This window comes from Lygodium microphyllum, chromosome 27, assembly GCF_053477565.2.
Source record: "Lygodium microphyllum isolate KBCC chromosome 27, Lygodium_microphyllum_v1.1.10, whole genome shotgun sequence".
Taxonomy (NCBI): Eukaryota; Viridiplantae; Streptophyta; class Polypodiopsida; order Schizaeales; family Lygodiaceae; genus Lygodium; species Lygodium microphyllum.
The window spans coordinates 120694932-120839110 of record NC_141161.1 but is presented as its reverse complement, the minus strand read 5'-3'; the positions used below and the strand labels follow the sequence as shown (position 1 = coordinate 120839110).

The 144179-nt window shown below is 41.4% G+C and overlaps 1 non-coding gene across 1 annotated transcript; it reads left to right on the top strand.

Moving 5' to 3' along the window:
- Positions 1–105352: 105352 nt before the first annotated feature.
- LOC148012766 (small nucleolar RNA SNORD36) lies at positions 105353–105420 on the top strand. Its single transcript, XR_015689213.1, has one exon. It is a non-coding gene; the product is annotated as a small nucleolar RNA SNORD36 (small nucleolar RNA).
- Positions 105421–144179: the final 38759 nt, after the last annotated feature.

The window sequence follows — 144179 nt, the reverse complement described above, 5'->3', positions numbered from 1 at the left end:
CCAAGCTCATCATCCAAGCTCTCTGAGCCACTGGAGTCTCCATCAAGAACTACATCAATGCCATCTGACACTTTATTCTTTCCTTTGTCTTTACCTATAGTGCTACTAGATGTCAAGATTGTGGGAGAGAAGGAAGGAGTCTCGCTTGAAGCTTTCTTGCTTGCACAATGGGGGAAGACACACAAGGGTGGAGGCTGAAAACAGTTTTCCTCTTCTTACTTGTGTAAGCCAAAAGAACTCTAGTACAAAGAAAATAGAATAACCCTCTATATGGGTCTCAAACCAAACTCAACTAACTAAGGTGGCATACTAACTGAGCCACGAACTAGAGTAGATAAGGATAGCTATCATGTAGCTATTATTCATGGGCGGTGTACCAACCGCATCTACAACTGACAAGTCGGTGACATAAATGCACAACGGTCACCCTGGCGTATCACGAGTGGAGCTCGATATCTCAACACTCCCCCTCGAGCTCAATCCCAATTCCTGCACACCAAGCAGGTCTCTGAACTTGCGCAGCTTCTCTGCGCCCAATGCCTTCGTGAATATGTCAGCTACCTGATCCTCTGTGCTGACATAAACTAGATCAATAAGACCTAGTAAAACCCTCTCCCGCACATAGTGATAATGCACCTCAATGTGCTTTGTTCTAGCATGATAGACTGGGTTATTTGCCAAGTGTATACTACTCATGTTGTCACAATAAATGACAACTGGTCCATCTGTAGACTGATGCATATCATAAAGTAGCTTATGCAACCAAGCTACCTCACATGCAGCCATTGCTGCACCCCTGTACTCAGCCTCTGTGCTCGACAAGGCAACTGTAGGCTGTTTCTTGCTGCTCCAAGTGACTGCAGCACTCCCAAAAGAGAACACATATCCACTGGTACATCGTCTATCAGAAATACTACCAGCCCAATCAGCATCAGTGTATCCATGCAACTGTATCTGAACCCCAGTCTCATAAAATAGTCCATACTGTAATGTGGACTTCACATACCTGAGTATGCGTCTAGCCGCATCCAAATGCGATTTCCTTGGAGCCTGCATAAACTGACTTACCAATCCAACAGCATAGCTCAAATCTGGCCTGGTAATAGTCATATAAATCAAGCTTCCTACTATGCGTCTGTACATAGTAGGGTCTTCCAGAAGCTCACCTGCATCTGCGCTCAGCTTCACATTCTGCTCCAAAGGAATTGAAATAGGCTTACAACCTGTCATCCCATATTTGGACAGCATGTCCAATCCATACTGTCTCTGCAAGAGCTGTATCCCACTTGGTGATCTAATCACCTCAATGCCCAAGAAATAACGCAGCTCTCCCAAATCCTTCATCTCAAACTTCTGCTTCAATAGCATTTTCACATGAAGGATGTCTTCATCACTGTCACCTGTCATAATCAAATCATCAACATAAATGACAAGTAGCATAATACCTTTCTCTGTTTTTCTCACATAAAGTGAGAAATCTGCCTTGGAAATCTGAAAGCCAATAGTGACAAGATACTGTCCTATCTTGTCAGACCATGCTCTAGGTGCTTGCTTCAAGCCATACAAGGCTTTCTTCAACCTGCAAACAAACTGAGGATGAACATCATGCACATAACCTGGTGGCTGCTCCATATAGACCTCTTCTTGCAAATCACCATGCAAGAAGGCATTCTTTACATCCATCTGATGTAAAGACCATCCCTTTGATGCAGCCATAGCAATGACTGCTCTTACGGTTGCCATCCTTGCAACCGGACTGAATGTTTCTTCATAGTCAATGCCATATGTTTGTGCATACCCCTTGACTACTAATCTTGCCTTGTATCTGTTCACAGAACCATCAGCATTGTGCTTCACCTTATAAACCCACTTACAGCCAATTGCATTCTTACCTTTAGGCAAAGGTACCAATTCCCATGTAGCATTTGCTTCCAAGGCATCCATTTCTTCATCCATGGCTTTCTCCCATTTTTCTTTTCCCATGGCTTGCTCAAAAGATGTGGGTTCTGGTTCATGTATCACTTTGACCATATATGCATAGTGAATGGCTGTAAATCCATCATATTTCAGCCTATCCACAGGATACCTAGCTCTCGTAGACCTGCGCAAAGTAGGCTCACTCCCAGGTGCTCTCAAAACATCCCTGGTCTTCCTTACTCCAGGTGTAACAATAGAAGGAATACCCAACTCATCATCAATGCTCTGTTCTGAGCCACTGGATTCACCATCCACATAAGAGTGACCTGCATTCACATCAAACATGGGCTGATCAACCTTCTCTTTTCCTTTTCGTGATACCTGCACACCACCATCTGCACTGCTTTGAGAAGATTCTCCTGATCTCAATCTGCCTGTCCATGGCGAAGAATGTGAACCACTGCTAGAAGATGCTCCAGGTCCACTAATATTTTGTGACTGCTGCTGTGAATTTTGTGCAGCATTACCATTTTGTGCATCTACATCATCAATCACATTTACTGGTTTATACCAGCTACTCATCTCATCAAAAACAACATCTCTGCTCACTGTAAACTTACGAGTAGAAGGGTTATAGCATCTATACCCTTTTTGCTGCAGAGAGTAACCAATAAAGATGCACTTCTCAGCTTTTGGATCCAACTTGGATCTCAGCTCATCTGGCACATGTACATAGGCAATGCAACCAAAAATTTTCAAATGAGAAATATCTGGTTTCCTACCAGTATACCTCTCCTCTGGAGTCATTCCATGTATTGCTGCAGTGGGAGTCCTGTTCATTATGTAGACTGCTGTAGCAACTGCTTCAGCCCAATAAAAATCTGGCAAGTCTTGTTGAGATATCGAGCTCCACTCGTGATACGCCAGGGTGACCGTTGTGTATTTATGTCACCGACTTGTCAGTTGCAGACGCGGTTGGTACACCGCCCATGAATAATAGCTACATGGTAGCTATCCTTATCTATTCTAGTTCGTGGCCTAGTTAGTATGCCACCTTAGTTAGTTGAGTTTGGTTTGAGACCCATATAGAGGGTTCTTCTATTTCTTTGTACTTGAGTTCTTTTGGCTTACACAACTAAGAAGAGGAAAACTGTTTTCAGCCTCCACCCTTGTGTGTCTTCCCCCATTGTGCAAGCAAGAAAGCTTCAAGCGAGACTCCTTCCTTCTCTCCCACAATTTTGACATGGTATCAGAGCCTTGTTCGTGGTAAGGAGCTCAAGAAAGCAAGCCAAGCTCGCGGTGTTCTGGTAAGAGGAGCAGTGTTGCTTTCATTTTCTGTTTTGGGAGCAGATCTCTGCAGGTAGCACAACCGGAAATTGCAAGAGTGCATTGTCTCAGGTTGAGACGCCCTTCGCGGTGAAGCAAGAGGGCAGTATATGCTGCGGGGGAGAGCTTTAGCTCTTGGCGACCTTGTTTTTTTGATTTGAGACCATTTCGGGGCCTGTTTTGGAGGCGGAAGTTCTCTGCACGCACTCAGAAAAAGGCCCAGTTTTATGCTGTGCAACCACTGTTCTACAGGTCAGTGAAAAGTTACTGTAGAAATCGCATCGTATGCTTGTGCGCAGAGACATTGGGAGTTACAGAATCATCCCTGTTGCCTGTTGATGCAAAATCGTCACTAGGAAGTGACTGTGTGGTCAAATACCACTTTCGCCAGTTTTGCAGATTTGCCCTTGTGAGGGTGAAGCTGAGTTTTTGCAGTGACAGAATTTTTCGCAGTGTTCTGTAATGGCGTCTGATTCTCTCTCACAGATTGTCACTGAAAAGCTTGACAAGAACAACTTCCAGGCATGGAAGTTTAGAATGACGAATTTCCTTATGGGAAAAGGATATTGGGAATTTGTTGCAGGAAATGAAGAAGAACCAGTTCTTCCTGATGTTCCCAATCAACAGCAAATGCAGGCATTCAAAGCATGGCATGAGAGAGCCAGGAAAGTTATGTATTGGTTGTCTATCAGCATTTCAGACTCTATGATTGTGCATATTCAGGATGCAAGTACGCCAAAGGAGGCATGGGATACTTTGTCAAAAATGTACAGCACAAATACTCAAGCTAGGAAAATGCAGCTCAAGCAAGAGTTGCATAATGTGCAAAGAGAAAATATGAGTATCAACGACTACCACATGAAGGTGAAGAAGATTGCAGATGCACTTGCTTCCATTGGGTCGCCAGTGGAAGATGATGATTTAGTTTCTGTGACCTTGAATGGTCTAGGAAAGGATTATGCACAGTTTCGGACATCCATTTCAGTTCGTGAAAGATTTCCTGATTTTGAGGAGTTGATTGCTCTTCTAATTTCTGAGGAGCAAAGAAATGGTGGTGCATCTTCTTCAGGAGGAACTTCAAAAGAAGCTGTCTTCTACTCAAATGCTGGAAGAGGTAGAGGCAGAGGTAGAGGAGGCCGATTTGGAGGCCGTGGCAGAAATCAGAATATCCAGCAAACTCAAGAAAACCAGTCCTATGGAGGAGGACGTGGTAACTCTAGAGGCAGGGGGAGCCAAAGAGGTCGTGGTGGATGGCAAAGAGGCCAAAATGCAAACAGTAATGTTGAATGCTACTACTGTGGTAAAATGGGTCATATGGCTAAAGACTGCTATAAAAAGCAGAATGACATCATGAATGGAAAACTGCAACAAGGGAATTATGCATCTTCTAGTAGACAGGGTGATGACAGAAATGAGCATTTGTTCATGGTGCAGCACATGAACAATTCTATGACAAGTGCAGAAGAAAGCAATGATGTATGGTATGTTGACTCAGGTGCATCAAACCACATGACAGGTCATGCAGAATGGATGGAGGATGCAAGGAAAATGGAAAAACCAGGATTTGTGAAGACTGGTGATGATACTACACATCCTATAGTGCAGATTGGAAAAATTCCCTTGTCTATGCAGGATGGGAAAAAGAAATACCTGTCTGATGTATTTCATGTCCCGAATATCACCAAGAATCTGGTTTCTGTTGGTCAAATGGTTGAGCAGGGCTTGCAGGTCAGATTTAATCCTCATGGATGCTTTGTGGAGGATATGAAAAATAAAGGTCGCTTGATAGCAAAAGGAAAGAAGAAGGGCAGAATGTTTACATTGGATGCAGACATGCCTGAATTGAGTGCAGCAATGTTTGCACATGGGACCGGTGTAGTTGCAGATATTGATATCTGGCATAAACGCATTGGTCATGTTAATATACAGCGACTTAAATCGATGCAGGCCCAAAACATTGTTGCAGGATTGCCTAAGTTCAAGGTTGCAGAAATGCATAAGGTATGTGAAGCCTGTCAATTTGGAAAACAGGCAAGGAAACCATTTCCTAGACATGTTCAAGAGAGTAAGAAGCCATTGGAATTAATCCACTCTGATGTGTGGACTACTAAAGCTGCATCTCTTGGAGGCTATCATTATTTTGTCAGTTTTATTGATGACTATAGCAGAAAAGTTTGGGTGTATTTTATGAAAAAGAAAAGTGAAGTTTTTGGGCATTTCAAAACTCTTAAAGCTATGGTTGAAAAAGAAACAGGCCTGCAAATAAAATGCCTAAGGTCAGATGGAGGGGGAGAGTACCTCTCAAATGAGTTTGCAAGGTTCCTGCAGGAGCATGGCATAAAGCAGCAATATTCATGCAGTCATACCCCACAGCAAAATGGAATTGTAGAAAGAAAAAACAGACATATTGGAGAGGTATCTCGTGCCATGCTCAATGAAAAAGACTTGCCAGATTTTTATTGGGCTGAAGCAGTTGCTACAGCAGTCTACATAATGAACAGGACTCCCACTGCAGCAATACATGGAATGACTCCAGAGGAGAGGTATACTGGTAGGAAACCAGATATTTCTCATTTGAAAATTTTTGGTTGCATTGCCTATGTACATGTGCCAGATGAGCTGAGATCCAAGTTGGATCCAAAAGCTGAGAAGTGCATCTTTATTGGTTACTCTCTGCAGCAAAAAGGGTATAGATGCTATAACCCTTCTACTCGTAAGTTTACAGTGAGCAGAGATGTTGTTTTTGATGAGATGAGTAGCTGGTATAAACCAGTAAATGTGATTGATGATGTAGATGCACAAAATGGTAATGCTGCACAGAATTCACAGCAGCAGTCACAAAATATTAGTGGACCTGGAGCGTCCTCTAGCAGTGGTTCACATTCTTCGCCATGGAAAGGGAGATTGAGATCAGGAGAATCTTCTCAAAGCAATGCAGATAGTGGTATGCAGGTATCACGAAAAGGAAAAGAGAAGGTTGATCAGCCCATGTTTGATGTGAATGCAGGTCACTCTTATGTGGATGGTGAATCTAGTGGCTCAGAACAGAGCATTGATGATGAGTTGGGTATTCCTTCTATTGTTACACCTGGAGTAAGGAAGACCAGGGATGTTTTGAGGGCACCTGGGAGTGAACCCACTTTGCGCAGGTCTACCAGAGTTAGGTATCCTGTGGATAGGCTGAAATATGATGGATTTACAGCCATTCACTATGCATATATGGTCAAGGTGATACATGAACCAGAACCCACTTCTTTTGAGCAAGCCATGGGAAAAGAAAAATGGGAGAAAGCCATGGATGAAGAAATGGATGCCTTGGAAGCAAATGCTACATGGGAATTGGTACCTTTGTCTAAAGGTAAGAATGCAATTGGCTGTAAGTGGGTTTATAAGGTGAAGCACAATGCAGATGGTTCTGTGAACAGATACAAGGCAAGATTAGTAGTCAAGGGGTATGCACAAACATATGGCATTGACTATGAAGAAACATTCAGTCCGGTTGCAAGGATGGCAACCGTAAGAGCAGTCATTGCTATGGCTGCATCAAAGGGATGGTCTTTACATCAGATGGATGTAAAGAATGCCTTCTTGCATGGTGATTTGCAAGAAGAGGTCTATATGGAGCAGCCACCAGGTTATGTGCATGCTGTTCATCCTGAGTTTGTTTGCAGGTTGAAGAAAGCTTTGTATGGCTTGAAGCAAGCACCTAGAGCATGGTCTGACAAGATAGGACAGTATCTTGTCACTATTGGCTTTCAGATTTCCAAGGCAGATTTCTCACTTTATGTGAGGAAAACAGAGAAAGGTATTATGCTACTTGTCATTTATGTTGATGATTTGATTATGACAGGTGACAGTGATGAAGAAATCCTTCATGTGAAAATGCTATTGAAGCAGAAGTTTGAGATGAAGGATTTGGGAGAGCTGCGTTATTTCTTGGGCATTGAGGTGATTAGATCACTAAGTGGGATACAGCTCTTGCAGAGGCAGTATGGATTGGACATGCTGTCCAAATATGGGATGACAGGCTGTAAGCCTATTTCAGTTCCTTTGGAGCAGAATGTGAAGCTGAGCACAGATGCAGGTGAGCTTCTAGAAGACCCTACTATGTACAGACGCATAGTAGGAAGTTTGATTTATATGACTATTACCAGGCCAAATTTGAGCTATGCTGTTGGATTGGTAAGTCAGTTTATGCAGGCTCCAAGGAAACCACATTTGGATGCGGCTAGACGCATACTCAGGTATGTGAAGTCCACATTGCAGTATGGACTATTTTATGAGACTGGGGTTCAGATACAGTTGCATGGATACACTGATGCTGATTGGGCTGGTAGTATTTCTGATAGACGATCTACTAGTGGATATGTGTTCTCTTTTGGGAGTGCTGCAGTCACTTGGAGCAGCAAGAAACAGCCTACAGTTGCCTTGTCGAGCACAGAGGCTGAGTACAGGGGTGCAGCAATGGCTGCATGTGAGGTAGCTTGGTTGCATAAGCTACTTTATGATATGCATCAGTCTACAGATGGACCAGTTGTCATTTATTGTGACAACATGAGTAGTATACACTTGGCAAATAACCCAGTCTATCATGCTAGAACAAAGCACATTGAGGTGCATTATCACTATGTGCGAGAGAGGGTTTTACTAGGTCTTATTGATCTAGTTTATGTCAGCACAGAGGATCAGGTAGCTGACATATTCACGAAGGCATTGGGCGCAGAGAAGCTGCGCAAGTTCAGAGACCTGCTTGGTGTGCAGGAATTGGGATTGAGCTCGAGGGGGAGTGTTGAGATATCGAGCTCCACTCGTGATACGCCAGGGTGACCGTTGTGTATTTATGTCACCGACTTGTCAGTTGCAGACGCGGTTTGTACACCGCCCATGAATAATAGCTACATGGTAGCTATCCTTATCTATTCTAGTTCGTGGCTCAGTTAGTATGCCACCTTAGTTAGTTGAGTTTGGTTTGAGACCCATATAGAGGGTTCTTCTATTTCTTTGTACTTGAGTTCTTTTGGCTTACACAACTAAGAAGAGGAAAACTGTTTTCAGCCTCCACCCTTGTGTGTCTTCCCCCATTGTGCAAGCAAGAAAGCTTCAAGCGAGACTCCTTCCTTCTCTCCCACAATCTTGACAAGTCTTTTTCATTGAGCATGGCACGAGATACCTCTCCAATATGCCTGTTTTTCCTTTCTGCAATTCCATTTTGTTGTGGGGTATAACTGCATGAATATTGCTGCTTTATGCCATGCTCCTGTAAGAACCTTGCAAACTCATTTGAGAGGTACTCTCCCCCTCCATCTGACCTTAGGCATTTTATTTGCAGACCTGTTTCTTTTTCAGCCATAGCTTTAAGAGTTTTGAAATGCCCAAAAACTTCACTTTTCTTTTTCATAAAATACACCCAAACTTTTCTGCTATAGTCATCAATAAAAGTGACAAAATAATGACAGCCTCCAAGAGATGCAGCTTTAGTAGTCCACACATCAGAGTGGATTAATTCCAATGGCTTCTCACTCTCTTGAACATGTCTAGGAAATGGTTTCCTTGCCTGTTTTCCAAACTGACAGGCTTCACATACCTTATGCATTTCTGCAACCTTGAACTTAGGCAATCCTGCAACAATGTTTTGGGCCTGCATTGATTTAAGTCGCTGTACATTAACATGACCAATGCGTTTATGCCACATATCAATATCTGCAACTACACCGGTCCCATGTGCAAACATTGCTGCACTCAATTCAGGCATGTCTGCATCCAATGTAAACATTCTGCCCTTCTTCTTTCCTTTTGCTATCAAGCGACCTTTATTTTTCATATCCTCAACAAAGCATCCATGAGGATTAAATCTGACCTGCAAGCCCTGCTCAACCATTTGACCGACAGAAACCAGATTCTTGGTGATATTTGGGACATGAAATACATCGGACAGGTATTTCTTTTTCCCATCCTGCATAGACAAGGGAATTTTTCCAATCTGCACAATAGGATGTGCAGTATCATCACCAGTCTCCACAAATCCTGGTTTTTCCATTTTCCTTGCATCCTCCATCCATTCTGCATGACCTGTCATGTGGTTTGATGCACCTGAGTCAACATACCATACATCATTGCTTTCTTCTGCACTTGTCACAGAATTGTTCATGTGCTGCACCATGAACAAATGCTCATTTCTGTCATCACCCTGTCTGTTAGAAGATGCATAATTCCCTTGTTGCAGTTTTCCATTCATGATGTCATTCTGCTTTTTATAGCAGTCTTTAGCCATATGACCCATTTTACCACAGTAGTAGCATTCAACATTACTGTTTGCATTTTGACCTCTTTGCCATCCACCACGACCTCTTTGGCTCCCCCTGCCTCTAGAGTTACCACGTCCTCCTCCATAGGACTGGTTTTCTTGAGTTTGCTGCATATTCTGATTTCTACCACGGCCTCCAAATCGGCCTCCTCTACCTCTGCCTCTACCTCTTCCAGCATTTGAGTAGAAGACAGCTTCTTTTGAAGTTCCTCCTGAAGAAGATGCACCACCATTTCTCTGCTCCTCAGAAATTAGAAGAGCAATCAACTCCTCAAAATGAGGAAATCTTTCACGAACTGAAATGGATGTCCGAAACTGTGCATAATCCTTTCCTAGACCATTCAAGGTCACAGAAACTAAATCATCATCTTCCACTGGCGACCCAAAACTTTTGATTTGAGGCCATTTCGGGGCCTGTTTTGGAGGCGGAAGTTTTCTGCACGCACTCAGAAAAAAGCCCTGTTTTATGCTGTGCAGCCACTGTTCTACAGGTCGGTGAAAAGTTACTGTAGAAATTGCATCGTATGCTTATGTGCAGAGACATTGGGAGTTACAGAATCATCCTTGGTTCCTGTTTATGCAAAATCGTCACTAGGAAGTGACTGTGTGGTCAAATACCACCTTCGCCAGTTTTGCAGATTTGCCCTTGTGAGGCTGAAGCTGTGTTCTTTGCAGTGACAGAACTTTTTGCAGTATTCTGTAATGGCGTCTGATTCTCTCTCACAGATTGTCACTGAAAAGCTTGACAAGAACAACTTCCAAATCATCATCTTCCACTGGCCTCAAATCATCATCTTCCACTGGCGTGCAGAAAACTTCCGCCTCCAAAACAGGCCCCGAAATGGCCTCAGCGCGAAGGGCGTCTCAACCTGAGACAATGCACTCCTGCAATTTCCGGCTGTGCTACCTGCAGAGATCTGCTCCCAAAACAGAAAATGAAAGCAACACTGCTCCTCTTACCAGAACACCGCGAGCTTGGCTTGCTTTCTTGAGCTCCTTACTACGAACAAGGCTCTGATACCATGTCAAGATTGTGGGAGAGAAGGAAGGAGTCTCGCTTGAAGCTTTCTTGCTTGCACAATGGGGGAAGACACACAAGGGTGGAGGCTGAAAACAGTTTTCCTCTTCTTACTTGTGTAAGCCAAAAGAACTCTAGTACAAAGAAAATAGAATAACCCTCTATATGGGTCTCAAACCAAACTCAACTAACTAAGGTGGCATACTAACTGAGCCACGAACTAGAGTAGATAAGGATAGCTATCATGTAGCTATTATTCATGGGCGGTGTACCAACCGCATCTACAACTGACAAGTCGGTGACATAAATGCACAACGGTCACCCTGGCGTATCACGAGTGGAGCTCGATATCTCAACAGTAGATGCACCTGAAGATGTAGAGGTACTCCTTAGTCTCCCAGACCAAGGACTACCAGATGATGTCTCTGGTCCACTAAGAGTCCGTGATTCTTGCTTTTCAGCCTGCACATGAGTGTCATGATCATCACCATCATCCAATGCATCACCACTAGATGCATACCAACTGCTCATTTCATCAAAGATGACATCCCTCCTCACTCTGAACTTACATGTGACAGGGTTATAACAGTGATACCCTTTCTGCTCTAAAGAGTATCCAATAAAGACACATTTTTATGCCTTTGGATCAAGCTTCTTCCGTAGCTCATCTGGCACATGAACATATGTAACACAGCCAAATACCTTCAAGTGTGATACATCAGGCTTCTTGCCAGTAAAGCATTCTTCAGGAGTCATCCCATGAACTGTAGCTATGGAAGTTCTGTTCATAATATAAATAGCAGTATGAACAACCTCAGACCAAAAATGCTTAGGCATATTCTTTTCAGTCATCAAGGCCCGTGCAACTTCTGCAATATGCCTGTTTTACCTTTTTGTAACCCCATTTTGCCGTGGGGTATACCTGCATGTGAACTGTATCTTTATCCCATGAGACCTTAGAAAATCGCTGAACTCATTCGAGAGGTACTCTCCCCCTCCATCTAACCTCAAGCACTTTGCTTTCAAGCCTGTTTCTCTTTCAACTGCAACCTTGAAAGTTCTAAAAGTGCTCAAACACTTCACTATTTTCCTTCATAAAGTATACCCACACCTTTCTAGAATAATCATCAATGAATGCGACAAAGTATGAACTGCCTCCAAGAGATACATTTTGTGCAGGCCCCCAAATATCTATATGCACAACATCAAGGATATTTGTGCTTACATCTCTGTCATGTGAAAAGGGTTGTCTTGTCTGCTTAGCAAACTGACATGCTTCGCATACCTTATGAAATTCTGCAACTCTAAATGTAGGCAAACCTGTAACCAACCCTTTGGACTACATTAATTTCAGCCTTTGTACATTTGCATGTCGAATGCGTTTGTGCCAAATTTCAATACCTGCAACAACACCTTTTCCTTTAGCATACATAGCAGCATTCATAGTAGGAATTCCAGCATCCAAAGTAAACATACGTCTGACTCTACTTCCCTTTGCTACCAACCTGCACTTGTCATTGAAGTCTTCTACAAAGCAGCCCTTTGCATTGAATCTGACTTGGAGCCCTTGCTCTACCATTTGACCGACTGACACCAAGTTCTTTGTAATAGATGGCACATGTAATACATCTAAAAGACTCTTTGTCTTACCATCATGCAAGGACAAGGGAACTTTTCCAATGTGTGAAATTGGGTGGCATGAATCATCAGCCGTCTGCACATAACCTGCATTTTGCAAATCCAAACCATTCTGCATGGCTGGTCATATGATTGGATGCACCTGAATCAACATACTAAACATCATCATGTGTTCCCTTTTCTGTAATAGCATTCAGCATATGCTGCATAGCAAACACACGTTTGTTTTTGTCTTCATTCTGTCGTGAAGACGATGCATAGTTTCCTTGCTCCAACTTACCACTGCGAATATCATCTTTCTTAGCATAACATTGGGCTACAATATGACCTGTTTTGCCACAGTAGTGAGTGACACACAATACCAGACTTGTTAGAACCTCTATTCTGCCATCCACCTCTTCCTCTAAAGCTCCCCCTATCTCTAAAGTTACCATGACCTCCTGAAACCTACATATCACCAAATTGTTGATTCAATCTGTTTTGTTGGTTGTCACTACTACGTCCTGTACCACGGCCTCTTGAAGAGAACCTGCCACGTCCCCTTCCTGAACTGGAGTAGAAAGCTTGGACCTGTTCACCACTTCTTTCAGATGTCTCACTTTGCATGTTGATCTCTTCAGTGATCATAAGGGAGACCAACTCATCGAAATCTAGAAATGGCTTTTTGACATATACAGAAGTTACAAAAGACTTCCAAGCCTTTTCATTGTTAAGTCCACACAAGGTAGACGACACCAAATCATCATCATCGGGCATTGCATCAATCGCTGCCAATGCATCTGCAATGCTCCTTACCTTCAGTGCATACTCATTGATCGACATCTTCCCTTTCTTCAATGTATTCTCTGCATATGAATTCTCTGCATTTCTAATATGGTCCTTACTTTCAAGTATGGTCCAAGCTGCATATGAATTCTCTGCATTTCTAATATGTCCCATCATATTATTGTCAATTACTGCAGACAGCCAATACATGACCTTCTTGTCTTTTGCATTCCATTCCTTTCGTGTCTTTGTCTCTTCTACAGTTGGAGGATCACTCACCTCCGGCTCCTTTTCTTCACCTGAAACAAACTCGTAGAGGCCTTTTCCAATAAGGAAGTTCGTGACACGGAACTTCCATGAAGGGTAGTTGTTCTTGTCGAGCTTCTCAATGATGGGGTTTCCACTGTTATCTACCATTATCACAAAACTAATACCAAACAACAAGTAAATCTTCTGCAACCCTCGACCTGTAGTGCATAGTAATACATGAGACAACCTTTTTCACTGTCTACTCAACAATATATGCAATCTGCAACCAATTTACAGATAAACCTTGTGTTTATTCACTGGTAAACACCTTTGAACTTACATATCTGAAATCTGTAATCTATGCACCTGTATACGACAGACACAGCTAAAATTGCAGAGTATCTCGAATTGATATCTGTATCCTTGCGGCTCTAAAACGGGGCCTAAAATGACTCAGATGGCCAAAATAGCAACGATACAACCCTAAAGAGCTGATCTACAAAATACACATCGCTCTTCTCGCAGCAAATCTCACTACAGTCTGAGATTTTTGCTCTCCCCTGCTTCTGGTGCCTCCACAGGCACTGTCCAAGAGAAAGAGTGGAAGAATGAGAGAGCTTCTTACCCATGGCTTGCTTGCTCGAAACTTGCTTCTTCTCCTTCACTTCAGCCTTCAAAATCATCCTCTCTCAGTGGCGCGACTCTGATACCATGTCAAGAATCGCGTGGTGGGGGGACTTGCTTGAGCTATGGTGCCAAACACACACAAAATGCACAAGGAGAAGCTCACTCAAGAGACAAGAAGAGAGATGGAGGCCAAAACGTTTTCTTGCCGGTTTCTTATTCTTCTTCCACACTCTTTACAATGTACACAAAGTATAGATAAGATACAACATAAAGGAAAGTGGCCTACTAAGTCAAACAATGCATAACCGACTACACTAGTCGACTCTATAACTATGCCAGCTGTAAATAGGTGTAACAACCTGAATATAATAAGTAATGAGTCAGTGGCCATGTGAGAGTCATAATGACTACCGACATGCTAAGTGTAGACATGTGGACCTATCTAACTAGGCGGTCAATCATTAATGTCTGCATGTATTGAGCTTGTCATCTCAGCACAAGTGAGTTGAAATTGGATGTGTCAAGAGACACAAGAAATACTAGTACCAAAAAGCACTGAATGTGTATTAAAAGATACTATACTTGTTGACCTTGATGTTGAACTTTGATGCTTGATCTTCAAGTTGAATCTTCTCCTTGTTGATAGCTTGAGTATTACAATAGATAAGAATCCTCATTATCCCCTCAAGCAATTCAAATTACAACTGGCACGGTGGCTCTATCCACTTTAGGGTACCCACTTCCTATCTTTAGTGTAAGTCCAAATGAAGATGGGAATTACATATATCAAAGAGCTCCAAAAACTTATATCTAGCTATCGAGTCAATGAGAAAGCACATCATTTGATATTTTTCAATATGATTTTGAAGAGAAGAGATGAAGTAAAAGAAAAAGGAAAGCTACAGCAGTATGGGGCCTTCATCATCTATTCATCTAGCTTCTCTGCAATGCTTACAAGTCAATGGACCATGTGATATATATAAATCTCAAAGCTAATCAAGAAGTTGAAGAATTGGGGCTTGAAGGCATAGGCAAGATTTGGAGACAATCAAAACTCAAGGGTGTCCCCTTGATAATACTCCAAGCTTGCTACTTCCTCAAGGGAAATCACATCCAACCTATGAATTGCAAATGATCCCCAGGTGCTTTGTAAATTCATTTCTACTCTTGATCATTACTTATTTTGATAAATTCATAAATGGGCTTGATTCTATTTAGTTCTATTAAGATGAGGTATGAAGCTTAGTTCAGACTCATAAAAATATGTAAGTTGAAATACACTTGCATAGTAATGATGGGGGAGGGTCAATCATTCATGGTATAGGAGGTTGGTTGGCTTCAAGAATACAAAGGGAACAAAGGGTTACTTTTTTTAGAATTAACTTGCTCAAGGCACAAATTGATCTAAAACCACCACTCAATAAGTATACTTGCAAGGGTAAAAACTTAGAGGCCCTACATATTAAGCTTCACGAAAATGTTGTACTCATTAGAAGAGAAGCATAGTTAGATTGACCTCTCTAAGACTACATTGGATATAAAGGTAGATACCTTGTGAGGACATAAGAAAGTGATTGTGCATGATTACTAATTGCATCAATTTAAAGGGAAATATTTATGTGGTGTGAATGGGGCATGAGATGCATGGTCTAACTTGCAATCCATGCATTAATGAATTTTCTATTTATATCCAAATTCCCATGTTATAACACTTTTTGGAATATTACATTGGCAAGCTCATTGATCCTTGTATGATATCCAAGGGCATTTTTTGGATTGCATTTTTGTCTTGAAGAGATGTTGTTTTTGTTAAGGAAAAAGATTGCTTTATTAGCATAAAGGTAGGTTGATTTCCCTGCTTTTGATTGAAATTGGAGAACTCCCTAAGAGAGATATTTTAGTCATTCCATGGCTTATAAAAAAAGGGTTTAAGGCATGGGTGGATCACCTCCATGATCACACTATGGAAATAGATGCCAATAAATGCAAGGAACTTGAAAAAAGGGCACTGCTTGATACATTGGTGTGCAATAAACTCCATAGAATCTAAAGCAATGATTAAAATCACTGTTGATGACTTCAGTGAGAGTGGAAAGACTCAAAAAACCAAGCTTTGAAGCTTTAGCTATGGTTGCCATAGAAAACCATAGTTAGGATTTTGCTTGGTATGGGCAATATGGAAGAACCCTTTCAGTTGGTAGGATACAAATGTCCCATGAAAGCTCTAGGGATTGTGTGATGTGATATCTGTATTAGGGCCAAAAACGTTTCAAAAATGGAACTTGTAAGAAAATGATTAAGTTACTAATTAGTTGAGGTTTTAAAAGAATGAACACTCCAAATTTGGCCATTCAGACGTCATTAATGAGAGAATATATTATTCATTTAAGAGGTCAGCCATTAAATGCCTAAGGACATCAACTCATGACAGGGGTCACTTTTCGGCCATTATTCTTTCTTTTTTAATATTCTACTATCACGTTTCCCACCAAAATCACTCTTCTATTTTCGTATGCATTCATTTGAATCATCATTCTCTCCTCTTTACTTTGTTTCTTAGTTCTTAAAGTAGATTTTACTCCGTCATAAAATTTCTCACCAAAATCACATCCAATTCTTACCAGTAGTCTGCATTGGTCTCCCTTCGTCTCCTTTCACAAAATGTTGAGAAGGTGATCAACAATCAAAAGAGTCTCTATACAGAGGACCAACACCACTTACTTGTCGATTGAGCTATAGAGATACGGTCCTCCATGGACCTAAAACGAGATCATCTTATTAGTTTTCAACAGACCCAACTAGGTTGGGACATCTAAGCTGCATCTTTACTTCGACCCCTAAGACATCCATTTTGTAAGATTTTGTTTCGACTAAATCCAGGATTTTTCTTCAATCTCTTCAATTTGATTCATAAGAAAATGGGTAAAAGAGTTCCATGGTGTTGATACAAATTGGTAGGGCTAGATATACTAAGGATAAACCTCAAGCTAATAGAGTAGAAAGTGAACATTTTCACCTTGATCTTGACACTTGAAAATAGAATATCTTCATTATACAGTGTTGTAATATCAACTTTTTTGCAAGCATTAATGGATAAGACAAGGATAATATATTATAATTAGAAGAAAGGAAGTACTTTGATTTCTAGGAGACACAAATATTTACCTAATAATAGATTAAAAATGTTTATTATTCAAATTTTAGTCTCTTAAAATATAAAAACATTAAATAAGTAATAGAAAAAAGTATTAGTGATATTGTGTATCATATAAACTTTAGGACTAAGAGGATTTTATGTGTGCACGATGCTTCAAAGAATATGAAGGATGCAACTTCTTACTTGATATTAGCTCTTAGAAGTATTTTTCTCATCATACCCTCAACTATGATTCTTAATAGTGCTATCGGGTTTCAATATCCTTAATTGCGATTCTTGTTAGCACTATCAAATTTCAATACCTAAATGGTGGCTTGCTGTCATGGGATGATACTACTCATGCTATCATATCCTGGCAAATCTCTTAAGATCTCTTCCCTTGATTTGTAAGAAGAAATAGAAAGGACTTGACTCTATTTCTTTCTCTAAAAACTGTGATTCTAATGCAGACTTGTTTTATAATTGAAAGCATCACTATATTATTGACGCTTTATCCTTGTATATCTTTTTTCAAATGTAATATATCTCAATTTCACAAAAAAGAATGACCATCAAAATAATCTTTGTGATTATAGATCTCCTTAACTCTATAGCATTCGTGATATTATTTATTTTTAAAAAATAGTTTAAAGAATATTATATGATGTTATACAAAGTTCTCTACATAAAATAACATGAACTTTTGACAAGTCAATGGAGTTAAATAAGTAGATTATTAGTGGAGTCATTTATATAATAATATAAACTATTGATAAATCAATGGAGTTGAATAAATAAGTCATTAGTACTCAAATTCTTATATGAAACCCATGATAATAGATATAATTATTCAATATCTCTTCAATCTTTTTCTATAGCTCAAAAGGATAGAAAATACTATTTAGTAAAGATAAACTATATTCCATAACTCTTCAAGAAGATACTGTCTCTAAAATAAAAATATTTTAGTGAATAGATAGAATGATTAGAAAATAAATTATTAAAAATATATATTATCTAAAAATATATAAATATTCATATCTCTTATATATTTTTGAAGCTATTAAAGAAGATAGAATTTCTATAGCAAATATATACTAATGCAATATCTATTCAAAAAGATAGTCTATTTTAGATCCAAATTATGTAATGATAGGTAGAAAAAAAAAGTAAAGGAATAGCCCAAAAAATTTTAAGCTTTAGGATAATGGTCACATGTGACTCTCCGATAATGTTATAATCTTTATTTTAAATAAGACCTTACACCTATTTAAAAATCCCAAAAAAATCATAAAATTTTTAGACTTAAAAATTTTTGAAAAGTTTTTTAGCTTTTTTTTAGCTCATTTTTTATTTTAAAGCTATTTTTAAGAAAAAAAATTAGATTCAAAAAAATTGTCATTAACTTCACAACAACTTTATTATGTCATTTGTCAGATTTTATAAGGGAATAAGGACTTCAGGACTACTAAAACATGTTAGCCTTTGGAGATTTTGGCTAAAAAGGAGGAGAGAATCATGAAGTGGACTCTACTATCTCCACCAAAAAAGAGGAGACAAGAATAACATATTCTTCCACATGTGGAAAACTCTCTTTGGCCCTTTTTTTAATCCCGTGATTAACAAAAGTGCATTTTTTGAAGCGTTTTTGGCCCTAATGACATTGTTGCTCGATGTATTGTCACTATCTAGACTACATCAAATTTGGGAAAAAACACAATGTTGTGCTGTTATGCCTACAATAACATGGTTTGATATTCCAAGATGTTGCCTCATGAGCTGAAGAAGAAATCTCCAAAAGGAATCAGGAACATATATGGCTTCCTTTTCTCACACAGCTTCTCTAATGGAGGTAGTTCTGAACTGGCTATCATCGTGAAAGAAGGACAGGTTGAAGAAATGTGAGTCTTTTGTGCACTTAAGCCAAGATGTGCTACTAGAAAGCTAAATGGATCAAATATGGCTCTAATAACATGTTGAAATACTAGAGTGATAGCATTGAGAAGGTGTGCACAAGAGGGAGAGAGAGCTCAAGTACAAGAAGAAGATCTTGCTTAATGAGTTGCTCACAAGTACAATTGGTAAACTCTCTCTACCTTTTAGAGTGACCTCTAGCCTATTTAAATAGCCTTTGGATGGCTAGGGTTAGGGTTTTCCCTACCCTCTAGTCTATTCACACATCTATTCTTATTCGCCCTTGAATACATAGGGTTCACATGCCTATCTCTCAACATAGAGAAGGCTCATCAAGGGTTGGTACATGGAGCTTGGAGCTACTTGTGAGCATTTAGCATAGAATTAAGGAGAAGGTAGGATGAAAATCTTGCTAGATCCTCATGATTTTGTTCATTTCTTGCTTTCATGGGGTTTGAGACAATGAAGGATGGACTAGTGAGAGCAAGATATGTATGAGCTATGTGAAAGATATCCATTTATGAAATGAAAGAAGCGCTTGAAACAATAAGCATTCCGTCAAGTCCAACATCAAGCTTGAGAAAGCTTTGATATTTTGGCTCCATTGTTGGGACCTAATGATGGAATGAATCATGAAGATATATGTCCTCTACATCATGTCAAAATCATGCATTAGAATAGAAGCATCAACTCAAAATAGAATAGGAGCATGTACTTTTAAAGAGAATAGGAGTTCATGGGGATTAGACCAAAAGGAATAAGGGTTAATATAAACCCTTGTATTTGAGTCCTTGCAAGCTATTAAATAGCTTTTCAGCTCTATATCCACACACTTTGTTGTCTCTCTTACCCCCTAAACTAAGCCTCCAATCCACAACCTAAAACCCCATCTCATTTTTAATAGGGTTCTTTTGTGCTGCATGCTTGAAATGATTGAATTTTTTTGTTGTTTTTTGTTTATTTTTTGAGCTTTGTTGTCTATTTGATGCATGATTATGAGGGTTTTGACTATTTAATTGATTGGTTTTGACTATGCTAGGATGAGTTTGGATTGGTTGAATCCCTTTTGATAGGTCATTAAGGGTTTTGTTTGGTTTAGAATAGCCTAGTATGATGGAATGTTCCCATTATTAACATAAGTGAAAGAAACTTGCATCTTTCTTTCTCAATTGTTTGGGAGAAAATTGAAGAAACAGAAGCAAGGAGAATGGTTAGCAATGATGGATGTGGCTTTCATTGAGGATTTGCTAGCCAACATCAAGTGGGAGATTGTGAAGAAGCTTCAAGCGTTGTGGTCAGTTGAAGTTTTCAAAAACAAGGTAGAGAGTTGTGGTCAGTGGATTCCCAATAATAGTATACATGGGATGCATGGTGCATTGACAACCTTTTGTTTATTCAATTAGTAACTCATTGGAAGCCGGTGGATCAAATGTTCTTCATGACCCACACTATTGAAACCTTTAAAAATGATATTACCAAATGATGGCACAATCATTAGGGGAGTTTTGAGGTCTCGAAAATGCCTTTTACGATGTGGAGAGAGAGTGCTCTAGACCAATAAGAGCAAAGCCTCCGTAACGGAACTTCTATTTTTAAAAAATTAAAAATTTATTTTACAAAAATATATAAATATGATAATATTACGAATTTGTATTTTTATTATGTCTTTTTAGTCTCTTGTATTCGTGATTATGACATCTTTTGCATTAATGGCATAGAGTCTCGGCTACTTTTATTTAATGATGTTTCTAGATTAATGATAATGACTGATGTAATCGAAATTCAAATTGGTGAAAAGCATGGCGCTCAGTTTTTTCCCTCCTTTCTTTTATTCCTCTTGTTTTTCCCTCCGTTATGGTAGCCTAGTCCCCCTCTCTCTCTCTCTCTCTCTCTCTCTCTCTCTCTCTCTCTCTCTCTCTCTCTCTCTCTCTCTCTCTCTCTCTCTCTCTCTCTCTCTCTCTTTGTGCATGTATCTCTCTCTTCTACCATGGATACAAAAATTCGACCTTCAACAAGGCGTCCAAGCTCCCAAATCACATCCATATCAGTGTTTAACTCATTCCAAACTGATGGAAGATGGATTCCTACTATCATTAGCAAAGGTAGTTGGATCACCATGCAACAAGCAAAACGTGGAAAAAGGCAAAGACATGAGAGCTCGTTTATCTCTGCTTGGAAGGGTAGAATCTGAGATTTTAAGCTTGGAGCAAATAAGAATAGCATCAAAGAGGTATTAGTGCAACATGTGTTCATGCATAGAGAGCTGTGTTTGAAACCTGGATCTTCAAAGCTTCCAATGCATAGACCAAATTGTAAGAATTTGATTCTTAAAGTTTTTCCTTTCTGAAACATGGTTTAGGTTTTTCCATTATAATATTTGTTTGTCTTGTAGATGTCTATCCCTCTAATCTTGAGGAATGGCAACCAGTGGAATCTATTATTGATGTTATTGATGTTATACATGGTTCAATTGGAGAAGAAATGTATAGAGACAGAAAGAAGACAGAGCTTTCAGAGAATGGAATATTCTTTTATGACCATTCTTATGTTATTCCTATGCGGCATTGCCAATGGGGATCAATAAAACTCCTTCCTTTGCCAGATTTTTCAAGCTTTGAGTGGCCTTTGCCAAGTCTAGCTACTAGTGAGGGCTATAGATGTAAGATATTTTCTGAGATCCAGAAAGCACTAAAATCTAATATCTCAAGTAGGCTAAGCAAAGTTACTTTATTTATGCCTATTAATATATTTATTGATTTCTTCTCTAATATGGAGATAAGAATAACAAAAACCATGCTTTCAGTGAAGAGACTAACATATGATCATATCATACAATTTGTTGATGAAGGATGGGATACAAGGACAGAAGGAAAAATTATATGTAAGATAGATCAAGACTCTATAGCTTGTAAATATATGATTGCTACTCAAAATTTTATCGTTAGCTTTTACTATAGTTGATGGCATTTTGTTGGTAGTAGTCTAGTTGCTTTAGACCAGAATCTTAATGATTTCAGCAAGGATCCTATAGTGGATCTTGATATTTGGTTCAACGAGGATATTATTGCAATCTTAAAGATCAGAAAATCATGTATGCTACATCAAGTGAGGATGGATTTACAAAATGAAGACATTGAACTACCATGCTCCTTTGTATTCCAACTTGACAAGAAACGAGTAAGTTTTCACATCATATTATATCTACTTAGATGTATATCAAGCTCTCACTTTCTAGCTAACTAACATTTGTAATTTATTTTTTGCAGATATCGAAAAGGAGAGAAAATAATATACACTGCAATGACATTCAAGAAAAGATATCTTTACTATCAATATAAAATATATGTACAAATTTTGTAGCAGATGTCTATATGCCATCTCTATGAGATATACAAGGGCTGAAGGGCAAATTTCTATATATGAAGGCTTACAAGGCGATATGGCAAAGCTGTTTCTTTTTTGGAGAACTATCCTTTCTAGGAGTCCTTTTGCCTTTCTTTGATGTCTTGGGTATAGAAGGTGTTGAAGCTGTGGATTTGCCTGGTTATAGGCACCGCATCTCCTTCATGGTGCAAATCCCCACCAATCTCTGTTGTTGGTTGTATACAATTGACCATTATATACTTCAAGAGCTTTGCTCTGATGTACCAAACATGCTCAGATGTATAGCAATCCTTCGAAAACTGTCACACATTTATAGAAAAAAGAGTTTTAGTTCATTATTGTTCTTACAATAGACTATATTTTTATCATCAGTGGACTATTTGCAATTAATATCTATCTTAAAGTTTAGCATCTTTCATATTACCTTTACATGTTTATCATCATTAAGATAAACAAAGTTAACCATTCTTCTAGCATTTGCAATCACCCTCCAGCCACAAGAATGGCTATCATCCTGATGGGGACACTGCAACCACCAACACAAAGTAAAACTATAAAGAGGACGAATGATAGTTCATAGAATAAACTCATGTTTCAATTATTTTAATGAATAACTTACCGCAACTTGTCTATATTGCATTGTTGCAAGCAAATCAGACGGCGTAGGGGGTCTTTTCTCTAGCTCTTCAATTAATCTTTTGGCACCTCTGTATATAAAATATGTTGAAATTTAGAGTACTTACAAAAAAAAGAATTGAAATATCAAGGAGCCCTTGGATAATATAACTTACAATTTAGCATTTCCATGGCTTCCTTTCATAGAGTTGATTAAAAAGCATTGCTTATCCACAAGGTCTATTGCAATCAAGCTCCAATGAGAACTAAAAGCAATCATATCTCAACAAATTAGTAGGATAAAATCTCAAAAACTCTAATAGAATATTGAATCACTTACTTTTCATTATATGGAATTATAAGGAGCTCCAAAGTATCAAAGTCAATCAAATTGAGCCAGTGCTCAATAAAACTTGTATCAAGCTCATTCCTCATAAAGAATGAGATAGATGGATTAAGAACCTCAATTTTTAGTTGTATATCCAAAGAAAACTCATGCATTATACACCTAGAAAAGGCATAAAAATAGTGAGTATAAACAAGAAAAATCTTATTGTTAAAAAAATATCAAAAAGTATAAGTAATTATGGATGGACATACCTTAGGCCAACAAGAATAATACTGTCATTTACTTCTCTTCTTTTATCCTTAAGAATCTGAACACATGCATCATCAAAGGAGATAACCTCAGTTCTTTTGCCTAAGTCACCAGGTAAGAAACAAAACACACTGAATCCTTTTGGATTAGCTGCTTCAAGAAGGGTGGCTAGCTCATTTTCAAAGGACTCTAGTTGCTCTGTTTCCCTTTCTTCAACCCTTTGCCTCCTATACTCTCTCCATTTATCTGCTTGTTCCTCTTTAGCTTTCTCCTCTTTTTCATGTTGCCTTGTATCCTTCTCATGGGTGACATCCTCAACCCTGAGACCAGAATCATCTTTCTTTCTCGCACATTAAGGATATTAAATGTCTTCATATCAGTGAGGGGAATTGGCTCAAGGACCTTTGAAAATCTATATCTTAACCTCCTAAGAATTACCATGTCCTTGTCTATGAGTGTGAGCCTATGAGCATGAGCAACACAAATGTAGGCATCTTGAAAAAACTCAACTAAAAAATCCTCTGTGGCTTCTTGTATACAATTAAGAGCTGTTCTTGTCCATCTGAAACTATCCAAACTATATCTGTCACAAATTTCCCTGATGAACCTCTGAAAAGACAACTTTGGAATTGCATTGTCAAGAGCATTTACTGCCTTCCTAATCTCCCTTAGGCACCTGACATTTTGAGAAAACTTTCTCCTTGGCTTTGACTTTCTAGAGAGCTTCTGAGGCTTTGAAGACTGATGAATCTTTGATGCTAAATCCCTAGGATCAATCTTCTCTTTTCTTGCTGTTGCCTTAGTCCTAGCCATCTGCCAAAAAAAGACACGTTACTTCTTCTCCAGCATGTCCAACAAAACGCGAGTCCCAGACAAGAGGTATCCATGCTGCATGGCGTTTTCGTGTTTCAGCTGAATTTTTCTCGAGGTGTCTAGTGAAACGCGAGTGTCAAGCAAGGCGCCTCCTTGCAGCTGCTTCTTTTCGCGTTTCACCGGACTTGTTGTCCATTGTGTCCAGTGAAACGCGAATTTAAGCCAGGAGACCTGCTTGAAGCACCTTATTTTCGCGTTTCACCGGACAACTCATGAATAGCATAAAAATCGACAAAACCAAGAAAAAAGAGCTTTGATCTAAGGAAAGCTTTTAAGATTACATAAAATATTCACAGAATTAGGGAAGAAATTTGAAGATTTCCTTAAATCTCCACAACATTAAGGAATGCTCCCACTATGGAAAAAATTCTTTTGTAGTGGTCATAAGCTCATAATAACATAAAGGATTAAGGAAAAGTATCAAAAGAATGCATTGAATGGAGCCTGTTATTGAAAAGCAAGATGCAGAAACCATACCTTCTTTTTAGCTTGTTCTTCACAATCTCAACCTAAAGACGACAATATGCTCGAAGGTTTTCTTTGTTGGAGAAGCAGTGAAATGCTTGGAGATTGGAAGGAAATGCTTGGAGATTGGAAGGAACACCAAAGGTAAAGGTGGAGTAGCGATGAAATGTGATGAAAGGTGAAGGCGGTGAATTTGCATGGACTCAACATTCTTGGCAAAGTGTTAATAACACACGTGTGACGTACTCTCGCTTACCGGAAATTTTTTTTACTTGGAAAAGGGTTATGTAACACACGTGTGACGTATTTTTGGAAAAAGAGAGTGTGCACGTCTTCTGAGAAGTTTGATACGGTGTGTTAAGTGAGACACGTGTACACGTATTTTTCCATTATTACACAAACTTTTTCGTTGGAACTATTACCACATGCTTAACGGTCAATATAAAAGCATTTCAAAGCCATTTCTCCGACATTGTCTTCTTTTCTGCCGAAATTTCGTCTCGACTTCCCTTCAAGGTCCTTGCTTCCTGTGTGGAGAGCAGTTCAACAATCTTTGATAGGTAACAATTTTTTTTAATTACAAGTATTTTAACAAAATAAATTTGATTAATATAGAAAGAATTTTTTATAACACTTGAACAATTACAGATGTTATGTGCTTTCTATATTTTAAAAGCAGCATAGCTTTTCCAAAAATGATTTTATCATCAATTTCTATGTTTCCATAGAATTAATTTATAGTTCATGTTTCTCTTCTTGATTTGCATCTTTTGACCAGTGAAACGCGAAACAATGTCTCTGTTAGTGATATTTTGCTAAGTATCACGTTTCACCGGCGAGATATTGGAATAATTTTTGTCTTCAAGGTAGTGTCCAAGTGAAATGCGATTTCTTCACAGGCATTTGCCTTGGACACTTGAATTTTCGTGTTTCATTGGTCAACTTTAAAAAATTCTCCTTTTTTGATTTTTTTGTCTTGGAAAATCAATTTTGGGGCCTCTTTCCATGGTTCCATCTTGTTTTATTGGATATTGGTTCTATTCTGCTTTTTTTTCAGGGATAAATATTTTTCTGGTCAAGATGACAAAGAAGAAGCTATCTCTGGAAGGAATGGATGAGGAGGAGATAATTGAGACATCTGATGATAGGCTCTTTGATTTCTTACACACCACTGGAAATTCTTCCAAGTTTGGCTATATTAGGGAAATTTTCAATGTTCCTTTTGATTTGAAGGAGTTCTTGGAGGATCTTGAAGATAAACTTAAGGTGTATAGATGTTTTTATGATAGACATGTGCAAGGTTTGGAAGTCAATGGATTTGTTCATTATAGTGATGTCATGGGAGCCACCAATACATCCAGGTCAACTTTGCTAGGCAGGTTCAACCTCATGGATGAGGAATTCAGAAAGAAAGAAACATGTTGCCCTTTCCACAGGTACCAACACCAATGCCTTCTGATCCACAAGGACGTTGGATTTATTGTGTATCTTCAGTACATGGAAAATTCTTCTCCAGATATAGACCAACAGAGAAAGCTAGAGGATATTGCAAGTATGGATAAGGAGGTCGAAGAGAAGGAGGAGATGTTCCAAGAAGATGTTGAGAATCAACTTGTCCAAGGTTTTGATGTAGGTTTATTCAAGAGTGACAATATCACAATGGTGGAAGAAAAGGGGATCGAGCCAAGTGCACAGGTTGATGAAGAAGGTCCTCTTGCTTGTGTTCCAACATTTTCCACTTATCTTATCAACAAGAAAAGATATGTGTTGCTAAATGATATTCAACATCTTTTTGATCTTAGAGAAGATTATTGCTTAGCAATCCTTGCAGGTTGGGGCAAAAATGACATGAATTTTATAGGTTATGAACAAGAACCACTAGCAAGTCTTGATGTTGAGGGAGAGAATTTCCAAGATAGCTCTATAGCCTTACATACATGTATTAATCAGATCATAGAATACGAAAAGGGGGGGCTACCTAAGAAGAGTTCTTGCAGGTCCAGAAGAAACTTCATATTGATGATGTAGGGTATGAAGAGAGATTGAAGTCTCCATCAGATGAGAAGCCCAAGAGTTCAATAAATCTTTATGATGATAGTCTTCTTGAAGAAGACGAACACCCTAAGGTATGAAATATAATTCGAAGTTACCCATTGAGTTTATGTTAGACTTTATTATGCATTATAGATAAATATCTTATATCTTGTACTGTTGTGGTTTGTTCTATAGATTGAGATTGAAGATCTGGACAACTTTCTTGGAAGGGCCAAGGGCTCTAGGCCAATGAAGCTTGGAAAAAATCAAAGCCTTGGCCATTATATTGGAAACTTAAAAAATCAAACAATTGTAATATATCATAGTAGATTGTCAAGCTCTCCAAGTCTACCAATGATGGCTTTGAGAGCTATCTCAAAGGTAATTGGATCTCAAGTTTTCAGCAGAGGTTTGGACAAGATCATTTTGGTGGAGAAGGAAGAAGCCATAAGAGTTTTTGGCTTCATGCCTGGATACAGTGGATCTAGAGCTGGATATTTTGGAGTTCTTGGCTCCTATTTGCTCTCTTATGTAGGAGATAGTAAGAATTTGAAGCTTCTTCCAAGCTATCGGAAACAAGAGTTTTTGAAATACAGAGGTCTTATTGAGTGGGATGAAACAAAAGATTCCTCTAGAGGCCCTGTCGAGCTACCTGAAACCAAGGACTCCTCTGAAGGCCCTGTTGAGGTGCCTGAAACTAAGAACTCTTCTGCAACACAATCAGACTAGAAGATGCCAAAGATTAAGGGTTTCTTGAAACCCATCTTTTCCCAACTCTTTGTTTGGTTTGTAACCATTCTGTAAATCTTTGCTTTGCGCAAGAATTTAAATATCTATCTTTTCTTCTTTGGGTAACAATTTGTATAGTCCTTGCTAAAGATGATATATTGCTTGATGTGGTTGTATCTTTAAGCTTGAATTTATGCCAAATTTGTCGATAGAACCATTGAAAGACCTCTAATAAACTGTTGGCTTTGTGTCTTCCACCTCCATGTCTTGTGTGTCTGAAATATTTTGTTCTTGCTTGATAATGTGATTTTTCCATACCTTGGGTTGACCAAATAGATAGAGATCCATATTGTTTAATAAAGTATGGAGCATGGTTGTATAGAATATGTTGCATAGTCAACAAATAAAGAAAGTTATTAAAAAACATTATATGAGTTCGACAATGAAGAAACAAACATATACAAACTTCTTACCATATAGTGAGTAAAGTGTTGATCACCCCAAGCTTCTGTCATCGCCTTTTTGAAAAGGTTCAATTGGTTTTCTTGCCAAGTCTCCCATGAAAGCCTAGAAACCTTCTAGTCTTCACTCCACCAATAGATGGTTTTTTTGGGACACAATTACCATCCTTAGACTTTTGAAGATCTGGTTCAATAACAACATTGCCACCATGCAAACCAATTGCAGAGAGAACTTTTTCAACCTGTGTTATAGCATCTGTTCTAGTTGATAATGGCTTCAACTTCCATGAAAATCCTATATGGAGATGAACAAGCTTTTCAATTATCCTGAAAAGTGCATGAAGTGTACAAATATGGGCATTCGCTAAAGGAATGTCCAAGACTGGTTTAAACTGTGGATCCTTATTGTGCCTAGAGCGAGCTCTATTCCAATTGCTTGAGTTTAACTCTGCAGCTGGTGACATGCAGTATAAGCAAGGAGATCTTGAGTTAGCTCCCTTTGATACATTATACATACATTTGAGTGTCTTTGGGTCACCAGATATGTGCCACTCAATCCTGTAGTTCCCAAATCCTTCAACAAATAGCTCTTCTCCTACTTGTTGCCTTTGAATAACATTAGGTATTGATGTTTGATGAAAAACCCAATATAGTATATCAAAATTCTCAGTATCTACCTCAAATGCTCCTAGCCACCGATGTTATATTCAGATTGAATACTAAATGATGTTGAGTGACTGCAATGACCTGATGAAAGTGCTCTATTCATCAAGGTGATAGAGATTCTCTCCAATTTTTTACATTTCAGAATCTCACTTTCATCAAGTTTAATCACAAATCTAGCCACTCCCTGTGCCTCTGCTACTGACAAGTCATAAAATTTGATCATTAAGCATTGTAGGGTGAGCAAGTCAAGGAAAATATTGTTAAATTCATTGAATGTAACCTCCTTTTTCTTGCCCTTGAAGTTAGCCTTGATATGAAAAGGCTCACCTAGAATCTCCATCACTTTGTTATAGTCCTAACCACAAATGGTTTCAGAAGTATGCAATTGTGTACCTGTCCTTGCTTCATATTTGATTGTAAAAGCTAGAAAAGTTGCATATAAGCATCTCGACTGATACCAATACTATCCAGTGTCTTCTTTACTAACTCAGAATCCAAAGAATGATCCTTTACAAATGACTCCAAGCATTGTTTCTTTGCCTTTTTAAATTTCTTCTTCTCCAAAATATCCTTTGAAACTACTGAAGAAAGAAGATGATAATAAAACTGAGCTGCTTTTAAAGAATCTCTTTCACTTGCATTTGGTTGTAGAAGAGATCTAAGAAAAATTAACATCACAAATCAATGCAAGTAGTTTAAATAAAGCCATATTTAAGATTTTTCAAGTGAAAAAAAATATACCTTGCTGCTTGGATTCTTTTACCACAGCCTCCTCCTCCTCGTTTGAGATTCTCAATATTTTTAAGAGCTCTTTGTCGATTTCGAAGGCCTAATAAAGTTTGCTTTTGTTGATAAGCTTTGATGCGCTTTTCCAATGAATGAATTTTTTGTTGACAATCCTTTAGCTTCTGCAATCAAAAGATGATTCTCTAGTCCAAGGATATCCTTTTCTGCAACAAGATTAAGTGTATAACCTAAAAATCCATTGTAGCCATCACCAATAAACCTCATTAATGACGAGCTATTATAGAAAGAAGGAGTGCTATTTCTGCTAGGATCTTTGGGATATAGCTTTCCATCTAACCAAAGATCAATATTCTTCTTTCCTTCAAACCTCAGTATATGTTTCATAGACTCTGTAACCGTGATAGATTTTGTTATCTTTCTTATTGGTTCATACTCAGTGTCCAACTCAATATGAAGATGATAGAGAGGTCTTTTATGAGAGCTACAGAGATCATTAGATGATTGATCCATAGCTGAGTTACAGAGATCATTGGGTGATTGATCCATAGCTAAGGATATGATTAGAAGCAAGAACGAAAACAAAGAAGAGACTAATAAGGAGGAGAAAAAAAGAAGATAGAAACGATGGAGAAACGATGGAGGGAGGCAATCGAGTATCCACCAAAATTCAAATTGAATATTACTTTTCACTTTAATGAGGAGAGGTAAGATCTTCATTATGACAACCTCTCCAACTTTATGGCGACCTAGATTTCTAGGTTTGATGTGACCACGAGAATATCACGACAATGACTTATTAACGAATTTTGATATTTTAACTTACCAAAATATAAACCTTTTAAAAATTCTATAAAATGATTTTATTTCTAAATTGTTTTCTCTCTCTAGGATCTCTTACAGGGCATTTTTGAGACCTCAAAACTCCCCTAATGGGCTATCCTAAGGTAAATGAACTTTGAGAACTTCACAACCAATTTCCTCCCTCTCTATAGCGGCATGAAGGCTGAATCTATAGAGTGTAAGAAAGAAAAAGTTGAGAAGATGTTAGTGAGAAAATCCTTAAGGCAAAAATCCCCTTGTTCCATTTTGTTGATTGGTGAATGAGAAGATGGGTGGTTCTAATTCTCTGATGATGAGTGAGGCAATATAGATACAAGCATTTGAATGTTTTGGTACTAATTATCTGATGAATGAGTCAGTACAGAGACAAGCATTTGAACATCTCTACATGTACATGAGAAGAAAGAAGGCTAAGGATAGAGACAAAAATAAACTAGTAGGAGAAGAATCCTTTGATGACCTTGCATAGGAGTCTTTACAAAAGTCCTTGGAGCAACCAAACTAAGATCCCCTTCCTAGCCAAATACATCCAAGAAATGTTGATGTTTATCCTACCAACATAGTCCCATTGGCTATTTTTAAGGGAGAGTACAATGAAGACCCAACTTTCATGTAACAAAGTTTATGTAGTATGTGTGGCCAACAATGCGAGGATGCTAGAGTAGTGGCTAGCAATGTTCACCTCTACTTTAAAAGATGTGGCATTTCAATGGTTTGAAAGATAGGTAGCATGAACTTTCAACATATGAGATGGGCTAAAGCAAACATTTCTCACCACATTTAGGTGTGAAGGATTTGAATAGTAGATGAGAGAGAAATTCGTGATCCAAAGTTAGTTGGCTAGAGAGCAAGCCAAATCCTAGATCTTTAGAATGGACTCAATCATGAAGAGATGGTCCCCAACCATGACCTAGATGATGGAATTTAGAAGGAAGTGTTCCTTAGAGAATTGCAACTAGAAGTTGGAAAGTTTATAGAACTAAGAATATCAAAAACTTTGCAAGATACAATGGAACATTCCTTGAGAAATATGACTAGGAAGCCATCAAAGTTATAGTGGGAGATGTGAAAAAAATTGTGCAAATGCAATACAGATCTAGAAAGAGACCCTAGTCTTAAGAATGGGGGAACAAAATTTTGGTATTTTTTTTATAAGCTAGTGTCTATAATTCTAAGATCATGAAAAAGTTATTCCACTCAAGTAGAATTTCATAAAGTAATCAATGATTTTATAAAGCTAGTTGTCAATGCATAGGGCGAAACTAACATCACCCACTACATCGTACATCTTCAACTTTACTACTTACATATTCTTTTATATTTGTATAATTTGACATTTCAAATCTAATGTCAATGCTCCATATCTTTGTGGCACATGTTATATGCTCATGAATTATATTCTTTGGAGAAGTATGGGTCTTTAGAAATGTGGATACTCAAGGTATGGATGAGTCTCATTACCAGGCAAATGGTGCATATTTCAAGAATACTTGCCATGGAGGTGGTTGCATGAAGGAAAGTTACCTTATAGAAATTTTCAATTGGTTTTATAGATGTACCTTTGGCTAATCCATCACATTTAATAATGCTAATCCTAATCTCTCAGGCTCAAGCACATAACAAAGAAAGGTGGAAAAATACACCATAGTGAATACACATGAAACATGGCACATGACAAGATGAATAGAAGGGTTAAAATGGGCACATATATAAAATTGTGTGTGAATCCCTTAAACCCTAATACTAGGTTTCATATAAGTAGAGCTCTTTTAGTTCATTTCTTATTTCATAATTTTATTGTTGTCTTTTCTTCTCTTCTTCTAATCCACCTCATGGCCCACAACAAACAAGCTACATGACGATATCCACTACTAGGCCAAGGCCAAGGGCAAGTATTTACTTGTCCACCATGGGAAGGCAAAGAGATTCCCAACTCTAGCTAGTAGAATGACTCCAACAATAGTGCAACCTCATCATCATATTGTAATCCTCCACTCCCCCTATCCAACCAAAGGCTCAAATGCCCTCCCTAGATTGTTCTTGTAGACCCTGAAAAGAGCTCATGACTAAGAATATCATTTTAAAGATGAAGAAGTAAGCAAATATGTGGAGAATGACAACAACCAGTCAAAGGAAATTGAGCACAATACTTTTATGAATGAAGAAGCTAGCAACAATGATGCTAAGGGAGACATTGATGATGACATTAATAGGCAATAGAGTAGGATTGGTAGGTTTGAGCCTTGTGCAAATACAACTGAGGGGCACATAGCAAGTGGCAAGGGTCCCATGCGACATTCCAAGCTACCAATCAAGAGACCTAGAGAGCTTCCTCCTCCTCCTCCTCCAATACCCCTTCTCCCCACTCCAGGCCCAAGAAACCCACACTAGAGCCCCAACCTCTACACCAACAAGCACACAGACAATAGCCATTGCAAGGTCCCAAATCGGATGACTCCTAGGGAAAAGACTAAAGAGAAGGGAGAGCTATCACCTAGCAATCCTCCGAGAGATCTATAAGAACAAGAAGAGCACAAAACTACTAATTAGGAAAGTGACCTTTGCATGCTTATTAAAGGAAATCCTTCACTCTTACATAGATCAATTTCACATGCAAGGATTTGCATAGGAGATTATCCAAGAATAAGCTTACATTATTGCCCTTTTTGAGGATGCATATTTGTGTGTCATTCATGCCATGTGGATGACCATCATGCAAAGAGACATGTAATTATCTAGAAGGATAAGAGGGGAGAGAGATTAGCAATGTCAAGGGCTTATAGTTTTTATAATACACATTGTAGTGCAATGCACTTCATAAATTTTGATATGTAATGAAAAACCTTTGCTTTTTATTCAGCATTGAATATCTCATATTGTATTTGTGTATGATGTATAATTTTTAATTTAGAATTTCAATTGAAAACTCGACAATCAAGTAGAACATCAATTGAAAATTAGAATGAGCACTTGGTTATCGAGGCAGTCAGTTACTTAGCCATTCGCCTTTGCCAAACAATAACTTAGCATGTGTTATCCAAGTGATGAATTACAATAAAAATTTGTTAAAGTTTATAAAATTTTCATCTTTCCCTTTCATGTGCTATAGTGTCTAAGGCCTTATTGGTAGCTCATTTAGCTTTTTTATGATTTTTTGGGCATTTAGGGACAAAACTAAGGCATCTGACGTATTAAATAATATTTTTTCACCATATTTTATAATATTTTTATAATATTTTGTAGTCTAAAAATATTAACATGTATACCACATAACATTAGTTCATAAAAGACTTCAATATTATGACAATTGAACTTTAAAGCATAGAAAATATTTTCAAGAGTGATCGCAAGAAAAATATATTGGTATTATATTGGAGAGTACAATGAACTTTCTTTTTTGAGGCTTTGCTTGGTATTAGGGTCTCAGTACAACTTTTAGGCTATTTTTAGGCACTTGATTTTCTCGTGGAAGTCTTGCTTGCATCTCTTCTTGGCCTTCAACAACAAACCAACCTTGATACTCTCTTACATGGCTTCTTGGTTGGCCCCTATGGCCCTTCTAATATCAATGATTTGTAGAACCCTTCCATACATACATGCACCAAATACATGATTCACTAACTTCTATTTTACAAGAACTATTTTCTATGCATTCTTGTGATGGTGAAGAGGATCTACCATGTTCCCTTCCTAAACTTGAGTAAAATTCTTGGACCTATTCACCATTTCTTTAAGATGAATCACCTTGCATATTGATCTCTTCGGTAATCATGAGAGAGAACAGTTCATCAAAATCAGGAAATGACTTCTGTACATATACTGAAGTAACAAATGATTTCCATGCCTTCTCATTGTTAAGGCCACTCAAAGTGAATAGAACCAAATCATCATCATCAGGCATTGCATCAATCGTTGCTAAAGCATCTGCAATGCTCCTCACCTTCAACACATACTCATTGACAAACATTTTCCCTTTCTTCAAGGCATTCAACTCTTGCTTGAGTTGAATCTTTCATGCCTTTGTATTTACTGAAAGCATGTTCTAAAAAATTGTCCAAGCTACATGTGAAGTTTCTCCATTTTTGATATGTCCCAACATTGTATTATCAATGACTGCAAATAGCCAGTACATCACCTTTTTGTCTTTCGCATTCCATTCTTTCCATGCTTTTAATTCATCTGCAGTCGCCAGCTCTAGCTCATTTTCTTCACCTAAAACAAACTCATAAAGGCCCTTTCCAATGAGGAAGCTCGTCACACAGAACTTCCATGAAGGGTAGTTGTTCTTGTCGAGCTTCTCAATAATGGGATTTCCATTGTTCTTTGCCATTATCACAAACAAGGATACAACACAGCAAGCTAGTCTTCTACAATCTTTCACAACACGTGCACAGCAATACACCAAGCAACATTTTTCACTGATTGCTCAATAGTACATGTAATCTCCAACTTGTCTGCAAATAAACCTTATGTTTGCTTCCTGCAAACACCTAAAAAATTACAGATTTGAAATTTGCAACATGTGCACCCACTTTCGATCAATACAGCCAAAATCACAATGTACCTTGAAACTATTGTCCGCAACCTTGTGGCTCTAAAACAGGACCTGAAACCCTCTCAGATGCCCAAAATAACTGTGGGAGAGCCCTAAAGGGTTAATCTATAAAATATACAATACTCTGCTTGCACACCAAATCTCACAGTAATATGAGATTTTCGCTCTACCCTGCTTCCAGTGCCTCCACATGCACTATCCAAGAGAGAGAGTGGAAGAATGGGAGAGCTTCTTACCCGTCGCTTGCTTGCTCGAACCTTGCTTCTTCTCCTTCACTTCAACCTTCAAAATCTGCCTCTCTCAATGGCATGGCTCTGATACCATGTCAAGAATCACATGATGGGGAGATTTGCTTGAGCTGCTACACCAAACACACACTGTATACACAAGAGGAAGCTCACTCAAGAACACAAGAAGAGAGATGGAGGACAAAACATTTTCTTGCTAATTTTTTCTTCTTTTTCCACACACTATGCAATGTACACAAAGTATAGATAAGATACAACATAAAGAAAAGTAGCCTTCAAAGTCAAACAGTGCATAACCAACTATACTAATCGACTGGCGCTATATCTTTGCTAGTTGTAGGTAGGTGTAACAACCTAAATATAATAAGTGATAAGTCAGTGGTCATGTGAGTGTCATAATGACCACCAACATGCTAAGTGTAGACGTGTGGACCCATCTAGTCATGCGGTCCATAATCAATGTCCACATGTGTTGAGCTTGCCATCTCAACAGTATTGGCTTCGTGGCACCAAACTCCGATTAGAAAAACTCCAGCTCATCAATCCGCAACCATTTCATTTTGCATGAAAATTTGGTCTTTGACGACCTCTTGGGCTCTTTTCTGCTTTAAAATTTGTCTTAAAATCCGCTCTCACATGGCAATGACTACCTCTCTTGGATGGCTACCCTTTTTTTGGGTTACTCAATGAAGGTGAGGACCCTATCCCTGGAGTCATAGTGAGTACTAAAGAGGATATGAGAGGCTTGCTGAAAGATGTCCTTGACCAAAAGTTTTCACCATTGGACAATACCAAAGAGGACGTTGAGGCTATAGAAGAGGTAAAACCTCTAGTTTTTTTGGTTGATAGAGTTATAATCTTTATGGACAACTCCATGGGGAGTGTCTCAAGTGAGCAAGAGGATGCACTGTCTATTTTTAATACAGATTGTCCACATAGATACTTTGAGCAAAGTCTTCATTGATAACAAAAAATTTCAGTTTCTCAACGATGTGGAGAAATTTTTAGATTGAGGGAAGGTGAGATGTTGTCATTACTAGCAATAAGCAATGGATTCTCCCTTGTGTCTGATCATTTGTTTACTGAGTGCAACAACCCATAGATGCCTGGTATGAGACGTGCCGGCGATAACCAGTAAAACAGGTTCAATGAGCAATTTGGTGAAATGCAGGTTTCAGGAGGCCGAGGAAACTTTAGAGGCAGGGGGAGCTCTAGAGAAAGAGGTGGACGGCAGAATAGAGGTCCTGTAAATTATGCTATTGTTTGCCATTATTGTGGCAAAACAGGTCATATTGCAGCCAATTGTTGTGCTAAGAAGTTTGATATTTGCAGTGGTAGATTGCAGCAAGGAAACTATGCATCATCTTCATGATAGAATGAAGACAAAAATGAGTGTTTGTTTGTTATGCAACATATGATGAATGTAGTTACAGGAAAGGGAACACATGATGATGTATGGTATGCCAATTCAGGTGCATCTAATCATATGATTAGCCATGTTGAATGGTTTGGAGAGATGCAAGACTTACAAAATCTAGGTTATGTGCAAACGGGTGATTATTCATGCCATCCAATTTCACACATTGAAAAGGTTCCCTTGTCGTTGTATGATGGCCAGACAAAGAGTCTGACAGATGTATTACATGTGCCATCAATCACAAAGAATCTAGTGTCTATTGGCCAAATGGTAGAGCAGGGGTTGCAGGTCTGATTCAATGCAAAAGGTTGTTTTGTAGAAGACTTTAATGATAAGTGTAGGTTGGTCGCAAAAGGAAGTAGAGTTCGCTGCATGTTCACTTTAGATGCTGGAATTCTTGCAATGGATGCTGCTATGTATGCTAAAGGAAAAGGAGTAGTTGCAAATATTGAAATATGGCATAAATGTATTGGACATGCAAATGTGCAAAGGCTCAAATCAATGCAATCCAAAGGATTGGTTATAGGGTTGCCTTCATTTAGAGTTGTAGAATTATAGAAAGTCTATGAAGCATGCTAGTTTGGTAAGCAGGCAAGACAACCCTTCTTGCATGACAAAGAAGTGAGTAGAAAAATACTTGATGTAGTGCATACAGATGTTTGGGGGACGACATAGAATGTATCTCCTGGTGGCAACAAATACTTTGTCACATTTATTGATGACTATTCAAGGAAGTTATGGGTATATTTCATGAAGGAGAGTGATGTGTTTGAGCACTTCAAATCTTTTAAGGCAGCTCTTGAAACAGAAACATGCTTAAAAGTGAAGTGCTTGAGATCACATGGAGGGGGAGAGTACCTCTTTAATGAGTTTAGTGGCTTCTTGAAGACTCATGGGATAAAGAGGCAATTTACTTGCAGGTATACTCCATAGCAAAATGGGGTTGCATAAAGAAAAAATAGGTATATTGCAGAAGTTGCACGGGCATTAATGGCTGAAAAGAATATGCCCAAAAAATTTTGGTCTGAGGCTGTCCATACTGTTGTCTATATTATGAACAAAACCCCCACAGCTAGAGTTCATGGGATGACTCCTCAAGAATGCTTTACTAGCCGATGTATCACACTTGAAGGAATTTGGATGTGTTGCATATGTTTGTGTGTGAGATGAGCTATAAAAGAAGCTTGATCCAAAGATAGAAAAATGTATTTTTATTGGATACTCTTTAGAGCAGAAAGGGTATTGCTGTTATAACCCTGTCACAAGGGGGAGTGTTGAGATGGCAAGCTCAACACATGCCGACATTGATGATGGACCGCCTAACTAGATAGGTCGGCACGTCTACACTTAGCACGTTGGTGGTCATTATGACACTCACATGGCCACTAACTTATCACTTATCATATTTAGGTTGTTACACCTATCTACAACTAGTAAAGATATAGTGCCAATCGATTAGTATAGTCGGTTATGTATTGTTTGACTTAGAAAGCCACTTTTCTTTATGTTGTATCTTATCTACACTTTGTGTACATTGTATAGTGTGTGAAAGAAGAAGAAAAAATTAGCAAGAAAACTTTTTGGCCTCCATCTCTCTTCTTGTGTTCTTGAGTGAGCTTCCTCTTGTGTATACAGTGTATGTTTGGTGCAGCAGCTCAAGTGAATCCCCCCATCACGCGATTCTTGACAAATACAAGTCTCGGTTTGTCAATCGAAGTTTATTTGACCCCCATTTAAATCCCAAAAGGTTTCGCATTATGAAGCAGCTCCATGATCTAGGAGCTAGAAAGCGTGTCACGGTGCCAACTTTATAGATTTCAACATCACGAAGCTAGCCATCTAGACTAATCTCAATTCCAAGCGTGTTTGCATCCTTAAAAGTAAAAAAATCACTTTTTCCATAGTGTGAAAACTCCAAAGTGAACCGGTTTTTTTCAAAAGCTTTAGTTTAAGCTTTTGATGGAACCTAGAACGGGCTGGCACTGGCTCGTGCACTAGCCGGACCTCTATCTCATGCTCTCAACAACCCCCCGGCCTCGCGGCCAGGAGCGTTGATAACACATACATTGCCTTCCTAAATGTCTTGCATTTGTATTACGTCGTTTGTAGTCCACTCTTCTCTCACCCACTACTCCTCAAAGGGAGTCCCTTACACATTGCCTAATGGCACGAAGCACAAACATAGGGGGTCCTCCAATAGCTGAGTGCCGCCACCCCTCTGCGACTCTCCTACACCTTGGGGATTGGCCCCTCGATGCGTCGCTCAACATATAAACATTCCGTACAAGATCCACTCAAGGTACCATTTAATTGTATACAAGAATGTACCATTGTCCTTACTTCTCTTTCCCCCAGACCCCACGACTAGCCTATGGCTTAGGGTGTCCTGTCTCTCACTCAACATGGGTCAAGGTCCTAATGAAAACAATTGCTGTGCATCCAGGATTTCTGAAACCTTTAAATATTTCAATGATTTATGCATATTGTGGATGCCAAGTGCTCAAAAAATTATGAAATCAATATTGTGCACATGTGAAAAACATCCTTTCAATGATTTTCAGCTACCGTTATTATGTGGCGTTGCACGAACCTAGCACGAGGAAACCCTTGTGCTACTAGGCTCTTATTTTATAATTATTCACCGACCTATATGGCATGCATAAAAAATAGTAATCTTTTCATCATTTGACTCCACATTTAGACACATTCTAACCACTCTACCCTCCCATCGATCAAATGTTGCATTGTTGTATAGATTTATAGGGCATTTTGCCATCATTTTATGTGTAAAAAGCGGGAAAAACACACTAGAACAAGAAGGTGGGGATGAACTGAGGCAAATCCTCATGCTTCAGTCCCCCCAAACATTCACAAACATTGTTCTTAATTTTCATTAATTTTCCACACCCAAAATGCATTTTTCCCCTTTTTTAAGTGGTTTTTTCTCTATTTTCCTTGTATTTTCCCTTATTTTTTACATTATTTTATTATTGGAAATTCAAAATAGGTTATGGGCTGTGGCCCTTAGTTCCTTCTTGCAGCAAAATGAAAATTTAGTTGGTGTTCCTATTCATTTTCCCATTTTTATGCTCAAAACCATCATTTTCCCTTGATTTTCCATATTTTACGTGTTTTAGTGTATTATTTTGAGCCACAAGATGCATATTTTTCTGATTTTCTGATTATGATCAACAAGTACTCATGGAAAACAGCAACATAAACAATTTTTAGCCCACATGAACAACATTTCATCAATCAAAAGCCATGAGATCTCAAATTTCCTTTGAAAATTTTGAATTACCGCTTATTTGTGTGTTTCGGGTTTCATGTCCATGGCTGCAAATCTGAAAATCAGCAGCACTTCATGCTCATGACGATCACAAATCACCATTTCCAGCCCGTGGAGCAATCCGATCCATGCCGAACAAGCCTCCATCATTCTTTCTTCTTCCTCTCTCTTCCCACATGAACTTGCCTTTAGAAGAGAGAGAGGGAGGAGAGAGAAAGACTGATTTTCTCTCTCCCTCTACAGGCTGCCATTGACTGCGTAAACTGGAGCGATGCGGAGCGGAGATCTAGTGTAGTGCCTTGCTACAATTGGATCCATGGCTTATTCAACAGCCAACAACTCGATTTGTGGGGGGGGGGGGCGTTTTTTTCGGCGGTGCTGAAGAGCCGCCACCCCCCCTCCATCACGATTTTTAGAAGGGGGGGTGCCCCTTCACAAAGGCACCCCCTCATTTCTCAATTTTTTGGGCACCTCCCAATTCTTGACCGGCCGTTTGGCCTTTTCCCCGCCTCTCGTGCATACGGTGTCCAAATCGCAGTCTGAAAATTTTTGTGAGCTCGTCTCGGCATCCCGCACTAGCTAATAGCTCTAGTGACCGCCATAGGCGCATGGAAAAATTACTAAAAATCCGTAAGTGTTTCTTGGGCGTCCTTAGAGCACTTTGACGCTTAAAATCGTCCTAGATCGAGCCACCGCCTTTGACGGTGAATATTTTTCCCTTGATATTCGTAATTTTTAGCTATTTTTAAGCACTTTTCGGCACCAAAATTCCGCTCTCATTGGCAGCCACGGGATAGGGTGACTCAGCCCTCGAATCCACGAACATATCTGTACATAAACAACCAAAGAAGCATCAAACTGATACAAAACAAAGATATAATAAAATCAGCACAATGCTTCCCCTACCCCTGGACAGAACCAAGGCATGACATCCACAAGGAGTAGGCCTAGCATCATCTAATAGAAGATCCGAAGCGAGTCACTAACCAACTGCTCCAACACAGCCAAACTAAAAAAAACCTATCACAGAGGTTGCCCTTAATGGTAGTCTGAACTACTTACCAACTAAAGACAACACAACTAGGAGCTCCTACAAGGCGAGGACTCCTATAGCCTGATCGAGTATTTTCTTTCAGTACAGTTCTTCTTTTAGGGTTTTTATTTTATCAATATACTTGGGCATGTAAAAAGGAGAGAGCTGAGCATAGTGACCCAACGAGAATAGGGCATCGGCCTTAGGACCTGTCTCGGCACCCAAGAACCTACCAAGCCCTCGCAAGGCGACACTTAATCCTTTTCTAACGCTCACTTTTATTTTCGCTCCAACCTTCCTTGTTTTGGTATCATGTTTTCAGCAAGAAGCTACCCCTAGGAAGACAAGGTATCGGCCCCGGGTCAGACTCATCCCCAGGAACCTACCAGGCCTTCGCAAGGCAATGATCAATTGCTTATATATTGTCATTTCTTTTCTTTTCTTTGATAGGAGTGAGAACCCCTTTTTACACACCTTCGTATTTATATTCATCTTGTAGGATGTTCAGGGTTTCTTGGCATCATCATTATTATCTTCTGGCAAGCTTCTCTAACTGCCTCACTACTAACAAGAACTCCTAGAACGGCTGCCTAGCAGGCTAGCAGAACAGGGCCACTAGGACTTCCTTCTAAAACAGGTCTTTCGATGCCTGACAATGTCTTTACAGGAGGCAATGACTACTCCGACCTCCCTCAAACATACTTAGCCTAAACCTGGGACTTCATGCCTTGGTTGCCGGCTTCCCAACGAAAATATATCCCCTCGACAAGTACAAATACACATACAACATGAAAGAAAGGTACTCGTAAAGGAGAGATATCACCTGGATGGGCCAGAAGAAGCTTCCATCGCAGCAAAGGCTCCTCCAGGCTCCACCAAATTCCACGAATCACGAAACCTGTCCAGCACAACACTTAAAACAAAAACCCGATTAAACGCACCTGCACTAGACAGGGAAATGGCCCTCTTGGCCTAATGAAATGAAACACTTCACTACAAAACTGAATCGGCCCTGTTGGCCTAATGAAATCAAACATGACTTTGCTAATAGATTGGCCCTCTTGGCCTAATGAAATAAAACATGACTTCGCATAATATCCTCCTGGAAACAACTATGATAGACATCAAAGCATACCATTCCCAGGGGAACAGAGGCTCGTAGCCCTAAACTAGGTGCATTAGATTATGACCCATCCCTCCTGCGTATATTGCAAGAGGTGTTCGCATCACATGTCGTCTAATCAATCTGTGGGTCCAAGATAATAAAGGCACATGAGTCTCGCCTACCCTCTGCATCACCCAGATCAACCATCGTCTGCCAAAGAGGGCATGTTCAGAAAGCATACCCCACAAACGACCAGGTCCTATCTCACCATCAATAGATATATCGGGACAAGGGCCACAATTAAAGAAGAGGTCTTCTTCATATGCAAAATTAGCCAATGAATCGGCAAACTGATTCCAATTCCGTGGAATCAGCTGAAAAGACACACTCTATCAAATTCGTCTAGCAGGGCTATGGCAGTATGATGGTACATGCAAAGGATGGGGTTTCGTACCATGTATGTCCCATTGAGTTGATTTAAAACCAACTGAGAGTCCCCTTTCACCAATAACTGGCGGATACCACCCTTCTTTGCAATATTTAAACCCATAATCAGGGCTTTGTATTCTGCCATATTATTGGTAAAATGCACCCCAAGGTAAGCAGCTAACTTCATGACAATGCGTCGTCGGGGGTCTCGGATGACAACTCCTACACTTCCTTTTTTGCATGTACCCCTGGACGCCCCATCAAAGTACAAGGTGTATGTCCATATAGGGTTTACATATCCCGCCATCCGGAACTCTACTCGTAATTATGGTAATCGAAATTCAGCATATTCAACGGGTGGACTGTAGGCTCCATCCCTCCATCATCATTGAATTCAACAGGGATGCTCGTCAAAATTTATAGGCAGTGATGGCAGAAGATCTTGATCTCCCAAATAAATGTCCCGCCTTCTTGCTCAGTCACCTTATATCCTTTGCTCCACCAAATGAGCTTTCCCTGATGATACCTCTGTTCTAAATATGGGTGTTCTAAATAAGGGATCAGACGACCCATCAACCTCTATCACGATTTCCTTGCAGATATTTGATCGATCTCTCCCAAACCTGCAAGGCAGTCATAGTATTAGTGCAATCAGAAATAATAAGGTTTAATCTTATTAAGATTAATCTTATTTTTAAATTCTATCCCCTCAAGGTCAGCTAACAAAACTGTGGATTTATTCTTTCGTATTCTAACGATCCTATAGGGCCCATCCCATTTGGGCTCTAGCTTGCCTGGAAATAATTCATGTCGTGCGTCATAATATAGAATAAGCTGTCCTTTCTTGAAGGTGTATTTCTTGGCTTTAAGGTCGTGTAGCTGCTTCATTCGGCGCTTCGCCACTTCTTGGTGCAATAAGCTCTGCAGCTTAAGCTCATCTAAATGTGCCAGTGTCGTCAAGCGCTCAAAAATTGGGTCTTCATCCCTCAAAGAATGATTGATGGCAAACCGAATAGTCGGCAGCTCAATCTCTAAAGGCAAGACACACTCCTCCCCATATACTAACTTGAACGGGGTATGGCCAGTGGCTCGTTTGAAGGTCGTATTATAGGCCCACACTACCACGTATAACTTTTTATCCCAATCCCGTTTCTTTTTCGATACAATTTTGGACAGGATGCCCACAAGCTGCTTGTTGGTGCTTTTAACTTGCCCATTGGCTTGTGGGTTATATGGGGTTGTCTTGTTATGCTTAATTTGCCACATCTCTGTCAAACCTTTGATCACCTTATTCAGGAAATGGGTTCCACGGTCCGACACTAATTCTTTCGGCGGACCAAAACGGCATATTATCTACTCTAAAAGGAAATAGCAGTTTCTTTAGCATCATCTTTCCTTGTTGCACGTGCTTCTGACCACTCTGTGAAGTAGTCCGTTGCTACAATGATGTACCTCTTTTGCGTAGTCGACGACGGAGTAATAGGACCCACAAAGTCTATTTCCCACTTCTCAAATGGAAGTATCGCCATAATAGGGGTGAGGGGTCATTTCCTATTCTCTCGACTATCATGTCGTTGACAAATATCGCATCTCTTAACATACGCAAACGCATCCTGGAAGATGGCAGGCCACCAATAACCTGCTCTTAAAGCCTTTTGTGATGTAAGCCGTCCAGCAAAATGGCCGCCGCAAGCAGAATCATGGCACTCTTCCAAAATGAATGGCACCTCCTCAGGCATCACACATCGGCGATAGATGTCATCAACCCCTTGCCGATATAATGTACCTGTGATCAAGGCAAACTTTAACGCTTGCTGCTTAATCTTCCTTCTCTCAGCTTTAGATAATTCGGATGCCGATATAATGCTAGGGGCAACATACCAGGAGGGAATAGATGCCATATCTATTTTAAATAACAACTCCATGTCACTACCTTCAGCCACAGATTCCTTCGGCTCCCCAAAGTCCACTAGACATTCCACGATGCCTTGCAACCTTGGTTGCTTACTCCTGATTTCATAATCAAATTCCTGCAAAGTGATCAACCACTTTGCTAGACGATCAGGCGGCTGTAGCTTATTCATCAATTTTATCGAAGCCCCTCCGCCTTCGTATAAAGCAAGACTTTCTCATAGAGAATATAATGCCTGAATTTCTTGGTCCCAAAGACCATCGCTAGACACAACTTCTCCATGTAGGTATAATTGATTTCGGATACCCCCAGCTTCCGGCTAGCAAAAGCAATCGGGTGGTACCACTTCTCTTCCCAAATTTGGGCTAAACAGCAGGAGCTGATACTATACATGGTGGCTGCCAAAAATATATAGAACACCTCACCTCTTTTAAGTGCTTTTAAAACGGGAGCTCTTGCTAGCTCTTGTTTCACATCCTCGAATGTTACCTTATAAGGGTCACCCCATTCAAACAAACAACTAAAGGACAATAAATTTGTAAGCGGCAACGTTCTTTCTGCCAAGGCGTTTATGAATCTACGGTAATAACCATATGAAGATAGAAAGCTATGAACTTCTTTCGGAGTGCGTGGTGGACCCATGGCAACTATAACTTTGACCTTCTCGGGGTCTATCGCAATTCCTACCGAACTGACCACATGACCCAACAATAGCCCATAAGGTACTCCAAAAACACACTTCCGTGGGTTTAGAGCGATGCAAAATAGTCTACAGCGCTCAAAACATTTTCTTAAAATGATCAACTGCCTTTCTCTCACAGTGGCGGCCCCTAAGTCATCAATAAACACCTTCAACTCTTCAGGGGATATGTCACCGAATGTCTTATCTGCTGTTCGTTGCCACGAACCAGGTGCATTGCATAAACCAAAGGCCATCACATGGTATGCAAAGGTACCAAATACAGTAATAAAAGTTGTTTTCAACTTGTCCTCTTCTGCAATTGCCATCTGGTTATATCCTGCAAAGCAATCCATGAACGAATATATTTCCCTACCCGCTAATTGATCCAAAATCTGGTCAATAAATGGCTGTTGAGATATCGAGCTCCACTCGTGATATGCCAGGGTGACCGTTGTGCACTTACGTCACCGACGTGTCAGTTACAGATGTGGTTGGTACACCGCCCATGAATAATAGCTACATGATAGCTATCCTTATCTACTCTAGTTCGTGTCTCAGTTAGTATGCCACCTTAGTTAGTTGTCTTTGGTTTGAAACCCATATATAGGGTTCTTCTATTTCTTTGTATGAGAGTTCTTTTGGCTTACACAACTAAGAAGAGGAAAACTGTTTTCAGCCTCCACCCTTGTGTGTATTCCCCCATTGTGCAAGCAAGAAAGCTACAAGTGAGACTCCTTCCTTCTCTCCCACAATTTTGACATGGTATCAGAGCCTTGTTCATGGTAAGGAGCTCAAGAAAGCAAGCCAAGCTCGCGGTATTCTGGTAAGAGGAGCAGTGTTGCTTTCATTTTCTGTTTTGGAAGCAGATCTCTGCAGGTAGCACAGTCGGAAATTGCAAGAGTGCATTGTCTCAGGTTGAAACGCCCTTCGCGGTGAAGCAAGAGGGTAGTATATGCTACGGGCGAGGGTTTTAGCCCTCGGTGACCCTACTTTTTTTTATTTGAGGCCATTTCGGGGCCTGTTTTGGAGGCGGAAGTTTTTTGCACGCACTCAGGAAAAGGTCCAGTTTTATGCTATGCAGCCACTGTTCTACAGGTCGGTGAAAAGTTACTGTAGAAATTGCATCATATGCTTGTGCGCAGAGACATTGGGAGTTACAGAATCATCCTTGTTGCCTGTTGATGCAAAATCGTCACTAGGAAGTGACTGTGTGGTCAAATACCACTTTCGTCAGTTTTGCAGATTTGCCTTTGTGAGGCTGAAGCTGTGTTCTTTGCAGTGATAGAATTTTTTGCAGTGTTCTGTAATGGCGTCTGATTCTCTCTCACAGATTGTCACTGAAAAGCTTGACAAGAACAACTTCCAAGCATGGAAGTTTAGAATGACGAATTTCCTTATGGGAAAAGGATATTGGGAATTTGTTGCAGGAAATGAAGAAGAACCAGTTCTTCCTAATGTTCCCAATCAACAGCAAATGCAGGCATTCAAAACATGGCATGAGAGAGCCAGGAAAGTTATGTACTGGCTATCTATCAGCATTTCAGACTCTATGATTGTGCATATTCAGGATGCAAGTACGCCAAAGGAGGCATGGGATACTTTGTCAAAAATGTATAGCACAAATACGCAAGCCAGGAAAATGCAGCTCAAGCAAGAGTTGCATAATGTGCAAAGAGAAAATATGAGTATCAATGACTACCACATGAAGGTGAAGAAGATTGCAGATGCACTTGCTTCCATTGGGTCACCAGTGGAAGATGATGATTTAGTTTCTGTGACCTTGAATGGTCTAGGAAAGGATTATGCACAGTTTTGGACTTCCATTTCAGTTCATGAAAGATTTTCTGATTTTGAGGAGTTGATTGCTCTTCTAATTTCTGAGGAGCAGAGAAATGGTGGTGCATCTTCTTCAGGAGAAACTTCAAAAGAAGCTGTCTTCTACTCAAATGCTGGAAGAGGTAGAGGCAGAGGTAGAGGAGGCCGATTTGGAGGCTGTGGTAGAAATCAGAATATGCAACAAACTCAAGAAAACCAGTCCTATGGAGGAGGACGTGGTAACTCTAGAGGCAAGGGGAGCCAAAGAGGTCATGGTGGATGGCAAAGAGGCCAAAATGCAAACAGTAATGTTGAATGCTACTACTGTGGTAAAATGGGTCATATGGCTAAAGACTGCTATAAAAAGCAGAATGACATCATGAATGGAAAACTGCAACCAGGAAATTATGCATCTTCTAGTAGACAGGGTGATGACAGAAATGAACATTTGTTTATGGTGCAACACATGAACAATTCCTTGACAAGTGCAGAAGAAAGCAACGAAGTGTGGTATGTTGACTCAGGTGCATCAAACCACATGACAGGTCATGCAGAATGGATGGAGGATGCAAGGAAAATGGAAAAACCAGGATTTGTGGAGACTGGTGATGATACTGCACATCCTATTGTGCAGATTGGAAAAATTCCTTTGTCTATGCAGAATGGGAAAAAGAAATACCTGTCAGATGTATTTCATGTCCCAAATATCACCAAGAATTTGGTTTCTGTTGGTCAAATGGTTGAGCAGGGCTTGCAGGTCAGATTTAATCCTCACGGATGCTTTGTTGAGGATATGAAAAATAAAGGTCGCTTGATAGCAAAAGCAAAGAAGAAGGGCAGAATGTTTACATTGGATGCAAACATGCCTGAATTGAGTGCAGCAATGTTTGCACATGGGACCGGTGTAGTTGCAGATATTGATATCTGGCATAAACGCATTGGTCATGTTAATGTATAGCGACTTAAATCAATGCAAGCCCAAAATATTGTTGCAGGATTGCCAAAATTCAAGGTTGTAGAAATGCATAAGGTATGTGAAGCCTGTCAGTTTGGAAAACATGCAAGGAAACCATTTCCTAGACATGTTCAAGAGAGTAAGAAGCCATTGGAATTAATCCACTCTGATGTGTGGACTACTAAAGCTGCATCTCTTGGAGGCTGTCATTATTTTGTCAATTTTATTGATGACTATAGCAGAAAAGTTTGGGTGTATTTTATGAAAAAGAAAAGTGAAGTTTTTGGGCATTTCAAAACTCTTAAAGCTATGGTTGAAAAAGAAATAGGCCTGCAAATAAAATGCCTAAGGTCAGATGGAGGGGGAGAGTACCTCTCAAATGAGTTTGCAAGGTTCCTGCAGGAGCATGGCATAAAGGAGCAATATTCATGCAGTCATACCCCACAACAAAATGGAGTTGCAGAAAGGAAAAACAAGCATATTGGAGAGGTATCTCGTGCCATGCTCAACGAAAAAGACTTGCCAGATTTTTACTGGGCTGAAGCAGTTGCTACGACAGTCTATATAATGAACAGGACTCCCACTGCAGCAATACATGGGATGACTCCAGAGGAGAGGTATACTAGTAAGAAACCAGATATTTCTCATTTGAAAATTTTTGGTTGCATTGCCTATGTACATGTGCTAGATGAGTTGAGATCCAAGTTGGATCCAAAAGGTGAGAAGTGCATCTTTATTGGTTACTCTCTACAGCAAAAAGGATATAGATGCTATAACCCTTCTACTCGTAAGTTTACAGTGAGCAGAGATGTTGTTTTTTATGAGATGAGTAGCTGGTATAAACCAGTAAATGTGATTGATGATGTAGATGCACAAAATGGTAATCCTGCACAGAATTCACAGCAGCAGTCACAAAATATTAGTGGACTCGGAGCGTCCTCTAGCAGTGGTTCACATTCTTCGCCATGGACAGGCAGATTGAGATTAGGAGAATCTTCTCAAAGCAATGCAGATAGTGGTATGCAGGTTTCACAAAAAGGAAAAGAGAAGGTAGATCAGCCCATGTTTGATGTGAATGCAAGTCACTCTTATGTGGATGGTGAATCCAATGGCTCAGAACAGAGCATTGATGATGAGTTGGGGATCCCCTCTATTGTTACACCTAGAGTAAGGAAGACCAGGGATGTTTTGAGAGCACCTAGAAGTGAGCCTATTTTGCGCAGGTCTACGAGAGCTAGGTATCCTGTGGATAGGCGGAAATATGATGGATTTACAACCATTCACTATGCATATATGGTCAAAGTGATATAGGAACCAGAACCCACTTCTTTTGAGCAAGCCATGGGAAAAGAAAAATGGGAGAAAGCCATGGATGAAGAAATGGATGCCTTGGAAGCAAATGCTACATGGGAATTGGTACCTTTGCCTAAAGGTAAAAATACAATTGGCTGTAAGTGGGTTTATAAGGTGAAGCACAATGCAGATGGTTCTGTGAACAGATACAAGGCAAGATTAGTAGTCAAGGGCTATGCACAAACATATGGCATTGACTATGAAAAAACATTCAGTCCGGTTGCAAGGATGGCTATCGTAAGAGTAGTCATTGCTATGGCTGCATCAAAGGGATGGTCTTTACATTAGATGGATGTAAAGAATGCCTTCTTGCATGGTGAGTTGCAAGAAGAGGTCTATATGGAGCAGCCACCAGGATTATGTGCATGCTGTTCATCCTGAGTTTGTTTGCAGGTTGAAGAAAGCCTTGTATGACTTGAAGCAAGCACCTAGAGCATGGTCTGACAAGATAGGACAATATCTTGTCACTATTGCCTTTCAGATTTCCAAGGCAGATTTCTCACTTTATGTGAGAAAAACAGAGAAAGGTATTATGCTACTTTTCATTTATGTTGATGATTTGATTATGACAGGTGACAGTGATGAAGATATCCTTCATGTGAAAATGCTATTGAAGCAGAAGTTTGAGATGAAGGATTTGGGAGAGCTGCGTTATTTCTTGGGCATTGAGGTGATTAGATCACCAAGTGGGATACAGCTCTTGCAGAGGCAGTATGGATTGGACATGCTGTCTAAATATGGGATGACAGGCTATAAGCCTATTTCAGTTCCTTTGGAGCAGAATGTAAAGCTGAGCACAGACGTAGGTGAGCTTCTGGAAGACCCTACTATGTACAGACGCATAGTAGGAAGTTTGATTTATATGACTATTACCAGGCCAGATTTGAGCTATGTTGTTGGATTGGTAAGTCAGTTTATGCAGGCTCCAAGGAAACCGCATTTGGATGCGACTAGACGCATACTCAGGTATGTGAAGTCCACATTGCAGTATGGACTATTTTATGAGACTGGGGTTCAGATACAGTTGCATGGATACACTGATGCTGATTGGGCTGGTAGTATTTTTGATAGACGATCTACCAGTGGATATGTGTTTTCTTTTGGGAGTGCTGCAGTTACTTGGAGCAGCAAGAAACAGCCTACAGTTGCCTTGTCCAGCACAGAGGTTGAGTACAGGGGTGCAGCAATGGCTACATGTGAGGTAGCTTGGTTGCATAAGCTACTTTATGATATGCATCAGCCTACAGATGGGCCAGTTTTCATTTATTGTGACAACATGAGCAGTATACACTTGGCAAATAACCCAGTCTATCATGCTAGAACAAAGCACATTGAGGTGCATTATCACTATGTGCGGGAGAGGGTTTTACTAGGTCTTATTGATCTAGTTTATGTCAGCATAGAGGATCAGGTAGCTGACATATTCACGAAGGCATTGGGCGCAGAGAAGCTGCGCAAGTTCAGAGACCTACTTGGTGTGCAGGAATTGGGATTGAGCTCGAGAGGGAGTGTTGAGATATCGAGCTCCACTCGTGATATGCCAGGGTGACCGTTGTGCATTTATGTCACCGACGTGTCAGTTACAGATGCGGTTGGTACACCGCCCATGAATAATAGCTACATGATAGCTATCCTTATCTACTCTAGTTCGTGGCTCAGTTAGTATGCCACCTTAGTTAGTTGTCTTTGGTTTGAAACCCATATATAGGGTTCTTCTATTTCTTTGTATGAGAGTTCTTTTGGCTTACACAAATAAGAAGAGGAAAAGTGTTTTCAGCCTCCACCCTTGTGTGTATTTCCCCATTGTGCAAGCAAGAAAGCTACAAGTGAGACTCCTTCCTTCTCTCCCACAATCTTGACAATGGCAACGGGTAGTAGTCCTTAACTGTCTACTTATTCAGCTCCCTAAAGTCTACACATAATGGGATTTGATTATTATTCTTCTTTCTTATCACAACCGGCGAACACCATTCCGTGTGTTGCACAGAAAAAATCAAACCCGCTTTCCGAAGCTTCTGTAACTCTTCAAACAGACCGTCCCTCAGTTCGAAAGGCATACGCCTTACTTTCTGCCGTACAGGACGACTGCCCTTTTTCAATGGAATTGTATGAACAGCAAGACTAGGAGGAATGCCTCTCAACTCATCATAACTCCAGGCAAAGATATCACGGAATTCCTGGATCAGGGCCACATAGTCCTCCCTTTCTGCTGTGTGGAGCATAGAACCTAATTTGATTGGCCACGAATCATCAAGCGTACCAAGGTCTAGCTCGATAACATCTGCATCTCTTATACGATCTTGGCCCTCTATCGGCTCGTTCAAAGTAATCTGATAGATGTCTTCCGTGGTGGATCCCTCTTTGGACTCATCACTCGATGATGTCTCACTGGCAGATAAATCTTCTAATGTCTCCAATTCTGTAGAAGACAGAGGAGCTCTCTCACTATGCGGGGACTCAGGATAAGCATCAACCACCACACGCTGGGCACCTCTGCCGAATATTAGTCGACCGGCGGATATATCTACTTGGCAGTCCGCTTGCAAGATCCAAGGCCGTCCGAGTAATACTTGTTAACTTGGATGGCCTGCAAAACGAATCACCCTAAAGTCCAACAGGCATTCTGCATTTGCAATAGTGACATGGACCTTAGTAATGTAGCCTTCCGGCTGTCTCAAACTATCATCTGCCATTCTGAGAATTGTGGAGGTATCTTTCTGGATCGCAAGACCCAACCTTTCCATCAATTCAAAACTCATAATGTTAACAGATGATCCCGTGTCGACAATGGCATAATCTACTAATATCCCATCGACATAGGCTGCAACCCTTGGGCAATGCTTCTCAGCATGCTCGAACCAGTCATCACCAACTCACACAATACCCAAAGGTTCTACGATATACCTGGTATGTAGGATCTTTCTAAATTCCTTGCGTACTCCTGGGGAAAGCTTAATAAGCTGTAAAAGATTCACATCCGGCTTGACTTCGCAAAGAGAGCTCGCCAAATCGAATTCATGATAGTTCGATAGGGTTCGCTTTTCACACCAAACCATCCACTCTTTAGGTCGTTGAACTGGCTTTATTGCCTCTTTCTTAACTTTCACCTTCTTCTTTGGTGGTTCCTTATCGGCTTTACTCTCCACGGGCTTCAAAGGTCCCCCTTCCATGGCAGGATCCAAAACTTGCATTCCTTTGTCGCCTTGTTTAGGGTTTCCGTCGGACAGGCTTATCCTTGTCGACTTCTCTACCCTTTTGACCTCTTGTAAGAACAGCTCGCAGATTAGAGGTTTCAACATCGTTAACGCATACAGCCTCAATCAAACTAACCCCACTACCACTTGGTAGCTCCTCCACTGTAGTCTTTGGTCGTTGAAGTATTTGTTTAGGCCCATCTTCTCGCTGGGAATCATTTCCTTGTGCACGATGATTAACAGGCCCTGGTTGTCCGACTTCCTCGCTGGAGGGAACTGATCTTACTCTAGCAGAATTTTCTACAGATGTGGCACTTAACATTCGGGCAATTTCTAGGATAGTATTGCCCACCACACCATTTGCAGCTAAACCTCGAATGTGCACCCTCATCTGGGTATCTACTTCCTATCAAATTTTGTTGTTTTTTAAGGAAGTTGACATCAACGACTATTTGTCAATACTGCTCCGTAATCATGTCGGTATAATGCTTCATCATGTCCTTAACCTCGCCAAGAACATTGGAAGCGCTCAACTCATAACCTTGGTCATTACCATGTCGTTCCATTGGCCTAACAATTCGATTAGGCACTGGTTGTTGAGCCACAGGCATGGTATTAGAATTGACCGCCTGGCCTCCACCATTTGGAGCCATTTGACTGCCCGTAGGCATCGACATGCTAGGGGGAGCTGGTAATAAAGGGACATTCTGCATCATGCTCCCTCTCCAATTAGGGTTAGCCATCGCTATCCCTTGGCCACTACTGCCATTGGCCATTACCACATTGCATCCCAATACTAAACCCATATTCGAATTGCCTTGAGAAGCATAGGCTGCTTGTAATTGGGATTCCACCTCTTGTGCTCGTGTAATGGCAGTATCTATATCCCCCAAGGGGACACTACTCAACTGCAATTGGATGTTAAAGTCCAAACCATGCAGGAAATATTGCAATTGGGTAGCTGCAGGGATAGGAATAGAGGTGTCCAACTTACGGAAAACCTCTTTTATTTTCTTCGCATACGCACAAATATCCTAGTGAGGTTCCTGGCGGGTCACGTTGAGTACACGCAACCAATATTGCCCACCCCTTTCACGGGCAAACTCCCTTCGAAAAGCTCCATAAAATGAATCAATATTCAATATGGTTCCGGCTTCTAAACCATGATACCATATAGCGGCTCTTCCTTTGAGAGTCATGTTGAAGAACATCATTAAATGTCCTTCTTCTTGAATGCGACAGTTAAACATCAGCTTTTGAAACTCTCTAATGTGGAGTTCCGCATCTTCCTCAACTAGCCCATTAAAAATGGGTAGCAGGTAACCTAGAGCCAAAAAATCCATCGTTCCTGTAGAAGTTGCAATAGGCTACGCCATAACGAAAATTGGATTTGCACTAGGAATAGGGGACGGTGGGGTTACACCTCCCGCACTTGATGTAGACTGGCTTATGGAAGAAAGGGGAGCACTAGAGCTTCCACCTTCTCCTAACTTACTACTTGTGGCCCCAAGACCACTAGATCCACTCCCTCGTAAGGGTTCAGCACCGCTACGCTTAGGAGAATATCTCCTAAAAATTTCAGCACGTCGCCTAGCTCTTTCGTCTCTCTCTTGCTTTTGGATTTCTACTAGACGATGCTTATCAATAAATAACGGATCAATCTCAATATCCTTTGGCATAAACTACTAGTTGGTCCCTAGACAACCAGGATTCGAGGACTGCCACTTTTAAGTGGCTCCCGGCAAACGCACCACTGATGGAACCTAGAACGGGCTGGCACTGGCTCGTGCACTAGCCGGACCTCTATCTCACGCTCTCAACAACCCCCCGGCCTTGCGGCCAGGAGCGTTGATAACACATACATTGCCTTCCTAAATGTCTTGCGTTTGTATTACGTTGTTTGTAGTCCACTCTTCTCTCACCCACTACTCCTCAGAGGGAGTCCCTTACACATTGCCTAATGGCACGAAGCACAAATATAGGGGGTCCTCCAATGGCTGAGTGCCGCCACCCCTCTGCGACTCTCCTACACCTTGGGGATTGGCCCCTCGATGCGTCGCTCAACATATAAACATTCCGTACAAGATCCACTCAAGGTACCATTTAATCGTATACAAGAATGTACCATTGCCCTTACTTCTCTTTCCCTCAGACCCCATGACTAGCCTATGGCATAGGGTGTCCTGTCTCTCACTCAATGTAGGTCAAGGTCCTAATGAAAACAATTGCTGTGCATCCAGGATTTCTGATATCTTTAAATATTTCCATGATTTATGCATATTGTGGATGCCAAGTGCTCAAACAGTTATGAAATCAATATTGTGCACATGTGGAAAACATCCTTTCAATGATTTTCTGCTACCGTTCTTATGTGGCGTTGCACGAACCTAGCACCGAGGAAACCCTCGTGCTACTAGGCTCTTATTTTATAATTATTCACCGACCTATATGGCATGCAAACAAAACAGCAATCTTTTCATCATTTGACTCCACATTTAGACACATTCTAACCACTCTACCCTCCCATCGATCAAATGTTGCATTATTGTATAGATTTATAGGGCATTTTGCCATCATTTTATGTGTAAAAAGCGGGAAAAATACACTAGAACAAGAAGGTGGGGATGAACTGAGGCAAATCCTCATGCTTCAGTCCCCCCAAACATTCACAAACATTGTTCTTAATTTTCATTAATTTTCCACATCCAAAATGCATTTTTCCCCTATTTTTAGTGGTTTTTTCTCTATTTTCCTTGTATTTTCCCTTATTTTCTGCATTATTTTATTACTGGAAATTCAAAATAGGTTATGGGCTGTTGCCCTTAGTTCCTTCTTGCAGCAAAATGAAAATTTAGTTGGTGTTCCTATTCATTTTCCCATTTTTATGCTCAAAACCATCATTTTCCCTTGATTTTCCATATTTTACGTGTTTTAGTGTATTATTTTGAGCCACAAGATGCATATTTTTCTGATTTTCTGATTATGATCAACAAGTACTCATGGAAAATAGCAACATAAACAATTTTTAGCCCACATGAACAACATTTTATCAATCAAAAGCCATGAGATCTCAAATTTCCTTTGAAAAAATTGAATTACCGCTTATTTGTGTGTTTCGGGTTTCATGTCCATGGCTGCAAATCTGAAAATCAGCAGCACTTCATGCTCATGACGATCACAAATCACCATTTCCAGCCCGTGGAGCAATCCGATCCATGCCGGACAAGCCTCCATCATTCTTTCTTCTTCCTTTCTCTTCCCACATGAACTTGCCTTTAGAAGAGAGAGAGGGAGGAGAGAGAAAGACTGATTTTCTCTCTCCCTCTGCAGGCTGCCATTGACTGCATAAACCGGAGCAATGCGGAGTGGAGATCTAGTGTAGTGCCTTGCTATAATTGGATCCATGGCTTATTCAACAGCCAACAACTCGATTTGTGGGGGGGGGGGCGTTTTTTTTGGCGGCGCTGAACAGCCGTCGCCCCCCCTCCATCATGATTTTTAGAAGGGGGTGCCCCTTCACAAAGGCACCCCCTCATTTCTCAATTTTTTGGGCACCTTCCAATTCTTGACTGGCCGTTTGGCATTTTCCCCGCCTCTCGTGCATACGGTGTCCAAATCGCAGTCTGAAATTTTCTGTGAGCTCATCTCGGCATCCCGCACTGACTGATAGCTCTACTGACCGCCACAGGCGCATGGAAAAATTACTAAAAATCCACAAGTGTTGCCCCGACGTCCTTAGAGCACTTTGACGCTTAAAATCGTCCTAGATCGAGCCGCCGCCTTTGACGGTGAATATTTTTCCCTTGATATTCGTAATTTTTAGCTATTTTTAAGCACTTTCCGACACCAAAATTCCACTCTCAGCTTTAAACAAGCTTAAAATGAAAGAACATGACTTTTCATGAATCGTGTGTGTGGGGGGTGCCTTTTTTTTGTGCCCCCAAAATCCTCAACTTTTGTCAATTTTCAACCTACAATGATTAAGGGAATCCTCCTAGCTATGATCTCCACCATTTTTTCGCTCTTCATCGCCACAGAAATGACAACATTTGATACATTAAACAAAGAGATCTGATTTCAATCTTTCTCTCCCCTCTCTTCTCTCTCCTCTTGTGGATTGTTCCTATGGATCAATGTAAAAGAGAGGGGATGGGCTAAGAAGGACGTTTTTTGTCAAACTTTGAAGGAGAGCACGAGTACACATCTAGGCTTGAAATACTTAATGTACATGCTACACTTACTACACAAACCAACTAGGATACAAGTTATGCAGTTCCTTCTGAAAATTTGCAGGACATGCTAGATAATAAATATATAAACATTTGTATCTTACCCCTTGCCTAATCCCCCACATTTATATTGATGTTGTCTTTGATTATGGGTTTGTTGAGTTACTTGAATGATATTTTTATTGTTATTTGCAAAGGCAAGAAGTTGATGGATCCACCTTGTGAGACTCCTAAGCCCATGCAAACACATCCAACTGAGTCATTAAAAAAATGTATTGCTCCAACCTGATCCTTCATAGTTGAGTTGGCAAGTGGGCATCCTAATTAGGAAAGATGGCCCATTCTCCCTAGTGTTGGTGAGCACTAACTAAACATGGATGGGGCACCATGTCTTGAGGTTGTATCAAGCTTGTTGAGGATCAGCCTTTGAGAAGCTTGTCTAGGACATACAAAGCTCTACATGTGGATGTGGGTTAGACAATAATGATCGTAAAGTCATCATAATAACTTTTAGATTGCAAGTTTTTCTTCTATAACTTTATGTATGTAGTGCCTATGCCAGTTAATTCCTATGGTTCTCTTGAATTACTTCCTTGTCCATCTCTCCATTCTTTGGAATGTCCCATTCTAGATAAGTGGACACTTCACGCACTAAAAAACAAAGATAGTACATGACATTCACAACTTGCTGAAATTCAAGAGAGATTCAAGATTAGTGACTCCTTCATGGCATGTGCCAATTCATGTTTATGCTTATATCTTCAAAACCATTAATACGCATAATTGTCCCTCCATGTTCATTTGTAAGGACATAAGTGAGGACCTTCTTAATTGTAATTTTGAAAAATGATGGAATGGGATGGGTGGGTTGCATAGTGATGACATCTTTTTGTGCATAGTAGTGGTTCTTAATGTTACCCTCTGCTACTTGATTGCACATTCATCATTATACATGGGCTTCTATTACCAATGGTGGATGAAGAAAGCAAGCCAATGGATTCCCTTAGACTCCATTGAAGATGTGGGACAAGCATTTGATATGTAAATTCATATACCAAGTGGAATGATTGAATTAGTCATAGTGAATGATTGATGGAGTCTCCTAAATCTATGGGAGCATCTTATGTTCATGGAAAGCATTCATATGGAGAGCTTTAACTTTCGTATTGGTGGCAGAAAGGACAGCTTGTTTAGTACTAGAGTCATTTCATTTTGGTTGGGACACTTGCATTTTGAAATTTATTATTCTTATTCACTTTCAAATGAGCAAAAGAAGGGAGAAGAATTATATGATGTCAAGTACTTTGTAATAAGTCAAAAATTGTGTGGAGAGTGACGATAATGTATAAAAAATTCACTATCGATAGATTGAGGGATTTTTTAAATTTTAATATATTTTTTTGATTTTCTAACATTGTATGCTTTGGATTATTTTGTAAAAATTTTTACTTTTTAAAATTTTATTAAAAATTTTAGTAGATTTTTAAAAAAGAAAATTTGAAATCCATTGCATATAAAGATTGTTAACTTGACCTCATTTTCACTTTCTAACTCTCTAACCACTTCTCCTTTCCCAAGCACCCTCACACTTGCCTCCTACACCCCTCCTCCCTTGATGAATCACACTTTTGTTTGTTTTATGCAATTCCTTCAATGTACAGACTTAGTTGGGAGATCAAACCTCCACCATGTCTTTTGTCTCAATATCAAATGTTATGATACAGTGTTATAGCATGGTCCAAGCCAAAAGTACCCTATCAAATACATGAATACATACCTCTAGGAGTTCAATATCAGCTTCAAGAATTCCATCAAGGAATGGGTACCTTCCAATATTTTGAAGTACATTAATGGCATAGAGGCATTTTGCAAATGACTAGATCATTTATGTGCAAATCTCACCCTTGCCTACTTTAAGCATCTCACTCATCGACATGAAAAATAATATGGAATTGATTAACATGGTGTCAGGACCTAAAACGGGCTCGACATTAGCTCCAAGGCACTCACCAGGCCTCACTACTCACTTGAAACCACCCCACACGACCATGCAGCCAGGAGCATCTAAGACTTTGCGTTTGTAGCATTTTTTGTAGTCCAACGAATAACTCTTTCCCTACTCCTCAAAAGGAGTCCCTAAACATGCTGGTGTTATACACCACCTAGCACACACATAGGGAGCACCCTCGGTTGACCACCACGGCTCTCCTACACCTCAAGGATTAGCCCCAAGATGCGCCATCAACATAAAATTTTTTCAAAACAAAGTCCACTCTTTTAATAAATGATCAAGGAGATAATGATGCCAGGAGGAATATTCCACGACGAATTCCAAGAGACCATAGTGGATTCCGCGAGGTTTTGCAGTGGATTCCGTAAAACTATATTTATTTGCAGGGGCTCATACACAAGGTGGATTCCTTGTGTGAGGAGTTGACGGGGACGCATGTACTTTTCGGGTGTCATGTTAATTTAATGTGCGCTTGGGTGACTCCATAGCAGATGATTCTGCAAAATACATATTTAAATTAATGGACGTTTATGAGTTTAGAGCGCACTCGTATTAAATTAAGGTTAGGACAGAGTTCCAACCTATTTATTTATTGTATAGCTGAAGATTGCTAGGTATTCACTTTTTTCGGTTTAATTTTGTTGTTTTCTAACAATTGTGAATGCTTCAGTTGGATGTGTAGAGTAGGCAACGGTGGCATTGAGAAGCACTGGGCGATAGCATGTATTTAAATTATCTAGAAAAAATTATCATTTTTAAAGTTGATCCTAAAAAGATAGAAGCCATTTTGAATTGGCGGATATCTAAAAATGTGTATGAATTACGTTCTTTCTTAGGTCTTGCTAGCTTTTATAGAAAATTTGTGAGAAATTTTTCATTGCTTGCATTGCTTTTGACAAAATTATTAAAGAAAGGTATTGTGTATCATTGGTCTGATAATTAGCAAAAGTCTTTTGATTTACTGATACATACCTTAACACATGCCCTTGTATTGCAATTATCTGACTTTAATAGACCATTCTTCCTAGTAGTCATTGATGCTAGTGGATCTGGAATAGGAGCTGTCCTTATGCAAAATTCACATCCCATAGCCTACTCTAGCTGCAAACTTAAACCATCTGAACTCAAGTATTCTACCTATGATAAGGAATTGCTAGCTATAGTGCAAGATTTACATCAATGGAAACACTATTTAATGGGATTTGAATTCATAATCAAAACTGACTAACAAAGTATCAAATATCTCCTTAGTCAGCCACAAATCTCTAACCGTCATATTAAATGGGCCGTTTTCATTCAAAGCTTTCATCCACTTATCCAATATCAACATGGAAAAGAGAATGTTGTTATTACTGATGCTTTAAGTAGAAGACCAAGTATCCATAATATCTTTGTTATATCTTTTGATTCCTTTATCCCTATGAAAGATACTTATGATCAAGATCCCAGTTTTCAAGTTGATTGGAATAAATTAGTTACAAATAATTGGATTCCAATAGATTCATTGTCTTGTTCTGACGGATTTATGTTTTATGAGAAAAGGTTGTGTGTAACTGTTTCATTTTAATCATTTGTGATGCGCGAAATTCATTGTTCCCCATATCATAGAGGTTTTTTTTCTACTTTGCATACATTGGTTGAAGATTTTTATTGGCCACAGATGGAATTTGATGTTTCTAACTTTATATCTGAGTGTTTAATTTGTCAAAGAGTTAAGCGACACCATGGTAAGCAATATGGTTTATTAATGCCTTTACAATTCTTGAATGACCATGGGAACATATTTCAATGGATTTTATAACTGGTTTGCCTAACACCCAAGCTAATCATGATATGATCCGGACTATTGTAGATTGATTTAGCAAACAACCATATTTCATTCCATGCAAGAAAACATTAAGTGCATCTCAAGCTACTCAATTGTTTTTGAAAACTGTTTTCACTAACCATAGTTTGCCAAAAGTTATTATTTCTAATTGTGATTTTAGTGTTTGCAATAATTTTTGGACCACTTTGTTTACTAATTTAGATACAAAGATTGATTTTTCATCTGCATTTCATCCTGAAACCAATGGTCAAGTAGAAGCTACTAATAGTACAATTTTAGATCTTTTATGTGCATACACAATTTCAAAACCACAAACATGGGATACATATTTGCATCTACTTCAATTTTCATACAATAATACTGCACCACATACAACTACATAGAAAGCACCTTTTGAAATCATTTATGGACATAGATTGCCTACACATGTTATATCATTGTCAAACAAAGTTAAAGCTGCTAATGATATTGCCAATATTCATGCTACTATTTTTGTTGAAGTTAAAGACATGATTGCAAAAGCACAGCAATCATACACAAAACAAGCTAACAAGAAAAGAAAAGCTATGACTTTCAAAATTGATGATTATGTTTGGTTACGCATTGAAAAGAGAAGATTACAAAGTGTTGAGAAACTCCCTGTTGTTAAGTTAGCCTCTAGATTTTATAGACCTTTAAAAATAATTCATAAAATCAATGACAATGCATTTAAATTAGAACTATCCCAACACTCAAAAATCCATAATACTTTTCATATCAGTTTGTTACGACCTTTTAGAGGCCAATTACTTATTCACTCTGTCTATAAAAACCCTCATTTGTTAGAAAAAGAAACTGAAATCCTTGAACCTAAAACTATTCTAGACACTGATATTCTGACCACTAGAACTGGTCGTAGATACTCTAGATATTTGGTTAAGTTTAAAAATCATCATGTTGAATAGGCCCAATGAATGCACGCATGTGACCTAACTGCATACCCCTCACTGCTCACTCCACATTAAGCTAATAGCAGTTGAGGTCAATTGCTATCCCACCCCGGGGATATGATGCCAAGAGGCATATTCCACGGTGGATTCCATGAGACCATGGTGGATTCTGTGAGTTTTTATTCCACGATGGATTTCGTGAGTTTTTATTCCACAGTGGATTCCATGAGGTTTTGTGATGGATTCTATAAAACTATATTTATTTGCCGATGCTTATACACAAGGTGGATTCCTTGTGCGAGAAGTTGACGAGGATGCTTGTCCTTTTCAGGTATCATATTAATTTAATGTGCACGTGTGTGACTCCACGGCGGGTGATTCCGTAAAATACATATTTAAATTAATGGATGTTTATGAGTTTAGAGTGCACTCGTATTAAATTAAGGTTAGAACAGAGTTCCAACCTATTTATTTATTTTATAGCTAAAGACTACTAGGTATTCTTTTTTGTTGGTTTAATTTTATTATTTTCTAATAATTGCAAATGCTTTAGTTGATGTGTAGAGCAGGCGACAGTGCCGTTGAAAAACACTAGGCGATAGTGTGTATTCAAATTATCTAGAAGAAATTATCATTTTTTATGGGCGCGCGTCTTATTATTAAAGATGTGGCGCTAATATCTATTTAGGTACGCTTATTTATTGAAGCGCTTGCTAAATATTTATTATTTTGTATGCACATGGACGCACAGTTTAAATATTTCATTATGGAACATTGTATTTGGACACATCCCGACTTTTGGGCCGCCCAATCGCTTTATGATTTATGTGGACAAAAGCAAAACAAAAGCTAAAGCATACTTATTGTAAAATTGGTCTATTTTTGAGCTTTGAGATGAATAAATTTATAAATACATGCCTTGTGAAGCACTCATACAAGGCATGGGGAGATACAATATTTTGGTTGCAAGCCCTGAATACTTGAAGTTATTCAGATTGTAAAGGTTGTTTGGTTCACTAGTGAAATGCATAGAAGCATTGGAGTTACTATTCAGGAGGTACATTAAGTGGAATCACAGACTATTCCATCTATTAGATTTCAAAAAAGGTTTACCCTCAGCCTGAGGAGCTTGATGTAAGTAAAAGCCAGAAGTGTTTGATGTTTCATTGGAATAAATAGGCTTCAGTTCCAAGCATAGTACTATGCTAAAAAGGAATGGGTTTGGTGGAGACCTTGTAACTGCACTTGAATGGGAACAAAAGACATGTATCAGCTGAGAATGTAATAATGGTCATGAAAGGTGAGAAGGATCGAACCTTGTACACAAGAGCTATGGCGGGAGAGTAAGAGCAAGAAAGAGAGAGACAATAAATGGGAACTCCAACAACCACAATGTGTGGCCGAGCCTTCCTTTATTCAAACTGTCACCAAAAGAATAAAGAATAAGTGATTGCGATGGGCACCAACCACCTAGAGTGTGCAGTGGCGGGTACTATCAGTGTAGTAATACACGAGCGGCTAGGCCAAGGCACCTTTACCCCCGACAACCTTCCACTTAAAGGCGAATCTACCCCAGTGAGAGAGAAAAAAGAAAAGACAGTATAACATGTACACATGTACAACAAGATGAGGAAAAAGATGTCATCTCATCCAATGCCCATCAATCTCTTGAAGAAGGCAAAGCGTTCGGTAGTGAGGCTTTTTGTGAGCAAGTCTGTAGGATTCTACTCCATCGAAATCTTGACAAGGTCAACAGACTTGTCCTCAACGACCTCGCGAATGAAGTGATACCTCACCTTGTTGAGATATCGAGCTCCACTCGTGATATGCCAGGGTGACCGTTGTGCATTTATGTCACCAACTTGTCAGTTGAAGATGTGGTTGGTACACCGCCCATGAATAATAGCTACATGACAGCTATCCTTATCTACTCTAGTTCGTGGCTCAGTTAGTATGCCACCTTAGTTAGTTGAGTTTGGTTTGAGACCCACATATAGGTTTCTTCTATTTCTTTGTACTAGAGTTCTTTTGGCTTACACAACTAAGAAGAGGAAAACTGTTTTCAGCCTCCACCCTTGTGTGTATTCCCCCATTGTGCAAGCAAGAAAGCTACAAGTGAGACTCCTTCCTTCTCTCCCACAATCTTGACATGGTATCAGAGCCTTATTCATGGTAAGGAGCTCAAGAAAGCAAGTCAAGCTCGTGGTGTTCTGGTAAGAGGAGCAGTGTTGCTTTCATTTTCTGTTTTGGGAGCAGATCTCTGCAGGTAGCACAGCCGGAAAGTGCAGGAGTGCATTGTCTCAGGTTGAGACACCCTTCGCGGTGAAGCAAGAGGGCAGTATATGCTGTGGGTGAGGGCTTTAGCCCATGGCGACCTTGTTTTTTTGATTTGAGGCCATTTCGGGGCCTGTTTTGGAGGCGGAAGTTTTCTGCACGCACTCAGGAAAAGGCCCAGTTTTATGCTATGCAGCCACTCTTCTACAGGTCGGTGAAAAGTTACTGTAGAAATTGCATCGTATGCTTGTGCGCAGAGACATTGGGAGTTACAGAATCATCCTTGTTGCCTATTGATGCAAAATCGTCACTAGAAAGTGACTATGTGGTCAAATACCACTCTCGTCAGTTTTGCAGATTTGCCTTTGTGAGGCTGAAACTGTGTTTTTTGCAGTGACACAATTTTTTGCAGTGTTCTGTAATGGCGTCTGATTCTCTTTCACAGATTGTCACTGAAAAGCTTGACAAGAACAACTTTGAAGCATGGAAGTTTAGAATGACGAATTTCCTTATGGGAAAAGGATATTGGGAATTTGTTGCAGGAAATAAAGAAGAACCAGTTTTTCCTGATATTCCCAATCAACAACAAATGCAAGCATTCAAAGCATGGTATGAGAGAACCAGGAAAGTTATGTACTGGCTGTCTATCAGTATTTCAGACTCTATGATTGTGCATATTCAGGATACAAGTACGCCAAAGGAGGCATGGGATACTTTGTCAAAAATGTATAGCACAAATACGTAGGCCAGGAAAATGAAGCTCAAGCAAGAGTTGCACAATGTGCAAAGAGAAAACATGAGCATCAACGACTACCACATGAAGGTGAAGAAGATTGCAGATGCACTTGCTTCCATTGGATCGCCAGTGGAATATGATGATTTAGTTTCTGTGACCTTGAATGGTCTAAGAAAGAATTATGCACAGTTCCGAACATCCATTTCCGTCCGTGAAAGATTTCTTGATTTTGAGGAGTTGATTGCTCTTCTAATTTCTGAGGAGCAGAGAAATGGTGGTGCATCTTCTTCAGGAGAAACTTCAAAAGAAGCTATCTTCTACTCAAATGCTAGAAGAGGTAGAGGCAGAGGTAGAGGAGGCCAATATGCAGGCCGTGATAGAAATCAGAATATGCAGCAAACTCAAGAAAACCAGTCCTATGGAGGAGGACGTGGTAACTCTAGAGGCAGGGGGAGCCAAAGAGGTCGTGGTGGATGGCAAAGAGGCCAAAATGCAAACAGTAATGTTGAATGCTACTACTGTGGTAAAATGGGTCATATGGCTAAAGATTGCTATAAAAAGTAGAATGACATAATGAATGGAAAACTACAACAAGGAAATTATGCATCTTCTAGTAGACAGGGTGATGATAGAAATGAGCATTTGTTTATGGTGCAGCACATGAACAATTCTGTGACAAGTGCAGAAGAAAGCAATGATGTATGGTATGTTGACTCAGGTGCATCAAACCACATGACAGGTCATGCAGAATGGATGGAGGATGCAAGAAAAATGGAAAAACCAGGATTTGTGGAGACTGGTGATGATACTGCACATCCTATTGTGCAGATTGGAAAAATTCATTTGTCTATGCAGGATGGGAAAAAGAAATACTTGTCCGATGTATTTCATGTCCCGAATATCACCAAGAATCTGGTTTCTGTTGGTCAAATGGTTGAGCAAGGATTGCAGGTCAGATTAAATCCTCATGGATGCTTTGTTGAGGATATAAAAAATAAAGGTCGCTTGATAGCAAAAGGAAAGAAGAAGGGCAGAATGTTTATGTTGGATGCAGACATGCCTGAATTGAGTGCAGCAATGTTTGCACATGGGACCGGTGTAGTTGCAGATATTGATATCTGGCATAAACGCATTGGTCATGTTCATGTACAGCGACTTAAATCAATGCAGGCCTAAAATATTGTTGTAGGATTGCCCAAATTCAAGGTTGCAGAAATGCATAAGGTATGTGAAGCTTGTTAGTTTGGAAAACAGGCAAGGAAACCATTTCCTAGACATGTTCAAGAGAGTGAGAAGCCATTGGAATTAATCCACTCTGATGTGTGGACTACTAAAGCTGCATCTATTGGAGGCTGTCATTATTTTGTCACTTTTATTGATGACTATAGCAGAAAATTTTGGGTGTATTTTATGAAAAAGAAAAGTGAAGTTTTTTGAGCACTTCAAAACACTTAAATCTATGGTTGAAAAAGAAACAGGCATGCAGATAAAATGCCTAAGGTCAGATGGAGGGGGAGAGTACCTCTCAAATGAGTTTGCAAGGTTCCTGCAGGAGCATGGCATAAAGCAGCAATATTCATGCAGTCATACCCCACAACAAAATGGAATTGCAGAAAGGAAAAACATGCATATTGGAGAGGTATCTCGTGCCATGCTCAATGAAAAAGACTTGCTAGATTTTTATTGGGCTGAAGCAGTTGCTACAGTAGTCTACATAATGAACAGGACTCCCACTGCAGCAATACATGGAATGACTCCACAGGAGAGGTATACTGGTAGGAAACTAGATATTTCTCATTTGAAAATTTTTTGTTGCATTGCCTATGTACATGTGCCAGATGAGTTGAGATCCAAGTTGGATCCAAAAGCTGAGAAGTGCATCTTTATTGGTTACTCTCTGCAGCAAAAAGGGTATAGATGCTATAACCCTTCTACTCATAAGTTTACAGTGAGCAGAGATGTTGTTTTTTATGAGATGATTAGCCGGTATAAACCAGTAAATGTGATTGATGATGTAGATGCACAAAATGGTAATGCTGCACAGAATTCACAACAGCAGTCACAAAATATTAGTGGACTCGGAGCATCCTCTAGCAGTGGTTCACATTCTTCGCCATGGACAGGCAGATTGAGATCAGGAGAATCTTCTCAAACCAATGCAGATAGTGGTATGCAGGTATCACGAAAAGGAAAAGAGAAGGTTGATCACCCCATGTTTGATGTGAATGTAGGTCACTCTTATGTGGATGGTGAATCCAGTGGCTCTGAACAGAGCATTGATGATGAGTTGGGTATTCCTTCTATTGTTACACCTGGAGTAAGGAAGGCCAGGGATGTTTTGAGAGCACCTGGGAGTGAACCTACTTTGCCCAGGTCTACGAGAGCTAGGTATCCTGTGGATAGGCTGAAATATGATGGATTTACAGCCATTCACTATGCATATATGGTTAAAGTGATACAGGAAGTAGAACCCACTTCTTTTGAGCAAGCCATGGGAAAAGAAAAATGGGAGAAAGCCATGGATGAAGAAATGGATGCCTTGGAAGCAAATGCTACATGGGAATTGGTACCTTTGCCTAAAGGTAAAAATGCAATTGGCTGTAAGTGGGTTTATAAGGTGAAGCACAATGTAGATGGTTCTATGAACAGACACAAGGAAAGATTAGTAGTCAAGGGGTATACACAAACATATGGCATTGAATATGAAAAAACATTCAGTCCGGTTGCAAGGATGGCTACCGTAAGAGCAATCATTGCTATGGCTGCATCAAAGGGATGGTCTTTACATCAGATGGATGTAAAGAATGCCTTCTTGCATGGTGATTTGCAAGAAGAGGTCTATATGGAGCAGCCACCAGGATTATGTGCATGCTGTTCATCCTGAGTTTGTTTGCAGGTTGAAGAAAGCCTTGTATGGCTTGAAGCAAGCACCCAGAGCATGGTCTAACAAGATAGGACAATATCTTGTCACTATTGGCTTTCAGATTTCCAAGGAAGATTTCTCACTTTATGTGAGAAAAACAGAGAAATGTATTATGCTACTTGTCATTTATGTTGATGATTTGATTATGACAGGTGACAGTGATGAAGATATCCTTCATGTGAAAATGCTATTGAAGCAGAAGTTTGAGATGAAGGATTTGGGAGAGCTGCGTTATTTCTTGGGCATTGAGGTGATTAGATCACCAAGTGGGATACAACTCTTGCAGAGGCAGTATGGATTGGACATGCTGTCCAAATATGGGATGACAGGCTGTAAGTCTATTTCAGTTCCTTTGGAGCAGAATGTGAAGCTAAGCACAGATACATGTGAGCTTCTAGAAGACCCTACTATGTACAGACGCATAGTAGGAAGTTTGATTTATATGACTATTACCAAGCCAGATTTGAGCTATGCTATTGGATTGGTAAGTCAGTTTATGTAGGCTCCAAGGAAACCACATTTGGATGCGGCTAGACGCATACTCAGGTATGTGAAGTCCACATTGCAGTATGGACTATTTTATGAGACTGGGGTTCAGATACAGTTGCATGGATACACTGATGCTGATTGGGCTGGTAGTATTTCTGATAGACGATCTACCAGTGGATATGTGTTCTCTTTTGGGAGTGCTGCAGTCACTTGGAGCAGCAAGAAACAGCCTACAGTTGCCTTGTCCAGCACAGAGGCTGAGTACAGGGGTGCAGCAATGGCTGCATGTGAGGTAGCTTAGTTGCATAAGCTACTTTATGATATGCATCAGCCTACAGATGGGCTAGTTGTCATTTATTGTGACAACATGAGTAGTATACACTTGGCAAATAACCCAGTCTATCATGCTAGAACAAAGCACATTGAGGTGCATTATCACTATGTGCTGGAGAGGGTTTTACTAGGTCTTATTGATCTAGTTTATGTCAGCACAGAGGATCAGGTAGCTGACATATTTACAAAGGCATTGGGCGCAGAGAAGCTGCGCAAGTTCAGAGACCTGCTTGGTGTGCAGGAATTGGGATTGAGGTCGAGGGGGAGTGTTGAGATATCGAGCTCCACTCGTGATATGCCAAGGTGACCGTTATGCATTTATGTCACCGACTTGTCAGTTGCAGATGTGGTTGGTACACCGCCCATGAATAATAGCTACATGACAGCTATCCTTATCTACTCTAGTTCGTGGCTCAGTTAGTATGCCACCTTAGTTAGTTGAGTTTGGTTTGAGACCCACATATAGGATTCTTCTATTTCTTTGTACTAGAGTTCTTTTGGCTTACACAACTAAGAAGAGGAAAACTGTTTTCAGCCTCCACCCTTGTGTGTATTCCCCCATTGTGCAAGCAAGAAAGCTACAAGTGAGACTCCTTCCTTCTCTCCCACAATCTTGACACACCTCAATATGTTTCGTCTTCACATGGAAGACCGGATTCTTGGCCAACTGAATGTCACTCATAGAATCCGAATGCAGTGTAGGCATAGCATCTGTCATACCAAGGTCTGCAATCAAATGGCCAAAACTAGATAGCCTCATTGCAAGCCTCTATGGCTGCAATATACTCGGTCTCTGTAGTAGTAGAAAGAGCCGTACACTTCTGTGACCTGGACATCCAAGAGATAGCCCCTCCAGCATAAGTGAATACATAGCTAGAAGTGGACTTCCTACTATCTGCATGTCCTACATAATCAGAGTCAGTGTACCCCACGGCTCTTGTATCCTGGCTGCCATAACAAAGACACATATCTGATGTGCCTTTCAGGTACCTCATGATACCCTTCACGACATCCCAATGTTTCTTGCTAGGTGTAGCCATATAATGTGCCACAACCCGAACTGCAAAAGCAATATCTGGATGGGTGGCTATCATAGTATACATAAGACTGCCCACGGTTGATGCATAGGGGATCTTGGCCATCTCAGCCCTCTACTCATCTATCTTTCCTTGCTAAAAGCATGCCATCCACATAGAGTACCAAAATCAGTAAAGAACTATCACAGGCTTTCTTCGTGTACAAGCACGAATCCATAGCATTGCTGTTGTAGCCTTGTGACTGCATGAATGCATCAAACTTATGGTACCATTCCCTAAGTGCCTGCTTCAAGCCATATAGACTCTTCTTTAGCTTACACACTAGGTGTCACATGAAAGGATGTACCCGAATCCAAGAGCCAGCAATGCGCATACATAGAATGTATCTTAGAAGTCTATAAGGCATCGGATGAAGAAGTTGCAAGTATGTAATCATCATTTGAATTAGTGGCCTGTGTGACATTAACCTCTTCTATCTTCACACTAGACGTGACTTACTATGACCACGGGACTTGGACCTGGACTTCTGAGAGTCCCTGCCTTTATGATCATTATCATGCCTGCCATGTCTGCCACCTCTAATGGTCAATGCATGTGAAGAGCGGGAAGCATCATTGTTTCTCCTGTTGATTTCCTCAGTCAATAAAGCACTCTTAACATCTTTGAAATTCAGCCCATCAAGCTTATTCATGCATATGGCAGTACAGAATACATCCCATGATTCAGAAGGGTGTCAGAAATAACAAGTGCAAGTTATCATTGAACTCAATACCCTGTGACAATAGATTCGTCATGATAGCATGAAACTGACTGAAATGAGATGATAGGAATGATCCCTCCTTCATGCGAAGGTCCATTAACTGCTTCAGCCAATATATCTGTGACGCAAGACTCTACTACACATAGAGCTCCTGAATCTTCTCCCATAAATCCCATGCACTCTGATTCTCATCCTCAACAACATTATGATGGACCTCTTCTAAGAGTGACAAAATATGGTAGACTTGCATAGCTCATAAACTTCTTGTTGAGTGTTGAAATGACTTGTTTTTTGGCTGATTTTTGTTGTTTTTGAGAGCTGAATGGTTGATTTTATGGGATGATTGATTGGTTTGGAAGTGGTTTGAGAGTGTTTTGGATGATATTGATTGTGTTTTGGAAGTTCATGATGTTTGTTGGTGGTTCTGTGATGTTCTGATAGGTTCTGAATGGTTCTGTATACCTTCTGTTTTGCTCTGTTTTGGTCTGTTTTGTTCTGATTGTCTTCTGTAAAGAGGGAAGGAGTATTGATTGATGAAGATTGAGATATTTTGAAAGTTTATTGAATGGTTTATGAGAGTTTGGAGTGGTTTGAGAATGAGTTATGTAGTTTTGATGACCTTCTGTAACCTTCTGTAGGTCTTCTGTAGAGCTTCTGCTTCTGTTCTGCTTCTGTTCTGTTCTATACTGTAGTTGTTCTGGTACTGTTCTGTAGACTGTTCTGTATGCTTCTGTAAGTATTCTGTGGAATGTATGTGTGACTTTGGGAAAGTTTTCTAGCCTTGGAAAGAGGTGAATACAATGTTGAGATATCGAGCTCCACTCGTGATACGCCAGGGTGACCGCTGTGTATTTATGTCACCGACTTGTCAGTTGCAGACGCGGTTGGTACACCGCCCATGAATAATAGCTACATGATAGCTATCCTTATCTACTCTAGTTCGTGGCTCAGTTAGTATGCCACCTTAGTTAGTTGAGTTTGGTTTGAGACCCATATATAGGGTTCTTCTATTTCTTTGTACTTGAGTTCTTTTGGCTTACACAACTAAGAAGAGGAAAACTGTTTTCAGCCTCCACCCTTGTGTGTCTTCCCCCATTGTGCAAGCAAGAAAGCTTCAAGCGAGACTCCTTCCTTCTCTCCCACAATCTTGACATGGTATCAGAAAGGAAAAATAGGCATATTGGAGAGGTATCTCGTGCCATGCTCAATGAAAAAGACTTGCCAGATTTTTATTGGGCTGAAGCAGTTGCTACAGCAGTCTACATAATGAACAGGACTCCCACTGCAGCAATACATGGAATGACTCCAGAGGAAAGGTATACTGGTAGGAAACCAGATATTTCTCATTTGAAAATTTTTTGTTGCATTGCCTATGTACATGTGCCAGATGAGTTGAGATCCAAGTTGGATCCAAAAGCTGAGAAGTGCATCTTTATTGGTTACTCTCTGCAGTAAAAAGGGTATAGATGCTATAACCCTTCTACTCATAAGTTTACAGTGAGCAGAGATGTTGTTTTTGATGAGATGAGTAGCTGGTATAAACCGGTAATGTGATTGATGATGTAGATGCACAAAATGGTAATGCTGCACAAAATTCACAACAGCAGTCACAAAATATTAGTGGACCTGGAGCGTCCTCTAGTAGTGGTTCACATTCTTCACCATGGACAGGTAGATTGAGATCAGGAGAATCTTCTCAAAGTAATGCAGATAGTGGTATGCCGGTATCACGAAAAGGAAAAGAGAAGGTTGATCAGTCCATGGTTGATGTGAATGCAGGTCACTCTTATGTGGATGGTGAATCCAGTGGCTCAGAACAGAGCATTGATGATGAGTTGGGTATTCCTTCTATTGTTACACCTGGAGTAAGGAAGACCAGGATTGTTTTGAGAGCACCTGGGAGTGAACCTACTTTGCGCAGGATTGTTTTGAGAGCTAGGTATCCTGTGGGTAGGCTGAAATATGATGGATTTACAGCCATTCACTATGCATATATGGTCAAAGTGATACAGGAACCAGAACCCACATCTTTTGAGCAAGCCATGGGAAAAGAAAAATGGGAGAAAGCCATGGATGAAGAAATGGATGCCTTGGAAGCAAATGCTACATGGGAGTTAGTACCTTTGTCTAAAGGTAAGAATGCAATTGGCTGTAAGTGGGTTTATAAGGTGAAGCACAAAGCAAATGGTTCTGTGAACAGATACAAGGCAAGATTAGTAGTCAAGGGGTATGCACAAACATATGGCATTGAATATGAAGAAACATTCAGTCCAGTTGCAAGGATGGCAACTGTAAGAGCAGTCATTGCTATGGCTGCATCAAAGGGATGGTCTTTACATTAGATGGATGTAAAGAATGCCTTCTTGCATGGTGATTTGCAAGAAGAGGTCTATATGGAGCAGCCACCAGGTTATGTGCATGCTATTCATCCTGAGTTTGTTTGCAGGTTGAAGAAAGCTTTGTATGGCTTGAAGCAAGCACCTAGAGCATGGTCTAACAAGATAGGACAGTATCTTGTCACTATTGGCTTTCAGATTTCCAAGGCAGATTTCTCACTTTATGTGAGAAAAACAGAGAAAGGTATTATGCTACTTGTCATTTATGTTGATGATTTGATTATGACAGGTGACAGTGATGAAGATATCCTTCATGTGAAAATGCTATTGAAGCAGAAGTTTGAGATGAAGGATTTGGGAGAGCTGCGTTATTTCTTGGGCATTGAGGTGATTAGATCACCAAGTGGGATACAGCTCTTGCAGAGGCAATATGGATTGGACATGCTGTCCAAATATTGGATGACAGGCTGTAACCTATTTCAGTTCCTTTGGAGCAAAATGTGAAGTTGAGCACAGATGCAGGTGAGCTTCTAGAAGACCCTACTATGTACAGACGCATAGTAGGAAGTTTGATTTATATGACTATTACCAGGCCAGATTTGAGCTATGCTATTGGATTGGTAAGTCAGTTTATGCAGGCTCCAAGGAAACCACATTTGGATGCAGCTAGACGCATACTCAGGTATGTGAAGTCCACATTGCAGTATGGACTATTTTATGAGACTGGGGTTCAGATACAGTTGCATGGATACACTGATGCTGATTGTGCTGGTAGTATTTCTGATAGACGATCTACCAGTGGATATGTGTTGTCTTTTGGGAGTGCTGCAGTCACTTGGAGCAACAAGAAACAGCCTACAGTTGCCTTGTCGAGCACAGAGGCTGAGTACAGGGGTGCAGCAATGGCTACATGTGAGGTAGCTTGGTTGCATAAGCTACTTTATGATATGCATCAGTCTACAAATGGACCAGTTGTCATTTATTGTGACAACATGAGTAGTATACACTTGGCAAATAACCCAGTCTATCATGCTAGAACAAAGCACATTGAGGTGCATTATCACTATGTGCGAGAGAGGGTTTTACTAGGTCTTATTGATCTAGTTTATGTCAGCACAGAGGATCAGGTAGCTGACATATTCACGAAGGCATTGGGCGCAGAGAAGCTGCGCAAGTTCAGAGACCTACTTGGTGTGCAGGAATTGGAATTGAGCTCGAGGGGGAGTGTTGAGATATTGAGCTCCACTCGTGATACGCCAGGGTGACCGTTGTGTATTTATGTCACCGACTTGTCAGTTGTAGACGCGGTTGGTACACCGCCCATGAATAATAGCTACATGTCTTTTGGCTTACACAACTAAGAAGAGGAAAACTGTTTTCAGCCTCCACCCTTGTGTGTCTTCCCCCATTGTGCAAGCAAGAAAGCTTCAAGCGAGACTCCTTCCTTCTCTCCCACAATCTTGACATACAAGTGCAAAAGAGCTGGAAGAAGTGGAAGAAGTAGCTGCTGAAGACTCAAGTGAAGACTAGAGTGAAGTGACAATAGTGAGCTATGAAAGGACACTGTAGTGGCTCTGGTGACTCTTCATATCAGACATACCTCTTGGGAGGGGTATCCACGACCTAAGAAGAATTATTGAGAATGATTTTGGGAGATTGTAGTGAGGATATGATGTATTATTGATAGAGAGAGAGAGAGAGTCAGAGATAGCCAATTCTACTCAAACAGAGTGATTGTATATGAGAGATTGAGAGAGAAGACTATGAAGATATTGAAGATGAATACTATGTGATGTATTTCCATTCAAAGATGGTGTATTCCTTTGCTTTCTTTGTTCTCTTGATGGATTTTGTGAAGATATTGAAGAATATGGTTGATTCTATTAAATTCGTGGGAGATCTACATGATGCTGTATGAAGATTTGTTGTGCCTGGTGTTCTTTTCTTCATTATGATCATATGAAACATGATAAACAAGCTTGTTGATGTTACAAGATAGATTTTCTTGCAAGAGAATTACCTTTTTCTTGGTGTTCCTCTTGGGGCTCCATGTTTTTGGTGCGCAGCTGGGGAAACTTGCCATCAACAAGCACCAAAAGAGGCTGAAAATGAAGGAAATGGCATTGCCAAGAAGAGAAGAATTCAATGGATGTTTGTAAAGTTCCTTCTTCCACTGAAGAGTTGGAATTTCTCATAATCAAAGCCACTTTCCACAAGAAGTTCATCCCACAATGGCGGAAACACATCACCATCATGATGCATGCTCTATGTGGTGGACAGTTTCCTCTTCCTGTTGAAGCAGCAGAAACTTGCATCTTGGTGGCAAACTGTTTGGGAATAAACTGAAGAGTAGAAACAGAGAGAATGGCCATCCATGGAAGATTTGGCATTCATTGAGAAGTTTCCAGATAACATCAAGTGGGAGATTGTGAAGAAGCTTCAGGAGTCTTGGTCTGTAGAGGTTCACAAAGACAAGAAGGAAAAAAGTTGGAATTTGCTTGTGGACGCTCAACAGCAAGATACATGGGATGCTTGGTGTACTGATAATCTTCTGTTTGTTCAATTAGCAACCCACTGGAAGTTGGTAGACAGAGTGTTCTTTACAACATACACTGTTGAAACCATCAGAAGCTGGTATTACTATGATGATGGCACCACTACAATGCTCAGACATATGCATTTTGACACCTTCAGAACCGAATACCTTCCTCTGTGCAGTGGCATGAAAGTAGAATTCAGGGACGTTGAAAGGAAAGAAGTAGAAGAAATGTTGGCAAGAGAGTCCTCCAGAGACTGAAGCCTTTTGTTAACCCTATGCGGAGCACTAACAACATAGTGGAGCCAACCCCCTGATGAATGACGTAATAAAAAGGCAAGCGTTAGAACGAGTCCAGAGGTACGTGAGAAGAGAGAAAGCAAAAATCAAGGCTGAGAACGAGCTAGCAGCAGAAGCCGCCTTTGACGCCCTTGCGAAACTCTTTACAGAAGTCCCAATGGCACATTAAGCCCTTCCTCCTGCGGGAGGTCCACTTCCAAGCCAGATCCGTCCTGGAAATATTGATGACAGGCCAGCAAATGTAGTTCCATTGCCAGTTTTTAAGGGAGAGTACAATGAAGACCCCGATCTTCATGTAGCAGAGTTTATGGTAGCATGTGTGGCTAACAATGCCAGAACCCCTGAGCATTGGTTAGCAATATTCCCCGCCACTTTCAAGGGCGCGGCGTTTCAGTGGTATGAGAGACAAGCAGCAGGAACTTTTGGCACATGGGACGACCTGAAGTTGGCCTTCTTCACTAAATTCAGGCGTGAAGGTTTTGAAGAGCGGATGAGAGAGGAATTTATGAACCTAAGTCAGTCTTCTAGAGAAAGAGTGGAAGCTTATGTCTCACGAATGGAATCCATCCTGAAGAGATGGACTAACCATAATCTAGATGATGGCATTCAGAAGGGAGTGTTTCTCAGAGGATTACAACCAGAAGTCCGTAAGTTTGTGGAGCTGCAAAGACCAGCCACCCTGCAAGCTACAACAGAAGGTGCAAGACTGTACGATGAAGTGGAAGCTAGATTGGTGATGAATACAGGAAGAGGAGTCCTACCTCCTTTGATGCTAGGAATGATGTACCCACCAAATGCAGTTCCAGGGACTGTTCCCTACCCTTACCAACAGATGCCCCCGGTATCACAATACAGTGCACCAAATCCACAGTGGCCACAATCCCTGCCTCAAATGATGGCTCAACCACAACAACAATGGTCCCAATCAATTTCCTCAATGACAAATCAGCAGCAACAGTGGAATCCTACCAACTGGAGCCAACAGCCAACAGTTCAAACAGGAGCTCTGAATCAGAACCAGAACAGAGATCCCTCTGTACCAGCCCAACCCGTTTATGCAGTAATTACAGAAACTCCTCAAAACCCTCCTGCCAGTACGTTAGGAGGAGAAAGCTTGAAGGATTATTTATCCAACTCAGTTGCAAACATCAAAAAGGAGTTGATGGATGTGATTACAGAACAACTACAGACGTTGAAAGTGAATACCGCTAGCATATCCAACGTTGCAGGAGCAGGAAGAGATGTGATGCGGTCAAATACTTGGTGTGGTAAGTGTCATCAAGCAGGCCATTTAGCCACTGAATGTACATGCAAACCAACCATTCCTGGAGCCTTCTGTTCCTACTATTTGCGGAAGAACCATACAGAGGACATTTTCTCTCTGAAGGAGATGCATGATAGGAGAAGGAAGGAAGAAGACGCAAGATTCAACCTGCTGGAATCCAAAATGACAACACAGGATATTGGACCCAAGCCTAGAGAGTTTGGTCCTAATTTTGGACCCAGAAGATTTCCCTCTCAAAGTTACAGAGGAAGACAGTCTGGCGGTGGTCAGAGATCAGAAGTGGAATGTTACAGATGCGGAGAAAAGGGACACATTTCACCAAATTGTCCAAATCCCAGAAGGTCAGTGGATTACAAGCCCTTATGCAGTCGATGCAAAGGAAAAGGCCACACTGCAAAAGACTGTCCAAGCCCAGCCCCAGTGAAAAACAGTGCTACTGATAGTCCGGCCAAGGCCCAAGAGCCTACCTCCAATTTAGTGGAATTGGAAGTTGCTGCCATCATGCGTGCAGAGCAGTAGGAACCACCTATCCAGAAGGAAAATAACCCTCCTGCCAGAACAGTGAAGTTCAGTCTTCCACCAGAAGAACAGAACAGAACAGAGCCTAACAGTGCCGTACAGAGCACTACAGTGCCACAGAGAGTTACAGAGACAGTTACAGAGACAGGACCAGAGGTCCAGGAGATAGAAGAGGAGGAAGTGCCACAAGTGGCAGAAGAAGTTCCTGTAATTTCTCTGTTGGAAGAAAAAGGGAAAATGAAAATGGGTGTTGCCCCATTCCCTAATCGGTTAGAGAAGCCAGTGGATCCTATTAAGGAATACGATCTGGTCAGAGATCTAGATACCTTTAAACCAAACCTTACATTCCGACAATTATTGATGTTGTCTCCCAGTTGCCGGAAAAGGTTCAAAAGTATACTGACAAGACGACGTGGTTTAAGGATTGCTCCCTCAGTAGCAACAAAGTCCAACAAGGCTCCAGAGCCTGTAAAAGAAGTGGATGTGGCTAACGCCTTTCTAGATCCGGGTACTCCAGAGACTGGTGTGTGGATAGAAGGCTGCTTCATCGCAAATGCCCTGATTGATGGTGGTTCATCAGTGAACATTATGACGGATGTGACAATGAAGGATCTAGGCCTATAAGGTGTGCAACCCACCCAATGGCTCATCAGACTGGCGGATCAGAGTAGAATCAAGCCTTTGGGCATTCTCCCATATGTGAAGACTACAGTGGCTGGAAAAGATTATTGGCTAACCTATTTGGTGGTGAAGTCAAACTCTTATGGTACATCCTATCCTCTGTTACTGGGCAGACCATGGCTTTTTGAAGCCCGAGCAAGGACGGATTGGTTCAAAGGAACTTTGACCTTGGGTAGAGGACCCAACAAAGTGGTGCTGAAACTGTATAGTTCTCAAAAAGAACATGGATCCACCTCCTTGGAATTATCTTCTGACTCCCCTAATGAGGTTACGGATGGAACATCAGCAGATGAAGATGCTGTCAAACAGATCCTTCCCCAGAAAACAGTGGCACATTCCTTAACAGTGGAAACTGTAAGTCGACTTCCAAAATATGCAAAGCCATTATCAATGGGTGAATACTTCCTGCCTGAACCAGGCATGACTTCTGAAATCACTTCTGACAGTGAGATAGAAGCATGGATGTACTGCTCTCCCTATTACATGGTCACAACAGAAGCAAAAGCAGAAGCAGAGACAGAGACAGAAGAGGTTGGATATGATATGGACGAAGAAGATTATGAAAGTGAAACGGAAGAGTCTATCCCACCTGAAGAGGATACATTTGACGAAGAAGTTTCAGAGGCATCAGAAGCCAATGAGCTCATGCTATGGGACAGAATGGTGATGATACCATTTGGTCTGGTAAATGGATCTTCTCATATGCAAAACCTTTATAAGAAATGGATTAAGAAGAACAAGCCATCTTTCAAGAGTGGCTCCTGCCGTCCTAACCCATCCTTGCCGAAGAAAGATGATGATGATGCACCGTGCCAACAAGCACCAGTTCCACAAACCCAACAGGCATCAGAGGGTCCCTGTTATGTGACGTTCCTGGATGTGTCATCATCAGAAGATGAGTCTTCAAGCCAAGAGGTAATTAATTTTGAAACCAAAATCAAAACGGCTCTTATCCCATTTCAACATCTCAAGGAGCAACCTAAGTCTCCACCAAAAGAAGAAGTTGGTTCTAGTGGGACATCAGAAGAGGACATCACTCCCTTGAAGGAGTCGGATATGTATCCAGAAGCAGTCCGTGGAACCTTCATCCGTGAAGTAGAAGGTGAAAGGCAGTTCACCTTTGTGGATGCAGAAGGCATTGAACGCCACTTGAAGGTGGGTAGCAGTCTCCCAAAAGAGGAGTTGTCAACCTTGTACAACTTGTTGAAAGAAAATTTGGACGTGTTTGCGTGGTCCTACAAAGACCTAAAGGGGATTGATCCCACAATATGTCAACATCATATTGACTTGGAGCCTGATGCCAAGCCAGTACGGCAACGACAGAGGCGAATGAATCCGAATTATTCCACATTGGTGAAAGCGGAGCTGCTGAAGCTTCTGGAAGCCGAGTTCATCTATCCAGTGGCAAATAGTGAATGGGTTTCACCCATTGTGGTTGTACCCAAGAAGAATGGCAAATTGCGAATATGTGTGGATTTCTGAAAGCTTAATTCCAAGACGAAGAAGGATCACTTTCCTATCCCTTTCACAGACCAACTGTTGGACACAGTGGCAGGACATGAACTTTATTCTCTTCTGGATGGATTCAGCGGATATAACCAAGTCCAAATTGCGGAAGAAGACCAATCCAAAACAACCTTCACCACAGAATGGGGGACCTACGCTTACCGAGTGATGCCATTTGGGCTCTGCAATGCCCCTGCTACTTTCCAACGAGTCATGATGGCCACATTTCAAAATCATCTGCACGACTTTATTGAGGTATATTTGGATGACTTCTGTGTCTATAGTTTGATCCGTGAACACTGGGAACACCTGGAACAATGCTTTGACCGATGCCGGGAGTATGGGATTTTCCTCAACCCGACAAATGCATCTTTGGGGTCTCTTCTAGAGTTCTGTTGGGCCACATTGTCTCTGCACAAGGGATATCAACAGACCCTGTAAAGATTGAAAAGATCGCAGCTCTGGCAACACCCACCAACCTCAAACAGTTGAGGGGATTCCTAGGCCATGTGGGTTACTACAGAAGGTTTATAGCCCATTTTGCGACAAAGGCAACTTCCTTGCACAAGCTTCTGAGGAAAGATGCAAAGTTTACTTGGACAGAAGAATGTGACAAAGCCTTCCACACTCTGAAGCAGTGTCTGATTGAGGCACCCATTCTGCAACCTCCTGATTGGACGAAAGAGTTCCATGTACACACTGATGCATCAATTGAAGGTTTAGGTGCTGTCCTCTGCCAAAAGGGCTCCTCGAAGTTGGATCAACCGATCTATTATGCAAGCCGAAAAGTCACTGATAGGGAACGGAACTATACAGTGACAGAGCTGGAGTGCTTGGCAATGGTGTTTGCCTTGGAAAAGTTTCGCCATTACCTCATATCTACCCACTTTAAATTTTATGTGGATCATGAGGCCCTGTCCTTCTTGATGAACAAAGCAGATGTGAAAGGATGAATGATGAGATGGCTCCTTTTATTCCAGGAGTTCGACTTTGAGGTGATTACTAAGCCTGGTCGTTCCCATGTTCTGGCTGATCATCTATCGCGTATCCCACAAACTGCAGACGAGGAGCAGGATGATCCAGACCTCCCTGATGCTTCCCTGTTCTTGGTAGAAACTGTCACCCCCTGGTATGCAGACATTGCCAATCTTCTGGCAACCCAACAGTACCCTCCTGGTATTTCTAGTCGGGAAAGGAAGAAGCTCATGCTAGAATCAGCCCCATACACCCTACTAGGTGGTGCACTGTACAAGAAAGGCAAAGATGAAGTGCTCAGAAGATGTGTTGCAGGAGATGAGATTGGGATTGTTCTGAAGGCTTGCCATGACGAGCCATGTGGAGGTCACTTTGCAGGAGAAGCTACAGCTAGGAAGGCTCTGCTAGCAGGATATTGGTGGCCTACAATTCACAAAGATTCCTATGATTACTGTAAAAGATGTGATGCTTGTCAAAGAATGGGGAAACCCACGAAGACAAGTGCCATGCCACTGCAACCTATCCTTCCTTTGAAGCCGTTTGAGAAGTGGGGTATTGACTTCGTAGGTCCGATCGATCCTCCTACCAGAAGGAAACAGAACCGATACATCCTCGTATGTACAGATTATGTTACAAAGTGGTGTGAAGCTAAAGCCCTAAAGCAGGACGATGGTAACAGCGTGGCCCTATTCATGTACGAGAATATCATCACCCATTTTGGTAGTCCCTTAGAGCTGGTAAGTGACAGAGGCACTCATTTCCTCAACAAAGTCATGGAAGAGTTGACAGAGTTGTATAAGATCCGCCATCGCAAGTCCACTCCTTATTACCCTAGATCCAACGGCCAAGTCGAAGTCACTAATCGCATCCTCTGCTTGATTCTGACAAGAACAATTGCCACACATCGTCGTGATTGGGACGATCGACTTACAGAGGCCCTCTGGGCGTATAGAACCTCCCATAAAGCAGCAACAGGATAGACACCCTTCCAGCTGGTGTATGGTACAGAAGCTGTTTTTCCTGTTGAACTGGAATTACCCTCTTTGAGAGTGGCTATCAAAGAGCGTTTGGGGGATGATGATTCACTGCAACGCCGTCTCCTGCACCTGGAATGTTTGGACGAAATTCGTAGGATGGCTCTACAGTGCATGGAAGCCACGCAAGCTCGACGCAAGGCTTACCATGACAGTTTCATCAAGCACAAGGAGTTCAAAGAAGGTGATTTGGTCCTAGCCTATGATTCACGTTTTGGCAAGTTTCCTGGCAAGCTCCAGCAGCGGTGGATGGGCCCCTATAAGGTACTTGCAGTCAACCCTAATGGTTCTGTCCAAGTGCAGACCGTTGATGCCTTTGATGATCCCTTTCTGATCAATGGATATCGCTTGAAGAAGTACTTCCCTCCTTGGGGATCTTGACAATTACGGACACTTGATCCTTTCCCTCGTTGGTGCGGCACTGTACTTCTTATGCTGCTGCTTCTGATAGCCGTTCTTCAGCCATTTCTGATGAGGTGGACGCAATCCTCTGTCCCCTCAAAACCCCCTTTCAGCCTTGATCTCTTATCCTCTATTTTCCACCAGCGACAGTGGCGAGGTGGGTTTTGACAAATGGTCTTTCTACCATTCCCTTGCTCAATATTGAAAAAAAAGAAGAGAAAAAAACAAAACATATCGGTCATGGGAGAAAAGGACTTAGGTCCCTGTCATGCCGACCTATTCTTCGAGAAAAGGTGGAAACACCCTCGGGAATAGGGGAAAATAAGAGAAAAAAAAAACACAAAGAAGAAAAAAAATAACAAAAAAAAACAAATCTGTTATGAGAGAAAAGGAAGAAATTCCCTATCATAGTAGGCCTCGTTCCAAGAAAATGTGATAAACACCCTTGGGGGAGAAGCTGGCTGTGGAAAAGGTGGTAACACCCCGCAGTCCAGAAAATGGATTCATCAATTGATATCCCTAAGATCCAATTCCGAAGCTACCTCCCTTGGTACGTTGTGTCCTGGGTCTCTCTGCAAAGCGTCTACCTGTCCTCTAGCAGACGACATGTTCCTATCCAATACAATATTCGATTTGATGGCTACCTCCCTGGGTACGCCTCTTTAACAACTGATGATGCGATCTTCATTGACAAACAATCGAGTGATGAGAGCTTTCATCCTAATCGAATGGGGAAGTGAGTATGGTTGCCCTCTGTATCTATCAACAACGAGTGAGACAGAGGGTGGGGCGAGAGACCAGTCTTTTCCCTTCAAATCAAATGAGAGGTGAGAAGTGTGAATGAAGTGTTGCATGCACGGGATGGGCCTCTCAAAGCACAAAGCACAATTTGTTTCTGTGCACTACACTATAAGGCTCCTTGGCCTTCCTTCTTGCACCATATGCCGGCACAGGGCGGGATGCACAGTTGCACCATCAAATGCGCACAAGGCATACAATCTTTGCACAAGTGACTGTGAGGATTACATCAATGGGTTTCAGGAAAAGGCTGCCCTCCTGTATCTATCAACAGAGAGTGAGACAGAGGGTGGGTTGAGTGTGACTGGAGTTTCTTCAATCAATTACCGAGAGGTGAGATTGAGGGACGTTACGACACTTGGAGTCAGGTATGTTCCACTTTTCCTGTGCGCCCACGGGATGGGTCTTTACCGTCATCACAAGACACATCACCCTGTTCTGTCCACTGCACTGTAAGGCTCCCTTGCCTTCCTGCTTGCACTTATGCCAGACGGGTTGGACGCACTAATGCACCATCAACTGTGCACCCTGGCATACTCCTTCTGCGCCATTCCCCCCTTGTCGATTCCTCAACCGGGTATGAGATATGGGTTTTTAATCCTTTTTCCTCAAGTGATATTAGTCATGGGGCGAGTGACTGTTCTTTCATTTCAATTGAGTGATTGTGAGTTGAGTGCAATATCCCTCATCATCGACGAATTTCCTACGATTCCTTCGACCAGCTACCTCCCTGGGTACTGCCGCGTGGTCTCTGCCATGACGAACGTGTGCCGAGAAGATGCCTTGGTACCTCCAGACGCCGACAACAACACTGGACATGCCATCGACACTCACCCTTACTTTGATCCTCAACAAAATGGGCCAAGTTTTTCTAACCCTACAACTTTTTTTTCTCAGTGCCAGTCATGTTTTAAGTGTGGGGACGTTAGTGGATGGTCTGTGGCGTGGTCCTAGGTCCCTGTTGCTCGGTTAACCCTATCCGTTAAGGTTTTAAGTGTGGGGACGCGTCCCTGCGCGTCTACATTGTATATCTTCTGCATATGCCTTAACCTGTTCATGCATGAATGCCTTGCCTTGCTATTACCCTGAGGGGGATCCCTTTCCACCCACCCGTTTATGTTTCACCCACCCTTGGGGCTCTTCCCTTGCAGTTTTCCTTCATTCCCTGCTTTTGAGGTCCTGCCATGTGAATGCATCCTACGTTCACCAAAGTCCCAATCCAACTTTGTAGCCCTATTCCTCCCTTTGAACTGATCATTTTTTCTTTTTACCTACCCTTATTCCGGTGCACGGTTTTTGAGTTATTAATTTGTGAAGCATTTTGCGCAATTTAGCCGGTTTCCCATGTGAACGCGCTTTTCTTGCTTCGAAACTATGATCTGACGTCCTAGCCCTGCCAATCACTTTTCTCCTAATATTTTTCCTTCTTACTGCATATCATTCCGATACACGGTTTGTCCACTATTAATTTTTCGATTTTTTAAGACTTTTTCGTGCGTATTTTTGACACTTTTCCATGTGAACCTGCCCTGTTTGCATCGGACTTCCAATTTAATCTGACAGATGTGTCCCCTGTGCCTTCCCCCACCTTTTTCCTTTTTCCTCCACCCTCTTTCGACTTCTGTATTTTTTATTATTAATTTTTACATGTGTTTTCGAGAGTCTTTTTGGTGTTTTTCACGTGTGAACCCCTCCTATTTCCACCGAAACTGCGTTTTAACATGATAACCCTATGCCACTCCTTCCTGCGGACATTTTTCCTTCTTACTGCATGTCATTCCGGTGAACGGTTTGTCCGATATTAATTTTCGATCCCATTTTTAGGGTTATTTTTCGGGTTTTTTCCATGAGAACACATCTTATCTCCGTCGGATTTATGTTTTGATGTGATAGGATTGTTGGGCACATCTTTCTGCACAGTTTTCCTTTTTTCTGCACCTCGTTCCGATGCACGGATCTTTCGATATTAATTTTTTATTGTGTTTTTTGGTTCATTTTTTGGGTTTTTTGCACGTGACCGTCCTTTACCCCCCCCGGAACCTCCGTCATATATTTTTCTTGTTTTCCCCCTGCCGCCCTGTCCACTTTTTGTTTTTACACTATGTCGTTTTGACGTCCGGATTGGGAGTTATTAATTTTTCTTTATTTTTACGTGTATTCGCACGTCCGTTTTGCGCGTGAACGCGCCCTTTTTCGATTTTACGCGTCTCCACGCGCCCCGGTCATGTCCGCTTGACCCGTCCCATCATCCCAGCGCCATTTCAATCCCATCACGGCAATTTTTTTTACCCCGCCCCGCGCACGTGCGCGGGAGGGGGGTATGCGCCCTTGGGCCCTGCCTACCCCCCTTGGCCCTGCCTAACCCCCTTGGCCCACCCTCTACCCCCCCTTGGCCCTGCCTAACCCCCCTGGCCCACCCTCTACCCCCCCTTGGCCCTGCCCACCCCCTTGGGCCCTGACCACCTACCCTGCCCACCCCTTCCCCCCAACCGCCCGACCCCTTCCCTCCAACCCCCTCCCTCTCCCTCTTCTCCCTGCGTACTCCTCCTACCCTCCTCTTCCATCTCCTCCTACCCTCCTCCTCCATCTCCCTCCTCCTTTTCTCCTCCTTCCTCCCCTCTCCTTCCCCTCCACCCCTCCTTCTTCTCCCCCCGCCAACCGCCTGGGGGCGCTACCGCTGTGACGCCTGACGCCCGCCGTGCCTCTCGCTGCCGCCGTCGATGCCCCGGCCACCCGGAGTCAGGCCGTTGCCTCCCTCCTCATGCCTGCCAGTCGCCAGGGCCGTGCGGCCAGTCGCCGCCCCCTGGACGTCGTGGTCGCCTCCCTCCTCGCCAGCGTGCCACCTCCTGTCGCCGCCTCCTCAGGCCTCAGCCGCCTCCATCGCAGGCCGCCCCACCAGCAGACGACGCGCCCGCCCTCCAGCCTCCGGTCGCCGCCCGCGCCGCCGCTCCTCGGCCGTGCCACCGCCTGCCGCCCGCCTCCCTCTTCCTCCTCCCCTTCCTCCTTCACCTCCCCCTCCTCCACCACTCAGTTACCAGGTTTTCACTTAACTAAGTGTGGTTAATACTAACCCTAGTTAGTTAACTAACCTAACTAGGTTAAACTAATCCTAACTAGGATTAACTAGGACCCCACTAACCCTAACCCTAAATTAACCCTAGTTAACTAACCCTAAATTAACCCTAGTTAACTAACCCTACATTAACCCTAGTTAACTGACCTAACCCCACCCCCTAACCAACTAACCCTAGTTAGCTACCCTTACCTAACCCTAAGTTAGTTACACTAACCTTACCCTAGTTAAACTAACTTTAGCCTAGTTACACTAACCCTCCTTAGGTTTGTCCCCACAGACCTAACTTAGCTAACCTAACCTGACTAACCTACCCTGACTAACCTAACCTGACTTGACTTCCTGTGACTAACCAGCCTTACCCACACTAACCAGACTTAACTGACTTATTTCTACTTAACTTATTTGATTAACATGATTTATGTGATTTAATTCATTTCTAAATTAATTTTTCCATAAAAAAATTCGAAAAAATTTCTAAAAATTCCTTTTGCTTTTTGCCAATTTTTTGGAGTTTGTCCGCCCTACAATTTCTGAAAATTAAATATTTCCTAATTAATCCCCCAAATTGCCAATAAATGTAGAAAATTCCTTTAAAAATAGTACAAAATTCTTAAAAAATTCTCAAAAATTCTCAAAAATTCCCCTCACTTCCCTTGCTCATTTTCCATTTATTCAACCATAAATAATCACAACTTAACACCAACAAAAAAAAACAAAGAAAAAAATATAATAAAAAAATAAAAAAATAAACATAAACAACCAACACCAACCAAATCCACACATCTGCTAAGGTGTTGTGTTTCTTGTTTCATCAGTGATCTTTACTTTTCCTTTACTAGATTCACTTCTTTTGGGAGACTCTTTCGTGCGCATTCCTGCATTACATACACACCCCTTCCAGGTATTTATTTTATGTGCTTTATTTATTTTCATTTCCCCCTTACTCACAAATTAATTGCTAAAATGAACTCTTTATTCTCCCACAGTTTCCACGCGCATTCGCGCTATACACACATTTTTTTAAATTAAAATAAACCCGCCGTTCACTTAGCACGCGCTACGTGCGCTACAGAGGCACTTTAAAATTTTAATTAAAATGAACCAGCCGTCACATGAGCACGTGCTGGCAAAAAAACGCTCCACATCACCTTAATTTGTAATCAATGAATTGCATTTAGAGACCCAGTCGGGAATCGAAGTCCGGGAATCGAATAACTGCACCGCTTCACCTAATAATGGGTAATTTAATTTATAATAAGGAACCGCCGTTTTCTTGCTAAGGTTTATCACCTAATAAAAATTCACCAATTTTTAATAATTGATTAAAATCAACCCTTCATTAAATTAATCCCCCCTCACTGCACTTACTTCCCCTTTTTAATGAACCGTTTCGTGGGATGGGTATGCGCGGTCATTAGAGTTATTTTCTTGGTCCAGTCTTGGTTTATCACCGATGTAGTCTTGATATGTGTCGGATGTGGTATTGTTTTGGTTTCCTGTCTTTGTTACGGTTACGGTGTCAAAGGGTTTGTGAAAGCAATGTCGCAACCACAGGGGACCTTGATTAATTTCAGGATAGAAGATCAATCATACAAATAAGCAAGATGAGTGGATTTGTGAGCAATAATAGATTTACCAAGCTTCCAATGAGACTGCCACAATGGCTTAACTTTAAAGATGTAACACAGACGGAAATAACTACACTTGAGTCAGATCATGTGCCAACCAAGATGCCTGCATGTAAGTAGCTATATATATTGGGGTTTACTGCAGAGCTGTCTTTCATAGCATATAAGGAGTGCACAATCATATTGGGAATTTTCCTTGAGAAGTAGTTAGAGAGAATGTTGACTCCCCTCTTGATTTCTTGTGGCTTGAATTAATGAAGGAAACATGAAGTGAAGCTTTGTGAGGAAGATAACGATTTTGCATGCATCATCTGAAGGTCCATGTGCATTGAGCTCAAGAAGAAGATAAAACTTTTTATCTCACAAGAGTCCGAGATCCACTTTGATAGACTCACAGTGGTGGTTCGACCAATTTGTTTATTAACATGTGATCATGTCATCAGCTTCACCTTTTGCATGAAGACGGATCATGCAACTTGTGTTTCCGAGGAGTTGCAGCCTGTAGTCACTAGCAATACGAACGAAGAAGTTTGTGGGACTGAACTGTTTTTACTATCCACTTCCATAGATTTGAGTTTTTGTTACTTCACTTCCTTATGAACCACCACCGGTCCTTGCGAATGTTCTAAGCAGCAAAGTGGCCCTTCCTTTAATGCAGAATGCCTCAGACACTGTGACGGTGCTCTTCATCATCATCATCCTTTGCTACAATTACAAAAGAGAAGCTATCCAGAGAGTTGGATTTCTACATAATCAATGGTCACATAGAGAACCAATTCGACTCCAAGGGTGGGAATCTTCAAATGTAAATCCCTGTAAACCTGTGTAGTTGGTAAATCCCACTGCTCTTGAAGGTAATTAGCCTAATCCTGCACACGAAACACTGCAAATTCTTCCTTGTTTTCTGTCTGTAGTATTCCTTGAATGCTCCGGATCAGAATTACAGCTATGAAGCTCCGTTGGACCTTGTATGGAGAGGATAGGCCCGAATGTAGTCATCCTCGTTGCAAAGATTTGTCTGATCCGAGGAGTACCTCCTCCACCTTTTTCCCTGATGTCGCAAGGCGCCGCTTCTGGTTCTGCTGCTACTTTTTCTCTGAGATTGCGTGTGGCTAACTGCAGAAAACTCTGGTCCGAAGTTCTTTTCCTGTAATGAGCCAGGGACCAGCAGGGTTCAGAATCATCGCTACGATCTGAGCTTTTTGCATCTGGGCATTTACTGGATCAGTATGACTACTAGTATGTCGATCGATTAAAAAGAGTGGGAGATCGATGATCCTCGAACAGTCCCCTCTTCCAGCCTGTTCGTTGAGGAGCATTTCCGTGGGATGTACAGGTCGGCATTCTGGCCCTCCTCGTTCTGCATGATGATTGATTGACAGAAGCGCCCTTATGTTCCTCCCCTCTATTCCTGATTGTTCTGAGCCGTCGCAGCCTTTGTAATCCAGAAAGATCTTCTCAATTCTTCTCGAGATGACGCTCGCTCCTCCACATCATCGTAACTGCCATATTCTCGTATTGTAATGCTCTCTAGTCCTGTAAAGGTCTCTCGTCATACGCGCAACGAATTAACAACCGCCGTCCTCCTCTGTTCTGAACGCAGAGTTCGCCTTCCAGCTGATCATCCTCAAATCCCTGTTCTTATCCTTTCAGCTCTGCTCTTCCCGTGTATCATCCTCCCTGATCTTCTTCCCTACCTGAACTCCTCGTAGATTCCCCTGCCTGTCGACTCCTTCTCTCCAGAATTCTGCCCCCCTCACATGATTACTACTGGTTTCATGTTCGATAGAGAGCGCTCCTCCATTCCACTATTTTCTTTCCTCCTTCATCTATTTTCCCTCCTTTCCTCTCCTGTCAATCCTCTTCAGAGCTCCCCTCCTTTCCTCTTTCTTCCACCTTAGTCTATTTTTCTCCACGTCCAGTCGCGGAGTCCTTTCCTCTTTCTTCCACCTTAGTCTATTTTTCTCCACGTCCAGTCGCAGAGTACAGTCCCTCTTTTCCCCCAGATAGCAGAGCACTCTCCTTCCTCTCTCCCCTCTATCGATTCATTAGCCACCATTGCCCAATTTTTTTTTCTGCACCACCGAATCCCCTTGCTCCTATGCTCTCCTCGTCCCTCATCGTCCCTCATCGTAGATCTTCCCCTCCAAAAGCCTCCTTTTCCAAAAATAGCCCAAAAGCTCCTCCTTTTTCCGAGTTAATTTTGCTTCTTTGCCACCATCGTTGACAGCCGAAAACTCTATAACTCAAACGTCTCAACCTACCCGTACCTGGAAGTGCAGTAGATGCAATCGCAGGTGCAATAGCAACAGAGCCAGTGGTCATTGATGCTGATGACGATGTGAATCTGACAGAAGAAAGAAAGAAAAAAAACTCTTTGGCGGATCACGAATCCGGTCTGATTTCCTCTCTCTGCGATTCCTTTTGGGACTGTTGGACAATGATGATCAAAGCGAGAAGTGTTGTGACAGTGAAGATCATTATGCTTATAGAAGACATGAAGAAGGAAAACTGACAAGGAGTACCAGAGAAGACGACATGCTGGCTGGGAGTATATAAGGATGTTAGAGGACACAGGTTATCGAAAATTTCTGTAGGGAAAAGAAAACTTGCTGCAGTTTCAGCGGTGCTTTCTGTGAGAAATTGGAATCGCAACCCAAGTTTGAGAATCACACTTGATTAAGCGATTATCGAAGGTCACCTATCTACATTTCATTTCGTCAATTTTTGTAGCAATAGAAATCGGCGGGTTGAGTCTCTGGGGAAAAGAAGCAAATGCCCTTTCCTTCATTATGTGAACGAACTTCAGCTACAGCAGTCGATGTGATCATTCTTCTTTTGGTGCTAAGTGCTTGTGTGTACCACCTGTTCACGCCATATTTCACACACATCTGCGTGGAGACAGCAGAGTTTCTTCCCATAACGTTCTTGTTAATCGGGGAGTTAGTATATCATGAGCCTATTGCATATATTGGAGGTTCCTTTCTCATGTTTGGTTTAGGTGTCTGTGGCTGGGAGTTCTACAAGTGCAAGAAGGCTAGGGAGTTTGACATCTAATTAGAGTCTGAGTAATGCATAAAGTCAGCCTCACCAATGGGACAAAATCCTTAAGCAAAGATGTTGAAGGGTTTTCAAAAGCAAAGTCGCGACCACAGAGGACTTTGAATAATTTCAGGATAGAAGGTCAATAGTGGCGGCCTCCACAAAGGATCATATTTACATTCCAACAACTCTTCAGAAGATTGATGAGACAAACAACTTATTAGCTTAACAACTCCCTCTTTTACATCAGAGAAGCTGAACTCTGTTATAACAGCTTGTTCTTTTGATTCAGACAGGTAATTATTGTCTATATTCACATCCATGGCCTTTGAGAATCCTTTGAAAAGTTATGAACCCTATAGAAAATCTTCATTGTGACGGAGGGAACTCCAGTGCTATATGAAATACACTCTTACAAGCAAGATGTGAAGGTTTAAGCAAGTCATAAAATCAGAGTATCAAGCTGAACTCTCCTTGCTCTTAACATGATTTGAGTAAGAATTTCAAGTAGAAGAATTGAGCATGACTTTCACTCTAAACTGCTGGCAGAGAGCCCCTGTTCAGTCCGCAGACTCCAAGTCCAGAATGTTGCCCTTCTTTCCCTTTCACGTATAGATGCAGGGTGTCAAAAATGTTTCATTCTATTGCTTCTCCTCTCTGTCGCAAACATTCACCTCAGAAACAGAGGACTTTCTAGTCAATAAAAATCCAGATTTGATAAAATTCCTCAAGAGCATCATCACAAGCAGCATCACTTCATGAAATCCAAAGCTCATCTGATGCCTCCTTTGCCTCTAAGATTGAACAACATCTCGGAAAGGATCTTTCGATCGAATGCATAGTGTACGTCTATCCTCCAGAGTGCTGCCATGAGCAGCAACGAAGCCACAATGAAGAAGACAAGGCCTTATTTGCTCAAGGCGTTGGAACCTTCGTCATCATAGTCGGTCCTTTTTCAATCATAGAAACATGGTAGAGAGGAAGAACTCTACAGAAAATAAGAATACGTGAATTGTGTGAAATGCGATTAGACCTCCTTCTTCAGCTATCGACCTGGTTTTCAGTTTCCAGAAGGTGTCTGAACGGCAAGGCTTCGTCCATAAGGTGAAGGCGTTGCGAAGGATGATGTGACCAATCAATCAATCAATCTTCAGTCTTAGCTCAGGTCTCCTGCGTCGTCAGCCTTGAAGCTTGAACTCTCACTGGACATTTAATCTCTCCACCTCTCCGTCTTCTCATAACAATCAGTTATCAAGAGAGTAATGACAGGAAGGTTTCGTGAGGCCGACACATCAACAAACTCCGAGAGGCATTCCAAAACGTGACTTTCAGAAAGGCGATGGCATACCCATTCCTTGATGCTGAATTACTGGGGTAGAGGATCTAAATCGTAGACTGTTCTGAAGACCATAAGGATCCAATAACTTTGTGACCTGTCGACCGTTTTTCAATTTTCCATAGCACATCTCCCCAGAGCAACAACTCCCCCCCCATTCGTCTGCTTTTCTGCTCCTTTCCTCTTTTTTTATCTTCCTCCTTTTCTTGGCTTAATGCTCCTTTGATTAGCTTTGTCGTCTTCGTTTTTGCTTCCCTCCCTTTTCGGATTTCCCTCCTTTGTATTTAACCGGCCGCTAGCATTTACTATTTTATGTACATCATGGTACTTGGATCCATACAGTAGCACAGTTCTCCCACCTTTGCTGTGCCCAATTATAGCTTTCACAATACGCCCCCCCTGCTGCATCCAATGAGCTACCACAGAACGAAGGTCCTCCACTTCTTTAGAATAGTTGCCAAATTGAAATTCACCCTCACTTTCTCCGTTGCCTGAGAAGTCGAATCTGAAAACTGTTAGGCCTGCTTCAACTAGCATGGATGTGATATTGGCATGGAGTTCACAATCCTTTGAGGAATTTAGACCATGGCAAAGGATAACAAGTTCTTGTCTGCCAGTCTCATGCAAAATTCCCGCCAACTTTTCTCCATGAGAATTTACGATAGTCATCCTTTCTGCAATCCTTGGATATCTGTAAGACTGCTTGTTTAATATCTGTATTAAGGCGCTCCATCAAGCCGTCCCTAGTTATACGAAATATAACTTTCCCGGTTTTATCTTTGAAATCCAAAAACCCTGCTTTGTCAATCTCATGCATAAAATTGTCCCCAAGGAACTGTTGCAGTCCCCTTAAAAAAACCGACTTCCACAAAGAAGAATATAAGTAATAACTCCAATGCTCCCAAACATCAGCCTCTGTGCTGTATGAGGTGCAACATAGTAGGCACTTCCCATGATGTCATTAAGTCTCTCCTCTGGCTTGACAAAAATCGATTGACCAAAATCAATAGCCTTCATTGATGCAGCTTCATCCTTCGTTGTGAAAAGAAAATTCTCTGGCTTCAGACCCCGATGAACAACACCTTGCAAGTGGCAGAAGGATACTATGTTCAAAATTTGCACCACAATAACCTTTGCATCCTCCTCAGAGTATCTTCCGCCCCGTGAGAGAATGCGATCCAACAACTCTCCTCCCTCGCAAAGTTCCATAATCGGTATATCTTGAAATAAGTGTAGCCCATGAGATTGCATCTCAAGTTACCAGTCTACCAAATTCCTTATTCTTCTCCATCTTCGGCATAGAATGAAAGAGCAAACATAACAACTAAGTATGTACAAAGTAACAAATCTCATGCACAACTTTTGGGTGGTTTTCACACCTCAAATGCGCAGCAATACGACATCCACCCCCTCTAATCCTGCGCATCCTCCGGATGGGCCAACTACCCATGATCATTATCATCAAGATCCACAAACAAATCAATCTCTTCGTTATGCATTACCGGTAGATCAACAAGATATCCAGCCATATCATCTGTCTCTTCCATTGGAGTTTCTTGTCGTTGCTCTTCTCTCGAAAATTCTTCCAATGCATAATCCTCATCATCCCTTTTCTTGAAAATCTTGATTCTTTTTCCAGCAATAGGCACTCTAAGCACTGTTCCATCCAATTCTGTCAGCTCATATGTTGCATTATCAAAGACATGTCTGACTATGTATGGCCCAAACCATCTTTTCACCATCTTCCGAAGTGCAGTATGCTGATTTTCAAGGCTGCTATCAAAGACCAATACCCAATCTCCCTCTTCTATTGCTCTAGGCCGCAAGCGATGCCTGCTATCAAACCTGTCCTTGTTCCTTAGTCTAGCAACTTTCAACCTGTCAATAGCTAGCTGAATATCCTCAGGTCTCCTCTCCAACTGTCGAATCCGAAGAGCTAAGAGCTCCTCTCTCGTCAAATCCTCCTGCCAAGGTAAAACTGACCAAGTCAAAGCACAAGTCTCAATCGGCATAACAGGTTTCTGACCATACATCAACTCTGCAGGCATATATCCTGTGGTAACACTATGGGTCGTACGATCAGCCCACAAAGCAAATGGTAGAAGTCTCGGCCATTCTCCAATCCGTCCTCTGCATGCTTTGGCTAATGCTTTCACTATTGGCGGATGCCCTCTTTCACTCTTTCCATTTCCCTCTGGATTGTATGCTGTGGTTAGAGCCAATTTGATTCCTAGCTGAGAGAAAAACTCCCTAGCTTCATCTGCATCCAATTCACCACGATCCGCAGTGATTTTACCCACACAACCATACCTGCAAAAAAATTTCCTCCAATAAGAACTTACACACTGCACTAGTGGTCTTCGTTCTCAAAGATCTGCCCTCAACATGATTAGTAAGATCCTCTCTAGCCAAAACAATGTACCTCATCTGCCATAGACCCATAGGCATGGTAACCAAATCAACTACCCACTTATAATGAATGCATAGCGGATAGGTCGGATGAAGCTCATCTCTATGACGCACTACTGAATACATCTGGCAGTCTCTGCAAGTCTCAACAAAGTGAGAAACATCTCTATACATGCCTTTCCACCAATATTTCTCCTTGATTTTCTCATAAGTAGCCCATACTCCTCTATGACCAGCCCAAGGACTCTCATGAAACTCCCTCATCACCTGTAACTGTGTCTCTCTATCGTAGACAACCCGCAAAGGTAATCCGCCTCTTTTCTTCGGATGCTTCCAAAGAAATCCGTCCTTGAGAAAATAACCATAGGCTTTCCTTCTGATCTTCTTGAACTCTTCATCTGTCCATTCATCTCTTTTGCTTAGTGTACTAAGGTACCTGCCAATCTGCAACCAATCTCCAACATAAAGTTCTTCTGTAAAAGCCATAATATCAAAGACATGACAAACATGATCAACCATAGTGGCTGAAATTTCTGCATCATCCTCTTCTGCAAGTAGAGTCTCCTCATCATCATATCTGGCTCTAGACAACATATCTGCCACTGGATTATCCTTCCCTGCTATGTGTTTAAATTCCGGATTTAATGACTTGATGTATGCAATCCATCTCAACATAGCTATATCCGGAGTAGAGCAACTTGTGATCATACCAATCAATGGCAAGCAATCTGTCTCTACCACAACTGAAGCTCCAATAAAGTACTCCTTGTCACATTTGAGAGCCGTGACAATCCCCAATAACTCCCTCTTGATTTGCGGATATCTTCTCTGTCTCTCGTTTAGGACTTTCGCCCCAAACCGAATAGCATACCTATTTCCATCTCCATCATCTTGACCCACAGCCCAACCTATGCCAATTGGACTAGTGTCAACTGTCAATACAATAGGCCTATCACAATTATAATCCGCTTTCCTGAGAGTAGGAGCATTCTGCAATAACTTCTTCAATTTCCGCATGGCTCTAGTGTGGCTCTCATCCCAATAAAATTTCTGCCCCTTTTGAAGCAACTGATACAAACAATCTGCAATGTGTGCAAAATGAGGTATCCAAATCATATAAAACACGCAAGCACCAATGAATCTCCATACCTCAGAAGTGGTAGAACAATACTCTGCAATCTTGCCTATAGCATTCACCTTATCAGGTGAGGGTTTCCTGCCATAATATCCATACATATGTCCAACAATGACAACCTCATTTACTCCAAAAACAGATTTTTGCCCTGAAAGTGTCAAGTTCACTTCTTCTAACCTGGTCAAAATCTTCTCACATGCTGAAATATGATCAGCCACAAAGTATCTGCATCCTTGCTCATTTAGGCTCTCATTCTTCTCTTCTTCTGCACACCCCTTAATGGGCACATCATCCAAGAAAGGCATAGTAAGTTGAGGTATGTAATCACGAAGGACCTTATGCATGGCATTCATCATATGTGCAACAGAATTAGTGGCACCTTGAGGTAAGGTACACATCCTGACAAGCCCAATAGGAGTTCTCATGGTGGTTATGTCCCTGCTTTCCAAAGCCAGCTGAAACTGATCATAACCTGAATACAAATCACCCAAAGAATAGATGGCACGTCCAGCAAATGCCTCTGCAAACTCATCCACAACTGGACCAATACCAACATTCCTGATAGTAACTCTGTTCACTGGCTGCATGTCCTGAATAAATCGAAGAGTACCATTCTTCTTTGGAACTGTAAACCACCTGTTTGAGTATGGTGCAGATGAAGGCTCAAGGATTCCCATCCTGATTTTCTCATTCAACAAATCAATCAACTTTGGCAAGTGTGCTTTAGGCACTGGAATAGGTCAGAGATTCCATGGAATATGAGGAATAGTAAAAATAACCATAGGAGCAACAATATCAGGATTCACACATCCAATCTCATGTGGGACAAAAGCAAATCCCCTTCCATGACGCTCAAGCATCTCCTGAAAGCATTGCTTCTCCATGGGTAACAAGAAATCACCATTTCCAATTTTCAATTCAGCAAGTGTCTCTGCTGAAAATTTATGACCAATATGCTCCGGATTCCTCAAAATTTGTTGTTTAGCAGCCCTTTCTATTTGCTGATCACTGTCAGGTGGAAGCGGTACAGCAACCGGCTTCACCTTCTTATCCACAGTTTTGTATTTCGTGTCAACCCTAGCTTCATTATGCTCTTCTGCATTACATAAACCTTGCTGTAAATCAGCAATTCTGCACTCCAATGGCTGAATATTCTCAGCCCTCTGCTCTATGGACTGCATAGAAACAACCCCAAACTCTGAATGCTGAAATATTTCAGCAGTAAACTTTGTTGGCTGAAAATTTTCAGCCCTCTGTCTCTCTGAAAGCTGATCATAACCTGCTAGAAACTCTGTTTGCTGAATTTCTTCAGCACTCAATACTCTTTGCTGAGTTACCTCAGCCTCTGACTCAATCTGTGACATAAAATCTGCAATTTCATGAAACATGTCCAGGGACTGCACTAATACATTACCATGACAATTTAGCATATCAGTTTTCAGCATATCTCCCATCTCTGTCATCGTATCTGCACAAATCACACTGTCATACATACCATCTATGTGCTCATCATCCTCCAAAATTCCTGCATTTTTCAAATTTTTCTCCTTCCTGCATATATACTGCCTGGCAGCTCTAGACAATCTAGAAGTCTTCTGATAGCTCATTGAACTGTTTGCTAAAATCCCAACATAACCGGAGGAGAAAACACCGCTGCCAGGAGGCGAGAACTCCAATCTCCTCTCCTCTGTACCACCGTCGTCTCGCGAAACGGCGGTACCTAATGAAAACCCGAATCCCTCACAGTGGGTAAGGGTGCATCTCTGAGAGTATCCCTGTTTCTAACATGGTTCACACATACAGTCATAAACTGAACTGCTCTCATACCATCTTTACTGCGAATCCGTGCATAAGCAGATCCATCATCCATGACCTTTGTCTCCATGCGCATCTCTGTAATGAATGGCTGTCCAAGAATTATGGGATAAGAGCATGAATCCTGCACAAAGAAATGAAAATCCTCCTCTACATCACCAATAGAAACCTTGACACTAGGGCAAGCAGCATATAAATCACCTGCAGTGTTATTGGCGGCTCTCATACACCACCCATGCTCTACATCCATAGGCCATCTGTTACTCTCATAAACTCCACGAACAATGAGATTAATCTCTGAACCATGATCAACCAATGCAATATAAGGCACCTGTTTTTCTCCAACTTTTACCATCGTCTCTGTAGTTGCCCTAGCCCAATGGCTTCGCGAAAAGTGACTACGCGGTATCAAAACAGGCTCATCAATTTCAGCATAATGCATAGGCTGAACCCTCTTCTCTACCTGTGGCAAAACAGAAGCATTATCAACCATAACCTCATCATCATCCTCATCCAACTCTCCAATCAAAACTCCCTGTGTATCAGTGGTAGCCAATGCATGTCTTTTCCTCTTCAGGACCTCCTGAAACTGATCCTGAAACTCTCTTTTTGAGATGCCCAAAATCTTGGAAATAGTGAAAGTCACCTCACTGCCAAGTATCTTATCATTAAAGATTTTCTTCATGTCTGTAGATGTCTCAATATCGGACATCAATCTGAATCCTGGCTGTTTTCTCTCTCTAGGCTCTTGCCTCTTTTCCCTCTTTTGAGCATCCTCCATCTGTCGATCTGGCCCTGATCGTGAAGACGGTCCTGCAATAGGTGGAGTAACAAACTCACCCCCTCTAGTCTTCTTAGCTGCACTTGGATTGTCTTCATCCCTCTTATGCTTCTCCTCAACAAATACATCTGCACCATGAGATTTAGCCAAATAAGCATAAATAGAATACCTGTCAACAGGTGAGTCCCATCCTGTCTCTGATCTGATGCTAGAGCCTGCGCTAGTCAAAACAGTTTGCTGAATTTTTCCCTTGTTTGCAGTCTCCATAGCATAAGTCCATAGTGCGGACTGAGTCTCCGATCCCTTCTCAATCTGTACTCCATATGCAGAAGCATCACCTCTAGCTGTCACATAAGAAGTACGCGCAGCCATGTCCTCCACTAACTTCTTCATTCCACCTTTACCAAAGTTGGTAGCAAGTGGAGCTCCTGTCTCAGTCAACCAAATCTTACCATCTTGCCCCCAATATACCAAATTCTGTCTCCTTGCATCCTGGAAAGAGTCACAATCCCTGCAATGCTGATGCTCCATACTATCACACCAAATACATCTCCGATCTCTCCTAGGAGCACTAGGAGCACTCCTAGGTGCAGTAGGAGCACTAGAAGAAGTAGTAGGCACAGTCGAAGCAAACTGCTCCTTCAACTTACCCACCAACTCCGCTTTGACTGACTCAAGTGTCAAATCTGTGATTCCTTTGATTATATCATCAATAGAGGTAGGCACCGATGGAGCGGATGCTTTTGGAGCAGAAGGTGTAGGCATTGGACGTGGAACAGGAGGAAGAGGTGGAGTAGAAACTATAGGCACTGGCATAGGCCAAGAAACTGGCTGAGGAGGAGAAGAAATAACAGGGATAGAAGTAGGCATAGGAGCAGATGATGGTGTAGGTGTCATGGAACCATTCTGTAGGCGAGTCTTCCATATCCTCCTCTTGGTCAAAGTCGAGACTGCATCCTGAGCATCCTGCCAATCAGTTTTAAGACCCATAGGCTTCGTGCGATCTTCAAGAAGCTCACCCAATTCTTCTTGAAGAGCAGGATCTGCAGCTTGCAAGAAAAACTCAACTTTTTCAACATCCAATGCTCTTTGTTCAATGGCATCAAGCTGACTATACCTTTCCTCAAATTCTCGAATCAACTCCGAAGCAGCAAGACCTTTATTTGGCATGTAGACCCACTCTCGGAATGACCGTCGAGTAGCCATACCAAAGTCCTCAAGGAAATATTCTTCTTTAAGAGCCTTCTTAAAATCTTGCCAATGTGTATTTTGAATAAATAAATCAGTCACTTTTGTTCTCAAAGCAGGTGTGACAAGACGAAGGAAGTACTTACTCATAAGTCCAGCAGGAACTCCAAAAAACCCCATCTTGATCTCATATGTCTTCAAATATGCTGAAACATTACGCCCGTCAAATAGCTTCTTCTCACTCTCAACTGCTTCAATAGCCTTAGTCGCGCTGTTTGCATTCTCCTGCTCCGAATAGAGTTGCCTTTGCTGAGACAACTGCTGTTGATGCAATTGTTGTTGCTGCTGCATATACATTTGTGTTTGCTGATTTTGGAGCTGCATATACATGGACATATTCTGCAAAATCTGTTTTAGATCCTCCGTTGAAGTACTTGACGCAGCAGTCATAGATGGAGCTGAAGTAGACGCAGCTGGAGCTGAAGAAGAAGCTGAAATAGAGGCTGAAGTGTCTCCCATCCTGAAATTTCTGCGACGCTTTCACGTCTGGTTCACCAAAGATGTCGAAGGGTTTTCAAAAGCAAAGTCGCGACCACAGAGGACTTTGAATAATTTCAGGATAGAAGGTCAATAGTGGCGGCCTCCACAAAGGATCATATTTACATTCCAACAACTCTTCAGAAGATTGATGAGACAAACAACTTATTAGCTTAACAACTCCCTCTTTTACATCAGAGAAGCTGAACTCTGTTATAACAGCTTGTTCTTTTGATTCAGACAGGTAATTATTGTCTATATTCACATCCATGGCCTTTGAGAATCCTTTGAAAAGTTATGAACCCTATAGAAAATCTTCATTGTGACGGAGGGAACTCCAGTGCTATATGAAATACACTCTTACAAGCAAGATGTGAAGGTTTAAGCAAGTCATAAAATCAGAGTATCAAGCTGAACTCTCCTTGCTCTTAACATGATTTGAGTAAGAATTTCAAGTAGAAGAATTGAGCATGACTTTCACTCTAAACTGCTGGCAGAGAGCCCCTGTTCAGTCCGCAGACTCCAAGTCCAGAATGTTGCCCTTCTTTCCCTTTCACGTATAGATGCAGGGTGTCAAAAATGTTTCATTCTATTGCTTCTCCTCTCTGTCGCAAACATTCACCTCAGAAACAGAGGACTTTCTAGTCAATAAAAATCCAGATTTGATAAAATTCCTCAAGAGCATCATCACAAGCAGCATCACTTCATGAAATCCAAAGCTCATCTGATGCCTCCTTTGCCTCTAAGATTGAACAACATCTCGGAAAGGATCTTTCGATCGAATGCATAGTGTACGTCTATCCTCCAGAGTGCTGCCATGAGCAGCAACGAAGCCACAATGAAGAAGACAAGGTCTTATTTGCTCAAGGCGTTGGAACCTTCGTCATCATAGTCGGTCCTTTTTCAATCATAGAAACATGGTAGAGAGGAAGAACTCTACAGAAAATAAGAATACGTGAATTGCGTGAAATGCGATTAGACCTCCTTCTTCAGCTATCGACCTGGTTTTCAGTTTCCAGAAGGTGTCTGAACGGCAAGGCTTCGTCCATAAGGTGAAGGCGTTGCGAAGGATGATGTGACCAATCAATCAATCAATCTTCAGTCTTAGCTCAGGTCTCCTGCGTCGTCAGCCTTGAAGCTTGAACTCTCACTGGACATTTAATCTCTCCACCTCTCCGTCTTCTCATAACAATCAGTTATCAAGAGAGTAATGACAGGAAGGTTTCGTGAGGCCGACACATCAACAAACTCCGAGAGGCATTCCAAAACGTGACTTTCAGAAAGGCGATGGCATACCCATTCCTTGATGCTGAATTACTGGGGTAGAGGATCTAAATCGTAGACTGTTCTGAAGACCATAAGGATCCAATAACTTTGTGACCTGTCGACCGTTTTTCAATTTTCCATAGCACATCTCCCCAGAGCAACAACTCCCCCCCCATTCGTCTGCTTTTCTGCTCCTTTCCTCTTTTTTTATCTTCCTCCTTTTCTTGGCTTAATTCTCCTTTGATTAGCTTTGTCGTCTTCGTTTTTGCTTCCCTCCCTTTTCGGATTTCCCTCCTTTGTATTTAACCGGCCGCTAGCATTTACTATTTTATGTACATCATGGTACTTGGATCCATACAGTAGCACAGTTCTCCCACCTTTGCTGTGCCCAATTATAGCTTTCACAATACGCCCCCCCTGCTGCATCCAATGAGCTACCACAGAACGAAGGTCCTCCACTTCTTTAGAATAGTTGCCAAATTGAAATTCACCCTCACTTTCTCCGTTGCCTGAGAAGTCGAATCTGAAAACTGTTAGGCCTGCTTCAACTAGCATGGATGTGATATTGGCATGGAGTTCACAATCCTTTGAGGAATTTAGACCATGGCAAAGGATAACAAGTTCTTGTCTGCCAGTCTCATGCAAAATTCCCGCCAGCTTTTCTCCATGAGAATTTACGATAGTCATCCTTTCTGCAATCCTTGGATATCTGTAAGACTGCTTGTTTAATATCTGTATTAAGGCGCTCCATCAAGCCGTCCCTAGTTATACGAAATATAACTTTCCCGGTTTTATCTTTGAAATCCAAAAACCCTGCTTTGTCAATCTCATGCATAAAATTGTCCCCAAGGAACTGTTGCAGTCCCCTTAAAAAAACCGACTTCCACAAAGAAGAATATAAGTAATAACTCCAATGCTCCCAAACATCATCCTCTGTGCTGTATGAGGTGCAACATAGTAGGCACTTTCCATGATGTCATTAAGTCTCTCCTCTGGCTTGACAAAAATCGATTGACCAAAATCAATAGCCTTCATTGATGCAGCTTCATCCTTCGTTGTGAAAAGAAAATTCTCTGGCTTCAGACCCCGATGAACAACACCTTGCAAGTGGCAGAAGGATAGTATGTTCAAAATTTGCACCACAATAACCTTTGCATCCTCCTCAGAGTATCTTCCGCCCCGTGAGAGAATGCGATCCAACAACTCTCCTCCCTCGCAAAGTTCCATAATCGGTATATCTTGAAATAAGTGTAGCCCATGAGATTGCATCTCAAGTTACCAGTCTACCAAATTCCTTATTCTTCTCCATCTTCGGCATAGAATGAAAGAGCAAACATAACAACTAAGTATGTACAAAGTAACAAATCTCATGCACAACTTTTGGGTGGTTTTCACACCTCAAATGCGCAGCAATACGACAACGGTTGTGGTATGCAGTTTTTTTTCTTTTGTTGCCTGATACGGGGTTCTGGGTGTTTGTCTGATGCATCGCATGAAGCTTTCGGTCGCATTTGTCTCAAGGTCATGTCGAATTTTTTCTAGGATGTGGTTTGCTTGGGGTTAGTTGGTCGTGTCACGTTTTATTGGTTGTTCTCTTATCCTTGGTTTTTGTATGTTGCTTTGCAGGCATTCTCCTTGATTGTCTGTGTTTGTGGTGTGTGTGTAACCATTTGAATGGCGCCTTCTCATGCTCCTCCCCCTATCTAGTACGTCCCATTAGTTAGTAGGGATTACTCTTCCCTACTTACTTTTGAGCCCCTCACAAAGGCGGGCCTTGCTGCTTTTGTGGCTACTCCTTTTCCCCTGCTTCCAGAGGATCCGTCGTTATGTGATGAGTTCCTGGCCTCTTACAGCAAGAAGACAGGACTAGTCCAAGGAATGTCTATGACTTTGACATCTCAAGGCTTAGGGAAGGCTCTGTCTTTACCTTTCAAAGGTGAACCTTTTGTGACCACTCGTCAGGTCTTCTCTAATGAAGAGATTCTCAAGCTGTTGCAGAAGCAGACAAGGGAAATCCTCGATGTTAAGAAGGTGATAAACTCTTCAGGAGTTTCCTTTTCTATGATTACTGATCCCGTATGGAAGACGATCTGTCAGTTTCTTCAGGACAAGTTTATGCCTGCCAAAACGCCATCCCAGTATCTGTCCAAAGAGCTTTTCACAGCTTCCAGGATGGTGCTGAAAGGAGTTGCTATTGATTGGAGCACTTACCTCCTTACTAAAATGGATCAGCATTTTGTTAAAGTCACCAGGGGTAATGTTACCAATGTCACGTATGGATCATATTTGTCTGCCTTCTTGACCTATTCAGGTTTACAGAAGACTGTGTCTCCACCTCCTCCATCAGATCCAGTACCTCCTCCTCCACCTTCAGAAGAGTCAGAACCCATTGACATAGAGGATGATGATTCTCCGCCTCCCCTAGTCATACAGCGCAAACGCTTGAAGAGGGTAGCGGATAAAGCTCCTTCCGTACTTCCCTCAGTGCCTATCCCTGCTACCTCTGGTAGTGAACTCCCTGGGTATCTCACTTGTAATAACCTGTTCAGAGCACATCGAGAAGGATCCTTGGACATATCAGTTCCTTCCCTGAACAGTCTCGTCTCAGGAGATGCCATTCCTTTCCTCTGCAAGGATATTCAAAGTTCCATTGAGTTGTCAGTGACAGCCTGTGTTCAACAGCTGTACGCATCTTTCTATGAGGAGCTCATGCAGTCTAAGGACCAGTTGCATAAGGCAACATCTGAGTTAGCTTCTGCTAAGGATACCCTAGCAGATTTATTTAAGCAAATGGAACAGCAAACCCAACTGGTTGCCACCCAAAGCGATGAGATTTCTTCATTGAAGACCCAGTTACTCAAGGCTCAATCCCAGGTTACTAGCCTTTCAGAGGAGAAGGAGAGGATGTCCAGAGAAGCGAAGGAATTCCAAGCTATCTTAGATGACAAGCTTTCAGCTTTACAGACTGCTAATGACACAATGGCCAACCAAGCCTCCCAAATCAAGCAGTTGCAAGATCAACTTGCAAAGTCCCGCTCTGTTCCTCCAAGCCCTCCTGTTCCATTGATTCCTTCTCTTTCCCAGCAGGACTTGGCTGCTCTTCAGAGACAGGCTACTTTGTGCTCTCTATTCCAAGATAAAGTGGAAAGATTGCAGTCCAGAATGGACTTGTTATGGTCTACCTTTGAACAGTTTCAGGAACATGTCTTCCCAGACCATTCTTTCTTTGTCCACTACCACTTACAGAAGTTGGTCTTCTACATGAAGCTTTCCACGATGGATTTACCTTTTCCAGAGGATGGCTGGAGTGGGGCTTGGTCTACTGAGTTGTTGACAGAGGTAGTCAGAATGGTCTTTGAAGATTCTGTCACGCGAGAAACCATGTTGATGTCATACATGTATCTCCGAGGAGATTTGTTAATTCCAGATGAGGTAGATATGGCATGGTATATGGGGGATGTGGTCTTACAGGCTGTTTTATATGTCAACCATTTGGAGTTGCGCATAGCTGACATGTTCCAGAGTTATTCCTCCAAAGTGGCTGATTGTCATGATAATTCGTGGCATCCCATGATTGATTCGGTGGTCCTAAATCACAGACAAAACACAGCTCCTACCTTTGCCTAGAGTACTAACCAACTGAGGATGGATCTCTTAACCTATCTTTCCAAACATAATCCATTTGATGCTACCTTCTTTGATGCCTATCATAGACGATCTCTCTTAGGACCTTCTGTTCCTACCCTCCTCTATTACCAACAAATGGCTCACCGCTATGCTATATATCTTTCCCTTTGTCAATCTAATTCCACAATAATTTAACCCTTTCTTTTCCAACCTTCATCTTTCCCTCAAATTCCTATTTTCACTTATTGTTCCTTTATTGAGGATAGGGTATTTTCCCCTTCTCCATTCTGTCCTTCTCCCTCCATTAATGTACCCTCCACATTTCCTATTTATCAGTTAACACCCTTCCTTAGTGATTCCTTCCAAATTTCTGCCACTCCTTTAACCTTTTCTTCCTTTTATGATTTTTCCTATCCTTCCCTTCATCCACTTTCCCTTATTCCATTACCCTCTCCTAACACTTCCATATCTCAACCACCTCAGTTGGTTAGTGACTGTGACGGGTTTGATAATCAGATTTCCAGAAGAAGGGGATGGAGTTCAGATGATTGCCTTACAGGACCGCAGATTAATTGGCTAGTAATTCCAGGAGAATGGACAGCTTCCAGTCAAGCTTATCAGAACTATGTTCATTTTGCCCAGCAGTATTCACAGTTTGCAGATCCCTCAGTGAGATTAACTGCTCACTTTGCTTGGTACCTGGCGTATATGCATAGGCACTCTCATAATGATTCCAAGCCTATTCCAAAGTTGTGCATGAATGTCAATGTTAGCATTGATTCCCAACAGCTGGAGATACTGTATTTTCATGCCCTCTGTTTGCCTAGCAGATACTTGGTCCTGTTGGAAAGGATGTGCTGTCTCCAATTTTTTCAAAATCCTCCTAAAAACTTTGTAGATGAATCCTTATCTATGGATCGTTTCCGCCAACATCAATCTTTTAAGAGGGATCATCTTCATTGATACCTTTCCAATGTATGGTGGAAGCTTTTAATGAAAAACTCTCTTTTTGAAGGAGTCATTCAGATGGTTGTGTTGTGTATTAGTGTTTGTGTTGTGAGTTCATTTATGTCAAACGAACGTGGTGATTTCCTATTGGATTTCGTGTACGAGCTACGTTTTGGAAAATTGTGGTGATGGGGTCGTGGTTGGAGAGTTGAAGCAGATGCAGATGAAGAAGAAGCAAACTCTTATATCCCTTATAAATTTGTTGTGATTTTCTTGTTTGATCAGAGGTGTTAATGTATAACAGGTTTTCCTTTCTTTGTATTTTTTTATCAGAACCAGGTTATAAGTTGGGGTCGTGGTGGATGAATTCTTTTTGAAAAGATATTGAAGATCAAAGTTGAGCTTTTCCCTGAACTTGTATTCCCTTTTTCCTGGGTCGCGAGGACGCTTCCTTATTAAGTGTGGGGATATGTTGAGTGTTGAAATGACTTGTTTTTTGGCTGATTTTTGTTGTTTTTGAGAGCTGAATGGTTGATTTTATGGGATGATTGATTGGTTTGGAAGTGGTTTGAGAGTGTTTTGGATGATATTGATTGTGTTTTGGAAGTTCATGATGTTTGTTGGTGGTTCTGTGATGTTCTGATAGGTTCTGAATGGTTCTGTATACCTTCTGTTTTGGTCTGTTTTGTTCTGATTGTCTTTTGTAAAGAGGGAAGGAGTATTGATTGATGAAGATTGAGATATTGTGAAAGTTTATTGAATGGTTTGTGAGAGTTTGGAGTGGTTTGAGAATGAGTTATGTAGTTTTGATGACCTTCTGTAACCTTCTGTAGGTCTTCTGTAGAGCTTCTGCTTCTGTTCTGTTCTGTACTGTAGTTGTTCTGGTACTGTTCTGTAGACTGTTCTGTATGCTTCTGTAAGTGTTCTGTGGAATGTATGTGTGACTTTGGGAAAGTTTTCTAGCCTTGGAAAGAGGTGAATACAAGTGCAAAAGAGCTGGAAGAAGTGGAAGAAGTAGCTGCTGAAGACTCAAGTGAAGACTAGAGTGAAGTGACAGTAGTGAGCTATGAAAGGACACTGTAGTGGCTCTGGTGACTCTTCATATCAGACATACCTCTTGGGAGGGGTATCCACGACCTAAGAAGGATTATTGAGAATGATTTTGGGAGATTGTAGTGAGGATATGATGTATTATTGATAGAGTGAGAGAGAGAGAGTCAGAGATAGCCAATTCTACTCAAACAGAGTGATTGTATACGAGAGATTGAGAGAGAAGACTATGAAGATATTGAAGATGAATACTATGTGATGTATTTCCATTCAAAGATGGTGTATTCCTTTGCTTTCTTTGTTCTCTTAATGGATTTTGTGAAGATATTGAAGAATATGGTTGATTCTATTAAATCCGTGGGAGATCTACATGATGCTGTATGAAGATTTGTTGTGCCTGGTGTTCTTTTCTTCATTATGATCATATGAAACATGATAAACAAGCTTGTTGATGTTACAAGATAGATTTTCTTGCAAGAGAATTCCCTTTTTCTTGGTGTTCCTCTTGGGGCTCCACTTCCATCAAAACATCATCATCCATATCCTCAAGTTTGATACCTTTGAAATGCAAGGGTTTAATCTGCAACTTGTGCACCAAAGCTTGCCATATTTGGGACTTCCAATACCCATAGTTGGTACCATCCAACTTGGCAATGTTAAAGAGAGCTGTGTCTTTCAGATGACCAGCCATACTGTCCAAATCAATGCAAAAAGGCAAAATTACATGTTGCTGTAATTAGCAAAAAATGCACTAAAACCACTGCTAAAACTGGCTGAAAGAGTGGATTTTACCAAGAGAAGCACCTATCCACCAAATATGACCAAGATAACATCAAATAGTAAGCATTACCCTTAGAGAAGTATTCAAAATTTGTAGATTTCAGCTTGCTGTAATAAATGACAAATTTTAGTAAATGAGAGCTAACTGTGCCAGAAGCAGATCCCAAGTCAATCATATACTGCCAAGACCATAACTAGCATCATGCGGGCATAACATAGGCATATGAAAGTCGATAAGCATGAATTCAACACCCAAACATGTCATGAAATATCTGCCAGTGAGTAGGCACACCCCCCAGTCAATAGAGCAAATTGTGTTTGCCACTACCAAGACTTGATACAAGTAGGTGTCAGCTCACAAGGAAAGCAACCCAAGTCAAAGAGTCAGATCATAAGCATCAGAAGGAACCAAGACATATGAACCATGCATCATCCCAAAGGGTAAGAAATCCCAAATAGTCTCAAAAGCTCAAATAGCATAGACTTCCTAAATGTCTGTCAAGCATCCAAAGACGCTCCCATTGGTATAAAAGCTATAAATATCAAGCAACAAAGCTCGAACAAAGCATGTACAAGCACCAGTGACAAGTGTCCAAGATCAAGCATCAACGATACATCCCAAACATGTAGGCGGTAGAGCATCCATATGTAGAATCCATAGACATCAAGTACATCCCAAAATAAACTCTAGCAAGCCAATAAATCTCCAAAATATGCTCCAGACAATCAAATGTCAAGCCCAAGTAAAGCTCCAATAGCATCCAAGCTCAAATAATGTAACTGACATAGGTAGGTGACATGAGCATAAGTGCATGTCCAAAGTGGTCAAGCATAGACCGATAAGTGCCAAGATACATCCAAGATAAATATCCAAATGCTATGGAAAGTGGAGCTCAAGCTCAACCAATGATTAATAAGCAATGTCAAACTCTTTTCCAATCCCCGATGGTCAATACATCAATGTACATCTCTCCAAGACATGACTTGAATAGCATAGGCATAAGCATACATAAATAGAATAGCTTCAGCCCAACTATTTCCAGTAGACATTCACTACTCCAGAATGAGTATTTCAGGCCTCAAATCAGTATGAAAATGATGGCAATCCATTAACATAGCATCTCCATACATGTAGACATCATTTGGGCATAGATATGCATCAAGTGATATATCTCGGTAAGCATAGACTTCAAGAGATAAGTGCTGCCTTGTTTTGACCAGATCTGGGACTATTCAAAATAGTCAATGGTTGAGCTAAATCAGCTCCAAATGCGTCTCACATAAGAGGCATAACATCCACAAGTGATCCGGTATCAATAGACATTAGTAGAAGCATCACATATGCCATAGGCATACAAATACATGCTATCTTAGACCTGAAATCTTTTGCAAAGTATTCTATCATCAAAATTTGGCAAATTCAACATCACCAAAACATTCAGGCATGCCAAAACCCCAACTTAGACTCTTACCTTGCCTGAATCGGGTTCCGAATGCCCAAGATATGACAAAAATAGTGATTTTTGAGCCTTTTTTGCAAACGGGTGCAAATAAAACATGACCATGCTACTGTACTTGAGGGGCCAAATCAGGGTGGGTAGGGGATAAGTAAGAGCCCAACGAAGGCCTACAATAGGCCTACACAAGCCTAGGACAAGTTCAAGCAAGAGGTGAAGAGAACAAGCTTCAATGATAGAAGCGATGGCTGCCTTTTCATGAAACCCTGTTGTTCATGTCAAAGAATGGCTAAGAACTGAGTGAGAAGCAAGCTCTCATACCTCATGTAGATGCTGGGGAAGGCCGAGAAGCACTTGTGAAGGAACTTCTTTGATATCAGTTGAAAGGTGAGAAGGATTGAAGCTTGCACGCAAGAGCTATGGCGGGAGAGCAAGAGCAAGAAAGAGAGAGACAAGAAATGGGAACTCCAACAACAGAATGTGTGGTTGAACCTTCCTTTATTCAAACTTTCACAAAAAGAATAAAGAATAAGTAACTATGATGGCGCCTGCCACCTACAGTGTGCAGTGGTGGGTATTGTTAGTGTAATAACACACGGGTGGCTAGGCGGAGGCGCCTTTACCCCCACCAGGTCATTGCTGCAACTTTTCAGTAAAAAATTGGTTGCGCTATAGGTCATTGAAATACATTGCCTGCTGGCATTTTGGGAAATTGACTCTATACATTAAAACTTGCTTTGTAAAGTTGTAGACTTTGAAATGGAAAACACAGGAGAGAAGGACACTATCACTCAGATAGTAGTTGAGAAGCTAGACTACAACAATTTTGTTCAATGGAAATTTAGGATGTCTAATTTCTTAATTGGAAGAGGCTATTGAGACCTAGTCAGAGGTCTTGAAGATGAGCTGAAGCTACCAAAGAATAGACCTCCAACACATGATCAATTAAAGGCACATTGGACATGGTTGGAAAAGGCTAGCAAGGTCTTGAATTGGCTATCCTTATGTGTGTCAAACACAAAATCTATGCAAATTGCAAACTGTACTTTACCAAAAGCTACTTGGGACTTATTGATGAAGAATTATAGGCATGTCACTCATGCAAGAAAGACACAATTGCAACAAAAATTCAGCCACATATCCAGGAATGGAAGGTCCATTGAAGACTATGTGAGTGAGATTAGAACCATTGCAAACAACTAGGCTCAATTGGAGCTGAAGTTGATGATGATGATTTGGTGGCCACTACCCTCCATGGTCTTGGAGAGGAGTATAAGAAGTTTGACACTTCCATTTTATTGCGTGAAGAGGAGCCTGACTTTGATGAACTTGTGGCACTTCTATTGCATGAAGAAGTGAAACTTGGACTCAATACAAGTTCTAGTGGGTCTAAAAATAGCAGGGACAATGTCTTCTACTCAAATCAAAGGGGTAGAGGTGGAAGAGGAATGTCAAAATTTAGAGGAAGAGGTGTTGCAGCCCGTGGATAGCAAAGTACCGGATGGAAAAATAGGCAACCTCAAGAAAATAGAGGTGCCTCAAATACTCGTGAAAGAGGGGGTTTACTCATCTAGAGGAAGAGGCACTTGGCAGCAGCCCCAAATGAGTCATGGAAAGCAATCAAATGCAAATAAGGATTGTCATTATTGTGGAAAATATGGGCATATAGCTAAGGATTGCTACAAGAAGCAAAATTATTAGAGAGCAAGAGGGAGGCAACATGGTAATTATGCTTCTTCTAGTGGTATGCAGGAGGGTGACAGGTTGTTTGCTATGCAACATGTGAAGAAAGGGTTGCCTACACAAGAAAAAGTAAATGATGTATAGTATATAGACTCAGGGGCATCTAACCACATGACTCCTGATGGAGAGTGGTTTGACACATTGGTAGAAGGTGCTCATGGATATGTTTGCACAAGGGATGATACGCATCATGACATTATGCATACAGGTACTATTCCCTTAATCATGCATGAGGATAGGGAAAATAGTCTCTATTATGTTTTACATGTACCCTCCATAACCAAAAACTTACTTTTTGTGGGATAAATGACTGAACATAATCTAGAAGTTAGATTCAATAGAGATGGATGCTACATTGAAGAGTATGGTCAAGGATGCAAACTCATTGCTAAAGGCAAAAGAAATGGCATGATGTTTACATTGGATACGAAAATTCCAGCATTAAATGCTATTATGTACTCACATGACAATGAGGCTGCAATAAGGGACATTGAGATATGGCATAAAAGAATTGGTCATGTAAATGTTCAAAAATTGAAGAATATGCAGCATAAGCAAGTTGTACTTGGACCTCCTAAGTTCAAGCATGTGGAATTGGGACATATGTGTTAGTCATGTCAATTTGGGAAGCAATTAAGGCTTCCATTTATGAGACATGTAAGCACTACTACTAGACCACTACAGCTTGTACATTCTGATGTATGGGGACCCTCACAGAATGCATCTCTTGGGGGATCATGTTACTATGTGTCATTCATAGATGACTATAGTAGGTACACATGGTTGTATGTGCTGAAGCACAAGAGTGATGTCATGGATGCTTTTCAAGGCTTCAAGAGACATGTGGAGAAAGAATTGGCTTGCTACATCTCATGCTTAAGATCTGAAAGTGGTGGAGAATATGTCTCTAAAAACTTTGATCACTTCTTGGTAGCCCATGGGATAAAAAGGCAATTGATGTGTAGGTACACACCACAACAAAATGGTGTGGTAGAAAGGAAAAATAGGTTGATCATGGAATTGACTGGAGCCATGTTGAATGAGAAGAGCCTACCAAATGCATATTGGGTAGAGACTATAATGACTGCTCTATATGTCATGAATTGTACACCAACAATAGGGATACATGAGGTGACTCCTCATGAGATGCTTTATGGGATAAAACCAAACATTAGTCATCTTAAGGTCTTTGGATGTTTGGCATATGTACATGCTCCAGATGACAAGAGGAAGAAGCTTGATCCAAAGGTAGAAAAGGCCATCCCTCGGCCATCCTTATTGGGTATGCCCAAGATAGGAAAGCATACAAATGCTACAATCCTTCTACTCATAAGACATTGATCTCAAGAGACATAGTATTTGATGAGTTGAAATCATGGCATGAGAAAAAGACCATCTTGATGAATGATGATGCTGCTTCTTAGGAGACTTATGTACATGCAGGTACAAATGAGAGTGCAAAAATTCATGGGCCTTCTAAAGATGCAACTACATCAATTAGTCCTTAGACAGGTAGGTTAAGGACTTCAGCATCTTTGTCCATTGACACGGATATGTCAATGAGGGGGAGAAATGTGGATAAAGGCAAAGGCAAACTTGATGATGTTACAGGGCCACTCACTTGTGGTTATGATTCACATGGCACTAACATCTTGGATAGTGAGTTTGGTATTCCGTGAATTGTGACTCCTAGTGTGAGACATAGATACGTACCACCTCATGAGAGAGGAGAGTCTCATACTGCACCTCAATTGAGGAGATTAGAAAGAGTTAGGAATCCGGTGGATAGGCTTACATACAGTGGGTACACAATGAGGCACTACACATATATGGCAAAATCCACTAGCTTCAAGGAACCCACAAAGTTTTTTGAAGCTATTTTGGATGATCATTGGTGTAAGGCAATGGATGAGGAATATTCAATATTGGCTGAAAATGATACTTGGGATTTGGTTGATTTGCCTGAAGGCAAAATGCCTATTGGTTGCAAATGGGTATACAAGATGAAATGCAAATCAGATGGCACATTGGAAAGATACAAGGCAAGACTTGTTGCAAAGGGGTATGCACAACAATATGGTCTTAATTATGAGGAGACATTCAGCTGCGTTGCTAAAATGGCAACCATGAGAATAGTAATTGCATTGACAACATCTAGAGGATGAAGTATGTATCAGATGGATGTGAAGAATGCTTTTCTCAATGGTGATTTGGTTTAAGAAGTATACATGTATTAGCCTGAGGGCTATGTACATCTAGATTTTCCTACACGTGTGTGTAGATTGAAAAAAGCATTATATGGATTGAAGCAAGAACCTAGAGCTTGGAATAATAAGATAAGTGCATGCTTATAGAAACTTGGTTCACTATGGGCAAGGCTGATCATAGCCTATTCACAAAGAAGACAAGGGTTGGTTATGTGATATTAGTCATTGATGTGGATGACTTGATCATTACAGGTGATGATGTCACAGGAATTGGAGAGATCAAGGAAATGTTACATGCTGAATTTCAGGTCAAAGATTTGGGTGAACTGAAGTATTTCCTTGGGATTGAGGTTGTCTCTACACCTCATGGTACTTTGGTTGTTGCAAAAGCAATATGCACAAGACATGTTAACCAAGTATGGTATGTTGTATAACAATACTCCATTTGAGAAAAATGTTAAGCTACTTGCAAATGTTGGACATGAGATTGAGAATGTCACTATGCATAGACAAATGGTGGGTAGCTTGATTTAGCTTACCATTACTAGACCAAATCTTAGCTATTTAGTTGGATTGATTAGCCAATTCATGCAAAAGCCTATGAATCCTATGAAGCCTATGAAGCCTCATTATGGTCTATTCTATGAGCATGGTAAACCTTTGGAGCTTACAGGGCAGGAAGTACCTATGATAGGAGATCTACTAGTGGATATGCATTTTCCCTTGGTAGTAGTATGGTCAGCTGGAGCAATAAGAAGCAACCTACAGTTGCACTCTCTAGTAATGAGGCAGAGTATAGAGGTGCTGCACTAGTTGCATGTGAGGCAGCATGGATCATGAAGCTTCTTGATGATTTGGGCATGCAGGAAGTCAAGCCTGTCACACTCTATTGTGACATGAGTAGTGTGCTCCTAGCCAATAATCATGTCTATCATGCTAGGACTGAGCACACTGAGGTGCACTATCACTTTATCAGAGAAAAAGTGATTTTGCAGGTGACATTGATTTGGTCCATGTGAGGACAAAGGACCAAGTTGTAGATATGTTTACCAAGTCATTAGGTAATGATAAGTTCGTGAATTTCAAAGAGCTACTTGGAGTGAAGTACTACACTTGAGCTTGAGGGGGAGTGTTGAGAGTTAAGCTCATTGTCCTTGGTTCAGTTGTCTACCTTAGTTGAATAAGGTTAAGTCATACTGACTTAACCATGGTTACACCTAGGTTACTTGATCTTTGTATGTGTGTGCATGGTAATGGATTATCCAGGGAGCATGGCTGCTACCCTAATGGCCTAGTCTTTATCCATCTCTCTCTCTCATTCTTAACAATGATGGCATTGCAGGCGATCTACGCAATTAGGAATGTTCCTTCCATATAGTGTGAGACATAAATTCACATCTGGGAGGATTAGTACTTTATCAAATCAGCTACAATCCTTGTTGAGTCTCCTCCTCTCAACTAAGGAGTTGGCATGGCTTCTTCTTTTTTATCTTCTACTTTGAGGTTTAGCTCACTTGCAGTGAAATTAGAATGCAAAATAACACGTGGAACAAAAAGTGGATAAGCTATCTCTCGTTGAGCAGCAGTTGTTCATTGTGCTTTCTTAAATTCTTTCAAGAGAGCTTGAAAGTCTTTGACAAGTTTGACATCTACTATCTTTTTGGAAGAATTGACTTCAATAACATGATTTGTATTACTTGCTGCCTTAAGTTTTGCAGAAGTTTCTTTTGCTAACTGTCCATTTGTGTTGCCTTGATTTATGTAGTCTCTCTTGGAGTTCAGGTGTATCTTTAGGAGTGCCTAGGGTATTCATGAGGTGCTTGAAGGTGAAAACAGATGTATTAATTTGACACTAGCAGCAACTGTCTAGCTAGGCTCCTAAAGTACCAACCTGCTAAGTGGGAGCTTGATCACTAGAAAATGGTGGAAGTCACCTCTAAAGCTCTTCATTTGAGAGATGTTGTGGATGATGATGATGCTTTTGTACTGCTAGTACAAGGAGTTGTTCTGTTGTGAACCTGTGATAATATACTTGAGGTTTCCTGCACACTAGTCCTACCAAGTGGCCCTTGATCCTCAAGACAACTAGGCCGCCATCCTCTCTAATAGCTCCTTCCCCACACCTCATCCGTTTCTTGAGACCTTTCTCAAAGTACAAATAAGTAAAACCATGAATATTATTTTCAACCATGGTTTCTTCATCCATGGGCTTGAAAATTGCAATACTCTTTATTCCACATTCATCTTTCATGAGATAAATACCTCCCATCTTTGAATCGTATCAAATCCCATCATTTTTTAATGCTTCAACAAAGCCTGTAACTTTGAGAACCCAAATACCTCCTCATAAGAATCTATTTTTCATGTAATGTGTCCCAAAAAAATTATGTTTTGAAAGAGAACTTTGTGCCCAATCATTCATGTGATTTGAAAAATGCAAATTAAAATCCATGCAATGCAATAAAACAAACAATGCTCACATGAAAATTATGGATGCAGTTAAAGAAATTGTGCCTAACCTATCTACATGTACTCGTGCGTCATGCAAATGCAAACAAAAAAAAGCACATAATGGAAAATAAATTCCTAATGACACTGACTAATGTGTCCAAATTCTTGGCGAAAAACTCTGCCCTCAAGTTTGGAATGGTGGACATGTAGGGTCATGATATTCACCCCCTCCAAACATGCACATCCTCCGGATGGGGCCATAGCTACCCATCCTCATCACCACCAAGCTCAACAGTCAATGTGATCTCCTCATCTTCAGTAAAATCATCTGCAATATCCATATCTTCATCTTCATCATCTCCTGGCTCAAGTCCATCATAAATCTCATCTTCCAATTCTTCAACTGCATAAGGTGCATCATCTCTTCTCTTGAATAGTTTGATTCTCTTCCCTGCAATCGGGATCCGCAAGGCTATACCATCAAGCTCTGCTAAGGAATATGTAGCATTGTCAAGGACATGCTGCACCAAATAAGGCCCAAACCATCTTCTTGAAACCTTGCAAATAGGACTATACTGATTGTCTAGACTATTGTCATAGACCAGCACCCAATCTCCCTCCTCAATCTCTTTACGTCTCAATCTATGTCTACTATCAAATCAGTATTTATTGCGAATTCTAGCCTCTTTCAGCTTTTGAACTGCTCTCTCAATATCTTCAGGTCTTTTGTCCAACTGACAAATATGAAGAGCCAAAATATCCTCTCTAGTCATCTCTTCTTTCTCCCACAGTAAAGCACTCCAAGTGTGCAAGTCTCTGTAGGCATGACTAGCTTCTGCCCATACATCAACTCAGCTGGCATATAACCTATAGTCACACTATGAGTAGTGCGATCAGCCCATAAGGCATAAGGCAAAAACCTAGGCCACTCTTTGACCCATCCACTGCATGCTTTAGCCAAGGATTTCACAATGGGTGGATGGCCTATTTTGCTCTTCCCGTTGCCTTCTGGATTATATGCTGAAGCCAAAGCAAGTAGAGAAAAACTCCCTAGCCTCATCAACATCCAACTCACCTCTATCTACAGTAATTTTCCCAATGCATATATACCTACAAATAACATCCTGCAACAAAAATTTATAAACAACTGAAGTAGACTTCCTCTGTAATGCTCTTCCTTCCGCTTCATTTGTGAGATCTTCTCGTGTCAAAACAATATAGCGCATCTATTGTAAACCAGCATGCATAGTAATCAAATCAAGAACCCACTTGTAGTGAATACATAGCGCGTAGGTAGGATGAAACTCATCTCTATGCCTTATTGAAGAGAACAATTGACAATTAGGGTATGTCTCAGCAAACTATAAGATATCTTTGTACACGCTCTTGAATCTTCTCATAGGTCTCCCAAACAGCTCAATGTCCAGCCCAAAGACTTTCATAAAATTCTTTCATGATCCACACTTGTGAATCTCTATCACAGACAACTCTCAATGGCTCTCCTCCTCACTTTCTTGGATGCTTCTAAAGCAGCCCACTTCACAAGAAGAAACCATAAGCTTTTCTCCTTATCTTCTTGAAGTCTGTCTGCATTAGTCCATCCATCCTGTCTAGACATGGTACTCAAATAACAACCAATATATAAATACTCTCCTATATACAAAGACTCATCAAAGCTTTCCAAAGTAGAAACATGACAAATATGATAAGCATGCATAGCTTAAAGATCAATCCCATCATCAGTATCATCAATGCAAGAAAAATCCATATCATCATACCTCGCTCGTGAAAGCATATCGGCTACTAGGTTGTCTTTACTTGCTATGTGTTTGAACTCAGGATTCATGGATTTTATGTATCCAATCCACCTAAACATGACAATATCTGTAACAGAACAACTCGTGATCATACCTAGAGAAGCAAACAATCAGTCTTGACTACCACAACTTGATTACCACACTAGCACCAATGAAGTACTCTTTGTCATTCTTGAGAGTCGTGATAACTCCCAAGAGCTCCCTCTTAATCTGTGGATACCTACATTGCTGCTCGTTTAGGACTTTCACCCCAAACCGAATAGCATACCTATTCCCATCTGCATCTTCTTGGCCAACAACCCATAGGACTGGTATCAATAGTAAGAAAAATAGGTCTTCCACACTCATAATCTACTTTTTGAAATGTCTGAGTAGCTCTCAATGATTTCTTCAATTTTCTGCATAGCTTTAGTATGTCTCATCTCCCAAGAAAAATGTTTTCCTTTCCTCAAGAGCTGGTAGAGATCATCTACAATATGGGAAAAATGAGGAATCCAAATAAGATAAAACACACAAGCTCCAAGAAACTTGCAAACCTTCGAAGTAGAAGAGCAAGTTTTCGCAATCTTCTCTATGGCATCAACCTTCGCAGGAGAAGGCTTCTTGCCATAATATCCACACATATGTCCAACAATCAAAACTTCACTCGCTCCAAAAATAGATTTTAACCCCGATAAGGTCAAATTCACTTCCTCTAGCCTGCAAAGAATCCTCTCAATATCTCTGATATGTGTGGCCACAAAGAACCTACATCCATGATCATCTAAATAATCATCTTTCTCTTTCTCCAAGAAACCCTTAGGCTGGTCATCAATGAAAGGTATGGTAAGCTTTGGAATAAAATCTCATAAGACCTTGTTCATCCCATTCATCATATGGGCAACCAAATTAGTAGCTCCTTGCAGGAGCGTACGCATTTGGACAAGGCCTAAAGGTGTCTTCATCGTTGTCAAATCTTTGCTCTCAAAGTCAAGTTGGAACTGGTCATATCCAGAATAAAGATCTCCAACTGAATAGATAGTACGTCCAACAAAAGCTTTGGCATACTCATCCACAATAGGTCATGTACCAACATTTCGAATAGTGACCCTGTTCATTGGCTATATGTCCTGTATGAATCTAAGATTCTTCTTAGGAAATGTGAACCATGTACTAATATATGGAGCTGAAGATGGTTCTAAAATCCCCATCCTGATCCCCTCATTCAAAAGCTCCACAAATTTGGGCAAGTGAGCCCTAGGCACAAAAATAGGCTATAGATTCCAAGGGACATGAGGAATGGTAAAAATAACCATGGATGTCACAAACCTAAGATCAACACATCCAATCTCATGTGGGAAAAAAGCAAAAGCTTTCTTATGTTTGCAAAACATCTCACCTCCTGACCAATATCAGCAGGATCTCGTAAAGGAGGTTGCATAGCAGCTCTCCTAATCATCTCATCACTGTCCAAATGTAGCGGTCCTACAATTGGTCTAACCTTCTTGTCAACTATCTTGTATTTTGTCTAAACTCATGCTTCATTGCTACATCCTGCAAATTTTAGCCCTTGTTTTAAATACCCTGGTAAACACAAATGTTGCTGTGTATAAACAGCATCATCCAACTCTTTTTGCCAAAATATTTCAACATAGAACACTTTTTGCCCATCATAGAGACTATCTACCCCTGTCTTCTTCCTGGAAAACACTTGCAAGCTTCAATTCTTTTTCTTTTCTCTTCACATACTGCCTGGCAGCTCTAGGCATATAAGAAATATGCTATGCATAGGCAAGCCCATCGTCCAGAACCTTAGTCTCCATCTGAGATTCAGTAATAAATGGTTGCCCCAAAATAATAGGATAGGAATAAGAGTTTTGCACAAAGAAATGATAAGACTCATCCACATCTCCAATAGAAATCTTCAAGTTTGTATAGGCAGCATACAAATCTCCTACATTGTTATTGGCTGCATGCATGTGCCAACCATGATCTATATCAGCTGGCCATCTACCAGTATCATATAAACCTTGCACTATGACATTAATCTCGGAGCCATGATTCAAAAGAGCAACATAAGGAGTCTCTGTCTCACCAAGCTTGACTCTAGTCTCCGTAGTCACACATGCCCAGTGACTACGAGAAAAATGGCTACGAGGCACCAATTTAGGTGCATTATCACTCTCAGCATACTGTACAGGTTGAAGTAAACATTGAAAAGTCTTCTTGGACTATGTACATAAAGCTCCATCTAAAGACACCTCAATAGTCACCTCACCAAAATCAATCTCCTCAATCTGCAACCCATAGAGAATAGTCTGAGCAACAGCTAAAGCCTCTCGATGGATCATATCCTGTGTCGGCTCTTCAATAACCTGACTTTTTTTTAAAATGATATTGATGATAACATCGTGAAATTCTCTTTTGGCAATTCCCAAGACTTCTTCAAGAGTAAATTCAATTTAAGAGTTAAAAATCCGATCCTTAAGTACCTTTTTCAAGTCCATGGTCGTCTCAATGTCGAAAAGTAGCTTGAATCCAGGTTGATTTTTTGCCTTCAAATCCTTTGTCTTTGGGGGTTTCTGATCTTCTTCTACTTTTTTGGCTTCTGAACATCAACAAAACTTTGCTTCGGTCCCGAAGAAGAAGGTTGAGAAGCTGGATCATTCCTCTTCATCACTCTCTTTGAATCTTCAAGGTAATCATTATCTCTTTTCTGCTTCTCCTCAACAAGCGCTTCAAATCCTTGAGATTTCACCATATAAGCATAGACAGAAAAGACATCAACTCGATCATTCCATCTAGTCCCTTTTCTGATTCCATCTCCTATGACTGAAAGTTTGGATGATGAAGCTTTTCCTTTCTTTTCTATGTGCAATTCATAGGACCATAAAGGAGATTTGTCCTTTGGCAACTACTCCAACTGAAGACCATAGGCAATAGCTTCTCTTGCCACCGCTCACATCACATAAGAAGAGTACAAAAGAGGCTTCTTCAACAATTTCTTCATACCATCTTTACCAAAATTTAGCTTAATCGGTTGTTCTATATCTTCGAAACATATCATCTTATCCTTCCAGACTATGAACTTCAATCTTTTCATCTCTTCAAATTCTTGACAGTCCTTTCGCTCATGATCTAGACTATCACACCACATTCTGGTCATCTTGATTTTAAGATCTTTTAAATTCCTTAAAATTTCTTCCACCATATCTTTGACAATTGGTTTTGCAGATGGTCTAGCAACCATAGTAGGAATAGGTAAAGGCACATGATGAGAAATAGGAGAAGTAGTGGATGGTGCAACAGGAGAAGTAGGAGAGGTCATGGTAGGAGAACTTATTGCTGATGATGTCTGCACTGTGTTCTGCAAGTGAGCCTTTCATCTTCACCTCTTCATTAATGAGGAGACCGCATCAATAGCATCCTGCCATTCCATCTTCAATCCCATAGGTTATGTATGGTCTTCAAGAAGCTCTTCCAACTCATCCTGAAGTGCAGGATCAGTCGCTTACAAGAATAACTCTACTTTCTTCGAGTTTAGAGCTCTTTGCTCTAGTGCATCCAACTGGTTATATCACTTTTCAAACTTCTGCAACAATTCAGAAGCAATAAGTCCTTTGTTGGGCTAATAAACCCACTCTCTAAATGTCTTTTGTGTAGCAATACCATAATCCTCCAAAAAATATTCATTTTTAAGCACTTTCTCGAAAGCATCCTAGTTAGAATCTTGTATAAATAAATCTTTCACCCGCAAAGTAGGTGTGACAAGCCATAAGAAATAATTGCTCCAGTTGGTCAGAACTCCGAACAAGCGCATCTGGCTTTCAAAGAATTTAAGATAGGATGGAATATTTCGGTCATCAAATAATTTGTGTTCATTAACTCCAGCCTCGATCGCCTTGGTTGCACCATGCATATGCTCTTGTTCTTGATGCAACATTCGTTGTTGATCCAATTGTTGCTGATGTAACTGCTGCTGCTGTTACATAGATAACTACATGTGCTAATTCTGCATCATAATGCCTGAAGAAAGAGTTTGCAATAAGTCTTCATCTCATCAGTTGAAAAGGAAGAAGCAGTCAATGAAGTGGGTGGATTATTCGAAGAGTCTCACATCTTGATGATCAAAAGCAATACTTTCATGTCGGGCTTACCAAATGTCACACGGAATTTGCGCGGCAGTTCGTGAAAGTCACTCGCTGCAGGGACGCTTGGAGATGGGAGAATTCAACAAAATAAAACTTATCCAAAAGAATTTTGAATGAGAAAACAATGTCTTGATTTAAAATATCGGTAAGTTTATAGGTTCATAAGACTTTCAAATTTGATCACGAAAGTTTCGAAAAAGACAAGGGTGAATTCTCAATTTGAGAGATAAGAGAAGGTGGGATGTCAACTGTTATGGAAGAATTTCAAGGAGCATGAAGCTTGACTCGGAAGCCACTTCATGGAATTTGTTGTGACAATCTTCAAAAAATAGGTGAGAAGCTTAAAGCTCAACTCAAGCTTCATAGTGACTCAGGATGTTGGAAACTTCGATGTAGGCGAGGGGCTTAAAGCATGTCCTCAAATCTTCTCTCCGAAATTCGATGGCAAGATCGAAGAAGGCGAGGGATAAAATCTCTACCTCAAGCCTCACACATTCGACTCAATGTCAAGATCAAAGAAGGCGAGGGATAAAATCTCTACCTCAAGCCTCACACACTTGTTTGTGATCCCCCCCCCCCCCCAAAGCTCTCATAATGACTTCATTATATAGGTTTTCTTCTACCCTCTTCAGACATTGTGCTTTTCTTTAGGGGCAAAAAAATGACTAAAGCATTTAGCTCTAAAGCTTATGCTTTTCTACAAATAGGTTGTTAAAAAAAACTTAAAAACTTATGTATGAAGCTTTTTCATCACTCGCCACATTCTGCAGAGACACATGAAGAAGGCCGACTTAGTTGAGAATGCTCACATCTAGTCAGGAAGATGAGCCTGCTTGTGATCCATGAGACTGCGAGGCATGAACCAATTTTGCGGCTACAACACTGGCATTGCTCATCCTGCTAGGCTCTAGGGTTGGTTCAGACAAGCAGAGAGAAGGAGTGTGCTCAGCAAAGGAAACCTCATCACATGATGGAGTACGAACCTTAGAAAGTGGGTGTTGTTAATGCAGAGGCAACCAAGACCTCCATTAATGGCAGGTGATGAAGGTGAGCTTGCTTGAGGCAAGCTGCTTACTAAAGGCACTGGGGATGCAAGAAGGTGATGACTGCTCACGGACATTGCCAACTTAGGCAATCAAAATAGACAACTGAGGGAAGGGTTTTGACGCGCCTCGGTGTGGGAAGACCTGCAAACATGAGTAGTGGAGCAGGCCGGGAGGTGTAGAGACAGTACTGACCAGCCTTCTCCCTCCTCGGTCTTTGGTCTAAGAATTCTAAAAGCCAGTCCTTGACAATCAGCTTGCAATCGCTTTTGTGCCATAGTTAAACTGCATTCTTCGTGCTTGGAATCAAACCCTACTACTGCTCGATGACAGAATTCGACCAAACAAGCTAAGAGAGAGAAGCTTGAAGCAGCAGCTATGGAGCTCTTTTGCAAAAGCCTACGGCCAGAGTCCACCCACACTAAAATGGTATCCTCAAAAGATAGATACCCTAAACTTAAAGACACTTTACATATGACCATAGGATATGACATATTTATCAACACTCCCCCTCAAGCTCAGAATGAGCTTGCACACATAAGACTCCAAGTGTACTCCTGAAGTACTCAAACTTATTTTTACCTAGTGCTTTGGTAAAGATATCAGCAACTTGGTCATTTGTTTTCACATGGACCAAGTCAATCTCTCCATCAATGACTTTTTCTCTAATGAAATGATAGTGCACTTCTATGTGTTTTGTTCTTGCATGGTAGACTGGGTTCTTTGCCAACATAATGCTGCTAACATTGTCACAATACATAATGACTCCACCATCAATCTCTATGCCCATGTCATATAAGATCAATCTCAGCCATGTCTACTCACATGCTGCCAATGCAATGCCTCTATACTCTACTTCAGTGCTTGATAAAGCAACTGTAGGTTGCTTCTTACTACTCCAACTTACCATGGCTGATCCAAATGAGAATGCATAGCCACTAGTAGATCTTCTATCCACAGAGCTACCTGCCCAGTATGCATCTGAGTATCCAAATAATGTAGGCTTGATTCCTTTTTCATAAAACAGCCCAAATCCAGCTGTCTTCTTCACATATCTAAGAACTCTTCTCACTACATCCAAATGTGATTTGCATGGTTTTTGCATAAACTGACTTATCAATCCAACAGCGTAACTCAAGTCTGATCTTGTAATGGTCAAGTAGATAAGACTACCAACCATCTTTCTGAACATAGTAACATCCTCAACATAAGATCCATCATCCATCAACTTAGCATTTTTTGATCCAATGGTGTATCAACCGGTTTGCATCCTGTCATGCCATATTTTTCCAACATCTCCAATGCATATTGCCTTTGTATCAGCCATATACCATGAGGTGTGTCAATAACCTCAATACCCAAGAAGTATCTTAACAAACCAAGGTCCTTTATATTAAACTCTTTATGTAACCCATGCTTGACTTCAGTAATCTCCTTCTCAAGTGTACCTGTAATAATGAGATCATCAACATAGATGACCACAACAACCATAAGCTTTGCTCTGCTGAAATCCCATACTGCATAAGAATTTGTTGATTCTATCACACCATGCTCTTGGTGCTTGCTTCAGTCCATATAAAGCCTTTCTAAACCTGCATACATAATGTGGGTATTTTGGATCCACATAGCCCTCTGGTTGATCCATGTACACTTCCTCTTCTAAGTTTCCATTCAAAAATGCATTTTTCACATCCATTTGATAAAGCCTCCAACCATAGATAGAAGCCAAAGCAATTACCGATCTCACTGTCATCATTTTAGCTACTGGACTGAATGTTTCTTCATAGTCCAAACCATAAGTTTGTGCATATCCTTCTGCAACTAGCCTTGCTTTATACCTTTCAAGAGAACCATCCGACTTACATTTGACCTTATAAACCCATTTACATCCAATGGACTTCTTGCCATAAGGTAGTTTCACCAAATCCCAAGTCTTGTTTTTCCTTAGTGCATCCATCTCTTCATCCATTGCTTATTTCCACTCTTTGCTCTCTACTGCTTCAAAGCAAGTAGGCTCCACATGTTGTACATAAGAAACCATGTATGCATAATGCATCTTCATGAACCCATTATAAGTCAATCTATCAACTCGATACCTTGCCCTTTTTGACCTTCTCAATTGAGGTGCACTACCATGTGTCTCATTTGATCTAGCATGTGGTGGCACATACTTTCCTGCACTTCTAGTGCCAGGTGTTTTAATATGTGGAATGCCATACTCGTCATCTATAGATTCATCTTCTGAACTTTTAGTCATTGGTCTCTTACCTTTTGCAACTTCTACACTCCTTTGTGCATTTCTCAATCTACCACTCTATGGACTGTAGCTGCCACTACTTTCCACATTCTCTTGAGGTCCTAAAGCATCTTCCACATGCTGATTTTCAGCCTTGTTGTTTGTTGAAATTTTCCTTCCATAGCCATCATCATCATTGCTTTCATAGGAATCAACATCCACTGCAATTTTGGGCTTGTACCATGATTCATATTCACTGAATCTGACATCCCTGCTTATGTATACTTCCTTACTCACTGGATCATAGCATTTGTATCCCTTCTTCTTGAGAGCGGAATTTAGGTGACAGGAAGTGCTTAAAAATAGCTAAAATTTATGAATATCAAGGGAAAAATATTCAATGTCAAAGGCGGCGGCTCAATCTAGGACCATTTTAAGCGTCAAAGTGCTTTAAAGGTGCCCGAGCGACACTTGTTGATTTTTCATAATTTTTCAGACGAGCTACTGGCCAATGCGGGATGCTAAGCCGGACGCCCAGGATTTTTCAGAGCTCAATTCCGAGTCCGAACGGGGAAATGGCCAAGAAACCGGTCAAGATACGAAGAGGTGGACTTATTTTTTGCCAAAGTGGGCATGACCCTTGGGAGCCCAAGAATTTTATGCCACATGAAAAGTTAGCAACAAATCGTGGAGAGAGAGAGAGGAGAGAAGGTGCCATCAGATCACGCCCGATTTTTGCGCCATGATGATGGAGAAGCCATCTCCTGCCTGTGAGCAACCCCCTCAATCGACATTGGGCATTGATTCCCCTCTGAACCCTGACTCTATCGCCACCCTTCGCTCGCGCAATGATGCTCTCTTTGAAGATCTTTGATTTCATTCTTTCTCTCTCCTCCCTCTCTCTCTTCGAAGGCAAGTTCATGTGGGAAGAAGAAGCAAGAAGAAAGAATGATGGAGGCTTCTCCGGCATGGATCGGATTGCTCCATGGGCTGGAAATGGTGATTGGTGATTGTGCTGGACATGAAGTGCTGCTGATTTTCAAATTTGCAGCCATGGACATGAAACCCGAAACACGCAAATAAGCGGTAATTTAAAATTTTCAAAGGAAATTTGAGATTCTATAGCTTTTGATTGATGAAATGTTGTTCATGTGGGCTAAAAATTGTTCATGTTGTTGTTTTCCATGAGTTCTTGCTGGTCATAATCAGAGAATCACGATGCACTATTTAAACGGGGAAGGGTAGAGGAGTTGAAATATGTCTAAATGCCGTGTGAGATGATGGAAAGTTGCTGATTTCTATGCATAGCATTTAGGATGGATGATAATTAAAATTAAGAGCTTTGTAGCACGAGGATCACCTCGGTGCTAGGCCCATGCAACGAAGCACGAATGGTAGTTGGAAACCATTAAAAGAATGTTTTTGCACTTGTGCACAATACTGTTTTGCTAAATGTTTGAGCACTAGGCATCCACCAAACACATGGAGCATGAAAAAGAATTTAAAATTATCAGTGACCAACTCCTGGACATGCATTGCAATTGGTTTATTAGAACATGACCTATGATGAGAGGCAGTGAGGTACCCATGCTGTAGGTAGACGTGGGTCCCAAAGGGGAAAGAGAAGTAAGGACAATGGTACATTCCTGGACACGCTTATTTGGTACCTTGAGCGACTTTTGTGCGATGTGTCTATTTGTTGAGCGATGCACTGAGGGGCCAATCCCCAAGGTGTAGGAGAGTCGCAGAGGGTTGACGGCATTCAGCCGTAGGAGGAACCCCATGTGTATGTGATTCGAGCCTTTTGGCTATGTGAAAGGGACTCCCTTTGAGGAGTAATATTGGGTTAGGATCAGTTGGACTACAACGTATTACAAACACAATGTTTAGGAAGGCAGAGATTTCGATAGACACTCCTGGCCGCGAGGCCGAGGGGTTGTCTTGTGCGTAGTGACGAGGCCCGGCTAGTGCATGAGCCAGTGCCGGCCCGTTTTTAGGTCCATCAGTGGTGCGTTTGCCGGGAGCCGCTTAAAAGTGGCGGTTCTCGAATCCTGGTTGTTTAGGGACCAACTAGCAGTTTATGCCAAAGGATAGTGAGATTGATCTGTTATTTATTGATAAGCATCATCTAGCAGAAATCCAAAAGCAAGAGAGAGACGAAAGAGCTAGGCGACGTGCTGAAATTTTTAGGAGATATTCCCCTAAGCGTAGCGGTGCTGAACCCTTACAAGGGAGTGGATCTAGTGGTCTTGGGGCCACATGCAGTAAGTTAGGAGAAGGTGGAAGCTCTAGTGCTCCCCTTTCTTCCATAAGCCAGTCTATATCAAGTGCGGGAGGTGTAACTCCACCGTCCCTTATTCCTAGTGCAAATCCAATCCTTGTCATGGCGTAGCCTATTGCAATTCCAGCAGGAACGACAGATTTGCCGGCTCTAGGTTACCTGCTACCCATTTTTAATGGGCTAGTTGAGGAAGATGCGGAACTCCACATTAGGGAGTTTCAAAAGCTGATGTTTAACTATCGCATTCAAGAAGAAGGACATTTAATGATGTTCTTCAATATGACTCTCAAAGGAAGAGCTGCTATATGGTATCATGGTTTAGAAGCCGGAACCATATTGAACATTGATACATTTTATGGAGCTTTTCGAAGGGAGTTTGCCCCTGAAAGGGGTGGGCAATATTGGTTGCGTGTACTCAACGTGACCTGCCAAGAACCACACGAGGATATTCGTGCTTATGCGAAGAAGATAAAAGAGGTTTTTCGTAAGTTGGACACCTCTATTCCTATCCCCACAACTGCCCAATTGCAATATTTCCTACATGGTTTGGACTTTAATATCCAATTGCAGTTGAGTAGTGTCCCCTTGGGGGATATAGATACTGCCATTACACGAGCACAAGAGGTGGAATCCCGACTACAAGTAGCCTATGCTTCTCGAGGAAATTCGAATATGGGTTTAGTATTGGGAAACAATATGGCAATGGCCAATGGCAGTAGTGGTCAAGGGATGGCGATGGCTAACCCTAATGGGAGAGGAAACATGATACAGAATGTCCCTTTATTACCAGCTCCCCCTAGCATGTCGATGCCTACGGGCAGTCAAATGGCTCCAAGTGGTGGAGGCCAGGTGGTCAATTCTAACACCATGCCTGTGACTCAACAACCAGTGCCTAATTGAATTGTTAGGCCGATGGAACGACAGGGTAATGACCAAGGCTATGAGTCGAGTTCTTCCAATGTTCTTGGCGAGGTTAAGGACATGATGAAGCATTATACCGACATGATTACGGAGCAGTATCGACAAATAGCCGTTGATGTCAGCTTCCTTAAAAAACAACAAAATTTGATAGGAAGTAGATACCCAGAGGAGGGTGCACCTTCGAGGTTTAGTTGCAAATGGTGTGGTGGGCAGCACTATCCAAGGAATTGCCCGAATGTTAAGTGCGACATCTATGGAAAATCCGGCCATTTAGCAGCTACTTGCTGGAGTAAGATCAGTTCCCTCCAGTGAGGAAGTCGGCAACCAGGGCCTGTTAATCATCGTGCCCAAGGAAATGATTCCCAGCGACGAGAGGACGGGCCTAAACAAATACTTCAATGACCAAAGACTACAGTGGAGGAGCTACCAAGTGGTAGTGGGGTTAGTTTGATTGAGGCTGTACGCGTTAGTGATGCTGAAACCTCTAATCTACGAGTTGTCCTTACAAGAGGTCAAAAGGGTAGAGAAGCCGATAAGGATAAGCCTGTCGACGGAAACCCTAAACACGGCGACAAAGGAACGCAAGTTTTGGAACCTTCCATGGAAGGGGGACCTTTGAAGCCCGTAGAAAGTAAAGGCGATAAGGAACCATCAAAGAATAATGTGAAAGTTAAGAAAGAGGCAATAAAGCCAGTTCAGCGACCTAAAGAGCGGATGGTTTGGCGTGAAAAGCAAGCTCTATCGAACTATCATGAATTCGATTTGGCGAGCTCTCTTTGCGAAGTTAAGCCGGATGTGAATCTTTTACAGCTTATTAAGCTTTCCCCAGGAGTACATAAGGAATTTAGAAAGATCCTATGTACCGGGTATATCGTAGAACCTTTGGGTATTGCGTGAGTTGGTGATGACTGGTTCGAGCATGCTGAGAAGCATTGCCCAAGGGTTGCAGCCTATGTCGATGGGATATTAGTAGATTATGCCATTGTCGACACGAGATCATCTGTTAACATTATGAGTTCTGAACTGATGGAAAGGTTGGGTCTTGCGATTCAGAAAGATACCTCCACAATTCTCAGAATGGCAGATGATAGTTTGAGACAGCCAGAAGGCTGCATTACTAAGGTCCATGTCACTGTTGCAAATGTAGAATGCCTGTTGGACTTTAGGATGATTCGTTTTGTAGGCCCTCCAAGTTACCAAGTATTACTCGGACGATCTTGGATCTTGCAAGCGGATTGCCAAGTAGATATACCTGCCGGTCGACTGATATTCGGCAGAGGTGCCCAGCGTGTGGTGGTTGATGCTTATCCTGAGTCCCCGCAGAGTGAGAGAGCTCCTCTATCTTCCACAGAATTGGAGACATTAGAAGATTTATCTACCAGTGAGACATCATCGAGTGATGAGTCTAAAGAGGGATCCACCACGGAAGACATCTATCAGATCACTTTGAACGAGCCGATACAGGGCCAAGAGCGTATAAGGGATGCATATGTTATCGAGCTAGACCTTGGTACGCCTGATGATTCGCGGCTAATCAAATTAGGTTCTATGCTCAACTCAACAGAAAGGGAGGACTATGTGGCCTTAATTCAGGAATTCCGCGATATCTTTGCCTGGAGTTATGATGAGTTGAGAGGCATTCCTCCTAGTCGTGCTGTTCATACAATTCCGTTGAAAGAGGGCAGTCGTCCTGTACGGCAGAAAGTAAGGCGTATGCCTTTTGAACTGAGGGATGGGCTGTTCGAAGAGTTACAGAAGCTTCGAAAAGCGGGTTTGATTTTTCCTGTGTAACACACGGAATGGTGTTTGCCGGTTGTGATAAGAAAGAAGAAGAATAATCAAATCCGATTATGTGTAGACTTTAGGGAGCTGAATAAGCAGACAGTTAAGGACTACTATCCGTTGCCATTTATTGACCAGATTTTGGATCAATTAGCGGGTAGGGAGATATATTCGTTTATGGATTGCTTTGCAGGATACAACCAAATGGCAATTGCAGAAGAGGATAAGTTGAAAACAACTTTTATCACTGTATTTGGTACTTTTGCGTACCATGTGATGGCCTTTGGTTTATGCAATGCCCCTGGTTCGTGGCAACGAACAGCAGATAAGACATTCGGTGACATATCCCCTGAAGAGTTGAAGGTGTTTATTGATGACTTAGGGGCCGCCACTGTGAGAGGAAGGCAGTTGATCATTTTAAGAAAATGCTTCGAGCGCTGTAGACAATTTTGCATCGCCTTAAACCCACAGAAGTGTGTTTTTGGAGTACCTTATGGGCTATTACTGGGTCATGTGGTCAGTTCGGTAGGAATTGCGACAGACCCCGAGAAGGTCAAAGTTATAGTTGCCATGGGTCCACCACGCACTCCGAAGGAAGTTCATAGCTTTCTGTCTTCGGTTGGTTATTACTGTAGATTCATAAGCGCCTTGGCAGAAAGAACGTTGCCACTTACAAATTTATTGTCCTTTAGCTGTTTGTTTGAATGGGGTGACCCTTGTAAGGTAGCATTCGAGGATGTGAAACAGGAGCTAGCAAGAGCGCCTGTTTTAAAAGCACCTAAAAGAGGTGAAGTGTTTTATATATTCTCAGCAGCCACCATGTATAGTATCAGCTGCTGTTTAGCCCAAATTTGGGAAAAGAAGTGGTACCACCCAATTGCTTTTGCTAGTCGGAAGCTAGGGGTCTCCGAAATCAATTATACTTACATGGAGAAATTGTGTCTAGCGATGGTCTTTGGGACCAAGAAATTCAGGCATTACATTCTCTATGAGAAAGTCGTGCTCTATACGAAGGCGGAGGGACTTCGATTATTGATGAATAAGCTACAGCCGCCTGATCGTCTAGCAAAGTGGTTAATCACTTTGCAGGAATTTGATTATGAAATCAAGAGTAAGCCACCAAGGTTGCAAGGCCTCGTGGAATGTCTTGTGCACTTTGGGGAGCCGAAAGAATCTGTGGCTGAAGGTAGTGACATGGAGTTGTTATTTAAAATAGATACGTCATCTATTCCCTCCTGGTACGCTGCAATAATGCATTATTTATCAATGGGAGAGACGGGATCCAAATTATCTAAGGCTGAGAAAAGGAAAATTAAGCAGCAGGTGTTAAAGTTTACTTTGATCGCAGGTACATTATATCGGCAAGGGGTTGATGACATCTATCGCCGATGTGTGATGCCTGACGAGGTGCCATTCATTTTGGAAGAGTGCCATGATTCTGCTTGTGGTGGCCATTTTGCTGGACGGCTCACAGCACAAAAGGCTTTAAGAGCAGGTTATTGGTGGCCTGCCATCTTCCAGGATGCGTTTGCGTATGTTAAGCAATGCGATATTTGCCAACGACATGATAGTCGAGAGAATAGGAAATGACCACTCACCCCTATTATGGCGATACTTCCATTTGAGAAGTGGAGAATAGACTTTGTGGGTCCTATTACTCCGTCGTCGACTACGCAAAAGAGGTACATCATTGTCGCAATTGACTACTTCACGAAGTGGTCAGAAGCACGTGCAACAAGGAAAGATGATGCTAAAGAAACTGCTAGTTTCCTTTTAGAGCAGATAATATGCCGGTTTGGTCCGCCGAAAGAATTAGTGTCGGACCACGGAACCCATTTCCTGAATAAGGTGATCAAAGGTTTGACAGAGACGTGGCAAATCAAGCATAACACGACAACCCCATATAATCCGCAAGCCAATGGGCAAGTTGAAAGCACCAACAAGCAGCTTGTGGGCATCCTGTCCAAAATTGTGTCAGAAAAGAAACGAGATTGGGATAAAAAGTTATACGTGGCAGTGTGGGCCTATAATACGACCTTCAAACGAGCCACTGGCCATACCCCGTTCAAGTTAGTATATGGGGAGGAGTGTGTCTTGCCTTTAGAAATTGAGCTGCCAACTATTCGGTTTACCATCAATCATTCTTTGAGCGATGAAGACGCACTTTTTGAGCGCTTGACGACACTAGCACATTTAGATGAGCTTAAGTTGCAGAGCTTATTGCACCAAGAAGTGGCGAAGCGCCGAATGAAGTAGCTACACGACCTCAAAGCCAAGAAATACACCTTCAAGAAAGGACAGCTTGTTCTGTATTATGACGCACGACATGAATTATTCCCAGGCAAGCTAGAACCCAAATGGGATGGGCCCTATAGGATCGTTAGAATAGGAAAGAATAAATCCATAGTCTTGTTAGCTGACCTTGAGGGGATAGAATTTAAAAATAAGGTTAATCTTAATAAGATTAAACCTTATTATTTCTGATTGCACTAATGCTATGATTGCCTTGCAGGTCTAGGAGAGATCGATCAAATATCTGCAAGGAAATCGTGATAAAGGTTGATGGGTCGTCTGATCCCTTATTTAGAACACCCATTTTTAGAATAGAGGTATCATCAGGGAAAGCTCATTTGGTGGAGCAAAGGATATAAGGTGATTGAGCAAGAAGGCGAGACATTTATTTGGGAGATCAAGGTCTTTTGCCATCACTGCCTACAAATTTTGACGAGCATCCCTGTTGAATTCAATGACGATGGAGGGATGGAGCCTACAGTCCACCCATTGAATATGCTGAATTTCGATTACCATAATTACAAGTAGAGTTCCGGATGGCGGGATGTGTAAACCCTTTATGGACGTACACCTTGTACTTTAATGGGGCGTCCAGGGGTGCATGCAAAAAAGGGAGTGTAGGAGTTGTCATCCGAGACCCCCGACGACGCATTGTCATGAAGTTAGCTGCTTATCTCGGGGCGAATTTTACCAATAATATGGCAGAATACAAAGCCCTGATTATGGGTTTGAATATTGCGAAGAAGGGTGGTATCCGCCAGTTGTTGGTAAAAGGGGATTCTCAATTGGTTTCAAATCAACTCAATGGGACATACATGGTACGGAACCCCATCCTTTGTATGTATCATCATACTGCCATAGCCCTGCTAGACGAATTTGATAGAGTGTCTTTTCAGCTGATTCCACGGAATTGGAATCAGTTTGCCGATTCTTTGGCTAATTTTGCATATGAAGAAGACCTCTTCTTTAATTGTGGCCCTTGTCCCGATATATCTATTGATGGTGAGACAGGACCCGGTCGTTTGTAGGGTATGCTTTCTGAACATGCCCTCTTTGGCAGACGATGGTTGATTTGGGTGATGCAGAGGGTAAGTGAGACTCATCTGCCTTTATTATCTTGGACCCACAGACTGATTAGACGACATGTGATGCGAACACCTCTTGCAATATACGCAGGAGGGATAGGTCATAATTTAATGCACCTATTCTAGGGGCTACGAGCCTTTGTTCCCTTGGGAATGGTATGCTTTGATGTCTATCATAGTTGTTTCCAAGAGGATGTTATGCGTAGCATTGTTTGATTTCATTAGGCCAAGAGGGCCGATTCAGTTTTGTAGTGAAGTGTTTCATTTCATTAGGCCAAGAGGGTCATTTCCCTGCCTAGTGCGGGTGCGTTTAATCGGGTTTTTGTTTTAAGTATTGTGCTGGATAGATTTCGTGGTTAGTGGACTTTGGTGGAGCCTTTGCTGCGATGGAAGCTTCTTGTGGCCAATCCAGGTGATACCTCTCCTTTACGAGTACCTTTCTTTCCTGTTATATGTGTATTTGTACTTGTCGAGGGGATACATTTTTGTTGGGGACCGGCAACCAAGGCATGAAGTCCCAGGTTTAGGTTGAGTATGTTTGAGGGAGGTCGAAGTAGTCATCGCCTCCTGTAAAGACATTGTCAGGCATCGCAAGACCTGTTTTAGAAGGAAGTCCTAGTGGCCCTGTCCTGCTAGCCTGCTAGGCAGCCGTTCTAGGAGTTCTTGTTAGTAGTGAGGCAGTTAGAGAAGCCTGCTAGAAGATAATAAAGATGATGCCTAGAAACTTTGTACATCCTAAAAGATGAATATAAATACAAAGGTGTGTAAAAAGGGGTTCTAACCCCTATCAAAGAAAAGGAAAGAAATGAAAATATATAAGCAGTTGATCATTGCCTTGCGAGGGCCTGGTAGGTTCTTGGGGACGAGTCAGACCCGCGGCTGATACCTTGTCTTCCTAGGGGTGGCTTCTTGCTGGAAATGATGACAAAACAAGGAAGGTTGGAGCGAAAATAAAAGTGAGCGTTAAAAAAGGATTAAGTGTCGCCTTGCGAGGGCTTGGTAGGTTCTTGGGTGCCGAGACAGGTCCTGAGGCCGATGCCCTGTTCTCCTTGGGTCACTACGCTCAGCTCCCTCCTTTTTACATGCCCAAGTGTGTTCATCCAATACAAACCCTAAAAGAAGACATGTACTGAAAGCAAATACTCTTTGATCAGGCTATAGGAGACCTCGCCTTGTAGGAGCTCCTAGTTGTGTTGTCTTTAGTTGGTAAGTAGTGCAGACTACCATTTAGGGCAACCTCTTTGATAGGTTTTTAGTTTGGCCGTGTTGGAGCAGCTGGTTAGTGACTCACTTCGCATCTTTTATTAGATGATGCTAGGCCTACTCCTTGTGGATGTCATGCCTTGGTTCTGTCCAGGGGTAGGGGGAGCATTGTGCTGAGTTTTATTATATATTTGTTTTGTATCAGTTTGATGCTTCTTTGGTTGTTTATGTGCAGATATGTTCGTGGATTCGACGGGCTAAGTCGCCCTATCCCGTGGTCGCCAATGAGAGAGGAATTTAGGTGACAGGAAGTGCTTAAAAATAGCTAAAAATTATGAATATCAAGGGAAAAATATTCAATGTCAAAGGCGGGCGGCGGCTCGATCTAGGACCATTTTAAGCGTCAAAGTGCTTTAAAGGTGCCCGAGAGACACTTGTTGACTTTTCATAATTTTTCAGATAGTCCTGCGGGTTGACACGAGCTATTGGCCAATGCGGGATGCTAAACCGGACCCCCAGGATTTTTCAGAGCTCAATTCCGAGTCCGGACGGGGAAATGGCCAAGAAACCGGTCAAGATACGAAGAGGTGGACTTATTTTTGGCCAAAGTGGGCATGACCCTTGGGAGCCCAAGAATTTTATGCCACATGAAAAGTTAGCAACAAATCGTGGAGAGAGAGAGAGGAGAGAAGGCGCCATCAGATCACGCCCGATTTTTGCGCCATGATGATGGAGAAGCCATCTCCTGCTTGTGAGCAACCCCCTCAATCGACATTGGGCATTGATTCCCCTCTGAACCCTGACTCTATCGCCGCCCTTCGCTCGCGCAATGATGCTCTCTTTGAAGATCTCTGATTTCATTATTTCTCTCTCCTCCCTCTCTCTCTTCTAAAGGCAAGTTCATGTGGGAAGAAGAAGCAAGAAGAAAGAATGATGGAGGCTTGTCCGGCATGGATCGGATTGCTCCACGGGCTAGAAATGGTGATTGGTGATTGTGCTGGACATGAAGTGCTACTGATTTCCAAATTTGCAGCCATGGACATGAAACCCGAAACACGCAAATAAGCGGTAATTTAAAATTTTCAAAGGAAATTTGAGATTCTATAGCTTTTGATTGATGAAATGTTGTTCATGTGGGCTAAAAATTGTTCATGTTGCTGTTTTCCATGAGTTCTTGCTGGTCATAATCAGAGAATCAGAAAAATATGCATCTTGTGGTTCAAAATAATACATTAAAACACAAAAAACATGAAAAATCAAGGAAAAATGATGGTTTTTGAAAAAAAATGGAGAAATGAATAGGAACATCAACTAAACTTTTATTTTTCTGCAAGAAGGAACTAAGGGCCACAACCCATAACCTGTTTTGAATTTTCAATAATTAAATAATCCAGGAAAATAAGGGAAAATACAAGAAAAGGGTGGAAAAACCCTAAAAAATAGGGGAAAAATACATTTTGGGTTTCGAAAAATAAGGATAAATAAGAACAATGTTTGTGAATGTTTGTGGGGACTGAAGCATGAGGATTTGCCTCAGTTCAATCCCACTTTCTTGTTCTAGTGTGTCTTTTTTTCACTTTCTACACATAAAATGATGTCAAAATACCCTATAAACCTATGCAACGATGCACTATTTAAACGGGGAAGGGTAGAGGAGTTGAAATATGTCTAAATGCCGTGTGAGATGATGGAAAGTTGCTGATTTCTATGCATAGCATTTAGGATGGATGATAATTAAAATTAAGAGCTTAGTAGCACGAGGATCACCTCGGTGCTAGGCCCATGCAACGAAGCACGAACGGTAGTTGGAAACCATTAAAAGAATGTTTTTGCACTTGTGCACAATACTGTTTTGCTAAATGTTTGAGCACTAGGCATCCACCAAACGCATGGAGCATGAAAAAGAATTTAAAATTATCAGTGACCAACTCCTGGACATGCATTGCAATTGGTTTATTAGAACATGACCTACGATGAGAGGCAGTGAGGTACCCATGCTGTAGGTAGATGCGGGTCCCAAAGGGGAAAGAGAAGTAAGGACAATGGTACATTCCTGGACACGCTTATTTGGTACCTTGAGCGACTTTTGTGCGATGTGTCTATTTGTTGAGCGACGCACTGAGGGGCCAATCCCCAAGGTGTAGGAGAGTCGCAGAGGGTTAACGGCATTCAGCCGTAGGAGGAACCCCATGTGTATGTGATTCGAGCCTTTTGGCTATGTGAAAGGGACTCCCTTTGAGGAGTAATATTGGGTTAGGATCAGTTGGACTACAACGTATTACAAACGCAATGTTTAGGAAGGCAGAGATTTCGATAGACACTCCTGGCCACGAGGTCGAGGGGTTGTCTTGTGCGTAGTGACGAGGCCCGGCTAGTGCATGAGCCAGTGCCGGCCCGTTTTTAGGTCCATCACTTCTCATCAGGATATCCAAGAAACATGCATTTTACAGCCTTAGGTTCCATCTTCTTTCTCAAATCATCCGGAACATGAACATAATAGACACATCCAAATACTCTAAGGTATGCAACAGTGGGTTTCATGCCATACATTCTCTCATATGGTGACATATTATGAATCAAGGTTGTAGGTGTTCTATTCATAATGTGAACTGCAGTATGCACTGCTTCTGCCCAATATGACAATGGCATGTTCATTTGGTTCATCATTGCCCTTGCAACCTATGCAATAATCCGATTCTTCCTTTCAACCACACCATTTTGCTGAGGTGTATATCTGCATGTCAATTGTCTTTTGATACCATGATCTCTCAAGAAGTCACAAAACTCATATGGCATGTACTCTCGACCATTATCTGATCTCAAACATTTTATGTAGCATCCAAACTGCTTTTCAGCCAATAGATTTAAATTTCAAGAACTTTTCAAATGCTTCACTTTTATGCTGCATAAAGTACACCCAAGTCATCCTGCTAAAATCATCAATGAAGGTGATATAGAATCTACATTTTTCGCTCATGGAAACATTCTGACATGGGCCCCAAATATTTGAGTGTATTATTTCCAAAGGATAGCTGCTTATTCTCCCCCTCTTTGGAAATGGCAATTTGGACTGCTTGCCAAATTGACAAGCCTCACATACATAATCAAAATTCACATATCCAAAATGTGGTAGACCACAGACTATCTGTTTTGATTGCATTTGCTTCAATCTTTGCAAATTAACATGACCAATCTGTCTATGCCATAATTCCACATACTTATCTTGCCCATGTCCTCTCTCAACATACATAGAGTTTTGAATCACTGGAGATACCTGCATCCAAAGCAAACAATCTCCCTTTCTTTCTTCCATGAGCAATCACCTTGCCAGTTCTTCCATTATGGAACTCTTCAATGAAACATCCAAACTTATTGAATCTCACCTGCAATCCTTGATATGTCATTTGACCAACCGATGCTAGGTTCTTAGTTATTGTGGGCACATAAAGTACATCACCAAGCTTGTTCTCAATCCCATCTTTAGTAACAAGTGGCACACTACCAATATGAGTAATCTTGTGTAAAGTATCATCATCAGTGGCAACATATTCATCATTCTACATTTGCTCCTTGCTATCAAACCACTCAACATGATGAATCATGTGGTTTGTAGCTCCTGAATCCAAAAACCAGTCATTCTCACAAAGAGGATGAGTCATGCTCCCAAGCACATGCTCCATAGCAAATAGGTGACCTCTAGGCAATCCACCTCTAGGTCCATAACCTGTACCACTATAAGTGCCTACATAGTGGCCATATTGGGTCCTTCCACGACCCCTAGACATGGCATTCTGTTTTTGATAACAATCCCTCTCAAAGTGACCAAAGTGCCCACAATAATGACAAGTGCCATCTCTTTGTGAAGAAGGACTAGACCGTCCTCTATCTCTAGGGAAAGATCTCCCCCTGCCTCTATGCATGAAGTCACCATGACCAAAGTTACCTCTTCCACGAGCAAAACCATAATTACTACGACCAAGTGAAGAGCCTTAGCTCTAGATGAGCTGGCATGACCTCTCTAGTGATAGAAAACACTATCTCCACCTACATTCTTGCCACTGCTAGATGCATTCAATCCCAACTTGATTTCTTCTGTAAGTAGCAATCTAATAAGCTCCTCAAAGTTAGGCATAGAGCCTCCCCTAACGGAAACAGAGGTATCCAAAGATTTGAAAGCTCATACAAGCCCATTTAGTGTCATTGACACTAAATCATCATCATCAATAGGTGCATTAATGGATGCTAGGTCTTCTGAAATTTGCTTGATTTCTGCCACATAGTCACTGATACTACGATTGCCTCTCCATGCCCCATGTAATCTCTGCTTAAGTTGTATCTTACAAGCCTCTGTATATGTTCCATACATTTTTTCTATGATTTCCCATGCCTCCTTACAAGTACTTGCCTTTTTTATATGAGGAATCAATGTTTTTGAAATACATATGGAGATCCAATGCAAAACCTTCCTGTTCTTCCCAGTCCAATCCTTATACGCTTTCTTTTGCTCTTCAGTTGGATGTTCAGGAACTTCTGGACATTCATCATCACCTGTTATGAGGTCCCATAGACCTCTACCCATCAAAAAATTCTCCATCCTGTAAGACCACACACTATAGTTGTCTTTGGTCAATTTGTCCCCCATGATCTGAGTGATCTGTGCCGTGTCAGACATTATAACTGCTGCAAATTCAGAAGAAAAACAACAATACAACCTATCCAAAAATGGTATTCAGCAATATGATTGTCATACATGTGTCCAAAAATTGTCATATACATCTATCCATGATGCCAACATGTCATGCATTCAATTCCCAACAAGAAACATCCAAATTGGATCCCACATGATATCTGTATGACCCAAAATGCATCAAAACATGGGTCTAAAGTTGACCACTTTTCCTGCAAATTTTATGCAATTTTTGTGCCAAACTGAAAGTACTTGTCAAGCTGAAGTTGCAAAAGATTTCCCTGAATTTTCCAGTTCAACAAACCAATTCCTAGCATCTATAATAATGTCATTCAAGAGCTGATTGTCCAATAGCACTTATTGCGATATAACCAGACGTATGAATATGACATTGTTAAATTATTACAAGCTATCCCAATATTAAGGGGATTTATCACAAACCGAAAAATAGGACTTCAAGCAGCAAAGCCTACTAAGCTACTGCTCATACTGATCTGCTGTCCCATTTTCATCATTTGCAGCCGCCATCAGTTCATCAAATCACTCTGATTTCTTCAAAACAATTTCCATCTTGTATGGAGTCACGTATCCACCATTCATGGCCATTCCATAGCCACTATTATCCCGATAACCAAGGGCTGCATAAGGAGAAACACCATATGGTGGAAAGCCACCCCTGCCAGCAGGGCATGGGATGTCGAGGAGCTCCATAAGCATTTCCAGGGGCAGCTGGGCATTGTAAGGCATTCCCCGCCCAGCCCCAAAACCTACACTGCTGGTGCGCCCACCACCTGGCACAAACAGTTCCCTCGGAACTGCCTTCTTTACATCAACTGTCTTCCCTTGCAGAGCTGATTAAATGCCTATTGCACAAATTTCTAAGAGCCTAACGTAGATCGTGATTGGGAAGCAGAAAACAAATTGAAATTGTACCTTCATCTCTTTGACGATTGCTGTAACCCGTTCTTGTGTGTGCAGAAAACAACGCCTCCCTCTCTCTCTCTCTGTGACAGTCCCCCTGTCTGAGCTCAAGCCATGGCTCCCTCTCGTCTCCTTCCTGTCCAGCCTCTGCTCGCCCTTCTCGTCACCATTGCCACTTTATCGACTTGAGTAGTTCAGTTATAAGTCAAGAAGGTTTGGAGCCGTCTACCACGAATTGATGAGAAATCACAGGAGCTATTAAGGTAACCAATCAATCCGCATTCAATCTGTCTTCAATTAGGCTGCTGTTATGCTCCAAAATGGGAAGTGCACCCTTGTGTCTCTAAGCTTCTCTACGCCCAGTACGATTCTTCGTTGCCCCGCAGCATCGATCTCCTCATACAGGGGATAATACCACATTACTGTAGAGCTCGCGATCTGCCGTCCGTCAAGGAATGTGACATAGGGATTACACGATGAGGAGCCAGAGTGTCAGAAAATACTACATCCGGCAAATGAGTCAATGGCTTTAGAGGCGGCTTGAGCAGGCCTTTGAGCTGCATGGCATCCAATATTTGCTTCAGGGTCTTCCGCTCCTGCTCTGAGCTATGCAACCCCAGCTGTCGTAGCCTCTTCTCAATCTTGTCTTCAAAGTCGCAGGCGGAGCTCGCAGAACTTGATTTAAATTGACAGCCATCGTCGCAGAGTGGGCAAAGTGAGGAGGAAGCTGCTCTGATACCAACTGAGAAACTGCAAGTAGAGGTAGTTAGTGAGGCCACTCAGATGGGAAGTTAGGAGCTCAATGTCATCTTCTCCTTCATTATTCTCCACTATTTCTCATAGTCCACCCACACTAAAATGGTATCCTCAAAAGATAGATATCCCAAACTTAAAGACACTTTATATACGACCATAGGATATGACATATTTATCAACATATATGTATGGACTGGCATGGATTTTTCATGTTGAAACACTCTAAAATGATGTACTTTCACTAGTTCTTGGTGGGCATCAGCTTTGGTTCCACTTTCTTCACCATTTTTCCTCGATTTTGGTGATTTTTTTGTCATTTTCTGCAGTAACTAGCAAGCAGTTTTGAACTATCTATAGTCTTCCAACCTACATTATGGCGAGTTCATCCATTGATCATGCTATTTTCAACATCACTAAGCTTGATGGTACGAATTACTCTTATTGGAAGAGCCAGATTTGGCAGGTGTTGGTGTAGAAATTGCAGATCAAACCTTTGAGGTTAAGCGAACATTTGCCTGCAACTATGCCAGATGAGCAATGGCTTGAGCTTGATGAGTTATGCAAGTCCATTATTGTATTGTCTCTCACAGAACAGATTCACTATAATGTCTTTGAGGAAGAACAGAGTGCATGGCAGTTGTGGAAAAAGATCAAAAATATCGATGACAAGAAAAGTCCAACGAGTCAGATGTATTGGTTGCTTATGGATTTGTGCATGAAGGAGAATGTGACTATGTCTGCTCACTTGAGCCAGTTTCATGCTATACTCAAGAACTTGACTTCGCAAGGACATCACTTTTACAGAGGATGTCGCTCCTCTTTTCTTGCTTGGTACTCTTAATGAGTCATGGGATGTATTCCGCACTGCATTATGTGCCTCTACTGCTACCTTGAAATTATCTGATGTTGAGAGTGCTCTTCTACATGAAGATGTTAACCGTAAGAATTTGGATGCCTCTCGTGTGTCTCATGCTATGACAGTTAGAGGCAGGAATGATGGATATGGAAAGCATGGCAGTGGTAGTGGCCGTGGACGGGATTCTCAGAAATCTCGGTCCAAGTCTCGTGGGAAGTCACGTAGCAAATCCTGTGGCAAGAATGCAGATGTTACTTGTCAACATTGTGGGAAAAAGGGCCATATTAGGCCACAATGCCATGAATTGTGCAATGAAAGGTGCAAAGATAAGGGGAAAGACAAAGTGCAGGATAAGTCTTCTAATCGCAGCATAGTACATGCAAAGTCTAGTGTTAAAATTGAAGAGATCAATGTTATGCAGCCTGAGAATGTTGATGATGATGATTATATCCTAGCAGCTTCTTCTAGTGCTTCACAGATAACATAGATATACTCTATGTATGCACATTGTTGGCTCTTGGACTCAGGTGCGTCCTTTCATGTGACACCTTGCCGAGAGTGGTTTCATTGGTGATGACAGCTCTCTTGATATTGTGGGCATTGGTGATGTTAGGCTGCAATTTTCTTCTGGCAGTAGTTTTGTTATGCAGGATGTACGTCATGTACTTGCTTTGACACGCTGTCTCATGTCAGCTGGATAGCTTGATGATGCAGGATATCATATATGTTTTGGAGACTCTACATGGAATATCACTCGTGGCAGACCTGTGATTGCGAGAGGTGCCAAGGCTAGCAATCTCTACCCCTTGATTGTATCAGCTTCTTTCCTTGATCATGTTTTGTTTGTGGGTTCTATCCCACATGTATCTCTTTGGCATGCCCGTTTGGGCCATATGTCTTTGAAGGGAATGAAAATGCATTCTGGTTTGCAGTACTTACTGCCCCTTGATTATGCATGTTTTGATTCATGTAAGTATTGTCTTTATAGTAAGCAGACTAGGTCTATGCATAAGAAGTCTGGTAGGCTACGCATGAGTGAGCCCTTGGCATTGGTACATTCGGATGTCTGTCGGCCCATGCCTTATCAGTCTATGGGTGGTGCAAAGTATTTTGTTACATTCATAGATGATTTTTCATGGAAAGTTTGGGCTTATCCCATTAAGCTGAAATCCGATGTCTTGGTTGTGTTTCAGAGATGGCTTGCATTGGTTGAGAACCAGTCTAGGTATAGGCTAAAATGCCTAAGGACAGATAATGGAGGTGGGTATGTCTCACGTGCTTTTGAGCAGTTATGTGATGAGAGGGGTATTAAGCGTCAGTTGACTGGCCCCTACACCCCCAAGAACGGTTTGGCTGAGTGGATGAATAGAACCATCCAGGAGCGTGTACGCAGTATGCTTAGCCATGCAGACCTACCACAGAGCATTTGGGCTGAGGCAGTTAGTACAGTTGTGCATGTCATAAATAGATCACCCTCTAGTGGTTTGGATTTCCAAGTTGCAGAGGAGATATGGACTGGAAAACCTCCCTCTTATGCGCATCTCTGTATCTTTGGATGTGAGGCATTTTGCCATATGCCCAGGGACAAGAGAAGTAAGCAGAATCCCAAGAGTGTCAAATGCATTTTCCTTGGTTATGGGGATATAGGCGAGATGGGTTACCATCTCTGGGATTCGCATGCACGGAAAGTTATCCGCAGTCATGATATAGTCTTCCATGAAGACAAAATGCATAGGCAACCTGAGAGAGTTGTTGAGATCCGCAAGGTCATATTTCAGGAGGAGCCGAGAGCTCCCGCACATCCAGTTGGGCAGCCTACAGCTACAGCAGATGCTCATGGTCAGGGTGTTGGATAGGCAACTGGGCAGGCAACAGAGCCTACCGTGAGACGGTCTACTAGAGGCAGACTTCCACCTGATAGATTTCAGCCCTCGATGCATTATGTCTTGGTTACAGATGTAGGAGAGCCTTTCACCTATGATGATGTTATGCGTAGGGGTGACAGTCACTCCTGGGAGAGGGCTATGCAGTCTGAGATAGACTCCCTACATAAGAATGACACTTGGGATTTGGTTTCCTTGCCTATAGGCAAGAATGTTTTGCCATGCAAGTGGGTGTACAAGCTAAAAAGTACCCTTGGACACCCCAAGCCGGCATACAAAGCTAGATTGGTAGCAAAGGGTTTTAAGCAGGAGCATGGTGTGGACTTTGACGAGGTGTTTTCTCCTGTGGTTAAGATGACCACCCTGCGCTTAGTCTTGGCTTTGGTTGCTCAACTTGACTTGGATTTATACCAAATGGATGTCAAGATGGCTTTCTTACATGGAGTCTTGCATGATGAGATTTATATGGAGTAGCCTAAGGGCTTTGCAAAACCTGGCAGGCAGCACCTAGTGTGCAAATTGAAGAAAAGTCTTTATGGATTGAAACAGGCACCTAGGGAGTGGTATCATAATTTTGATGCATTTATCTAGTCACAGGGCTATAGGCGAAGTGCTATGGATCTGTGTCTTTACAAGAAGAAAGCATGTGATGGTTCTTTATTGATTTTGGTCTATGTGGATGATATGTTGATAACAGGGAAAGCTCATGATGAGCTAGATGCTCTTAAGGCTCAGCTCAAGAAGAGCTTTGAGATGAAAGATTTGGGACAGGCCGCTCACATACTTGGTATGCACATTAGACGCGACAGGCATCAGGGACTCCTCTACTTGTCACAGAGGGAGTACATTCATAAAGTCCTTGAGCGCTTCGGCATGCAGGACGTAAAGCCTATTGCCTGTCCATTGCCTTCTTATGTAAAGGTATCACAGGCTGATTGTCCGTAGACAGATGAGCAAAGGGCCGAGATGGTCAAGATTCCCTATGCATCCGCAGTGGGCAGTCTTATGTATGCCATGATAGCCACTCGTCCAGATATTGCCTTTGCAGTTGGTGTTGTGGCATGCTATATGGCTACACCTGGCAAGAAGCATTGGGATGCCGTGAAGGGTATCATGAGGTACCTGAAGGGCACTCCAGATATGTGCATATTCTATGGCAGCCAGGATATATGAGTCGTGGGGTACACTGACTCTGATTATGGCAGCAAGGAGATGCAGGATCATGAGGTATTCACCTATGCTGGAGGTGTTGTTTCTTAGATGTCTAGGGTGCAGAAATGCACGACCCTTTCTACTACAGAGGTCAAGTATGTTGCAGCCACGAGCATCTTTAACAAGGCCTTTAAGATAGAGAATTGAGCCCACCCATCTGGGGTAAAAGTAGCATGTACGATGGCTATATCATGTAGTTGTCAAGATTGTGGGAGAGAAGGAAGGAGTCTCACTTGTAGCTTTCTTGCTTGCACAATGGGGGAATACACACACAGGTGGAGTCTAAAAACAGTTTTCCTCTTCTTAGTTGTGTAAGCCAAAAGAACTCTAGTACAAGGAAATAGAAGAACCCTATATATGGGTCTCAAACCAAACTCAACTAAC